This window comes from Pipistrellus kuhlii, unplaced genomic scaffold (assembly GCF_014108245.1).
Source record: "Pipistrellus kuhlii isolate mPipKuh1 unplaced genomic scaffold, mPipKuh1.p scaffold_m20_p_85, whole genome shotgun sequence".
Classification (NCBI taxonomy): domain Eukaryota; kingdom Metazoa; phylum Chordata; class Mammalia; order Chiroptera; family Vespertilionidae; genus Pipistrellus; species Pipistrellus kuhlii.
The window spans coordinates 730,701-873,738 of record NW_023425590.1 but is presented as its reverse complement, the minus strand read 5'-3'; the positions used below and the strand labels follow the sequence as shown (position 1 = coordinate 873,738).

The 143,038-nt window shown below is 46.7% G+C and overlaps 5 protein-coding genes and 1 pseudogene across 10 annotated transcripts in view; 4 read left to right on the top strand and 2 right to left on the bottom strand.

Annotated features, from left to right (window-relative positions):
• The window catches only part of LOC118712254 (alpha-1-antitrypsin), a 14,874-nt gene extending 7,457 nt beyond the window's left edge, over positions 1 to 7,417 (top strand). The window contains exons 3-5 of the mRNA XM_045577211.1: positions 4,026 to 4,657; positions 6,025 to 6,301; positions 7,066 to 7,417. Coding sequence (XP_045433167.1) covers positions 4,030 to 4,657; positions 6,025 to 6,301; positions 7,066 to 7,402 — 1,242 coding nt within the window. The 5' untranslated portion in view covers positions 4,026 to 4,029 and the 3' untranslated portion in view covers positions 7,403 to 7,417. The remainder of the gene's footprint in view (positions 1 to 4,025; positions 4,658 to 6,024; positions 6,302 to 7,065) is intronic.
• A 19,335-nt stretch (positions 7,418 to 26,752) lies between these two features.
• Positions 26,753 to 33,666, top strand: SERPINA6 (serpin family A member 6). Its single transcript, XM_045577210.1, has 4 exons — positions 26,753 to 27,380; positions 28,793 to 29,063; positions 33,023 to 33,170; positions 33,294 to 33,666. The coding sequence occupies exons 1-4, from the start codon at positions 26,771 to 26,773 to the stop codon at positions 33,549 to 33,551; spliced, it is 1,287 nt and encodes a 428-aa protein (XP_045433166.1). The 5' UTR covers positions 26,753 to 26,770; the 3' UTR covers positions 33,552 to 33,666.
• A 7,638-nt stretch (positions 33,667 to 41,304) lies between these two features.
• SERPINA10 (serpin family A member 10) lies at positions 41,305 to 46,909 on the top strand. Its single transcript, XM_036425826.2, has 4 exons — positions 41,305 to 42,058; positions 43,040 to 43,313; positions 44,710 to 44,860; positions 46,675 to 46,909. Exons 1-4 carry the CDS (start codon positions 41,386 to 41,388, stop codon positions 46,864 to 46,866), a joined length of 1,290 nt encoding a protein of 429 aa, XP_036281719.1. The 5' UTR covers positions 41,305 to 41,385; the 3' UTR covers positions 46,867 to 46,909.
• Positions 46,910 to 50,150: 3,241 nt separating this feature from the next.
• On the bottom strand, positions 50,151 to 124,937 carry PPP4R4 (protein phosphatase 4 regulatory subunit 4). 6 transcript variants are annotated; one of them, XM_036425821.2, is made up of 25 exons: positions 124,663 to 124,937; positions 123,354 to 123,427; positions 104,511 to 104,613; positions 89,358 to 89,505; positions 88,497 to 88,570; positions 83,684 to 83,790; positions 82,555 to 82,662; positions 80,338 to 80,459; positions 76,795 to 76,917; positions 75,613 to 75,782; positions 74,811 to 74,930; positions 74,353 to 74,430; positions 73,309 to 73,392; positions 71,991 to 72,173; positions 67,753 to 67,858; positions 65,922 to 66,069; positions 64,845 to 64,989; positions 60,936 to 60,977; positions 60,773 to 60,847; positions 58,084 to 58,150; positions 57,594 to 57,683; positions 57,211 to 57,304; positions 56,358 to 56,428; positions 55,088 to 55,235; positions 50,151 to 51,140 (listed from the first exon to the last, which is right to left on the bottom strand). In XM_036425821.2, the coding sequence occupies exons 1-25, from the start codon at positions 124,777 to 124,779 to the stop codon at positions 51,125 to 51,127; spliced, it is 2,613 nt and encodes an 870-aa protein (XP_036281714.1). In that variant the 5' UTR covers positions 124,780 to 124,937; the 3' UTR covers positions 50,151 to 51,124. The 6 variants fall into 6 exon arrangements, with proteins under 6 accessions (XP_036281714.1, XP_036281713.1, XP_036281715.1 ...); XM_036425820.2 differs by having other exon boundaries at positions 50,151 to 51,149; positions 124,663 to 124,936; XM_036425822.2 differs by lacking the exon at positions 60,773 to 60,847 and having other exon boundaries at positions 50,151 to 51,149.
• A 9,460-nt stretch (positions 124,938 to 134,397) lies between these two features.
• On the bottom strand, positions 134,398 to 135,198 carry LOC118712234 (annotated as a pseudogene).
• Positions 135,199 to 138,746: 3,548 nt separating this feature from the next.
• On the top strand, positions 138,747 to 141,152 carry LOC118712236 (interferon alpha-inducible protein 27-like protein 2). Its single transcript, XM_036425800.2, has 4 exons — positions 138,747 to 138,842; positions 138,950 to 138,979; positions 140,033 to 140,194; positions 140,933 to 141,152. Exons 1-4 carry the CDS (start codon positions 138,836 to 138,838, stop codon positions 141,133 to 141,135), a joined length of 402 nt encoding a protein of 133 aa, XP_036281693.1. The 5' UTR covers positions 138,747 to 138,835; the 3' UTR covers positions 141,136 to 141,152.
• Positions 141,153 to 143,038: the final 1,886 nt, after the last annotated feature.

Here is a 143,038-nt window from a genome sequence, read left to right as displayed (position 1 = left end):
CCTCCTGCATCATGCACTCACCACCCAAAATCAACTCTCTTCCTGCCCCATGGGTGCCCTTTCACCCTCTGTCACCTGCCCACCCCTCTCCCTCCAGCCATCACCACATTGTTCTCTAGGGGTCCCTTTCTTTGTTTCTTTGAAGTAGCACAAGTGCTCATCAGCAGATGAGTGGATAAACAAGCTGTGGTACATTTACCAGGGGTGGGAACCCTTTCTCTGCCAAGGGCTATTTGGATTTTGATAACATCCTTCGCAGGTCATGTAAAATTATCAACTTAAAAACCAGCTAACGTTTCTTCTGTGGACTATTCTGCAGAGTGTTCTGTAGTGCTGGTTCTTGCCAAATATGACACGTTTCTCAAGACTGTAGATTCCAAAGGTAATGATTCTGGGCTAGCTTCCCGCTTCCCTGTGCCCATTCACTAACAAAACTAAGAGGAGTGACTTGCAACAGACTGCAACAGCTGGTTACCATGGACCAGGAGCAGGAGCCAGATGAACTGGGATCTTCCACAGCCTCCCACGGGCACGCTAGCGGGTCCCTCCGCTGGGAGCCTTGGTTTCCTCATTAACAGGGGCATTAAGGTCCCTCGAGGCCTTGATATTTTCAGGGTGGCCAGGGTCACTCTTCCCCAGGGTCACTCTGAGTCTTGGCTCCTGGAGGTGCCTGCGATGGCCCTCCCACCTGGACACATGCTCCTTGGAGGCCGATTCCAGGTCCAAGGAGAGCTTTCCTGGGGCTGGCACCTTGGCAGCCTAAGCCCAGTGACTTCAGGACGCTGACATCTGTTGGAGGTCAACCATGTCTCAGGCCCAGGCCCAGGCTCTGAGTATGTCTTCATCCTTTACTCCTCTCCACAGATCTGTGAGGTGGGCATCAACGCAAGAGGGCCCTTTGGTCTTACTGGCCCCGGGCCCCATCACCCCACCCTCAGGTGGCCTGGCACATGCTGGCTCTGCTAGACTAGGCTGCTTCAGGGAGGCACAGTAAGGCGCTGATGGTATCAGGCACTCCCTGGCTGAGTGCTCAAGGCTCCCAGGCTCATTTCCTGCAGCATCGGGGGTGGGTGTTGGGGGGTGGGGGGGGGGTGCGGTTACTGGGCCATGGAACTTCGCCTCCCCACGAGATGCCCTATAAGTAGGTGGAACCGTGAGAGACGGGCAGCCTGCAAGATGAGTCCAGCCCGGCAAGGCTCTCTGGAGAGCAGGTGAGTTCCACGTGTTGAGTGTGTAACCCTCCCACAGCCTTCCCGGAGCTGGGCTGGGGTGAGCCGGCTGGGGGTGCCACCTCCACTTGACAGGAGGATGACTGAGGTGCAGCAGGCCAGGCTGCCTTTGCTGGGTCAGGCTGGGAGGCCCCTCGGCGAGCCCTCTGTCCTGCTTGGCAGTGTGGCTCGCTCCCGTCAGACGCCCGGAGCGGGCCCTCTCAGACACCAGTGCTGCAGGCACAGCTGCTCGCTGCCGCTTCTCTCTTCGACCCCTCCCTGTGGCCTCGGTGGCATCACCGGGATTCTGCCACCTGCAAAGGCAGGGAGCCGTCCCCTTGGAAGCCCCCTCCCACTCCCCAGTCTCTGCCCAGCTTCTTTTTTCATTTTTTTTAATAGCATTTCATGGTGCAGAGTCCACAGCTTGCTTATCCACTCCTGTGCTGATGGGCCCTGGGGCTGCTTCCAGATCTCAGCTATTGAAAATTGTGCTGCTGTGCACACAGGGGCGCATGCGTTCTTTCTGGTTGCAGCTGTAGGGATTTTAGAATATATTCCCAGAAGTGGGATCGCTGGGTCAAACGGAAGTTCCATACTGTTTCCCACAGTGGCTGCACCAGTCTGCACCCCCAGCGGCAGGGAACTAGGGCTCCCTTCGCCCCACATCCTCAGCAGCACTTGCTGTTTGTGCACAGCCCAGCTCCTCTGCCTGTTTCCTTTCTTACCCGCTTCCTTTAAATCTCAGTCAGAGGCAGGGGCTGTGAGTTTCCCTTCAATTCCACGCCCTGTCCATCTCAGGTGCCTGATGAGCTTTTCCCACTTTCCAGAGCGAGGCCCATGGTCTCCCCTCTGCTCCTGGCCCCGACCTCCTACCCCACCAAGCCGGCCTTGATCTCTGGAAGGCTGAGGGTATTCATTAACTCTTCCGATAACCCTCCTCTCCCACCTCTTCCCCTCTCTTATCTGGGTTCACGGCCACCTTGATATCAGCTGGCCCCTCATGGATCCTAAAGGTTTTACTTTGCAAAACCCACGACAATCTGCCCCCACAGAGCTGATGGCCTTCTCTTCTGGCTGTGAGCTTTGATGACGAGGCTGATTTTGCTCCCTTCCCCCGGCGATCTCACGTGAAAGGGGAGCTCAGAGAGAGGAGCATGTGGGCCCACAGCTGGGGAAGGACGGGGCCGTTCAGATCCAGGCCTGTCCGAGGCTAACAGAGACTCCCTCGCACCGCCTCCTGCACAGCCACCCTGTGTCACCGCAGAAGCAGCATCTGAGCTCTGTCACCTGGGCCCAGGGCTGGGCTGGGTCCTGCCCATGGGCAGGCGAGCCCACTGCAGATAATGTGGGGGTGGGACCGGGCACTGGCTGCGGGCCAGCTGGAAACAGCTTCGAGGGGCTGTGGCCATGTGACTGCTCAGTGGGAATAGCCCTGACACTCCGAGGCGGCTGCCATAGCCTTGTAGAGGTGACTGCCATTAAGTTCCTGGTGAAGAAGGGTGCCCAAGCTCCCAGGGGCAGGAGAGGAGTTCACTGCATCTCCCCAAGGCCTCGACTCGACCTGCCACCTCGGCCCCTGGCACCCTAGACAAGGTCCCACCCAAGAACACACGCCCAACTCACAGGGCTACTGAGCACGGTGGCCCCAGGGGCACACTCAGTGGGGACTCACGTGACACAAACCCAGCCTGAAGTAAGAGACATGGCTAACCAGGGGGCAGGAGGCCCACATGGGCACTTCTGACCGCGGAGGCACTGGCAAGGTCTGCAAACCCGCCGTTGTCACACGGAGGCAGGTCGACCGGGGAGGACAGCCCGGGCCGGGACCTTGCTGCCCCCGTGTTCCTGGTGCTGGGCTGAGCCACTGACTCCTTGTGTGCCCGACCCCTATGCAAAGCCAGGTTCCAGCGGGAAGAGTGAGCAGGTGGCAGCGCCCAGCACAGAGGGCTGGGCCAGAAGCCAGAAGCCTGCCTGTCCCGGCTCTGCTTGGCCAGCTGCGTGACCGCGACCAAGTCACCAGCCCTCGCCAGCCTCACTTCCTGGCCTCCTGCAAAGTGGAGACAAGGAGCGGCTCCCTCAGACAGTGGCCGTCCGGGAGGGCCTCCGGTGAAGGGCTCACGGGTGCTCCTCCTCCAAACAGCCCAGCAGCCCCGGGCCTGGCACACACAGGACCGGGTGCTAGGGCGCATCAGGCTCAGGGCCCACATGGGCAAGCTGCCCTGGTTGTGAGGAAAAGGGGAGGGATGGAGTGTGCGGCGTGAGGAAGGATCTGGGCCAGGCCGGCGATGCGGCATTCCTCCGGCTCCGTGTATTCCCGCTGTGTGTCCCTGGGCAAGATCTTTCCCTCTCTGGGCAGCAGCCTCTCCGCTGTGAAATAACTAAGTCCCATGGCAGCCGCTTGGAGCTGTTTCACATCCGGTCACCCCTGAGGCAGAGCTGGCTGCTTCCTGGGTAACTGTGCGTACCAGGCATCTGTGTCCTGTGCCTCAGTTTCTCCTTTGATGAAATAGGAGCTGAGGTCCCTGCACCTCGGGGTCACTCAGATGTCAGGGTAGCCGTGGAGAGCGTGACCCACACTCCCTAAGCCCTGCTCCTTTCTGTGCAAGCTCTGTGACCTTGGACAAGTGACTGAGCCTGCGGCACTGCGGTCTCCTCCTCTGTGGACTGAGAACTGGCAGAGACCTGCACCTATGATTGCTGCACGGGGCTGCAGGGGGAGCAGCTGCAGCGGCTGCGGCCGCTGGGCGTGGTGTGAGTCAGGGGCCGGGGGCTCACTGTGGGGCCTGACCTGGGCGGCATGCCCCTTCTCTCTCTCAGGACAATGCCGTCCTCCGTCACCTGGGGCCTCCTCCTGCTGGCAGGCCTGTGCTGCCTGGCCCCGGCCGCCCGGGCTGGAGACGCTGCCCAGGACACGGATGCAGCCGAGCACGCTCAGGAGTCCGCCAGCCACAAGATCGCGCCAAACCTGGCCGACTTCGCCTTCAGCCTGTACCGCCAGGTGGCCCATCAGTCCGAAGCCACCAACATCTTCTTCTCCCCAGTGAGCATTGCCACGGCCTTCGCCATGATCTCCCTGGGCGCCGAGGGCACCACTCGCACCCAGCTCCTGGAGGGCTTACATTTGGACTTGAAGGAGGTGCCTGAGGCTGCCATCTACACAGGCTTACTGAACCTCCTCCACAGCATCAACAAGTCAGACAGCGAGCCTTGGCTGATCACTGGCAACATCTTGTTTGCCAACCTAAGTGTGAAGTTCAAGGACGAGTTTCTGAAGTACGTCTGGGAGCTGCGACACTCAGATGTCTTCTGCCTCCGTTTCAGGGACGCCAAGGCCCGGACAAAGGTCAACAATTTCATAGAGATGAAAATCCAGGAGAAAGATCTGGATCTGTTCGAAGAGTTTGACAAAGATACAACTCTCATTCTGGTGGATTACATCGTCTTCGAAGGTAGGTGTTACCACCAGCCTGCGCTGATTCCCATGGAAACATCCAAAACCATTAGCAAACATCAGTTCCTAAGCTTTCCTGGGCGGAGCAGGGTGCCACGTGACTGTGCATCTGGGCAGGGGAACCGTTCTCCCCACACAAACACAGAAAAACGCCCCCGACCAATACAGTCAGCGATCAAAGAGTCAGAGCATCACCCTCCCTGCAGGACCTGCCAGAGCCTCTGTGCCTGTTCCACGTGCACCCTAGACCCTCACCAGGGATGGAGGCACAATATGCAATGTGCCCCCCCGATACCCCCCCAACACACACACGCAACACAGAGCCAGACACACACACATTAGCAGTGTTTAAAAACAAAGGTCTCCTGGACTGCTGAGGTGTCGTGGGAGAAGTGGCAGCTTTAGAGTCAGAAGCACAGGGTTCAAATCCTGCCTGCACCCCCCGTCAGCGTCTGGTTCTCGGCGAGTCTCTGTACCTCTCTGAGGGTCCAGCATCCTGTCTGGACATGAACATAATAGTCCTGTGTTGTCAGGATTCTGTAATGAGTACGCATGTCACAAAGAACACGGGGCTGCAGGCTCACAATGTGGGTACTCAGCTGAATTTGACTCCCAGCCCGCCTTCCTCCCTCTGAGTGAAGAAAATTCCAGAAGCCTGTGGGTCCCAGAGCACATTGTGAGGCTGGTGAAACAGTCCCTGGACATAGGCTGGGACACGGAGGTGAGAGTCAAGGTCAGGGGCTGCTTCCTTCTCTCTGTGGACTCCTTGACCCGGGGCAGAAAATGCCCTGGAGAGCGCCAAGGCCAGAGTCAGCACATCCTGGGCCCAGCTGAGCGGGGGCACTCCAGGCGGGTCTTGTCCCCTCTCCAGCCTCAGTCTCCACCTTCCATCCAATGAGAAAAGGGCTCAGGGCTCCCTGAGACTCCTGTGCACTCCCACCTGGCAGGGCGGCTGTGGTCTCTTGGAACAGCAGAGGGGGGTGCCCAGGCCTCCGCGTCTCACGTGTTGGCCCGGAAAGGCCATTAGAGGAAGAACCACGTGATTTCCCCGAATGAGGAGAGCCCGAGTCAAGGGCAGGGAGGCTCAGGCAGGACCTGCCAAGTGTGGCTGATGCCAGTCATTTTCATTCAGCCCCTTCGGGGCAACCCTCCATTACAGGTAAATGGCATGCAGTACAAGTCCACATGCTTACTCTGCCCAGCCAGGCTGGCATCCTGAGCCTCTGCAATATAGACAACGTGGACCCTCCTCCAGCGGCTTACTCCCCACTGAAGTCCCGTCATTGAGCGCAGGAGGCTTAGGGCCTGCGTTCTGCCACGGGTACCTACCCCTCCCCTCTCCTGGCTGACCGGCGCCTTCCCTCTCTCCAGGCCTGTTGGAGGTGAAATTGGAGCCTGAGACCTTTGTGGTAGAAGACTTCCACGTGGACAAGAAGACCATGAGACGGATGTTCATGTTCCGCCGCTCGGGCCAGTTTGAGCTGCTGCATGACGAGGCGCTCTCCTCCTGGGTGCTGCTGCAGCGCTACCGGGGCCCGGTGCCCGCCTTCCTCATCCTGCCCGACGAGGGGAAGATGCAGCACCTGGAGGCCGAGGTCAGCCAGGAGCACCTGACCAGGATCTTCCACAGCATGGCTCCATGGTGATTCCCAGCCCGGGCTGACCGGGAGCCGCCATGTCGGGCCTGGCCAGAGGGCCAGGGGAGGGGCCCTCCTCATGCCCGCCCCTGCTTTCAGACAGAACCAGCATCAGTGCAGGGAGCACCAGCCGGGTTCCGAAGAGGGACAGTGCCGGCAGCTGAGGAGGCAGAGCCCTGCCCTGGAGGACTTCCGCTTGGACACTGCCCTTCCCCATGTCAGTGCCTGGCGCAGGGAGCAGCACCTCACTCGCCGGGAGAGAACCCCGGAGGGAGTCGTGGGCTTTCTGGAAAAGTCTGAACGTGGAGTGAAAGGGTAGAAAATTCCTGGCTAGAATCATAGCAGACCTCAGGGCCACACCCTGTCCCCATGTGAAACGAGAGCTGAGCAATCAGCCCGTGTGTCACTCATCACTCACTGGCAAATGTCACTCAGCACCTGGAACCATGGCCCACATCCCCCTGGGATTCCAGCCCCAAAGGCCCAGTCGGGGTGACCACACCCTGCAGGGCAGTGTGCAAAGTGCTTCCCAAGGAGAGTACAGGTCTGCCTGGAGGGCTTCTCAGAGGAGGTGATTTGAGAGGCAGGATAAGAGCAGCCACATTATTCTGACATTCTCTGACAGGGTAGAGCACCTAAAAATACAACAAACCAACACTGACCTCCATCCTCCTGCGGGTAGAGACGCAGGGGCCAAGAGGGAGAAATGACCAGAAAAGAAAAGCTTTCTATGTTGTGAAATTCCTTTCTTTTCCAACCATCTTGACAGTTCTGCCAGTCTATATATGCCCAAACTGTACATTTCTGGAACCTACGATCTGAAAGCCACCCTGGGCAAAATGGGCATCACCAAGGTCTTCAATGATGAGGCTGAGCTCTCGGGGATCAGCGAGGGGCAGCCCCTGAAGCTGTCCAAGGTGAGCCTGTCCCTGGGGTCCACGGGGCACGATGTGTGCAGGCTGCAGCCTGGGGAGGGGGCCCAGGGCCCCAAACGCCCCGCAGACCCAGGTCCCTGGGGAAGGCCACTGGGCTCACCGAGACCGGGACGTGCTCAGGCGCCCGAGGGGGGGTGGCCTCTGCGTCCTGGCCTTTGGGACGTCCTCTGAGGCGGTGTCACTGACCCCGTCTCATCTCTGGTCAGGGTCTTCTCCTCTTTGGGCCTCGATGGACCCATAGTTACACAGTCAGGCTGGGGTGAGGGATTTCCAAGGAACCCCCCTCCCGCCCTTCCCGTGCCATTGGAGCTATTGGTGAGCCACAGCCACGTTAGAGAGGGACTGGGCTAAGATGCCACTTCTCAGGAGAACTGAGGGCCCGCAGCCACAGCCGCGCTCAGTACTGGCTGCACACTGAGTGCCTGGCTGTGGGCTGGACGCTATGGAGGGTCCCATCTTCTCCTGGTCCCCAAGGAGCTCACAATCGGACACTAGAAACAAGAGACATGCCCAGGGACAGAGTCCAAGACCGGCTTCTGCCTCCTGGGGTGCGGCTGTTTGCAGGGAGGAGAACGTTGGTCCGGAGGCAGGAGGGTGGGCAGGTGGAGTAGGCAAAGGCCTTGAGAAGTGGAGAGGCTGGTGTCCCCTGTGGGGGTTGGGGAAAGGAGCTGGTGTCCCCTGCAGGGGCGGGGGCTGGAGGAAGACAAGCAGGTGGTAAGGGAGGACAGAGCATGGTGCAGGGAAGGACCAGCTCCTGGGGAAGGAACAGTAAAGGAGAGGAGCCTGGGATGAGGCTGAGCAAGTAGGTTCAACCAGTGAATGGTGCCCACAGGTACCGGGTACAGAGATCTGAGTTTGCTGTGCTGGTGCGTGCACACACACATGCGCACCGCTAACACAGGTACACATTATGGAGCACCTACACTGCCTGGGGTTCTCACATGAAACACCCAACGGCCCCGCTTGTTGGGTGGTCTGCACGTAGCCATGATTTTCCTACCTAAGGAAGCGAGGACTCGAGAAGAGATTCATCTCCTTGCGTTGGCACAGTTAGTTAGTTAGTTAGTTAGTTAAGCTAATTGGTGGGGGGAAACAGAGTATAACCCCATTTCATGTTCTTCCCACCACACCATGATGAATCAAGTTTTGAGTCCAGTGGGTTTTTTTTAATAAAAATGCTCCAATGGCAGACACCCAGCTGGCAATTCTGCTTGTTTGTCATTGTTTTATTTTTCCATCAAGGAAATGCTATAAAGGTCCAGATCCCCACTGGGCCTCTGCACAGATCCTTCCTTGAGCCCCCAGCACAGCTTCCCCCATATCTGGCCTTGCTCCAAGGCTGGCGCAGTCCGCCTCTGCCCCAGCATGCCTCTGCTGTGTTCCTTCCAGGCGCTGCACGAGGCTAGGCTGATCATCGATGAGATTGTGACTGATCATTCTGATGCCAGGCCTTTAGGAAAGCACAGGTCGAATCTTCTGACCGTCAAGTTCAACAGGCCCTTCTTAGTCATCCTGATGGACAAAAGCTTCAGCATTCCTCTCTTCCTGGGAAAGATGGTTGATCCCGAGTAAAAGTAACTGCCTCTCCAGGTTCAGCCCTTCACTTGCCAAGCCAAGCCCCCTCCCTTGGTGACATTAAAGAATGGATAAGCTGGCCCGAACTTAAGTGTGACATGCAAATCCCTGAGTCTCCGAGTCTCCTTTCATATCCCCAGGATGTGTGTGGAATCCAGGTCACAGCATCTTTCTATCCATTTAATATTGATTAAGTATTTACACTGTCCAGGCATTGCGGCTGGCAAGCATAAAGTTTTGACTGAAACCATAATTTATTGTACTTATGCACATAGGCACCCAGCAGTGACAGGAGATGGGCATACTGGAGATGGGTGGGGAGATGGGTCAGGAGATGGGTGGGGAGATGGGTTGGGAGATGGGAGGGAGATGAGGAAGATAGGTGAGGGGATAGATGGGTGGGGAGATAGGTGGGGAGATGGGGGGGTAGATGAGGGGATAGATGGGTGGGGAGATGGGTTGGGAGATGGGAGGGAGATGAGAAAGATAGGTGAGGGGATAGATGGGTGGGGAGATAGGTGGGGAGATGGGGGGGTAGATGAGGGGATAGATGGGTGGGGAGATGGGTCTGGAGATGGTTGGGGAGATGGGGGGGTGTAGATGAGGGGACAGATGGGTGGGGAGATGGGGGGGTAGGTGAGGGGATAGATGGGTGGGGAGATGGATAGGGAGATGGGTGGGGAGATGAGTGGGGAGGTGGGGAGAGGATAGATGGGGAGGGTAGATGGGTGGGGAGATGGGTATACTGGAGATGGGTGCGGAGATGGGTGGAGAGGTGGGTGAGGGCACCTAATTAACTACTTAAACTTTGGTAGAAGAGTGGCAGGAAAAGAGGGCAACAGTGAGGCAAAGCTAAGCCAGGCAGAGCACACAGCAGGGAGAAAGTTCAGGGTCTGCACTTCTTAGGGGACCCAATATTTCAGAATAATAAAGGCTCACATCCACATTAAATAATGGTGTTTGGACCTCTGGGTGGAGCAAATGTTAAAATATAAAAATACAAATGCTTCAGAAGAATACATTGATATTGTAGTGCCTAAAACTTCTCTAAACTAGAGAATAAAGCAAAACCCATAAAAGGGAGGATTATCATATGTGACTTTATAAAATGGCCAAAAAAATGCAATTTGATTCACCAAGAAGGTATAACAAATATAAATATACTAGAGGCCTGGTACACGAAATCTGTGCACTCGGGTCAGAGAAGGGGTCCCTCAGCCCAGCCTGCACCTTCTCGCAGTCCAGGATCCCACGGGATGTCTGACTGATGACAAGCCCGCTCCCTACAGTCGGGCATCCTTAGTGCTGCCATGGAGGTGGGAGATGCTTCTGCCACCACTGCTGCTCTTAGCAAATGTGAGCCTGCCTTCTGGCTGAGCAGCGCTCCCCCAGTGGGAGTCACTGACCACCAGGGGCAGCTTCTGCATTGACCGTCTGCCCCTGTGGTCAGAGTGCATCATAGCAACCAGTGGTTCTTCCGTGCAACCAATTTGCATATTAGTCTTTTATTACATAAGACTAGAGACCCGTTGAACAATTTTCATGCAAGAATAGGCCTTCTTTCCCCTGGCTTCATTCCAGGCCACCTGGGAGCCAGTAAGTCCCCACTCTTGGGCCACTGGGAGCCGCCAAGTCTCCCCTCTTGGCCAGAACTCTGCGCCTATAGCTCTCTCCTCCCCACTTCCTTCCCTTCATAGCAGGCGTCCCACCCCAGCCAGTCACTCTGCACCTGCATATGCAAATTAACCTTCCATCTTTGTCAGGTTAATTTGCATACTCACTCCTGATTGGCTGTGGGTGTGGCGTATGTACAGTCAATTTACATGTTTGTCTATTATTAGATAAGATATGTACCAAATATCAGAGCTCCTACATATATGAAGCAAATATTGACAGAAGTAATGGAAGAAATAGAAACACAATAAAGTAGGAGAAACAATGCCCCTTAATACTTAATAATTAATAGAAAAACCAGGCAGAAGATCAAAAAGGAAACAGAAGAGTTGAACACCTCTACAGAGCAACTGCACTAACAGACATATCAGAATACTGCTCCCACGAGAGCAGAATAAACATTTTTCTCAAGTGCAAATGGAAAACTCTCCAGAATAGAACATATATATGTTAGGTCAAAAAGCAAATTTTAATACATTTTAAAAGACTGGAATCATACAGCCTAGCTGGCATGGCTCAGTGTTTAAGACACTGTTTGACATATAAACCAGGAGGTCATGGTTCGTTCCCAGTCAGGGCACATGCCCAGGTTGCAGCCTCAATCCCCAGTAGGGGATATGCAGGAGGCAGCTGATCAATGATGCTCTCTCATCATTGATGTTTGTATTTCTCTATCCCTATCCCTTCCTCTCTGAAATAAGTAAAAATGTATTTTTTTAAAAGACTGGAATCATACAAAGTATCTTGTACAATCACATTAAAACGAAACTAGAAATCGGTAGCAAAAGAAAACATGAAGCATCCTATTGGTCAAAGAAGAATTCATATGAAAATTTTAAAATATCTGGAGACAAGTAAAAATGAAAACACTACTTACCAAAACTTATGGGATGCAGTAAAAGCAATACTAAGAAAATGTATAGCTCTAAGCATTTACATTTTAAAAAAGAAATATTTCAAATCACCAACCTAGTTTCACACCATAAAGAACTAGGGGAAAATAGCTAAACTCAAAGTTAATAAAAGAAAGAACATAGTAAATACTAGAGCAAAGATTTTTTTTTTTTTTAAAGACCTTTTTAAAAAAAATCAACAAAATCAAGAGTTGATTCTTTGAAAAGATCATCAAAATTGGCAAACCTTTAGAGAGTCTAAGAAAAAAAAAAGAATACTCAAATAACCAAAATCAGAAATGAAGACATTACAAGTGATTTTGCACAAATAAAAAGGATTATAAGATAATACTATGAAAAAAATTGTATGCCAACAAATTGGTTAACTAGATACAACAGATAAATTTCTCGAAACAGACAATCCACCAAGAATTGCTCATGAAGAAATAGAAATCGTATAACTAGTAATGGAAATTGAATCAATAATAATAATTTTTTAAAAACTCCCAATAAAGAAAATCCTAGGACCTCATGCTTCACTGTTGAATTCTACCAAGTATTTAAAAAGTAATCCACACATATAATCATCAAACTTTTCCCCCAAAAAATAAAGAGGAAATAATCCTTCTAACTTATTTTATAAAATCAGCGTTACTCTGATACCAAAACCAAAGACACTACAAGAAAAAAAACAATAAACCAACATTTCTGATGCAAAAACCCTCAACAAAATTTGAGAAAATATAATTCAACAGCACATTATGAGGATTATACACCACCATCAATGGGATTTGTAATTGGACAAAGTAAGGGTGGTTTATTTAACATGTGAAAATCAATCACTACAATATACCACATTAACAGAATGAAGGAGAAAACACATGATTACCTCCTTTGATATAGAAGTATTTGACAAAATTCAATATCCTTTCATGATAAAAACACTGAGAAAAGCCGAAACCGGTTTGGCTCAATGGATAGAGCATTGGCTTGGGGACTGAAAGGTCCCGGGTTCGATTCTGGTCAAGGGCATGTACCTTGGTTGCGGGCATATCCCCAGTAGAGGGTATGCAAGAGGCAGCTGATCGATGACTCTCTCATCGATGTTTCTAACTCTCTATCTCTCTCCCTTCCTCTCTGTACAAAATAAAATATATTAAAAAAAAAAAACAGAAAAAACAAGGAATAAAAGACCATATATAAAAAACCACTACTAATATCATACTCATTGATGAAAGACAGTTTTTCTTTTAGTATCAAAAAAACAAGACAAGGATGCCTGCTTTGGCTTCTTCTAGTTAGCATAGTAATAGACCTTTCAGCCAGTGCAATTAGGCAAGAAAAAACAATTAAAAGCATCCAAATTATAGAGAAAGAATTAAAATAATATTTGTTCACAGACAAATTTCAGAACATTATGCATTCAAGAGCACAATCAACATATATAAAATCTAAAGATTATACACATACACTGTTAGAATTAATAAACATAGTCAGCAAAGATTCAAGAGACAAAATCAATAGGCAAAATCAGTTGCATTTCATACACTAACAATGAACAATCCATAAAGGAACTTTAAAAATAAATTCTATATACAATAGCATCAAAAAGAATAAAATATGTAGGAATAAACTTTCACCAAGGAGGTGAAAAATTTGTACACAGAAAACTACAAAACATTGCTAAAGAAATTAAATAATATATTAACAAGTGGAAAGACATTCCATGTTCAGAGACTTGAAAACAACACTGTTAGGATGTCACTAATACCTACACAATCTGTAGATTTAATGCAATCTCTATCCAAATCCCACAAGCATCTAGTATAGAAATAGGAAAAATCCTAAAATTCACATGGAATCTCATGGGACCTGAACAGTCAAAACAATCTTGAAAAGGAACAAAGTGAGAGATCACATGTTTCCTGATTTCAAAGCTACAGCGATCAAAACACTGTGGTCCTGGTTTAGCAGCAAACATACAAACCACGGGATTAGAATAGAGAGAGCAGATATAACCCTAAATATATGTGGTGAAGTGATTTTAGACAGAGGTGCTAAGACTAATGGGTATAAAACAGTCTTCTCAACAAGTAGGTACTGCAAAAACTATATCTACAAGAGAATAAAGTTTGATCCCTACCTTACATCATATACAAAAAAACAGCTCAAAAACAAACAAACAAACAAAAAACCACACCTAAATGTCAGTGCTAAAACTAGAAAGCTCTTAGAAGAAAGCATAGGGGAAAGTTTCATAACATTGATTTAGCAGTGATTTCTTGCATCTTTTGCCAGAAGCACACACACAGTTAAAACTCACAGACTATATCAAATTTCAGAACATTATGCATTCAAGAGCACAATCAACAAAGTGAAAAGGCAATGGGAGAAAATATTTGCAAATATATATCTAATAAGAAGTTAACGCCCAAAATACGTAAAAGAGTCTTATAACTCACCAATGATATATATAAAAAAATTTTTTTAATGAGCCAAAGACTTGAATTAACTTTTTTGAAAAAAATTATATATATGACCAACAAGCAAGAAAAGATGCAAAATGTCAATAGACAAAATGCAAATCAAAACCACAATGAAATATCAATTCATACCTGATTATTTTTTTAAAGAATGTACAAGTGTTGTAGAATTGTGCACCTGAAACCTATATAATGTTGTTTAATAGAGTCACCAAATAAATTCAATAAGAAGAAAAAAAAACTTAATGAGAAAGAATGAATTCTGAAGGCAGAAAAGGAAAAAAGACAATAACCTGCAAAGAAAACTCCATCAAATTATCATCAGATTTCTCAGCAGAAACCCTACAGGCTAGGAGAGCATGGAATGATATCTATATAATAAAAGGGTAATATGCTAATTAGACCAGATAGACCAGACATCTTCCAGTCATCTGGTCCTTCTGGACAAAGCCACGGTGGTGGGGGCCAAGGCAGAGGCAGTTATAGACAATCAGGCAGGCAGGGGATGGCAGTTAGGAGAGATCAGGCTGGCAGGCAGAGGGGTTAGGAGCAATCAGGCAGACAGAAAGAGGTAGTTAGGAGTGATCAGGAAGGCAGGCAGATGAGCAGTTAGGAGCCAGCAGTCCCAGACTGTGAAAGGGATGTCCCAGATTGCAGAGGGTGCAGGCTGGGCTTAGGGACACACACCCCCAGTGCACAAATTTTGTGCACCAGGTCTCTAGTATTCAAAATATTGAAAGATAGAAATTACCAGCCAACAACAATATATCCAACAGTTATCCTTCAGATATGATGACAAAATAAAGGCTTTCCCAGACAAGGAAAAGCTAGGGGAATTGACCAACACAAGACCTGCATTAGAAGAAATGTCAAAAGGAGGTCTTCTAAATAACACAAAAAGACAAAAATATATAAAAATCTGAGTGAGGTGACAGACAGACAGAAGCAGAAAATTGCAACTCTCTTTCAGAACAGGGTGTTAAACACCTAATTATAACATAAAGATAGAAAAATAAAAAGCATTAAAAACTAGAGCTATGCAAGGAAGGGTCAACATTCACAAATCAATTGACATCATATACCACACTAACAAAATGAAGAATAAAGGTAATATAATTATCATAATAGATACAGAAACGTATTCGACAAGATACAACATCCATTTATGGTTTTTTAAATTTCAATAAAGTGCCTATAAAAGTTCCCAGAAGAAAAATGGGCAAAGGACTTAAGCAGACAGACTTTAAAAAAAAAAAAAATAGGGCCAATACCAATTTGGCTCAATGAATAGAGCATAGGCTTGGGGCCTGAAGGGTCCCGGGTTCGATTCCGGTCAAGGGCATGTACCTTGGTTGCGGGCATATCCCCATTAAGGGGGTGTGCAAGAGGCAGCAGGTCAATGACTCTCTTTCATAGATGTTTCTAACTCTCTATCTATCTCCCTTCCTCTCTGTACAAAATCAATAAAATATATTTTTAAAAAATAGGAATGGCCAATGGGAATATGCCAAGAATTCTAAATCCTATTCATAATTTAAACACAAATCAAATTAACAGAATGCCATTTTTCTCCTGTTAGACTGGCATAAGTGTACAAGGTTGACAATGCTCATTGCTGATGAGCATGCGAGTGAACAGATGTTTTCATAAAAGTAAAAATCAAACTACAAAAGGGTGTACAGTATGATTTCTTCTGTGAACACACACATTTATTTAGCCAACTACTGTTTACTGAGCATCTACTAGGTGCCAGGTGCTGATTGTGCAACTGTGAACCAGAAAGACACAGCCCTGCTCATAGGAGCTCAATGGGGGATGCAAGCAATTGACCAGGTTAAGTCAATACTATGCATAGAACAGGGGAAGTTGATGAGTCCTATTGCAAAAATAAATAAATAAATAATAATAATAATAATAATAATAATAACAACAACACAGGGACGAGGTGGGAGTGCTGGAGTCTGAGACACCCTTGGAGTGTGAGGGGAGGCCTCACAGAGAAGCAGCATGGAAACGAGGCAGGTGAGAGGGTGAGCTGTGTGGGGGTCTGGGAGAGATCAGCCGGGCAGAGAAAACAGGCCATGCAAAGGCCTGGGACGGGAATGTACATGTGTCAGGGAAGCGAAGCGAGGGGCAGTGTGCCGGGCATGGAGAGCATGAGTGAGAGAGGAGCAATAGGAGGGGCCAGAAATGTGACTGCAGTGTCCGCTCTGGGCGGGGGACTGCTACAGTGCACACCTGTGTGAGTGGCTTTTATCTGAGTGACCTGGAGCCCAAAGAGGGTTTTCAGCGGAGGCACGGGGCAATTCACATTTTGACAAAATCCTATAAAGATATGGGTGGCATGACCATAGAGCATGTTGCTTTCTTTAGAGTTTTCTACTTTTAACAAGTATTGAGCATTTGTACGCCATAGGCATCTATAGACACAAACGATGGACCTTTTTAAATTAAATTCAAAGTATTCTGTGGCGGTTAACTGGTTAAGTACTACTTTAAGGTTAAAATGGAAGGATGCTGGGAGGCTGGGACCGGTGGGGACACTCAGGAAGGCAGCTCTCTCCTGGCCAGAGAAGCAGGGGCCATCCTGAGGGCGGGCGTTCCGCTGGCATTTCCCGGGTTGTCTGTTTGTGCTGTGGGGGGAAGTCTCCTTAGGGAAATGAGTTTGGAAAACTCTGGGTAAATCTTTACTGCAGGACATCTCAGCCCCTTGCAAATACTACCATCCAAGTGAAAGCAATGATGCAGAGTTTCCCAAACTTATTTGAGCAGGGAGCTATTTTCCTCATCACCTGTAGGGTCCCGTGGAACACACTTTGCAAAAGCCTGCTGTGGGGGAAAGGCTCTGTGGGGGTGGTGCCGAGGGCAGCCTGCAGGTGGCTAGCCGTCACGGCACGGCCAGGGAACGGGTCGGTGAGGCATGATGTGGACGCCCGGGAGCTTCCTCTCCCACGCGCACACATGTCGCGCCTTCTGGGCTCACATGCCCGGGTGCTCAGAGTCCGTGATTCAGACTCAGGTCACCCTGCCTTCTGCCACCCAGTGGCACCTGCTGAAAGTTTGCTCAGACAGCAGAGTGATGGACATTCCTGGTTCCAAGTGGCAGCACCACCTGCTGCTGCCCGGCCCCAGCCCACAGCCTCCGCCCTGGGCACTCCGTGGAGGCAGCTGAGGTACAAGAGGCCGAGTGGACAAACAGGCTTGCAGACAGGGGCAGGTGGCCAGGCTGAGGTTACACAAGCCTCCATCACCTTGGACCTGTTAATATTAACTCAGCCCCAGTGCAGGGAACATCACAACCTCCCACGCCATGGCCCTGATACATGCTATTTTGCTCGTACTGCTGGCTAGCTCTCCACTTGCTCGCACCTGGCCTTCCAGTGTGATCCTGCCTAGTCCCTCCTAACTACGCCACTTCCATTCCCTGTGGCTAAGTGTGGGGAATGACTCTCCCATGGGACGGGATGCCTGAGCAGGAGCCGGGGAATGATCAGCCGGGACTGCAGGAGAAATGTCACCTGGGCCATTTCAATAACTGCCATCAGGGCTGCCTCTCAGAAGGAAACATGGCTTCACAGTGGGCATTCCCTGGCTTGCTGTCTACCTTTTTGATGCCTTGTCATTGTTCACGTGAACTGAGCTTATGAAGAACTAGACTCAGTCAGCCAACCATTGTTCCATTCAACCCTCTTGTACTGAGTGACTCACTCACCCATTCATTCAATCATCTCGTGCTAAGCACCAGCCATGTCCAGTCCTGGGCCACCCACTGCACCGTGTGGGTTTCAGGGAAGCTCAGCAAATGGTTCTGAATTCTAAATGTCTTTGTAAAAGGCAGCAAAGGCTCGGGAGAAACTTCCTTTTCCTGCTGCTGCTTCAGAGCGTTGTCTTTGGGGCCCAGGGTACAGTGGCGCAGGCTGCGACTGCACATGGAGCCCTCAGAGAGCTTGTGGGTCTGAAATGCAGCCCATGCTACGCCTGCCCTTGGGTGCACCTGGTACATGCCCACATCCATCTAGTGAAAGAGGAGCTCTTTGTATTTGGAACAAAGATGCTATTCCTCCAGAGGATATGTGAGAAAACAAGCATAATGCAATACTGACACAATCTGTATGGTCATTTAAGGCATTCACTTTTTTTTTTTTAAATCCTTCTACTTTGCATTGATTTTTTTTAATATATGTTTTTATTGATTTCAGAGAAGGGAAAGGGAGAAATAGAAACATCAATGATGAGAGAGAATCATTGATCAGCTGCCTCCTGTCTGCCCACCCCCACTGGGGATTGAACCCACAACCTGGGCATGTGCCCGGCCTAGGAATTAAACCATGACCTCCAGGTTCATAGATTGATGCTCAACCACTGAGCCACACCTACCCGGGCTACTTTGCACTGTTTTAAACTGTCAGAATAAGACATGGGGGGAGGGGGCGGGGGGGGGAGGGGAGAGGGGAAGGTGCCATTCCTCATGAAGTTATGCACGGGCCAGGGAGATGCTGCTGTGGGTTGAACTGGGCCCCACCCCTGCCAGATGCATATGTTAAAATTCTAACCCTCAGCACCTTACAGTGGGACCTCACTGGGAGATGGGGTCTTTGTAGAGGTGATCAGACATGGCAAAGAGTAATTGGAGACTGAGTTCTAACCCTGGCACTAGCTACTCACAAGCTGTATGGCCGTGGGGGAGCCACGTAAACTCCGCTTTCCCATTCACCCAGCCTCAGGCACTGGGAGTAGTAAATGAGGTTCTACAAGCCATGCTCCAAGCACAGAGTAGTGCTTAAGAAGTAGGGGGAGAGGAACCAGAGACAGGATTGAGAGAAGCCTCATGAGGACTTATAAGCAGGCTCAAAGGCTTGTTTATCCAATAAACCAACAGCTGCAGGTGAAGGCCAGCAGGACTCCAAATCAATCCTCAGCTGATACCAAGAGTCTATCTCCAGCAGGCACCATGAGAACTGGCTCCAATCTCTTGTCATTCGGAGGAAATGCAAGCAGAACAGAAAGAACACTTGCTCCTGAGGCAGGAGCTTCTAATTCCCGCTTGGCCTTGGGCAGTCCCCGTGGCCTCTCGGAACCTCTGCTTCCTGACTATGAAGTGAGAGTGCGGCTGGACCACAAGCAGTAAACGTGTGGCACACGCAGCTCCTGCTCTCCCCCCAGACAGACAGCACCCAGCAGCACGGCCCTATGCTCATCGTCCCATAGGCACTGCCTCAGAGCCCGCCAGGCGGTCCTCCAGGAGCCACCCCAGATCGGGCTCCTGTGCTGTGCGGTCCACATGGCCTCTACAATGCCTTCCAGGTCCTATGTTTTCTGAGACTGGTTCCTTTCCTGGCCAGATAAGACTTCATTTGCATCCTTCAAGGCTGTCATTACTTGGGAGATGGCATTGCCTGGGGTCTTGCATCTGCAGTTGTCCTACTTCTCCACATTTTCTTTCAGACCAGATGTCCCACATCCTCACAGGGTCCCGGGTTTGGATAATTCTATTGTTTTAAGTAAGCTGGCTTCCTCTGTCCAGCCCAAGAGAATCATGATTAGAAGGTGCCCTCACACAGAGAGATGGGGTCTCAGGTGCCTTCTCAGTTTTCCAGGCAATCCTATCAATTACTTACCATTGATGGGTCAGGATAAAAAAAATGGTCATTGGCCATTTTATCCCTAAAGAAAGAACACTTGCTCCTGAGGCAAAAGATTCTAATTCTCACCTTTTAAACCTTTTGTTGTACCTTTATTTGTGGATTAACGCTGGGTGTCACAAGTCAACCATGGAAAAAGCTCTTGCCTATATCGTCAATGTTCAAAGAAACTCTAGCTGTGTGTGTGTGTGTGTGTGTGTGTGTGTGTGTGTGTGTGTGTGTTTACAGGTATTGGCTTCAAACCACTGCCATGTAAGTAGCTTTCTTTTTATTTATTTATTTTTTTAAAGAGAAAACAGCAAAATAATGTGTTTATTGTCTTTCAAAATTACTTTGGAGCTTGTTACGCCCAGACTTCGTGATCCCCAAGGACCACCAGGGAGCCGAGTCCGATGCAAAAACAAAAGAGCCTCTTCCATGCTAGCATGGGCTCCTCCCACTCACGCCGGCAGCATGGTGGAAGAGCAGTAGCTTTCTTTTTAATACTCAAGACTAAACCTTCAAATCACCCTTCCATCTCTCCTTTTACCTCTGCAGCAACCTGAGAAGGTGCCATTCTCTAGAAGGTACCTGCTATAGTAGAATGTACATATGGGTGTCACAGCTCTTCATGCCAAGCCTGCCTCAATCTCTACAAACTGTTTGTTTTTCAACAAGTTAACAAGTTACTCAATCTTTCCTGGGACCATCTGCAAAATAGGAGCAATGCCCCCTCACAGGGACATTTTAGCACATAGTACATATTCTATTACTCAGAAGATACTCAACAAATAAATGAAATTGGCTGCTGTTCTTGTATGTTTCAGGGTCATTATTAGTACTATTTCTGTGTTGATCTGTCAGCCCGTGGGCTTTCACACAGAGAAGTGAGATACTGCTCACGCCCGGGACAATGCAAAAGGGAGCAGCGCTAATGGACAAGCTGGAAGCAGCGCTAATGGTCAGCTATCTGGGCTGAGGAGTAAAGAGGATAGCCAACACCGACAGCTGATTCTGGTGGTCAGAGATGCAGAAACACGTGGGAAGATCATGGTTCCTCCTCAGGCAAATGTCTAGCCCTCAGCCCACTGTACCCACTTCTTTGGGTACATGGTGTGCAGTGCTTACTGGTGCGTGGGGATCTAGAGGAACAGGAACTGCTGAAGGGACCTGGCCATGGAGAATGACCTCATTGTGCTGTCAGAAAGGCTGAGAAGGAAGGACAGATGCCACACTCTGTAGGAAAAGTGTTTTCCCACCCATCCATCCATCCACCTACTTATCCACCCCCACTCATCCATCTACTTATTATCTATCTATCTATCCTCCCATTCACCTCTCCACCCATCCATCCACCCACTTATCCACCCCCCACTCATCCATCTATCTGTCTATCTACCAATCCTCCCATCCACCTCTCCACCCATCCATCCATCCATCCACCCACCCACCCACTTGTGTACTCCCCACTCGTCACATATTTATCCATCTACTGATTCTCCCATCCACCTCTTCATCCACCCACCCACCCACCCACTCACTTATCCACCCCCACTCATTCATCTATCTGTACATCTACCAATCCTCCCATCCACCTCTCCATCCATCCATCTTCTCATTCATCCTCCCATCTGTCTGTCCACTTGTTCATCCATCCACCATCTATCCATCTAGCCTCCCTTCCATCTATCAGTTTTTAAGTACTTGCTATATACTTAACACTGAGTGTGCATTAAGGGAGGGTTTAGAGCAGCAGTCACCAACCTTTTGGACCTCATGGACCCCAATGGTCCTCGGTCCACCGGCTGGCGACTGCTGGGTTAGAGTTACCCTGCTGCCCAACCTGCCCATGCCCACCCCCTACACTGGCCACGAGTGCTGGTTGGCAACCTTCTTGGCCAACATGGCACATGATTCCTCAGTTGAACACCTGGCCAGAGGTCAGCAAAGGCCAGCCAAGACTCCTCCCTGGGCAATTCTGATCACGGCAGGCTCTGGCTTGACGTGACCTGTCCCATGCTAGGCAAGACCCACACCCTGTCTTCCTAGGACCCTGATTTCAGAAGGTGCTGCCTTATCCACACAAGCTGAGGAGGTTGGGGACACTGAGCCCCACCGCCAGACCCAGCTTCTGTGGGTGGCAGATCTGGAATAGAGGAGCCCAGAACAAGACGTCTGTGATGGAGATTTCAGACAAAGTGGCTAGGCCTTAGAGAGCTGTGGCCAGAAGCTCCTCCCAGGATTTGGGGTGAACCCCAACAGACTTTAAGTCATTCCCAAATGAGGCCCAGATGCAGCAGTGACTGTCCCAGGGGGGACAATGAACTGGGCCTCTTACTAAGCAGGGAGCAGGTCCCATTCAGCTGAAGGCTGCTGGGTTCTGGTGGGCACAGACCAGTGGTTCAGGAAACACACAACAAAAGAATGAACACCTGACTCAAAGGGCTTGTGAACCCTGACCCATGTGGCTCAGTTGGCTGAGTATTGTTCCATGCACCGAAGGGTCATGGGTTCAAGTCCTGGTCAGGTTGTGTTTGATCCCAGGTCGGGGTGTGGTCAGGGCACATAAGGGAGGCAACAGAGCTGTTTCTCTCTTTCCCTCTCCTGTTTTCCTCTCTCTCTAAAAATCAATTTTTAAAAATTATCTTTTAAAAAGTGCTTTTGGAAAATGGTATTTTCTTTTTTTAAAAAAATTATTTTTCTATCTTAATAAACTAAGAGGTTCATGATTAAAAATATATATATTTTTTAGCCTGGCTGGTGTGGCTCAGTGATTGAGCATTGACCTATAAACTAGATGGTCATGGTTTGATTCCCAGTCAGGGCACATAACTGACTTTCAGGCTCAATCCCCAGTGGGGGGTGTGCAGGTGGCAGCTGCTCCATGATTTTCTATCATCATTGATATTTCCATCTCTTTCTCCCTTTCTCTTCCTCTCTGAAATATAAACACACACACACACACACACACACACACACACACACACACACTAGTGTCCAGGTGCATGGATTCATGCATATTGAAAGGAAATTAATTAGAAGAAATATTTTAATATCGCTATTCACCCTTTATAATAGAACTATCAACCAAATTCATGATCAACAGTGACAGACTGAAACACATGCATGCAATTGTTGCCATTGAGATCTTTATATGTATCACGCATGTGTGAATCAACTTAGCCTTTTATAGATATAGAACTAACTTGCTTAATTAGACCTGCTTTCTGATCTAGCTAAACTTTTTCCAGTGAAGCATCCCAACTACCTTTTCAGGTAATTGTCAGCAACACAGCAGTAAATATCAACATGAAGCATATTATTATTATTGTAAATCACGCAGGGAGAATAAAGGGTAAAATATTTAACTGCAGCAGTGTTTGACTATATTCTGCATAGTGAGAAAACATGAAATCATTTTCAAGATCCACCATTTGTTACTTCTTTTCAATCAGGTCAAGTGTCTAAGCTTTCCAAATCTCCGTTTTCTGGCTAATGAAAAGAAAATAGGATTCCATGGAGTTTCCTATCTACCTACTCCAGGACTTCTGTGAGGATCAAATGAGATGAGGCAAGTGAAAATGCTTCACAAATATTTGGTTCAAGTGTAAAATGTTTGCACCTGGCTATAAAGGAAGTAGTGTTCCTGGGCTGAAGAAACTCCAAGGAGGCTAGTCGCTAGGGAGAGGAAGCCAGGTATTGCTACGTGACGCCATTACCCAGTACCAACAGTGACCATTTCCAGGCAGGGCTGTGGACCACATTTTGTACCATGGGGTCTTGGCAGCATTGGCTGCAATTTGGTGGGGTGGTGGTGGGGCCTGTGTCCCACTTTGGGGAAGCTGAGTGTTGGCTTGATAGCATAAGGTCTGTGGTGCCATTTATTTTTAAACTAGAGGCATGGTGCATGAATTTGTGGGGTTCCTCAGCATGGCTGGCAATCAGGGCTGATCACGGCCATCTCGCCCAGTCTCGACTGGGGCTGATCAGGGCAGCCAAGCCACAGAGAAAGACTGTGGGAAGTTGACCAGTGGGGGGAGGGACTACAGGAGGTTGGCTGGCCATAGGAGGTTGATTGTGGGAGCACATTGACCACCAGGGAGCAGCTCCTGCACTGAGTCTCTGCCCCCTGGTGGTCAGTGCATGTCATAGCTGTTGTCCAGTTGTCTGGCTGTAATAGTTGCTTCGGCTTTTATTTACATAAACTAGAGTCCCGGTGCATGAAAATTCATGCACTTGAAGGGGGGTCCCTCAGCCTGGCATGCCCCCTCTCACAGTCCAGAGCTCTCAGGGGTGGGAGGCGACTGGCAATCAGGGGAAGGTGATGCCCCCATCACACCTCTGCTGCTGCCACTGCCAGCAGCCTCAGCCGGCCCTGGTTACCTGAGCCTCAGGCAGCCCTATGTGGCTGGGCAGCCACCATCTGAGGCTTGCCTGTGTCTTAGGCTGGCCCTGGGCAGGTTTGGGGCTGAGGTGACTCTCCCTTTCTCTCTAAAATCAATTTTTTAAAAAAATTTTTAAGTGAGAGAGAGAGACAGATCTAATGACAACTTGGGACCCCTGGGTCCAACCAGGCCTGAAGCCCTCTCCACCTTTTAGAACTCTCATTCAAAAGACTCAATAAATATTCTTTTTTCCTTTAAAGAAGTTGAGGTTGGTCTCTATCACTATAATCAAAAAAGAACTGATGGATGAAAATCTGGGGAAGAGGGAAGAAGCTGTATTTTAGAGCCTTGAATGTGAATCTCCAGGACAGCTCACATAACCTCCAGGTGCCTGTTTTTTCACCTAAAGGGGGATAATAGTTCATACTCATAGATCATGGTGGAGATTGGGAGGGTCCAGGGAAGCAACTCACTGCTTTATTCCAGCTGAGGGCGCTTTGAAGGCAGGGCTCTGCCAGACCCAGACCCAGCCTGAGCTCAGCAAATCTGTCTTTGCAGGTGTTAGTGCCATCATGCCAACTAAGGGCACCTGCGGCTCCTATGCCAGCTGCCGCTGGGCTTCCACAAACACTGACGCAACACCAGCCACATTTTGATATAAAACATCAGGGAATTGAACTTCAAGTTAATCTGGGGTGTTGCTGTGTTAGTCAAATTTCCTGGAAAGGCCTCCTATTGGTCAATGACTGGGGGGAGGGGCCACCAGTGAAGAAGGCCACTGGCCCTCTAACCATTAACCAGCCAGGAAGCTGGCAAACAGGAGTTAGCAGCAGCTGCCCCTCTGGCTTACTGTACACCCCTGAGGGCCCAGGACACAGGACCCAGGACCCAGCCAGCAGCTGCAACCTGCACTCTGCAGAGGGTGAGTACCAGCCCAGGACACTCCATCCTTTGCTCTGCCAGAGCTCAGGACACGGTAACTACAGCTTGCTTATTTGATTTACTTTATTTTATTGTTTAAAGTATCTTCCTTTTTCATGTCTCCCTTTCAGCCATATGTAGTGCACATGTCTCCCTTTTGCAGCCAACAGGGCTAGGAGGCAGCCCTGGCAAGGCTTCCGGAAGCCTGCGTGCGCCCATAGGGGGTGTGGTTCCCCCTGGCCTCCTGCTTTGTGGGGGTTCACACTGAGCCAAGACCCACTCCCATGTGTCTCACAACGGATGCCCCTAAGCCAGGCAGCATCACGTCCTGGGAGGGATGCAGGGTCAGGAGGAGAGGGTGCCAGACTGGCATAGCACAGTCACACACACCTCCTGGCGTGGTGACCTGGGGCAAGGATATTGCAGATAAAACAGAGCTCTCTGCTTTCCATCCATGTCCTGGGGCCCCAGGACTGCGCCTGGCCCCCTGGGGCGTCTGTGAAAGAAAGGATCCCTGGGTGTTTACTATGTGGGTCACTTCAGAAATGAGGAACAAGGACTTACTTGAAATGAAATTCATGAATAATAGTGACACTGCATTTTCAGAGAGCTTTTTCACTCATCCTTCTGTTATCTATAGAGAAAAGCAGAAAGGCTTATCACAGGCTCTGCAGTTAGACCACGCAGCTTAGAATTTCAGCTCTGACTCCCTGGGCCTCAGTTTTCTCATCTGTACAATGGGCACAGGATGACCCCGTAAGTGAAGTCACATAGGAAAACACTAACAGCTGTGGCTGATATTCACAACTACGTTGCAGCGTTTTAATCCCCATGGAGGAGGAATAACACAGGAGACAGCAGGAAGAGAAGGGAAGCAAGCCCGCCTAAGTCTAGGCTGCACACTGCAGAGGGCCCTTGCCCAAGAGGGGCTCAAAGGCAGGTTTGGAAGGGACCGAAGCTAAAGCAAAGATCTCACTGCAGTGTGACAGGGATAGTGACGAGAGCAGCACAGAGGAAGGGCTTCCTGGAGGAGGTGACCTGGGACCTGAGGGAGTGAGCCAGAGTAGACAGGGAGAGGCTGGGCCTACAGAGTGGAGCCAAGTGGGGCAAGAATGGGACAGCACCCTGGCCAGAGCCAGCTCCCCAGACACTGGGTGCTGCAGTGACCTTCTCTGCCCTGGCCCCGCAGAGCACTGAGTCTGTGTGTGCTGGGAGGGAACCCCGGGGTGGCCAGCCATGGGGCTGTGGCTGAGACTTCCAGGGGCCACATTGGAGGCTGGGAGCAGGGCTGGCTGTCACCAGCGACGAGGTCATGAGGACCCCCTGGGTCACCTTGGTGAAGATCCACCCTGCCTGGAGCCCTGGAGAATGCCATCAGCTTGTTAATTAAAGGACATTTCAAACTAGCAAAAAGGCCATAGCCGGTTTGGCTCCGTGGATAGAGCGTCAGCCTGCGGATTGAAGGGTCCCAGGTTCAATTCCGGTCAAGAGCATTATCTAGGTTGTGGGCACATCCCCAGTAGGAGGTGTGCAGGAGGCAGTTGATCGATGTTTCTCTCTCATCAATGTTTCTAACTCTCTATCCTTCTCTTTTCCTCTCCGTAGAAAATCAATAAAATATATATATTTTTAAAAAGAGCAAAAAGGCACCACAGAATGGGAGAAAGTATTTATAAGTCACATATCCGATAAAGGGTTAATGTCCAGAATATATAAAGAACTTCTAAAACTCAAGTACAAAAATCCAAACAAAAACAAAAAATAAATAAAAAACCTCAATTCAGAAAATAGGCAAAGAACTTGATATATCAGCTGAGACCACTGAGACCCAGAGTTCTCCTGACTGGCCCCGTCACACAGTCCAAGAGGAAGAGCAAACCGGGGCTTGAACGGGCCTCCTGCCCACTGCCATGCTAGCCCCGTGCCTGAGAGGCCCCGCATCACCTAATGAGCATGTCTCGTTCTGCAGGCCCCGCCGTCCTGAGCGATGCTGCTCGCCCTGTGCGCCTGCCTCCTCTGGCTGTCTCCCAGTGGCCTCCGGGCTGCTCAGGCTGAGGATGCTGATGCTGACATGAGCGGAAGGAGCCAGCACCGGGTCCTGGCTCCTAACAACGTTGACTTTGCTTTTGGCCTGTATAAGCACCTGGTGGCCTTAACTCCTGGCAAGAACGTCTTCATCTCCCCTGTGAGCATCTCCATGGCCTTGTCCATGCTGTCCCTGGGGGCCCAGGGCCAGGCCCGGGCCCAGCTTCTCCAGGACCTGGGCTTCAACCGCACTGACATCTCTGAGGCCGAGATCCATCAGGGTTTCCAGCACCTCTACCGCCTCCTCACGGAGTCAGACACCACCTTGGAAGTAACCATGGGCAACGCCTTGTTCCTCAGCCAGAGCCTGGAGCTCCGACAGCCCTTTTCCGAAGACACCAAGCGTTACTATGAGCTGGACACTGTGGTTACAGACTTCCAGGACTGGGCCAGAGCCCACAAGCAAATCAATGAGCACATTAAGAACAAGACACACGGGAAAGTCGTGGACTTGTTCTCCGAGCTGGACAGCCCAGCCATGCTTATCCTGGTCAACTACATCTTCTTCAAAGGTACCCTCCCCATCCATTCTGACAGCACCTCCCCTGCTATTGCCAAGAGCAGCAACAGCTACCCAAATTCAGGGGTGCTGCTGGGCAAGGCCTTCATTTTACAAAGCAATGCACGTCAGTGAGTCTCCATCCTCCCCATAACCCTGCTAGGAAGATGGAATTATATAATCTTACAAAAGGTCAAAACGACACAGGGAAGAGTTGAGTGACTTGCCCAAGCTTTCATAGGCTGGTGTGAGGCCCAAGCATGTAACTGAGCAGTCTGGCCACCTCGCAGTCTGTAGAGACTGGCTAAGTTCTGGCTGTGGATGAGGCCCTGGACCAGGGACTGGAAATAGCAGGCTAGAACCAGACAGACCCCCGGAGCCCTCAGATTGCACCTAAGCTGTGGTATAGACATTTCCCAGGTGCTCAGAGCCAGCCAGACTTCAGTTCCTCTTCCTCCTTTTGGAACAGCTTTTCCAAAATCCCTTTACTTAAAAACCACCAGGGAGACTGTTAACATGACAGATTCCAGATCCCATACCAGACCTGCGAAAGCAAGCTCTCCATAGGAAAGTCCTACAATTTGCATTTTTAACCCTCTTCTAATCATTTTAATGATCAGAAATTTTGGGGACATACGGTCCTTGAGAATAAAACCTAAGCTCCTTAGTTCCCAACCCCACCCACCCTCAGGGAAGTGGGCAATGTCTGGTGACAGTTGTGGGTGTCACCACTAGGGGCGAGGTGGGACATGCTCCTGGCATCTATTGGAAGGGCGTCTACCGGGAGAGCCCAGGGTGCTGCTCCACGCCCTCAAATGCACAAGACAGCCCAGCATGGTATCTGCCCCAATGGCTCCAGTCCCAAGGCTGAGGAGCCCTGGCCCAGCACCATCTACTTCTTTGCCTCTCCAGCCTGTCAACGTGTTCCCTACACACACACACACACACACACACACACACACACAGAGTGTCTGACCACACTAAATCCCTCTCATGTCCTGCAGTATGGCTGTCCCTATAGAAGCCTGTATGAATTTCCTATTGCTGCTGCAACAAATTACTGCAAATCTGGTGGCTTAAAACAATGCAATTCATTATATTACAATTTTGAAGGTCAGAAGTCCAAAATGTGTCACACGGGGTTACAGTCAAGGGGTTAGTAAGGCATGTTCCTCCTTGCGTGTTTAGGGCCAATCTCAGAAATGGACCTGAGCCTCAATCCATTCCAGGAACGGAAGATGGAACAGGCCTTAAGCCTCTAGGGGTTTCTCTTTCACCAGGAAATGCCAGGGGACTGACAGGGACCTTCCCGGGAGGGGGAAGCTGCTGCCTGATTTGCTCAGCTGTCACTCTGGTGCTCAGCTGCCAGCACGCTCCTGCCCTTACAGGCCTGTCTCCTGCCCTCCCTCTCCCTCTTCTTCCCAGGCACGTGGAAACACCCCTTCGACCCGGCAAGCACCAAAGAGGAGGACTTCTATGTGAACGAGACGACCCTGGTCAAGGTGCCCATGATGTTCCAGTCGAACAACATCAACTACCTCAAGGACCCGGTGCTCCCCTGCCGGCTGGTGCAGCTGGACTACGTGGGCAACGGCACGGTCTTCTTCATCCTTCCGGACAAGGGGCAGATCGACGTGGTCATCGAGGCGCTGAGCCGGGACACCATCCAGAGGTGGTCCGATTCCCTGACCAGCAGGTAAGCCTCCAGCTGGCTGTGTGAACTGCTGAAGTGGATCCGTCCCCAGAAAGTGGAGTGGCTGGGAAAGGGGTGCACCTGGACGCCCTTCTCACCCCACACACACCCTCCAGGGCTCACTGTTTTCCTGTCTGCGGGGTTCCCAAAGGCCATGGTTCTCTGACCTCGGGGCCCATTCATACATCTGTCCATGGACACGGAGGTACTTTGGGGCGTTCACAAGTGAGGTGCCTGGGCCGTTAACAGCTCCCCTCTGTGTCATCACACGCTGCATCATTTTCTTAAACTGAGTTCACCAGCCTCCCACTTAGCCATTTTATTACCTTGCTTCCTGGAAACCAAGTACTGCTAGCATTGCCTGAGAGACCACAGTTAAACATGGAAGGGAAATGGCCACAATACCTACCCTGGAAGCAACGCAAAGCCCACGAGTGATTCTTGCGTCACTCAGGGATCTAACTCTTCTTCAATCAATCAGTAAATATGTAAAACTCAGGACACACATGAGGTAATAACGGAATAAGGAAAAAGAGAGTGAGGAGTGTCCATGCTGATGGGGTGGTGGCCAGGAGAACCAGCCAATGAATCTCAGGCCCAGGAAAGGGATGGGCTCAGAGTGCATATTCAGGGAGGGCTGGCTGAGCATGGGAGCAAGCAATGAGTGAGTGAATGAATGAATGAATGAAGGCGTTCATTTTCCCCAAGGCACTTCTGAGCTACAGGACAATCATAGTTATGGTCAAGCATGTGCCCAGCCCCAATCCTCACCTTGGAGGGGAGGCAGATGTTTTTGAACATGATCTTCACTCTTGGGAGACCTGAGTTCTTCCTGTACACAAGCAAGCAGAGTAGCACCAACCAGCATGGGACCTGGTGGTGGGTGGGGTGGGGCACACTCCGAGGGCAGAGGGGATGCAGGGAAGGGAGCAGACACTTGGAACTGGAGTAGCTCAGGAAGGCTCATGGAGCAGGTGTCATTTCTTTCATTCCCTTAATCACTCATTTATTCACCTAACAGCCGTAATTGGCAGCACCTGCTGTGTACCATGTGTTAGGCCAGTGGTCAGCAAACTGCGGCTCGCCAGTTTGCTGACCACTGGGATAGGGCTTAATCACAAGGAAGAACAACAGCCTGTAATTATTGGAGTCGAGAGTCTAGGTCAGTGGTTGGCAAACTCAGTCAACAGAGCGGCAAACCGTGGCTCTCGAGCTGCATGTGGCTCCTGCTCTAGGGGCCACTGCAATAGGCTAAGCAGAAGCGGTAGAACAATGAACAAGACACAGTGTAGACCGCAAAGACATGCATCCAGAGCAGAGAACAGGTTCTGTGGAATTTACAGTGGACAGTGATGGAAGCTCGGCCCGAGGGAGAGAGGGAAGGCGATGTGTGCATTGCTGGGGGCAGGAGGGTCCCCTGACTGGGCCCAGGGCCCTGGGGAAGGCGATGCAGAGCAGATTGCTTTGGCTCTGAACTGTGTATTAACTGGGTGGAAGTTCAACCAGCAGGAAGTGGCCCCTAGAGCATGAGTGGAAGAGGGAATGACACCAAGTCAAGCAGGCTGTGCCCAGGGCCCCAGCCAAGCTGGCAGCAGCAGCAAAGAATAAGAACAATTAACTCAGATGAACTTAGCAATCCTGGACTTTGCAGGTACAGAATCTAGAAAGAAGCTCTTCTACTTCATTACCTACTAGAGGCCCAATGCACGAAATTTGTGCTAGGGGCTCGGCCCTCACTACCATGGCTTCAGAAAGTCGTCCGTAAGGACATCCAGAAAGACGTCTGGTCTGATTAGCATATTATGCTTTTATTATTATAGATTATTATTATAGATGTAGGTTTTGGGCTTTATGTTCTCGAGTTGCGTTTACTTTGGATGATCTCCCCCATTGTTCACTGCGGGAGCTCCTGGAAAAGTTGATCCCGTCCCATGAACGGGCATGGAGGTGCCTGAGAGTGTGACCTCACTCCTGAAGGGACTTGGGGTCTAGTCAGCTCTGGGATTCAGAGAGACTCCCTATGGCTACATGGGGGACACAGGAGGCATTCTTATAGAGTCCTGAAACCAAACATCTCTGCCCTGTGTGGGGGGTGGTATGTGGAGGGGGGTGTATTTATGTGAGCCTGTGTTTGGGTGATGGTAGACAGGGACCCATTTGCCAGCTCTTCACCATTTCAACTGTCCCACCCCCACCTGCATTCAGGTACAGCGCCACTAGGTGCTCATAACGCACCGGATGCTAACAAATTCTGGAGCACACTGTGCTGCAAGGGAGGTCGACAATCTTTCTCTTTACACCAAAAGTAATCTCTTCACCAACCTACTTTAGCTTACCATTAATCAATAACACATGCCACTTCCTTCTGGATGCTTTTTAAACTAAAGATCCAAAGTGAAATTTTGCACCTTTGGCCCTCATGTGTGACTGGCATGAACAATTCTCTACTCCATCCGAACGGAGCCTCTCAGTCCCAGGAGACAGACCCTCCCTCTGTTCCTCCCCGTGCTTCTGTGACCCTTTCCCCGCCTTCCCTCCCACATCACCTGATGCTTCCCAGGCTCCCCGGCGCAACGAGCCCGCGCTTCAGGTCCAGCTTGCACCCACCTCCCACGGAAGCAGCCACCCCACTCAGAGCTCGCACACACTGTCCTCCCTGCCTCCTGGCCCGCTGTCCAAGCAGATTGCTTTGAACTGTGAACTGAGTCTCACTTACCCGCCTGCTGCACTGCACATGGGCAGCTCTCCGGCGTGAGGAGATGGTGTTTCCCTGGTGTCAATGGGGGAACCCCCACCTCCCGGACTTCCAGCCTCGGTCTGGGCACTGATGGTAGGGTGAGCCATGGCGGACCGGAGATCCGGAGGTAAAGGTCTGCCAGCTTGGCATCGGTCCATCCCCTCGCTTCCCGTCGCCATTTCCCAGTCCAGAGGAGCACCTCCACATCCCGCTCTCCGTGCTGCCTCCTCATCCCCAGAGGGAGGCTCACATTCTCGAGGCCGGGACTCCGGGAGCTGGTAGCTCAGTGCACAGGGCTGCGGCCTCCCGCCCGCTGTGGAGCCCAGGTCATTTCGTTGATGCCCCTCAGACTCGGGGTTTCAGGCACCTTCTCGCTCTCTGAAGAACAGGAAAAGGAGGAAATATTTATAAGACATTAATACCTTGGTAGGTGAGAATTTTAGCACCCCATGCCCAACATGATTCCACCTAACTTTCTAGAAACCTCACTGGCTTTATCCAATGAGAACTGCTGGCCGAGTCCCAGAATTCTTACAGAATCGACCTCAGCGCAGAAGGGCCAGGGCACGGAGAGGGTGCACCGTGGCTCTGCCACACAGCCTTCGTGGCACAGCTGTGGCCAGGTGCTCCCGCCTCCACTTGTGGCAAGGAACCACAAGGACTTCCTCTGTTTTGTTGTTGTTGCTGTTGTTAGTCTTCACCAGAGAAGATATTTCCATTGATTTTAGGGAGAGCGGGAGAGAAAGGGGAAGATAGAAACATTGATGTGAGAGAAACACATCGATTGGTTGCCTCCTGCACAAGCTCTAACCAGGGCCAGGGAGGAGCCTGCAACCAAGGTACATATCCCCAACCAGAATCAAATCCGGGATGCTTCAGTCTACAGACTGACGCTCTATCCACTGAGCCAAACTGGCTAGGACCACAAAGACCTCCTTAGGGACCCTCCTCTTCGATGTTCCAAGGTCCAGCAGTATCACAGGCAGAATCAGCTCAAAGGAAGAGCCGAGAAGAAAAGACGGCAGTTCAGGAGCCCAGTGAGGAAGCTGCCTCTGTGGAGGATGGAGGGGCAGATCCAGCCCGTGCCCTGTGCCTGTCCCTGTCCCTGTCCCTGCCCCAAAGAACCTGTCCAGCTGAGAGGCAGGGCCCGGAGGGATCGCAGGAAGTCTGGCTGGCCAAGCCCAGCCCTGGGAAAACCTAACCCCGTCTGCTCTCCCCCGAGCAGCCCGGTGGACCTGTACATCCCGAAGGTCTCCCTCTCTGAAGCCTATGACCTTGGCGGCCTCCTGGAGGACATGGGCATTGCGGACTTGCTCACCAACCAGGCCAATTTCTCAGGCGTCACTCAAGGAGCCCAGCTGAAGATGTCAAAGGTAAGTGTCTCCTGAGCCTCTTTTTCCCCCAAAAAATGCACAATATACAGCCATCAGCAGCGCAGAGCCGCTCCTGATGGGCCCGGAGCCAGGCGGAGAGCCCAGGCCTTGCCCCTCCCACAGGTGATCCACAAGGCCACGCTGCAACTCGATGAGGCGGGGGCGGAGGAAGCTGCCCCCACCGGGGCCACCCAAAATGTGGCGCCTGGGCCTCTGAGCATTCACTTCAACCAGCCCTTCATCATGCTGGTCTTCGACCATTTCACGTGGAGCAGCCTCTTCCTGGTCAAGGTTGTGGATCCTACCCAGGCGTCCACCTTCCCCAGGGCCACAGCGTGGGCTGACTTCAGGCACCAGGAACTCCACGGAAAGGACATGTGAGGAGGGAGGGGGGCCAGTCCTCTCCTCTGTCATCACTGGCATCGGGGATGGACGGGGTATTAGCGGAGAAGGTGGGGCACCAGAACAATCTGAGTCATGGCCACAGAGTGTAGCCATGGGATTGTGTTTTCTGATCCTCGTACTGCGGTTAAGTAATCATATGTGGGAGCTGGAGAAGGGTACATGGAAGCCCTATTATTTTTGGAAATTTTGTAAGTTTGAAATTCTAAATAAAAACTTTAAAAAGAAATCGTGTAAGTCAAAACTCAACAGGAAGACATTTTCAAAGTGCTGGGGGCGGGGAGGGAGAAATGTCATTATTTTTCAAAAAAAGAGATGACACAAGATGGAAACCTGAACCTATTCAGAAGAATGAGGAATGCTGGAGAGGGCAAATACTTATGTAAATAAGACAAAATACTTAAAAATATCTTTAAAATATAATTACTATTTAAAGCAGAGGAAGTTATCAATGAATGCATCGCTGCTCACCTCCAAACCCTCCCTCAGTGCTGCTCTGCAAACTGAATCTGGGCCTTTTAAGTACTTCTGTGCTGCCTGCTGGGCACGATGCTAACTAACCTCGGTCAGCAGAGGCGGGTAGAGGGACATGGAGGAGGAAGAGGCCTTACCCTCCTGGTTAAGGGCAAAAGGTGTTAAATGAGATAAAAGAACTGAACTGATTGACAGACATATAAATAGGTGTAATACGTATAATAAATAGATGAAAGGTAAATAAACAACAGCTAAACAGATGGATGGATAGGGCATATATCTGAAAAAATAAGAACTGAAGGGTACTTCCTTAAATATACTACTTATCCATATATATCTGAACTTGAGTCCTACAGCCATTGTGTTACTCAGTGAGCAAACATGAAATGCATTCCCACCGAGGTCAAGAGTAAGACCAGGCCACCCGTTACATCTACTACCATTTTGCATTGTCCTGGAGGGATTAGACAGTGCAATTACGAAGAGAAAGCAAAGGTGCAGATGGCATGTAAAGTAGTTGCTTAGCACTAGAACACCAATGACTGAACTAACTCAAACAATGGAAGAATTCAGCCTAATATAAGCAAAAGGAATTCCGATGCAAGAGCAGACCTTCATACACACATGCCAGTTAAGACATGCACTGGAAGAGAAAACCCAACAGCAACCAAAGAGATACACATCCTGTATAATAAAGAGCTAATATGCTAATAGACCAAACAATAGAACGGCCATCCAGACGACCTTCGGGACGAAGCCGGGCCTCTAGTTAGAAACAGACAAGATGCTCACAATCTATGTTCAGGAAATTATAAAATACTTCTTAAAGAGGCAATCAAATGAACAAAATAAACTGACAGACAAAATAGATCCAGGGACACAGAAGCATGGAACAGACTGTCGAACCTCAGAGGGATGGTAGGAGGGGAGGGGGGAGGTGGAGGGGAAGGTGGGGGTAAAAGATCGAAGAACTTGTTATACATATATGCACAACCCATGGGCCCAGACAATAGGGTGTCGGAGGCCTGGGATGAGGGGCGGAGGTGGGCTAGAATAGGTCAATGCACCCGGAGGGTGAATTGGACATATGTAATACTTTCAACAGTAAAGATTTTTTTTTTAAAGATGCAAAATTATACTTGAACAAATGGAAAGATGTTTCTTCTTGAATAAGATGCCTCAACATCATCCAGGTGTCAGTTTTCCGCAAGTTAATTTGGTGAGGAGAGAGAATCACTGCCCACCTGACTCCTGCATGCTCCCACTAGGGATGGAGCAACAACCGGGCATGCGCCCTGACCTGGTTCACAGGTTCACACTCAGCCACTGGGCCACACTGGCTGGCCACAAACTAGGAGAAATAAATTCTTGCACTTTTGGAGGCAAAGTCAGAGATAAGGTGTCGGCAGGGCTCGCTCCTCCTAGAGGCTCTGAGTGAATCCATTCCGAGTGTCCTGGCGGGGCAGCCGCCGGCAGTCCTGGGCGCTGCCCGGCTCTCTGCCTCTGTCTTCCCAGGGCCTGGTCTTCTCTGTGTCCCCCAGCTCCCTCTGCCTTCCTTTCCTAGGGATTTCTGTCATTGGAGTTGGGGCGCACCCTAAATCCAGAGCCATCCCCTCTTCGGATCCTCACCTTACTTGCATCTGCAAACAGCCCCCGCCCCCTTTTTTTAATCTTTTAATGGTTTGAGAGAGAGGAAGGGAGAGGGAGAGAGAGAAACATAAATGAGTCATTGATCTGCTGCCTCCTGCACGCCCCCTACTGGGGCCTGGGTCCGCATCCTGGCATGACAGACATGCCAGCCTCTCTGTTCCCAGATGGACACTCAACTGCTGAGCCACACGGGCCAGGCGCCCCCTTTTCTAAATAACGTGGCATTCACAGGCACCAGGAGTTAGGGCTTGGGCCTATTGGGGGGGAGGGGGGGGGCACTCTTCAACCCAATAAATGTAACAAAGTTACAGGTGCGTTATTTTTGATCCAGAAACCCCGCTGCTAGGAATTTGGCCTAAAGACACACCTCCAAGGCCTTTTAGGAATAACCTGCTGTGTGTCCCTGAGCAGGTTAACTGCCCTCTCTGTTTCTTTACAGCCTCCAGGGAGCACCGCTCATCTCCCTCCTATGGAAGGTTCTTTTTTCTCCACCGAGGAAAACCCACCCTAGGGAGAGCTCCTGTGTGCAGCCTCCCGACCCGCCCACACAGGTCAGCCTAACTCCTGACCCCTGCCCCGCCCCCCGGCCCCCGGCGCCCGCCCCCGGGCCCCAGAGCCCACCTCCCGGGCCCCAGAGCCCGCCCCCCGGCCCCCGCGGCCCGCCCCCCGAGCCCCAGAGCCCGACCCCGGGCCCCAGAGCCCACCTCCCGGGCCCCAGAGCCAGCCCCTGGGCCCCCGGCGCCCGCCCCCCGGGCCCCAGAGCCCGCCCCCCGGCCCCCGGCGCCCGCCCCCCGGGCCCCAGAGCCCACCTCCCGGGCCCCAGAGCCAGCCCCTGGGCCCCCGGCGCCCGCCCCCCGAGCCCCAGAGCCCGCCCCCCGGGCCCCAGAGCCCGCCCCCCGGGCCCCAGAGCCCGCCCCCCGGCCCCCGGCGCCCGCCCCCCGGGCCCCAGAGCCCGCCCCCCGGCCCCCGGAGCCCGCCCCCCGGGCCCCCAGCGCCCGCCCCCCGGGCCCCAGAGCCCGCCCCCCGGCCCCCGCGGCCTGCCCCCCGAGCCCCAGAGCCCGACCCCGGGCCCCAGAGCCAGCCCCCGGGCCAACGGCGTCCGCCCCCGGGCCAACGGCGTCCGCCCCCGGGGCCCCCAGAGCCCGCCCCCCGGGCCAACGGCGCCCGCCCCCCCGGGCCCCAGAGCCCGCCCCCCGGGCCCCCGGCGTCCGCCCCCCGGACCCCGCGGCCCGCCCCCCGGGCCCCCGGCACCCGCCTCCCGGGCCCCAGAGCCCGCCTCCCGGGCCCCAGAGCCCGCCTCCCGGCCTGCACAGGGCAGCCTAACTCGGGCTCCCCTGCGCCCACCGCCTGAGGCGGCTTCTGGGGGGTGGGGGGCGGGACGGCCGGGGAGGGGGGGAGGGAGGGGACACTCGCCTGGGCCCTCAGCCGGGCGGCCTGTCGCCCTGTCAGGTGAGACTGAGCCTCGTGAGGCCAAGAGCCGGGCATTTGGCCCCACGCATGCGTGCGTGCGTCCGTGCGTGCGCAAGGGCATGCGGGATGCAGGCGAGCGAGCATGCATTCGTGCGCGGGCGGGCAAGCGTGTGTGTGCATGTGTGCATATATGTATGCCTGTGTGTGCACGGTGTGCGTGCGTGTGTGTGTGTGCGTGTATGGTTGCGTGCGTGAGTGTGCGTGCACACGCATGTGTGCGTGCGTTGCAAGGATTTGAGAAACCTCTTTTCCATCTGCCCAAGCTTCCCCCCATCGGACCCACATGGAGCCTACTGGCTGCGGGTCCCCCCCCAACACACACACACACACACACACACACACACACACACACACTTTTTCCTGAAGCTGATGTGCCAGTAACGGGCCTTGATTTGTCTAGAAGCCGCCACTCTGGCCGTGGGAGGTGGGAGGTGGGAGGTGAGAGGTGGGAGGTAGAATGTAGAGTGGGAGGAGGGAAGAGGGAGGAGGGAGGAGGGATTAAGGAGGAGGGAGGTGGGAGGTGAGAAATGGAGGTGGGCGGTGGCTCTCAGAGTTCCGGGAAGGTCAGAGCTGTCTCCGAGTTCACTCCGGTCACCAGAGGCCTTCCTGTCAGCTTCCCTGGTCTCTCTCAAAAAGGTGCGTGTGATGCTCTCCAATTGGGAGCAACTGGACATCGGGGGCCTGGTTCAGTGCGGGCTCCTGGGCAGGAAAGGCCTGGGCCCGCATTCCCCTCTCTGACAGTCCAAATCCGGCCGGGGCTTGCCCCAGGGGTTCAGTCTGGCAGTAAACTTATACAACACATGACACCCATTAGCCCTTCCGACCCAGGTGCCCGGCTGAACAGGCAGCACCGGCTTGAGCCCCGCCTGGCGGTGGGGGTTCTGGCTGAAGCGCTGGATGGATAACCACGTGCAACACAGATTGTCCCACCGCGGCGTCTGACCGCATCACACGTCTTCCAGGGGAGTTAAGCCAGGGCGTGTACAATTCAAAGAAGCATGATTTTCTTATCCTTTACTTTTATTTCCCCTCCATATTATAGAGCTGTATTTTGCTTTAAAAAATAAATAAATAAATAAATCTGTGGCCCTAACCAGTTTGGTTCAGTGGCCAGAGCATCGGCCTGCAGACTGAGGGGTCCCAGGTTCGGTTCCGGTCAAGGGCATGTACCTTGGTTGCGGGCACATCCCCAGTAGGAGGTGTGCAAGAGGCAACTGGTCGATGATTCTCTCTCTTCGATGTTTCTAACTCTCTATCCCTCTCCCTTCCTCTCTGTAAAAAAATCAATAAAATATATATTATTTTTAAAAAATCTATGGACACATTCTAGTAACTATACATTTCACTTCAGGGCAGTAAAGGGCACAGGAAGTTTAACAAAAAGGAGTGGATGGGGCTTTTTGTCTTAAAGGGCCTCCACCAGCCTTTACTGGATACATGAGGACTCCGGCCCTTGAGTCTGGCAAATTGTAAGCTGACCTTGAGTTGACCTTGCATTGCTCATAGCATGTGCCTGTCTGTCTCTCCCACTGAACCCACAGTTCCTCGGGGGTTGAAGGAGCAGGTCTTCATCATCTCTGCCCCTGGCACGGGTGGGGACTCAGGATGCCCCTTCGCAGCAGTGGGCGCGGAGGGCAGTGCCTGGGCTTGCAAAACAGAAGCTCCTTTGGAGGGATTTGCACACACAGGGTTGGAGGGGCGGCGTATGGGGGGGGTGGGGGAGCCTCTCTCAGTGTGTCTGCTTTTCCAGAAACACCAGCATCTCCCGCAAGATGTTAATCAGTAACGGTCCCTCCGGGCGCACTTTGGAACAGCAAATATTTGCCGCGGGCTCTCAGCTGCGCACCCCAACCTCTGCCTGCGCCCGAACGCAGGACCTTCCCAGGCGCCCAGGCCACAGGCTGGTGAGAGGCAGCGCTAAGGGGGCCTTCCCTGTCCAGCCAGCAGGGTGGACTCCAAGGTGAGAGGGGGGTCTGGGCAGCGCCTAGCCATCACTGGGGGGCGGAGGGGACAGCGGTGGGGGGAGAGCTGTGCTGTGGACACAGGGGCTTCCTCTGAGGGAGGAGGAAGGGGATGAGGCTTTAAGTCCAATGAGTTGTGTCCGCAGCGCTCACTGTTCACACCACACTCAGCGCCCTGATCTCCTCCCCCTTAAGCAACCCCCACCTCAGGGCCCGGTGGGGGCTGCCCAGGTGATCGGGGGCTGGGAAGCGGAGAGTGAGCTGTTGATTTCCTCCCACTCGGCTTCTCCAGGATGACGCGTCCTCGGCGTGCTTGAGGGGCGCCCGCACAGATTCCGTCCTGTTCAGTACATGAACGTGACCGTGGGGGGTGGATCCCTGGGTCCGGCCAGTGAGCAGCGTGCGGGGCCGTGGACTCCTGGGCCCGCTCCGGGCTGACGGAGGAGCCGCACAGGAAGGCCGGACCTGGAAGGGGAGGGCTGTATTTGGGGGCTGGGACTGTTCCTGGGCTGTCAGACAGAATGGCCCGGGTTGGGGAGCACGGTCCCGGGGGTGAACGGACTAACTGGGGAGTGGTGCTGACCACTGTACCCGGGCCGAGCGCAGACACGGGCATTGAGGCTCCGGCTGCAATGAAGTGAGCATCGCCATGCATTGCCTGGTTTCCCAGTGTATCCGAAGGTTGTGTGTACGCTGTGGTGTAGCTTATTCAGTGTGCAGTGCTGTCGTGTGTCAGCCAATACACATGCCTCAGTTACCAAAGACTGTATTGCTAGAAGATGCTGCCTCCCAGCTGGGCCTTCAGCGCGTCCGGCCCTTTTTGCTGTGTGGGGGCTCGCCCTGATGCTGAGCACGAGGCAGCCTGCACACTCAGGCATGGCCAGGGTCCGAGCAGCTGCTGCAGGAGGCGCTTCCCCAGCATTTGCGACTGGAAGCCACCGGACTCGGCCTTGACGTTTAGAATTGCGCCCTGGCATTTAGGGATCACTGCAGACGTACGCCACTGTGTGCGTGAGGTAGTGGCTTCGGCACGATTCTGGGGGCCGTTTAGCATAAGCAAGACCGGTGCGCTGGGTCCTGGGCTGGTGTCACTTGTATGAGGCACAGACGAGGTCACAGCGCCTGTGTGAGGGAAGGCGGCTGGGGAACGCCATCGGGTCACACGGGGGCCTGCTCAGAGGGAGGGTCTCTACTGAGGGGACCCCTGTGAGACCTGCAGCCTGCCCTGCCCGGTGCCCACTGGGCTGAGTGGCTGCCCTCCCAGCCCCAAGGGGGGCATCTCAGTGGCCTGCCCAGCCAGCTTCTGGGTCACAGACCTGCACACCAGGAGCTGAGTGTGGAGACTGTGGGCCCACAGCCCAGCCCTGGGTGTTTACTCAGACCGGAAACGGGCAGGTGCGCAGGAGCCAGGCTTTGCGCCCAGGTGCCAGGGAGCCTGGAGAGGTGGCAGGCTGAGCCGGCTAGCGGTGAGGAGCGTGGGGTGAGGAGATGCCCTGCCAGGGCCAGAGGCCTGGCTCCACGTGGGGCCGAGAGGGAGGAGGCACTCACAGCCTCTGTGAGGGGGAGAGGTCAGCCCGGCCTCCGTCAGGACAAGCGGCTCCTGTGTCTGTCAGGGCCTCCAGCTGCAGCGGAGGAAGGCAGAGCCGGCAGGAGCTGGGAACTGGGCGCCAGGGCTGTCAGAGGGATGCAGGGGGCAGAATTCTCACCCCCGAGCCAGGCAGACCCAGCACTTGCCCTTTCCGGGCCCTGATGGCTACTCCGATCCTCTGCATCCCCAGCCAAGCAGGCCCCAGACCCAGGGCCCCGAGACCCAGCTTGATGGGCTGCTGTCGAGCACAGAGATCAGACCAATGAGTGAAGCCGACCAATAAAGGCCTGTGGACCCCCTGACCCCGCCCTGCTCTGACCCTACTCAGGCCACATCCTCTCTGATCCACTCCTCACGGGGAGGTGGGGGGTGGGGAAGAGGGGAGGCCAGGCCCTGCCACGGGCTGGGGCCCAGAGGTTTCCTTCGGTACCAATCCTCTCCTCGGTGGTCCAGGTCCATCCTTCTTGCTCTGGGTCTCCCTGAGGGCGCTCGGCTGCAGGAGCCGGAGGGAGGCCCCTGCCCCCGGCCTCAGAGGGAGGAAGTGGTCCCTGGAGGACGGGCCAGAGCACAGGGACGAGGGGCTGCATCAGGCGTGACCACCCACCTCCTCTCTCCTCCCAGGAAGCCCTGCGGCTGGAGAGCGGGGCTGCCTCTGCTCCCCGCGGACCGGATGGCTGCGGCGCTGCGCCTCCTGCTCCCCTGCCTCCTGGCCCAGGTGTGGCTGGCGCCCGGCACGGCCCCGGCGAGGCCACAGACCCCCGCCCCCGCCATCCAGAATGAGACCCTCCAGGGGTTGCGGGCCCCGGAGGAGGAGGAGGAGCCCTGGCTGCCGGCCGGCGGGCAGCAGCTCTCCGAACAGACCTCCCACTTGGGGTTCAGCCTGCTGCGCAAGATCTCCATGAGGCATGACGGCAACGTGGTCTTCTCCCCGTTCAGCCTGTCCTTGGCCTTGGCGGCCCTGATGCTGGGGGCCTCGGGGCAGACCAGGGCCCAGCTGGAGGGCGTGCTCAGCCCGCACAGCGCGAGCCAGGCGGGGCCCGGGCACCTGCCCGCCTTGTTTCGGCGGCTCCGGCAGCACCTCTCCCGCAACCAGGAGCTGGGCCTCACGCAGGGGAGCTTGGCCTTCATCCAGGAGGACTTTGACGTCAAAGGGACCTTCCTCAATCTGTCCCAGAGCTACTTCGATACGGAGTGTGTGGCTGTGGATTTCCGCAACGCCTCGCAGGCCAGGACGCTCGTGAACCGTTACGTTAACCGGGAGACCCAGGGGCAAATCCCCACGCTCCTGGATGAGGTCAATCCCGACACCAGGGTCATGCTTGTGGACTACGTCCTGCTCCAAGGTATTGGAACGTTCTGTTTCTCCTCCCCGCACCCCCCCCTCCGAGCCGGGTCCCAGCGCAGTCCCACCCCCTGCTGCTCGCCTCGCATAGGGTTAATGCCAAGTGATGTTCTGGGAGGTGGGGTCTCACAGGCAAACCACAACAGGCGTGACGTGTGACGTCCCAGGCACAGGCCGGGCGGGAGTGCTCCCCATGCCCCTGCCGTGGCCCGTGTGCGTCCCTAGTTTCCGAGCACCCCCGCAGTTGTCCACGCCTCTAGGTGCTGGCGCTGAGTCTTCCAGGCACAGGATCTGTGCGATCTGGGCTTACGTCTTTGCTCCTTCGCTCTCCCCTTCTGTGAACTGGGGCAAGTGACGATGTCTCTGGTCCTCAGACTCTTCATGTAGAAAATGGGGGCCTCCCACCTGCTGTGCAGCGAGAGTGAGGCTCAGAGAGGTGAGCCTGGCCAGGTCACTGAGGCCAGACCCTGCGAGAGGGGGTGGGGGTCCTGACACTTTCACCCCGGACCCTGTCGGTCCTGCCCACTATGGGCAGGAGGGCCTCGCCGAGCCCGGGAGAAGGTGCTTCTGCTGCCGGGCACAGCCCAGGACAGTCTGTGCAGAGGGTCACGCTCACGCTGGTGGCCTCCCGGACCCGTGGCTGTGTCAGCAAGGACCGCCCTGAGCAGCCATGTGGGGAGGCCATGGCTCCTGTCCCAGGGACCCGGCCCGCACGTGGCTGCGCACACTGAGGGCCAGCAGAGGCCTGGCTCCTCCTGCGGGAGCTCAGACAGGGAGCCATGGTGCCCGCCTCACTGTGTGTGACCACAGGGGCCCCGTCCTGCCAGCGGGAGGGGCGGGGAGGGGCAGGGCCGGGCGGCCTTGGGTAGTGGGTTTGCGGCCTGAGCTGTGGGCAGAGAGGGCAGAGAGGGCTGCCCTCTGGGACTTCAGCGAGAATGCCACCCGGCAGGTGGTGTCCACACCGAGTTCTCCTCCCCTCCAGGAAAGTGGCTGACCCCCTTCGACCCCGCCTTCACCGAGGATGACACCTTCCACCTGGACAAGTACAGGACGGTGAAGGTGCCCATGATGTACAGCGAGGGCAACTTCGCCTCCACCTTCGACCAGCGCCTCCGCTGCCACGTCCTCCAGCTGCCCTACCGCGGCCGGGCCAGCATGCTGGTGGTGCTCACCGAGAGGATGAGCGACCACCTGGCGCTGGAGGACTACCTGAGCGCCAAGCTGGTGGGCACGTGGCTGGGCAGCATGAAGACCAGGTAAGGCCTCTGCGAGCAGCTCCCCAGAGGCCGACGGGCTCCCTGGAGCAGGGGCTGCGTTTGCCCTGCCCTCTGTCCCTGCATCTCAGCGCCGCTCGTTCAGCCGCTCGCCAGGCGCTGCCACGCGTGCACCGCGGAGCCCTCGTGGGGCTCACGTCCCAGTGAGCGAGCCCGGGAGCCCCAGCGCAGGGGGTGAGGGGTCCCAGGGCGCAGGGCCGCCGGGAAGGCCAGGGAAGGCGGTGGCGGAAGTGAACAGGACCCTGCGGGGACTTTGGGGGGGCAGAGAGAGAGCCTGGGGTGGGAGTGCCTGGGGGGGTGAGGAAAGCAGGCAGCAGGGAGGAGGAGGTTGACGGCCAGGGCACAGGCCCGGGGCCATGGCACAGCCAGGAGGGATTGGGCTTTTCCTGAGGCCACGGGGGTCTGGGCAGAGGAGCCCCAGGGGCCGCCTCCTGTTTGAAGAGCCACACAGCCACGTGGAGTAAGCACACTGGGGGGGGGGGCCTGACAGGAGGTCCTGTAACCCCCATCAAAGGCTGTGGGTGAGCGCAGCCTGAGCAGTACGGGGAGGGGATCCCTCGGGACCCGGAGGTGCGGGTTTGCGAGTGGGCTGGATGGGGGGGGGGGGGGCAGAGAAACCGGGGGAAGTGAGCACAAGGGGATGAGCCACAGCTCCGCCTGAATAGTGGGCGCAGTGCTGGGTGCCACATTAATTCACACAACCCCCTGAGCCCCGGAACCAGTGCTGCTGCTTGGGGCGACCCCTCACAAATTAACTGAGACTTCTTTAAGACGACTCTAGTGTCAGCTATGCATTTCCGTGCTTTTTATTTTTGAGCCACAGAACTCATCTGTTCAAACAGTAATTTCAGAGGAGAACTCCAGTGCCTATAAAACAGAACAGCAGCATGTCTCTGCCTACGAGGTGGGGGGGAGGGGGGGTGCGAGGGGCGTTCCCTTCTCTCCCTCCTGCTGTCCATCCGGGCTCCTGAGATTCCGGAGCACGAGGGGCTGCAGGATCCAGGCTGAGGCTGCAGCGCCACCTGGGGCCTCAGGGCTGCTGCAAGCAGACAGCTGCTGCCAGGCGCCCCAGGCCGGGCTGTTGTTAAAACAGGGACATGGGTGCCAAAGGCAGCCTTATGGCCAGTGAGGAGCCTTCTTGGCCAGTGAGGATGTGCGTCCGTGGCCGGGAGTTGAAGCGGGCTCGGTGGCGCTGACCTTACCTATCTGGTAGCCAGGGCGGCTTTCCCCAAGCCAGAGCGTCACCAGAGAACAGCGTGAGCTACACACGCCCAGAGAGCGGGCCCCGTTACGGGGATGACCTTGGAGAGAGTGGTCTTTGTGGCGAGCAGTCCGCGGCTCTGCCCGCATTTCCCCATCACAGCTCCTTGTCCCACAGACACATGGAAGTTTTGTTCCCCAAGTTCAAGCTGGATCAGAAGTATGAGATGCATGAGCTGCTTAAGCAGATGAGAGTCACGAGACTCTTCTCGCCCTGGGCCCACCGGGGCGAGCTCTCGGCCATCGCGAGAAACCTGAAGGTGTCCCAGGTAAGCCAGGGCCTCTCACGAGGACCCAAACCCCACCCAGGGAGTCGGGCCAAAACCAACACTTATTTTTGCAGATGGTTTTCACGTTGAGAAAATACCAAGTTGTAGTAGAAGCTCCGGTTTAAATTCCAAGGACTTGAAATAGCACTCAAGTTGGATGTTTTAAGAATTTTGAGCTCCTTTATTAAAACATTAGTTCGGCTAATTTAATTTCTCCTGTGTAGAGCTCTCCCCTCCTCCCTCAGCACTCAAGGAGAAGTGCACCCTGACAAGAAGCTCAGTCACGGGTTCATGTAAAATGTCATGAAGTCACTCCGCTCTTAAGCTGAAAGAATCCCCCAGAAGCCATCTGCCCAACTTCCCACCCTCCTGGAACCCCCTCTATAATATCCCTACAAATTACCCTCCAGTTTTCCTCCCTCCCTCCCTCCCTCCCTCCCTCCCTCCCTCCTTTCCTTCCTTCCTTCCTTCCTTCCTTCTTCCTTCCTTCCTTCCTTCCCTCCTTCCCTACCTCTTTCTTGCCTTTTTCCCCTCTTCCTCCCTCCCTCCCTCCCTTTCTTCTTTGTAATGCTTCCAGTGACAGGGAAGGCAACACTTTGAAAAGCAACTCAATCCACAAATGGCCAAAATTGTTGTTGTTGTTGTTTTTCTCATATATATGGCTTTGGGGTGTGTTTTTCCAATAACCCCACTAACTCATCCTTTTGGGCCATTCTTCTGCCTCTAACACTACCAGCCCATCCTCTCTGGCCCTTGTTCTGCCGCTAAGGAACCCCCTCAGCTCGTCCGCCTTCCCAGTGGGAACCTGCTGATTCCGCGGGGCCCATGGCGAACAGCCAGGACATTGCGGGGAGCCGCGCACTAATGCCAGGAGGAACCCCTCATTATGACGACTGAGAAAATGTCCCACCATTTCCAAGTGGCAGCTACATCTGCCCCTGCTCTTTTTTAGCTTGGGGTTTACTACAATATTTCCCCATGTTCTCGTTCCAAGCGAGCTTAAAAATGGCACCCCACCCCCTGAGCGGGACTCAGCAGGGGGAGCAGGCCTCAGCCAGGCCTTGGGCTCGGGAGGTTGAGGCATAACCAGGACAGCCTGCAGGCCGGCACCTGAAGGCTTCCTGCTGCGGACAGGGCCCGGTGACTCCATGCGCTCTTCACAGCTTAAATCCCAAACCACTGACTGTCCTCCCTGCTGCTCCCGAAGGGAACCTTCATGCCGGGACCTTAGGGGGCCCCGAGAGCTACTGCCTGGGGTTTCCTTTGTCTCCTCTTTTAACAGTTAGGTTGGTCCATCACCCACGTAACGTGAGGTTCCAGGACGAAAGGGCCTCCCAGCCAGGACAGGTGGCCTGAGTCCAGGCAACCGGAGTCCAGGAGGTCCTCAGGGAGCCCAGCCCTTGCCAGGGACTCAGAGCTCTCCCAGGCGCTGGGAAGCCGCTGCAGACTAGCCAGCCCCTCCCCAGCTGGCCTGCAGAGCGGAGGCTAGAGCATGCGGGCTCCAGGCAGCGAGCACCTTTCCGCGGAGCACAGCTGCGCCCATGGTCCAGCAGCACCGGGCCTCGCTCAGCGAGCACCGCTGTCTGAGGCATGCGAGCAGGGGTTGGCCGGTGTTTCCCATTTGGGGTCCCGGGGTCTCCTGGTATCTGAGCTTCCAAGGCAAGTCCCTGGGCAGCCTCCTCTCAGCACAGAGGAGCCCCTACCCCCGTTCCCACACTCAGGGCCCTGTAGGCGGGGCCACAGCACAAGCTGCCAGGGCTCCGTGGCCTCCTCTTGGCTGTCCCTCCCACGGCCCCCGCTCCCTCCTCTCCCAGGTCTTACAGAGAGCGGTGATCGAGGTGGACGAGGAAGGAACCGCGGCCGCCGCAGGCACCCTGTCGGAGATCATTGCTTATTCCATGCCTCCCGTCATCAAAGTGAACCGGCCATTTCACTTCCTGATCTACGAAGAGACCTCCAGGGTGCCCCTGTTTCTGGGCAGGGTGGTGAACCCCGCCCTCCTGTGACCGAGGACACTGCTGGGGGCGGCAGGAGGATGGCGCCCTCTGCTGCCGGTTCTTGGAGAAGTCCGAGTGCTCCAGTCAGACTTATTCCGGGTGACGTTGGCCAGCCCGTGCGGGGTGTGCTCCTGGGCTGAGAGCCTTAGCCCTGACGGAGCCCAGCGTGGCAGGATGCCTCTGCCCTCCGGCTGCTCACACGCCTGGACACTCTCTCCAGAGGAGCCGCTGGGAGGAAGACACGGACACATGCTCCATGAGGCACGTGCTTCGCTCTCTACTTCCCTCTGGTGCAAAACAAGCATTTTCTTGCCATCTGCTATAAAACCACTTCTTGCTGACTAACATGAGAAAACAGCCCAGCCCTGTGGCTCGATGGTTAATATCGACCTATGAACCGGGAGGTCACGGTTTGATTCCCGGTCTAGGCACAGGGCACATGCCCGGGGTGTGGGCTCAATCCCGTGAGGGGGAGTGCAGGAGGCAGCCAATCAATGATTCTCTCATCACTGATGTTTATCTCTCTCTCCCTCTCCCTTCCTCTCTGAAATCAATAAAAATGTGTTAAAGAAAAAAAAAAAAAAAAGGAAACACAGTGTAACTTGGCCTGATCCAGTGTCTGCATCCGTGCGGCCGTGTCCTCCGTGGCAGTTAGAGATGCCTGGCATCACTTGGCAGAGGCGTTACTGAGCCACAGGTCACCGGTTCAATCCCTTCATTTGACAAAGGACAGGAATGGAGAACCAGGCACAGGTCACACTATGGCTTTCAAGGCACTCTTGGGGTCTTTCCGACATGTGTATTAAACATTTGATTTTAAGACAGTCTTGGTATAAAAATGAATATATTATGCACTGTATTTGCTTTTATACCGATGCAGTTAAAGCATGTAACTTGTTTATTGCAAAAAGTAAAACATGAGCCCCCAAAAGTACCCTGGGCCTTAGGCACTCTGCCTACTGCGCCTGATGGACAAATGTCCAGGACACGGCAGAGAAAAGCTTGCCAAGGTCACCCCGTGGCCCAGGCCTGTTTCTCTCTTCTTTCCACCTAACCCACCTGGCGCGGTCCGCTGGCCAGCCGCTGGCTCACCGCTCGGAAGCCGCTGTGGTTAAAGGAGGGAAGCTGGCCTGCGCCGAGGCAACAGGAAAACACGTCCCCGCGCTCTGGGCGGGCACGTTGTCACAGACAAGGAGGTGTTTTGCGAGTAAATCCTGTGACTAGACCCAACTCACCTTGGAGTGTCAACTGTGTTAATGAAATGCCTATTTGGATTTCTATCGGTTTGCTATTGATTTTATACCTAAAATTAATTTATTGATTAGTCCTTAGCTGTGAATTTAAATCAGAGCAGTGTGTGGCGGGGATGTGAGCAGCAGTAACAGCAAGCTGTAGCTTAAAGGTTGGCTTCCCCTCATTCCACAATCCGGGCCTGGATTCTCCCCTGTGCTCCTCCGAGGGCACCTCGTGACCGCTGGTAAGGCAGGGACACAAAACAGAGGACTCACTCCGCCTGTCAGGATTCAGTTAGCAGGTTTATTTGTGGGAAAATACCTGCTTTTAGAGATGAACCTTATGGGGGGAAGCCTATGGAAAAATGGTCTCTAAAATGAACATGGCCGAGGCCAGTGACGGAAAGCTCACTGCTATGGAGGGTTCATGTAACATGCGAGCACACTCTCCCTCGCCTCCCACCAGCACTGCCAACGATGGGGCGTAAGGACCGCCCTAGGGCTGCTCTTCAAGGCGGACAGTGGGAAGTGCAGTCACTGACACAAAAATCCAGCTTTCAACTGAGGGGAGAACCTGAACATTACAACAGGCTTCGCTATGTAAAGCGTCAGGTTTTTAAAACTGTTCCTACAGGCAGACAGACACCCACACACCCACAGTCTCTCACACGGGCTATAATGATGAGAACAGAGTACTGAACGAATCTAACTCATTTCTCTTCTCTGTGACACTCCTACTCAAGCTGAACAGCCTGTTCACTTCCGTTCAAATATTTCATGTTCACCTACTAACCACAAGGCAAATGGTGCCCCAGAGGAAGGGGCAGGTCTGAGCTCAGGAAGTCAGATAATGGAAATGATTTTCAGATGTGTATGAGGCTGTGGACGGATATTTCTATATGCTCCTTATTCTACCGCTATGAAGTAAAATCCACTTACGCCCTGTCTCCACTTCTGTAGATAGAATCCTACAGGTCTGTTTTTGCTTGCAGTGCTGACCTGTGAAATTCTAGAACCTGTCCCTAAAATGCACGTTTCCATCACCAACCAGCAGCGGTGATGGCCTCCTCTCTGCAGCTCAGGTGGAGGAGATCTGCCCCACAGCTGGGTCACTCTCTGGTACGCCGCTACGCCAAAGACTTGTAAAGCCTCGTTTCGGTGTAAATCTAAGTATGTGTGGATGGTCATAACGTCATCAATTTGTTTTCTACTCTGATTTTGTATATCTGGTTTTAGAAATGTACATGATTTTTTAAAATATTTCAACAATTTTAGAAATGATTATGTTCTGCAAAGGAAAGAGGAAACTTGTGAGCAAATTTTGATTGACTGCTACTTGATTGCTTAGTGCTCTGGAATGAGACTGTCTTGGCCTCTGTAAATCCTGGGTTGTAGACGCTATAGTGACTTTTCTCTGTCGAGTCATCTCCTCTGCGCTCACATGCATGAAGGAAACGAAGGTTTCTGACTCTGCTACATCTATTAGTGAGCAGCAAACTGGAGCTCTCCCTTTTACCTAAGATGGCAGAGTCCATGCTTATGAACCACAAGCTGGGAAACTGCTGTCACGCTGAGGTCCCTCTCACGCCCCAGACTCTCCCCATCACAGTGTGGAAGGCCATGTCAGTGCTGTGTTGGGAGGTGTCATTAAAAGAGTTAAATGAAATCCATAAGGAGTGCATTAAACTAGCCATATGGTCAAGCTTCTCGAGAAGCTTTTAAGTACTGGCAAATGGGTTGAATAATTCCATTAACCTATCCTTAAATGAAAGATACTAAGAACATTAAAAATAGCCAACAGGAGCCAACAGTAAGGAAAGGTGGAGAGGAATTGAAAGTTCCACACCAAGTGGCTGTTCCTGAGTAATTTACAGTTGAGGTCAGCATCTTCTGTTTCTCATCACTTAAAAGTGAACTGTCTTACTCTCATTAGAGAACAAAAATGGCAGAAAAGTATTTAAAACTTTTTTTCACAAACACAGGTATCTCATTAACCTATGTTTTATTTTAAGTAAATTCACTATTCATTATTTCACATTATAAAAAGTAACCACACACGCATTTGCATTCACAAATTAGATCATATCTTTATCATACATCAATATATTTTAAAAAACAAAGATTTTCTAATATCAGTATAGTTATATGCTAATTGCATTTTGTAATAGAGAAGCTGACAATAGCTTCATACAGTATATCTCAAGATCTGACATTTTAAAATTAATAATCGTACATGTTCTACAGGCAAACTGTGATGGAAATATTAGCATTAGTATAAATAAAGGCTGTTGACATAGCATAAGCATGATAGCTCAGAGTAACAGCTGATTCAAACTAGATTCATCATTTTTTAATTAAGGACAAATATAATCTGAAATGTAAACAAAGTTTACATAAACAAAATTTTTATAAAATAAATTTTTCTAGGAAATAAAGGAAATCATGGATCTATTATTTTTAAGGTAATTGTGGCTAAAAGTTATCAGAAACCTTAGTGGGATTTTCATTGCCAAATTTAAGCTTCAGAATATCCGGGTACACCATGTGGTCACCCCAACCAGACGGGGAACACTGTGGGCTGCTGGCTGTACCCTTCTCATGTGACTGTTCAGTTGGGCTTGGAGATGGGTGAGAAATAGTGTTTTTCTTACTCACTCCCAGCCCCCTCCGTGTGATTCTCCGGCGAGGGCAACTGCAATCGGTGTGGGCTCTCGTGCAGTGTCAGTGCTAAAGCTCTAGAACAAGTAAACGGGTGGTTTTCTACACAAATAATTCTGCCGCAGTCGTTAAAGCACATACTAAAGTCGTTTTTCATTACACTTCACTGTAACATTGGAATTCTGCAACCACATTATTATTTAATACATAATCTGATTTCAAATATGGGGCTTTTAGCAACATCAGCTGCCCTAATGTATCTCATTTCCATTAATTAAAAGAAAAGAAAAGGAGCCCGCCATTGCTTTAGCTTTTGTCCATCAATCACATTATCTCCAGGTGTCTTTGTTTTGCGCCTCCTTCATCAAGCAGATGATTTAAGGGTTGGATTTTCTGGATTTTCTTTGTCAAAAAGGATGTAAAACAGAGAGGGGGGAGGAAAAGGAAGAGAAAGGGAAGAAAGGATGGATGGAGGGAGAGAAGGGGGAGGAAGAGAGGAATGGGAAAGATAAGAGAGAGGAGAAAGGAGAAAATAAAACATGAACAATTTTATCCATATAATGCTTAAAAAGTAAATAAATATAGATAGAATCTATTCTGAGAATTCTGAGCTAGTGAAAAATAAATTACATATTAAATATTACTTGGAATTACCTTTAATTACCAAATCCTGTGTGCTCCTAAAATAGCATTCAGTTCAATTCATACAACTTTCCTTACATTGTTTTTTCATATAACCATAACAGAAATTAATGCAGTTTAAATGTATCAGTCATCTGGCTTTAAAGGTTTAAAATACAATGCATTCCTATACATCCTTGAAGAAACCTATATTCCCAACTACCAGATGTGTGTGCCATCTCTGATACTGAAAAGTTGGAGAAGGTACTGTGAGGATTTTGTTGGGCAGCAAAAACAGATATTATTTTCTGAAATTATTCCCGAGGCTTATTTTAAATATAAAGGGTATATTTCCATTTGGAAATAGCGTGGTGCTGAACTGTAGGTGATACTTCACAGAAACATGAAGAAGCATAACCACATTGACCCCTGCTCCGGTCATGGGCAGTGTGCATTCATGGGAACTTGAATGAGAAGCACGTTAGATGGAAGTACAGTTATGGACTAGTCGGTCAGTCACATGTTAAAAAAGCAGCTGTGATACCAATATCCATCCTCCTTCAGAACGTTCAGAGCAGGAGAAACAATGTGATTGTTAGCAGAATGTCTGTTTCTAAATTCATTTATTAAAAATTATATATATATATATATATATAATTGGTTATATAATTAATATAAATATACATTATTTATTGAGGAGAAATTTCAGTCTATGAATAGGAAAAACATGCTCAACAATGAAAGAACAAATTTAAAAAGTAATCCTGTCTAATAAAAGAGTAATATGCAGCTGAAACCGGTTTGGCTCAGTGGATAGAGCGTCAGCCTGTGGACTGAAGGGTCCCAGGTTCAATTCCGGTCAAGGGCATGTACCTTGGTTGCAGGCACATCCCCGGTAGGGGGTGTGCAAGAGGCAGCTGGTCGACGTTTCTCTCTCACTGATGTTTCTAGCTCTCTATCCTTCTCCCTTCCTCTTTGTAAAAAAAAAAAAAAAAAAAAAAAAAAAAAAAAAATCAATAAAATATATTTTTTTAAAAAAAGAGTAATATGCAATTGACCATACCTCCGCTACACCCACAAGCCACACCCACAAGCCATGCCCACCAGCCAATCAGAGCAAGTAAGCAAATAAACCCAACCAAGATGGCTACAGCCACAGAGAGCAGGAGGGAGGTTTGGGTTCCCCCGGCAAAAGAGGAAGCCAAGCTTTCCACCTGTCCTTGCAGGCCCAGACCTCCACTCAATGCTACAAGGTTTCAATTATAGAAGGTAAACAAATTCCAACAGAAATGGCTGCAGCCATGGAGCAAGCAGGAGGCTAGGCTCTGCTACAAGCTACAAAGTTTCAATTGTAGAAGGTAAATAAATTCCAGATACCAGGGCCTCTGCTTGGGTCACCAGGGGGCGTGGCCTGCCTGCAAACCACCACAGGCCCCTCACCCAGGCTACTCCACACCCCAAGAGAACCCCTACTGATCTGGGACAACCTTCAGGGCAAACCAGCAGACCCCCACCCATGCACTAGGCCTCTACCTATCTAATAAAAGAATAATATGCAGATTGGCCATCACTCCAATACACAAGATGGCTGCCCTCATGTGGTCAAAGATCCTGCCCCCATGTGGACACAAGATGGCCACCACAAGATGTCCAGCAGGGGAGGGCACTTGAGAGGGACCAGGCCTGCAAGGGAGGGCAGTTGTGGGCAATCAGGTAAGCAGGGGAGGGCAGTGGGGAGGAACCAGGCCTGCAAGGGAGGGCAGTTGGGGGCAATCAGGTAAGCAGGGGAGGGCAGTGGGGAGGAACCAGGCCTGCAAGGGAGGGCAGTTGGGGGCAATCAAACCTGCAGGGGAAGGCTGTTAGGGGTGACTAGGCTGGCAGAGGAGGGAAGTTGGGAGTCACCGGGCCTGCAGGGAATGGCAGTTGGGCAGGACCCAGGCCTGCAGGGAAGAGCACTTGTGGAGGACCAGGCCTGCAGGGGAGGGCAGTTAGGGGTGACCAGGCCTTGAAGGGGAGGGCAGTTAGGGGCAAACAGGCTGGGAGGAGAGCAGTTAGGCATCAATCAGGCTGGCAGCAGAGTGGTTAGGGGGTGATCAGGCTGGTAGGCAGAAGCAGTTAGGGGCAATCAGGAAGGCAGGCAGGCGAGCAGTTGGGAGCCAGCAGTCCTGGATTGTGAGAGGGATGTCTGACTGCCCATTTAGGCCTAAACGGGCAGTCAGACATCCCTCAAGGGGTCCCAGATTGGATTGGAGAGGGAACAGGCTGAGCTGAGGGACAACCCCCCTCCATGCATGAATTTCGTGCACCGGGCCTCTAGTGTGAAATAAAGGAGAGTTGATAGGAAGTTTCAATGGTCTTTATTTTTAAAAATGCCTATGGCATTTAGAAAAGTAAGTTAAGAGGAAAATGAATTATATGCTGATGTAATTGTGTTCTTCAATAGGAGAATTTCAGGGCAGTCTTTGAGAGGAGGAAGGTCAAGAGTGATGGAGAGGCCGGATCACAGGAGGCCAGAACAGGAAGGCACCATGGCGGGTACACCAGGAAACCCTGTCATTTTACCGATGAGACCTGAGGCCCAGAGTGCTGAGCAGAGCACCCCCAGTGGCTCAGCTCCCTGGAGAGGGCCCCGGCTCCAGCTCCCTGCTCTTGCAGACAGGACCCTCTTCTGGCTCAGTCCTCGGGACTTTTAAAGGGACCGACCATGTATAACCACTAGAGCAACTATTCCAAAGAGCACTCTCTGTAAATAAAACTGGCCTCTATATTAACACTACTAATTTGTAATATCAATATTGTTTTTTTCTGTGATACATAATCCTACTTTTTCCTTGAGCTCCTTTCCATAAATTTGTTTCTAAATTTGAATGAATCTTAAATACATCTATATTTATATATACTGGTGAGCAATTAAAAATTTAGAGAAAGTTACAATATAGTTCAGTTCCTAAAAAGGACACCAGCATGGAGTTCTCACTAAAAGATGGATGTCGGAATCCTTGTTAGCATATTCATGAATTAAGGGACATATTAGACAAAGGTTTAAATGCTGATTTAATCTGAAGGTTCGGGCGCCTGTGAGTAGAGTTGGGGCAGGCTGATCAGTCACATCCACGTGACATGGTCCATCCGCCCTCAGGATGGTTTTCAGGGGGCTGCCCTCCTCCCCGTTTACACTAACCGGAGCATGGGCTTCAGTGACTCTCGCAGACACTAACAGCACATAAAGAGGACCCGGGGAAGGAGGGGACAGGCCTGCATGGCCTCCCTGTCCAGGACAAGGACAGAGTGAGGGCTCTCCCAGGCTGCCCACTCGGGATCATGCTGCAGGAAGACTCCGTAAGGAGCAGCAGGGCCCATCTTCCGAGCTCCGGGCGGTGACACAGTGTCCGTGACACTAGCTGTTCAGAGGGAGGCACTGACACCAGTGTCTTCTTCAGTAACCTGCCTGGGTGCAAACCTGTCACAGAAAATTTGTAAAATCTCGGACATCAGTGGGAGCCACTTAAAGTCTCTTGATTCCCTTAGTTGCCGTGTCTCTGCCACATGCAGATCATGTCATACAAAGTGTCACCATGACAGAGCGCGTGTGCTGAGAACCCCTTTTAATGTAGGACATTTCCTCGTTACAGACAGTCCGCTCTTGGGAACTGAGCGGGAGGGACAGGCCCTGAGAGGAAGGAGGGTGACACACTTAGCGGTGCGTCCTGGTTACTTACAGTGTGGCCTTACGTGGTGGCGGCTCTTTACCTCCACTGCTCTTTGGATCAACGGGGTGAGCGGTCCCACGGGATGTGCTGGGGAGGGGAGTGCTGGGAGAAAAGGACGGCGGGAGGCTGCTGGCGTTGCGGGTCCGGAACGAGTCATCTGGAAGGAACACACGCGGCGTCAGACTCACTCCGTTTACGGAGCCAGGCGGGACCCGGGCGGGAGCAGCTTGACGGGAGCGGCTGCTTTTTATTTTAAAATCAATTTATTAGGGGATAGTTTATAATAAACTGCATCCCTACCAAGTGTTTCTCTCCCTGCCTCCCGTCCGTGGGGACTTGTTTGCATTTTCTGAATTTTCTATAAATGGAATCGGATAACATGCCCCCTGTTTGTGTCTGGCTCCTCTCACTCAGCACAGTTATGAGGAGGCTCGTCCATTCCTTGTTGGAGCGGACTGTGTCCCACTGCAGGGATGTGTCAGTATCGGCTTCTCCATCTCCTGCTGCCGGACATTTGGCTTCCCCCAGTTTTTGACCATGATGAACGGAGCTGCTCTAAACAATCATGTACGAGTCTGTGCGGAGATGTAGCTTTTCCTCTCTCTTCGGTCACAGCCTGGGAGTGGGACCCTGGGTCACACAGGAGGTGCTGTCAAAGGAGCTGCTCCCGCACTGCGCACCGGCGTCTCTGAGCGGGCAGCGCTGCCCCCGTCCCGCGCTCCACGCCGGAGCCTTCGCTGGGAGGCGCCTTTGCTGTCAGCCTCTCAGCGGGCACTGCCACCCGCCTACGTGCCACCTGCGGCTACTTCTACCCCCCAGGGCACAGCGAGCCATCCTGACAGAAACCAATTTGCCAGCGAAACCTAACCACTGCTCTCCAGCCTCCCGGCAGAAAAGGTGTCTGGCCCTGGTCTAAAGTGTCAAAGGTGGACTATTGAAATGTTAGCTGTGTGTTACCTCCAGGAGAGCCCTCGTGTTTTAATTGAGTTTGTTCCTGCAAAACACTTGACTCTGCCTCAGCGGGTCCTCAGACCGTGGCAAAGCCCATCCTATCATTTTGTCCCTTTTTCTCTTTTAAAAGAACTCCTACGTCTTGATACAGTGAAAACAAAATAGGACAGTCAAGTATTTTCTCAATTGCTAGAAAAAGGTTTCATAGGTATTTGGTAAAGATACAAGTTTAGGAAAAACACTGTATCTAGAAATACAGAAATTACTTAAGGAAAGCCGTATTTCATTGAATTTAGCAATGCTTTGAGGAGCTCAGGTTTCTACTCACCAGTCAGTGAAATCGTAGAAGTCTTTGCTAACCCTGAGGCAGAAGGTATATATGCTACTGTAGAAGTTTTACTGGAAAAGAACATAATTTAATTTAAATGCAAAAACATGTTTATTTCAATCCCACTCATCAGCATTTGGTCTTTTTAAATCTTTTTTTTTTTTTTTTTTTTTTTTTTTAATGTTTTCCCCTAGCCCTGACTAGTTCGGCTCAGTGGATAGAGCGTCAGTCTGCGGACTCAAAGGTCCCAGGTTCAATTCCAGTCAAGGGCAAGTACCTTGGTTGCAGCCACATGCCCAGTAGGAGGTATGCATAAGACAGCTGATTGATGTTTCTCTCTCATTAATGTTTCTAACTCTCTCTCCCTCTCCCTTCCTCTCTGTAAAAAAAATAAATAAATAAATAAAAATTAAAATTAAAAAAATCAATAAAATATAAGTAAATATATAAATAAATAATAAAATGTTTTCTCCTATTTCTTATGAAACATGCTTGCTACTTCTATTTTTCATTTATTCTTTCTATTCCATGCCTCAAAATAATTATGTGCCCTTGTCCGGGAGTTGAGCCCTTAACCCTTCAGCATTCAGTTAGACTGATGCTCAAAGCACTTAACTAACTGGCCAGAACAAGGCATAATATATTATCGTGGCTGTAGTCTTCCTAGAATACCAGTACCTATTTTTATACAAATTGGTCAACTACTATTTCTTAAGTCTTTACAGGAAAAAAAATTATCTACCCATAGAAAACTCAAAATTAATCCTAATTTTTATAGTAATGTAACTATTTCACATATAATGAGATGTGACTATAAAATAAAAATTAAAACGTGAAGAATGACAGATCATACCTAGAACACTTGTCTAAGTTGCCATATTTTGTATGGAAAGCGTGATTATTAATAGACTGGCTTCGAATCAATTTGGATTTCTTGATTTCCTTGCCTAGAGTAACAAGAGAAGGAAAATGTAATTGTTCACTTCACCTTGAGAGGCCCCATGCCCAGCCCCTCTCCCGCTCCCACCGTTTCAGTTCACACAGACGGGCCTAGCTTCCTTTCCTCAGTCTGAGCTATTGGGGCATCTTTCTCCCAACTGTCCAGTAAGAACTCCCGAAGCAAACAGTAAGAGGAAAGGGTGCCTTAGAGTAACATCTCTGCTCTAAGGAGGTGATGTCCCTGTAACTGCTTTCTATTGTACAAAAGGAAACGGAGACAGAGAGGCCGTCTCTTACTTGCGGACGTGGACGTGGTGCTGGCCGAGGGCCCGGCCACAGCAGTGGGGACACTCTTGGGCGGCGCTGTTGGTGTCTTGATGTCTCTGCCTAAAACAAACTCTGCTGTGAGAGCTGTCATGGCCTGGGGTGCTTCCTCACCTCACAAACACACAGGCCACACAGAAACAAGGAAACACGTCCCTTGCTAAGCAGCATTCTTTCCACGTGTGCTTACCCTGCATGTGTACGCATTTCCATCTCAGTCATCCAGTGACCCACTTCACATTCTCGTGGCTGCTGTCACTTTCCTTTGCAGGATCTGAAGCTCCACACTGATCCCCACCCCTTATTCACGTACTCTTAGCATCCAGACATTAGGCAGCCAGTTTTTTAAAACTACTTTAGAAGTAAAAGCAATTTTCCATAGAAAACTAGCATGGTCTCTCAGAGGCCAGGATTAAACACTATTTGTGTGATTTGGCGGTGAAGACACAAGAACACTACTTACGTTTCTTTTCGAAGGTTTTCTCATTCACGGGCCTCCCATCTTGTTGCTTCTCTTTCTCTAATTGTTCCTATTATTAAAATAGTATCTGAGCATTAAAGGTAAGCATAAATAGATTTAGAAAAAATGTTCTAAGGAGAAATTACTCTAAGTTCTAGAGAAACAAATATTGTTTATAAAAATCCTTTTAAAAGTTTCCCCCCGCCCCCAAATTAGTGTCTCCAGTTTCTTTCAGATTTGTGTTTTGTGGGGGTTTTTTTGTGTGTGTGTGTTTTTTGTTTTTTGTTTTACATCTCAGGAATTGTGCTTTTGAGGACTTGTTAGGCTAAAACAAGATGTTTAGTAACATTGTGGGAATGACTCTTTACTTTCTAAGATGTAGTTACTGATTCTCAGCAAAATATTTGTTACTATTGGTCATTTCCATTTCTGATTGATAAATAGCAAAATAATGTGTTTTGTTTTCTTTCAAATATGTTTTTATTTATTTTAGAGAGAGGAGAAGGGAGAGCGATAGAGAGATAGAAACATCAATTGGCTGGCTGCCTCCTGCACACCCCAAGCCCACAACCCAGGCATGTGCGCTGACCAGGAATCGAACCAGTGACTTCTTGGTTCGTGGGTTGATGCTCAACCACTGAGCCACCCTGGCAGAGCAAAATGTTTTTCTTTTAAAAGACTGAGAGGAAAGGAAATAGTCTTTGGGACATATTAAAAGTGTCTTATTGAAGTATAATATAAAGTACATAAATTGTAAGAGCACAGCTCAATAAATTTTCCCAAAATGAATACACCTATATAGCCACATCAGCTGACAGATCAGGATATAAAACATTACCAAAACTATACTCAGCAACTGGAAAACATACATTCTTTTCAAGTGCACCTGTGAAATAATGAAAAAGATAAAGAAAGGAGACAAGATAAAAATGTCCATACAGCCCTGGCCGGTGTGACTTAGCGTTTGGAAAGTCCACCACATACCAAAGGGTCATGGATTCAATTCCTGGTCAAGGGCACATACCTGGGTTGTAGGTCCTACTACCAGCCTCATTCAGGGCATGTGAGGGAGGCAACCAAGCAATGTGTCTTTCTCACATTGATATCTGTCTGTCTGTCTGTCTGTCTCTCTCCTCCATCCCTTTCTCTCCTCTCTCTCCTCTTTCCTTCCCTTCCACTGTTTAAAAATTAATAAACAAAATATGTGTGGTTGAGGATTAACAAAAAAACAAAAAACAAAAAAAATCTCCATAAAAAGAACCAAATGAAAATTCTAAAACCAAAAATAAAAAATAGAAAACTGAAAAATAAAATATCATTAAGAGTTATCTGCTAACAGCAATGTTATTTATTTCTCTATCTTTTCCTCTATTATCTTGATCATAGTAATCCTAGTTATCCTGAAGTCCTTGTCTGCTAACTCCAGTATCAGGATCATCTATGGGTCTTTTTCTATTGCCTGATTTTTCTTTTAGGCATAAATCATTCAGTCCTAAAAAAATTTTAGAGCTCTCTTAGTCTTAATCCTGAACTAGAAAGTGAAATTAAAAATTTTAGCTTATATCAATATTTTCTCAAATGATACCAAAAACATAATATACTTAGAAATAAATCTAACAAAGACTTCCTTGAATGCTACACTATGAGAAAAAGTAAAGGAGGCTAGAGATTAGGGGTGACGGGGGAGGTCAATGGAGGAAAAGGTGACATATTTAATACCATATGTAATACTTTAAACAATGAAATAAAACTTTAAAAAAGTAAAGGAGGCTACATAAATGGAGGGGTAGACATAGTTCATGAATTAGGAAGGCTCATGTTAAATGGCAATTCTCCAAATTGATCTGTAGATCAATCCTAATTAACACAATCCTCACAAAAATGCTAGCAAGCTTTTTATAGAAATGAACAAACTGATTCTAAACTTAATATCAAAATAAATTATGATGGAAAAAAGCATGACAAAAAAGATCACATAACATTATTAAATTTATATAAATTCTCGTTGCAAACTAATTTGTAGTGACAGAAACTAGAGTAATGCTTTCTGGGGACTGCAGTAAAAGATGGGAATCATAAAGGGACATGGGAAGCCTTTAAAGGAATGAAAATGTTTGGCACTTCGATTGTGTTGATGGTTTTATAGAGACACGTATATGTTAAAATTCCTCAAATTGTACACCTAACATATACAGTTAACTGTATGTCAATAATACTTAAATAACATAGTTTTTAAAGCCTTTCAAATATCACTTTCCTTAGTTCCTAAAATCACAGATATCAAAAGATCAGAACTCTTGCCCTGGCTGATTTGTTCAGTGGTTAGAGCGTCAGCATACAGACCAAAGGATTGTGGGTTCAACTTCCAGTCAAGGGCACATACTTTGGTTGTGGTTGCATGTTCTACGGTCCTGGTAGGGGCAATTGCCAGAGGCAACCAATCCATGTGTCTCTCTCGTGTTGATGTTTCTCTCTTTCTCCCCTCCTCCCTTACTCTCTCTCTAGAAATCAATGGAAAAAATATCCTCCAGTGAGGATAAAAAAAAAAAAAAAATGATCAGGACTCTTTCGTGATTTAGAAAGAAAAAAAGTAGTATAAAATTGAAAGAAATTATTTAGTAGGTTTATTAACAAAGCATATGTAATATTGGTCAGAAAAAAATATGTGTATGTGCATGTGGAAATAACATACCATTTCCAAAAGAAGTAGTTCTTCTCTTTCTTTCTCTTGATCCAACAAATCTTTCTCATAAAACTTGTTCTGAAACTAAGTTTACGTTTAAAATGAAATTGTGAAACATTAATGATGAGTGGATGTTAACTTTTAAGAATAAAAGCAAAGAGCGTATACTTACAGCATCCATAGACATTTCCATTCTGTCCAACTCTAACACAGTCTGTAAAGAAAGTTTTTAAATATTCAATGGTAATTAAATCAACCAGCATTTCACAAAAAGACTGTTTCCAGAGGCAGTTTCAAATAAGAGACTTCTACACTATGTATAAGGTTAGTTAGAAATCTTTTAAAGTTCTTCCAAATTCTACATTATATATTTTTATTTTTCTTCAATCTCTATAGTTCTAATGCCAGGATCTATTTAAACTTTTAAAGTTTTTTACTTTAAGGAGAGCAAGTCTACGCCTGGCCAGTATGGTTCAGTGGTTGAGTGCCGACCCATAAGCCAGGAAGTCACAGTTCAATTCCCAGTCAGGGCATGTGCTAGGGTTATGGGGTTGATCCCCAGTGTGGGGTGTGTAGGAGGCAGCCCATCAATGATTCTCTCTCATCACGGATATTTCTATCTCTTTGTCTCCCTCCACCTTCCTCTCTGAAATCAATAAACATTTTTTGAAAAAATAAGAGCAAGTCTAGAGAAATAGTTTACATACTAAACATATGCAATTTAACTAATTTCTAATAATTCCCAATGCCACTCTTTGGAGTTTTCAGAAATACAGTATAATTTTTTAACTTTAAAAATGCATCTTAGCTAAATATACAATATATCAAGTAATCTGTCATTTGGCTTAAAATTCTTATTCCTTTCCTTCCTACAGAAACTTTTGATTAATATGACACTCTAATCAATAGAAGAGACTTTATTCTGAATTCATTCTCTCAATGTAATATTTGTCTTTCAGAATATTGGTCTGACACCAATTATTTCAATCTAACAATGATCTATCTACCCCAGGGCTCTATCTCTGACAGAGCAGAGTACTTCTCTAATAAAGTAACTCTAATGGACAAAATAAAGTACATCTACACATTCATAAGCCAAAGCTATCTGTTGCAAACATAATCCTATATAATAAAACCCTAATATGTAAATCGAATGGTGGAACAACCAGTCACTATGATGCATGCTGACCACCAGGGGGCAGACACTCAATGCAGGAGCTGCCCCCTGGTGGTCAGTGTGTTCCCACAGGGGGAGCACCGCTCAGCCAGAAGCTGGGCTCATGGCTAGTGAGTGCAGCGGTGGTGGCAGGACCCTCTCCCGCCTCTGCTGCAGGTGGGCTGTAAGGAGCGAGGGGTCCCAATTGCAAGAGGAATGTCTGACTGCTGGCTTAGGCCCAATTCCTAGAGAGAACAGGCCTAAGCTGGCAGGTGGACATCCCTCCAGGGGTCCCGGACTGAGAGAAGGTGCAGGCCAGGCTGAGGGAACACCCCCACTACATGATTTATATATATATATAAATATATGTGTATATAAATACTTGTACATATAAGTATACTTATATATAAATTTTTATTTTTATGCTGAAATTGACAGAAATTTGAAAATTTATGCCATGAAATATGTTAAATAAAGTTACTTCCCATCTTAAAAAACTGATAAGAGTCAGTTACTCCATTTTCATCCGGAAGCTTTGTGTAGCTTCTCTCAAAGGTCCCCATACCAACTCTTCAGTATAAGGTTGTATGATAACATTGTATTACAGAATTTTGATGGGACAGATTGACTTCATACTCAAAATAAGAGGAGTATTCCAGAATAATCCATTGTAATCCATTAATTTAACTATATCATTTCTGTACCTACCTATGGGTTAGTTTATATTATCTCACGCTAACAGATTCTTCCAAAAAAGTAACTAACCCTCTCATGTGGCATATTAACTTCCTTTCCTAAACTTCTGTAATTAATAGCAAGGTCAGAATTATCTGATAGAAACAAGTGTGCGTGTGTGTGTGTGTGTGTGTGTGTGTGTGTGTATTTAAATTTAGATGCATGTCCGGGTGCTGGCTATTTCTGGTTATTTCAGTTGATGAAGAGAAATTCACATCTCAGTAAAATAAAGTTATACTAATTAATATTAACTTATCAAGTCACTTTATTAAAAAGTTCCTCATGTGACACTGGAAATTATTCCTAAGGGGAAAAAAGAAAGAAAAAACACACACAAGGAATTCTTTTTCTCAAATCAGTGTGATTATTTAAGACATTAATAAATTAATTTCTCTCAATACAAATAAATTCTCAAAAACTATGTGTCCTAAAGTTCACATTCATATTCATAAAAGCAACCACTTTTTTGTGGTTGTTAATCCTCAACCAAGGATATTTTTTCATTGACTTTTAGAGCAAGAGGAAGGGAAGGAGGAGACAGAGAGAGAGAAACGATGTGAGAGACACACATCGATTGACCAAGGCATATGCCCTTGACTAGAATTGAACCCATGAGTCCTGGCCAACTCTCTATCCAGAACCAAACTAGCTAGGGCAAAAAGCAATCACTTTAATTTGGCTTAATCTTATAAAAACACTAGACCTGGTACACAGATTCGTGTACTCATGGGGTCCCTCAGCCTGGCCTGTGGGGATTAGGCCGAAACCAGCTCTCTGACATACCCCGAGAGGTCCCGATTGTGAGAGGGCCCAGGCCGGGCCAAGGAACCCCACTGGTGCACAATTGGGACTGGGGAGGGATCGCGATAGGGCTCCAGGGCGTGTCTGGCCCTTTTGCCCAGTCCCAATCAGCCAAACCCCAGGAGCAAGCTAACCTACTGGTCGGAGCGCCTAGAATGACCCCTGGTGGTCAGTGTGCATCATAGCGACTAGCCAAACGATTGAGCGAATGGTCAGACACTTAACATGTTAGGCTTTTATTATATAGGATTAGCATTAGTTATATATCAAGCATAAAACAGTTTTTGAAGATTAAAGTATTTTAAGGTTTGACTTCACAAATCAAAATTCTGACTGTTTTAGTGTTCCATTCCCAAACAATCCCTATAATAAGATCACATACTAAAACAAAAAAAAAACATAAGACACAATGTTACTTTATTGAAAAAAGGATGCACTTGGGAGTAAGAGATCTATACTCTATTCCTATTTCTGTCACTCACTAAGATGATCTGAAGCAGACACTTAATATTTCTAGGTCTATACCTTCTGTGAAGTCAAACGCACTGAATTACCGCAGAGGGCCCCTCGTGGCTAAATGTCCATAAATGTGCCTTTTCCATTTTACCAAAAGAGCTTTCCCTCCAGATTGTAACTGCTTGTAAGTAAAGTCTGGTGAATGAAGTATTCATTACTAGTTGAACAGTATTTATTGAGCACCAAAAATGTGCCAAGCTCTCTCTTGTGGAGCTTATATTACTACTAATAATACCTAATGAGTGCCAACTTTCATACCCAATTGTAGCACACATCAACCAAATCAGTTACTAATTCTTAGTACTCTAGCAAGAATATAAAGATCTTAACATAGTGCCATCCCATCAAGCTAAAACAGTGAAGATATAAAGATTATCCTTTTTTAAATATATTTTATTGATTTTTTACAGAGAGGAAGAGAGAGGAATAGAGAGTTAGAAACATCGATGAGAAAGAATCACCGATCAGCTGCCTCCTGCACTACCCCTACTGGGGATGTGCCTGTAACCAAGGTACATGCCCTTGACCGGAATCGAACCTAGGACCTTTCAGTCTGCAGGCCGATGCTCTCTCCACTGAGCCACACCGGTCTCAGCAGATTATCCTTTTTTAAATAGTTTATTGATTTTAAAAGTGAGAGGATGTAAGAGGGAGAGAGAGAAACAGTGATGTGAGATCAAAACATCAATCAGTGCCTCCTATACAGCCCCTACAGGATCCGAGCATACCCTGGGCATGTGCCCAGACCGGGAATCAAACTGGCAACTTCTCGGTACATGGGACAATGCCCAACTCACTGAGCAACACCAGCGGGACTGATAAAGACTGTCATAATGCAAGAAATCCAAATGTCGTGGCGAGCAGGAGACTTACTCTTTTTACAATAGCCAGGACATCCTTGTCTTTTTCTTGACACAGAAGTTTCCTCACGCACATTTCTAACTGCTGAAGAAGGTGTTTATCTTCAGGGATCTTCAGAGTAGATTTCACTTTGGGCAACAAGTAGCAAAGTTTCATTCTATAACAAAGTAAATGCTATTTACTTGTGAGTAAATGTATAACTTAAATTTAATTACCGTATAATAAGAGTGACATCAAACTGAAAGAAAAAGCCCCATTGTGGGTGGCCTGAGAGTGCGTTTCTTGTGCAACAAGTGCTTAGGAGCGCCTGGAGTGAGCGGAGTGTCCGGCGCTGGGATGCAAAGGTGAGTGACAGCAGCAGAAGCCTCTGGTGCCGTGGAGCTCACGCTAGCACGAGGGGAGGGAGGGAGGATAAACAAAGGAAAATGTCAGAGTGGTGGTGCTGTAGAGAAAAACTACATGGGAAAAGACAGGGGAGAACCGGAGGAGGGGAGTTACCATTTTAAAACAGGTGGTCAGAGAGGGTTTCAGTGAAGGTTTCACTGAAAAGATGACATTTAAGCGAAGACCTAAAAAAATAATAATAATAAATAAATGAGGGAATGAGTCACAGGAATACCTGAACATTGCAGGCAGTGGCTGCAGTGAGAGAAGATGTCCTGTAGGGACAGCTTGCCTAGGTGCTGCCCAAATGAGCAAACTGGCCAACTGGATGAGAGGGTAGAATGGGCAGTGAGGTGAGCAGACCTCCGAGCAGCAGCAGGAGGCCAGCTCATCCGGGCCCTGCAGGCCACTCTCCTGAGACCCGCTTTGTGTTAAAAGTGCAATGAGAAGCCAGGGAGGTTTGAGCAAAGGAGTGAAGTTATCTGACTTAAAGGTTTTGTTTGTTTTTTATATTTTTATTGATTTCAGAAGGGGGCGGGGGGAGAGATAAAAACATCAATGATGAGAGAGAATCATTGACTGGCTGCCTCCTGCAGGTCCCATTGGGGACTGACTAAGAAAAACATTTTGCATACCGGTATATTTATTATAGTAGATACATGAAAATACATTTTTTCAAATATTTTCTTGGATTGATAACCATACCTCACATTTGCTACTGGATCATGTGTCAGTTCAATAACAGGCAGAAAGAAATATTTACAGAAAAACGATTTGGAAAAGAGCTCTATAATAAATTCACAGGTATCCAAAAATCGAAGTCTATTCCAATAACTTTTTCCTTGGCCCAGTTCTAAAAACAAAACCAAAAAAATTAACGTAAGTTTAATTTTTCCTACATGAAAATACATATGGCAGAATCAGACATAAAACCTATGCCATATTTCTTTATACCCACAATTTATTTAGCAAATACAAGAGAAAAAAATTATATTATATACCCCAGGTTTGTAAATCTCCCTAAGTTAATAATACCTCAAAAAACAGGGGGAAAAAATCTATTAAACATTGCATTCAATCCCATGAGAATTTAGTAAATATTGAATGATACATCTACTATTTTTGATCATCCACTATGTGCTAAGTACTTTAAACATATTATCTCATTCATTCCTGGAAAACAATCCAATGGGATAAGCCCTACTTATCCCTCCTAAAAGGTAAGGGTACTGAGGCTCAAAGACATTCCAGTGGCAGAGCGGGCGAGTGCAGAGCTAGCATTCAAACAGATATGTGTAACTTCAAAACCTTTCGGCAACCAAATCAACTGTTTTCTTCCTCCTTTACCTAAAATGCTTTGAAGTAAAGAGTCATGTGTAAATACAGTACTATTAAAATAATTCAGATCAAATTAAAAGAATAATTTTCTCCCTTACTATATAAATGTTCAAAGGCAACATTTTTAATATTTAAAACCAAATTCTTTTAAAATGAAAAAGTTTAGCCCTGGCCAGGTAGCTCAGTTGGTGAGAGCATTGTGACCAAACACCAAGGCTGTGGGTTTGATCCCCAGTCAGGGTACATATAAGAATCAACCAATGAATATGTAAATAAGTGGGATAACAAATTTATGTTTCTCTCTCTTTTCTCCCCTCTCTAAAGTCAATCAATAAAAATAAATCAATAAAACATTTTAAATGTAAGGTCCTACCCAATTAAAAATAAGAATTTAATTAAAATAGACTAAAAAATGAAACATTAAAATATACTAAGCATAACTTTTCATATATGAAATTTTATGTACTCTAATGTTTTGAAAAGCAGCAACCTATACTTAAAATGGTAAACTCCAGAAATAATTAGAAAATCTCTTTACCTGCCTATGCTGGACAACAGTTTAATAAAAGCTTAAAGACATGATTTTCAAAGCAAGTATATAATAATTAACAAATTCACTAAGTAGATATAGATGTAGGCCACTATTTTTAGAATTAACACTTCCACTAAAGGTTTTTGTCTTGATTTTGGTCCTTAGCAAATTAAAATAAATTTGCATTTGTTAATTTACTTAATTTTTAACACATTATAAGCCACCTAGACTCACAGATTCACATTTATTCAACTCTATTCAAGAAAAAAAAAACAAACAAAAACAACTCATGGTTAATATTTAAAATAGAAAGATAAATGCTTAGATTTATGGATATTCTTTTTATATTTTAGTTTCAAATTATTTTTCATTAGGGGAGAAACTAGGCTTTCAGCAAAAGTATACATATTTTAAGTTCTCAATTGCAGAAATTCACACACAAAAAAGGCCCAGAATAATTATTACTTTCATTCATCACACTCTGATCCTGTCATATAGATTTCCAAAACAAACCAAAAAATTCCCTGTGACACTCAAAACACAAGCACTCTAGGTAATACCAACATCAGCCCAACTACTCATGGCAAAATGATACGCAAGTCAGAGATAATTAAGACCAACTACTTTGTTTACCTTTTTTCAAAATATCAGACAATGATTACTCACGTTCAATTAATTTTTGAATGACCTCAAGTCTCTGTTCTTGTTTACGATTGTAACGTAAAAAAATGCATAAAGTTCGTGACGCTGCCTTCTGGACAGGCAAGACTTTCTTAAAGAAAGAAGAAAGACAATTAAGCTAGTCTATGAGTATACATTCTGAATAACTTGGCCCACAGTCAATTTTAAGTTACTGAGTAAAAGAGCAGTGCAATCTGCTTCTCCAAACACTGTACTCATAGCCCTCTGATGTCTTCATAATTTAACGTTAATATCATTCAGACAAACCAACTTGTCTCTGTAATACATCACATGACAAAGTTAATTTAATTTGGCACAGTCATTTCCATATCATCCAGGTTTGATTCATATTTAACTGTTTGATTCATATTTTCTTGCTACTTCATCATAAGTGACAATCTCCCCAAATACATTCTCTTAGTCATTCCCTGGACCAGACACTCGTTTATTTAACAAACTTTAGCTAGAACATTCCCTGCCTCGGGTACACCACTGAAAATGTGCCACTTCTACAATATACATTTAGAGATTCCCATGATGAGGTATGTTCTTCATTCCTCTGGCTCACTTCTGGCTTTTCAGCTTCCCTGCCATTGACTGTGATCCCTGGCCCATCACTCGATAATAAAGTTTAGAACCCAAAGGACACCATGTCACTCTTACAGGGTACTAAACTCTGTTGTCCTTTGAATTTCTGTCCCACCACTGGGAAACTCAATTCTAAATGAATTCAACCATCCACCTATATCAGGTTTTGGCTCCAGATACTTGTTAGAGAAAAATTTCTTAACCAGATATACAGGGTGGGGCAAAAGTAGTTTTATAGTTGTTCATATGGACAATAATATAATAATAAATAAATTATCATACAAGAATAAACTGTTTTGCATACTTATAACTGTAAGCCTACTTTTGCCCCTCCCTGTATTGTGTCCTGTATTAGTTCATGTTCACCAACTTGGCTGACATATCCTATGTAATATTATAGAAGGCTAATAAGCAAATTGTCCCCTCGACCTCTTCGATCAGGGGATGAGGCCAGCTGACCAACCACCCGTGGTCTCCCCTATGCAGGGGGTGGGGCCAGCTGACCAACCACCCGTGGTCTCCCCTATGTTCACACTGATCAGCCCCCATAGGGGCAAGCTGGCCGGACCGTACGCACAGGGCCTCATGCACCGGGCCTCTAGTAAGCATTATAATATTCAATTCTTTTTTTTTTTTTTTTTTTTTTTTTAATATATTTTATTGATTTTGTACAGAGAGGAAGGGAGAGAGATAGAGAGCCAGAAACATCGATGAGAGAGAGTCATCGATCATCTGCCTCCTGCACACCCCCCACCGGGGATATGCCCGCAACCAAGGTACATGCCCTTGACCGGAATCGAACCCGGGACCCTTCAGTCCCCAAGCCGACGCTCTATCCATTGAGCCAAACCGGTCCCGGCAAATATTCAATTCTTGAAGATTCAGATTACTATCTCATTATATATATATATATCTCATTTTATATATATATATATATATATATATATATATATATATATATATATAAAATGCTTTTAATATATATATAAATATATATATAAAAGGCTTTTAATATATATAAATATATATATATATAAAAGGCTTTTATATATTCAATATATAAAAGCCTAAGCAACTGGCTGGCCGCTATGACATGCAATGACCATCAGGGAGCAGACAGTTGATGCACAGGCATGGAAACATGGAACAGACTGATGACTCTTGGAGGGAAGGGAGAAAGGGGGGAGGGTGGAAAGAGATTAACCAAATATCTTATATGCATACTAGAGGCCCGGTGAACTGGTGGGGTCCCTCAGCCTGGCCTGTGGGGACCAAGCCAAAACCAGCTCTCCGACATCCCCCAAGGGATCTTAGATTGCAAGAGGGTGCATGCCAGGCTGAGGGACCCTACCAGGGCACTAATCTGTGCACCGGGCCTCTAGTATTCTATAAAACTGTTTGCATTGTATGAGGTGCTATTCTGTGTAGTGTTTTTAATGTATTAAATGTAAAAAAGAAATGTTCACTACGAATTAGAACAGGAAATTTAAGAAGTACACATAAACAGAAATACCACAGAATTTAAAAAACAAACAAACAAACAAAAACCTAGATACATGAACAAAGTATTCTTTTCTTTCGTTTTGTGTATATAATAGAATTTCAAATGAATATATGTTACTTACATGAAAAATACAGATATTTTGTACTCTACAGTATCCTATATAATAAAGAGGGAATATGCTAATTGCTCCTCATACCATAGCACAAGATGGTTGCCCCCATGTAGTCAAAGATGGCCACCACAAGATGGCCAGCAAGGAAGGGTAGTTGTGGGCAACCAGGCCTGCAGGAAAGGGCAGTTGTGGGGACCAGGTCTACAAAGGGAAAGTAGAAGTGATAAGGCTGACACGGGAGCAGTTAGGCATCAATCCGGCTGGCATGGGAGTGGTTAGGGCGTGACCAGGCTGGCAGGCAGAAGCAGTTAGAGGCAATCAGGAAGGCAGGCGAGCAGTTGGGAGCCAGCAGTCCTGGATTCTGAGAGGGATGTCCAACTGCTCGTTTGGGCCAGGCAGTCGGACATCCCTTAAGGGGCCCCAGATTGGAGAAGGTGCCAGCTGGGCTGAGGAACACACACACCCATGCACAAATTTCATGCACCGGGCCTCTAGTTAGATATAAAACTAAACGTAAATTTTTCTTTTCTCCAGAGAATACTGAAACAGGAGTGTCTTCTTTGGTCATAAAAAGTGTGCGGTAATAATCATGTATCTCTTTTTATGTGTGGAATTACCTCCTTGTAAAAGAGAACAATAAAACAAATCTCTGAGGCTTAAAAGTATTTTGTTCACACTCTATGGTTATAAATCATTTATCTTTCCTAGTAAGAGAAGCTAAAAATAAGGAGTAATTATGTAGTCTTAGTTTTCTAAATACAAACATACCTACTAAGTAATTAAATTGAGAAAATAAGGCCAAACTTCATAGCACTTTTTAGTACATGTAAGTAATGGTATATTTACTTATCTTATCACCTATCCCTCTCCTCACCACCACCACCTCTTCAGAACACAAGCTCCACTAGAGCAGGACTCTGTCTGTCTTGGTCACTCCTGTATCCCACCTCTTAGTGCCCGACAGAGAGCAAGCACTCAGAAAAGTAATATCTGCATAAAATAGCCAGTAAGTCTGCTCAGTTCTATGTGAAGTTCCAATACGGTGCACTCCTGCACTGACTTCTGCCAAGGACGTGTTTGTTACCAAAGTCACTGGCAGCCTTTCTCTCTGTCATGTACCCTCATCCTCCATGCTTTGCTTTGAAACATGAAATCAGCTTGTAGAAGTGTTAGTTCATGAGACATATGCCTATAACTTTTAAACTTAACTAGTAAATGACACCAATGCCATTTTTTTCTCTTTTTAGTCTTTGAAGCCAAAACTAATTTGGGTTTTTGAGATGGCTGCTAGATTTCATTCTCTCCCTTTTACTGAGAACAATGAGAATTTAAAGTACATTTTTAACAGTGTCTAAAATGTATTTATAGGGACATTCTTATACTTCAAACAGTGGTTGTAGGATGTCATATAAAACGTTCAGTGAGCTGTGGGTTACATAATCCCCTTTGGGAATTCTGGTGAAAAGGGGCAGACAATGTAGGCAATGGGGAAGTGTACGTACACCTCCCCCGCTTCTCTCACTGCCCTCCCCACCGGCCCGCTTCTGATTCAAAAGGTGAAGTTATCCCTGGAAGGGATCCATGTTTTTGGTATAAGCTTTGTCTGTTACACAGCCACTCTAGGTGCTATTTTTAAGAAGTAGCCAAACTAATATTAAGGGGACTGAGGGAACCTTGCCAAAATGGCAGGGTGGAAGTAGGCAGAGGCCAGGACACATAAAAGGTGTTCCTCAGAGCAGAAGGGTACTGGCAGTCGAGGTCACATGCTCCTGTCAGCCTTCCTCTGGGGACAGACAGACCACATCAGGCTGAGGTGCACATATTGGCCTCTCCGTGGCGCTATGAGACAGGTGAGTGAAGGTGTCACCAGTCCCTCCTCTCCCGCGGGCAGAAGATGCCCGAGGGAGAAGCGAACCAGGAAAAGGCCTCCTTCCGGCAATGGAGGAGCGGGTGCTCACCGTAAAGAATGTGAAAACCGTGCTAGGAACCCCAAAGAAGAAGGTAAAGGGTGGGGCTCACATTGGTCATCATGATTGTGAACATTCTTTGTAAGAAACGGTAATAAATCTGGTCACTTGATATGACGTGTGGCAGACAGGCATATTTCTGTAGCAACTTCTCGTGGATTCTCCATTTTAAAGAGGCTGCAGCCCGCTGTTCAGCAGCTGTGAGTGCCGGAATCAAGTCAGGCAGGGACGGCAACTGAAACGGAAACACACCAAAAAGCAGCGACAATAACTCCTGTGCAGGATTCCTCAGATGAGTCAGCTAACAGCACTGAGGGAGGCAATGCTCTTGTTCGTTTCCGAACATAGGAGGCATCTCAGTTGTCACAGGGAGATAATAATCTGATTAAATCAAATGCTTAAAAAAATATCAAAAGCCCTGGCCGGTTTGAGTCAATGGATAGAGCGTAGGCCTGTGGACTGAAAGGTTCCAGGTTTGATTCCCAGGCAAGGGCATGTTCCTTGGTTGCCAGCACATCCCCAATAGGGGGCGTGCAGGAGGCAACTAATCGATGTTTCTCTCTCATTGATGATATATCTCTATCCCCCTCCCCTCTCTCTTCCTCTCTGTGAAAATTCAATAAAATATATATATTTTTAAAAATATAACCAAAAATAAAATTTACTAGTTGTTGGAAACAAAATTTTGAAATAGAGACTGGGACTCTCACAACCCTTCTAATTAAAGTAAAGTTGCCCTGGCTGGTTTGCTCAGTGGGTGGAGCATTGGCCTGCAGACAGGGTCCTGGGTTCAATTCTGGGCAGGGCACATGCACAGGCTGCAGGCTCAAGCCCCATTGGGGTCATGTAGGAGGCAGTGGATCGATGATTCTCTCTCATCATCGATATTTCTATTTCTTTCTCTCTCTCTCTCTCTCTCTCTCTCTCTCTCTCTCTCTCTCTCTTCCTTCCTCTCTGAAATCAATAAAAATATATTTTTAAAAGCCCACAAACAACAAACGAAAACCTATTCAAAATCCAATACCAAATTTAAATAAATAAAGTTAAATTTATTCTATTTCACTGTCAGCCAACTTTGACTTTCTAAATTCCTACTCCTTTGTCCTTACAAGTTGTTATTCTTAGAATAATAATTAATGTGAATAAAAACTGAAACATAAAAAATTCCAAGGACTGCAAATCAAGCTGTGGTAGTATAAGAATTGTAGAGGAAATTCAAGCTGCGCAAACTCCAACAGGCATTTACTGAGCAACTACTATGTGCCAAGCACTATTTTAAGTGTCTCCCACACAGCCTTTCACTGACTCCTCTCAACTCTGCAGAGAAAGATAGCACTTTACAGCGTTCACTTTCTGACATATGGGATTACCTTACTTTCTTGAATACTGCTTTCTCCGCCAGTAGACATAAGTTCCAAGATTTCTGGAAGATGATCTATAAGAGCATCTAGGACCTTTTAATAGAGATATTGATTATTCTTGTGGCAATTACAATGTTTTTCTGATCTTAGATTAGTTAACTTCACATGTCAACTCCTACACAGAAACAGTGCCATTTACCCAACAACATTCTGGGGTTCCACTTTCTTACTTGCCTGCCATCTTCCTGGAGGGTCTTGGAGACATGATCACCTGCCTTGATCAAACTACCTGTCACCATCACACTATACTAACCTATACTAAACTGTATTGCCTCTTACTTTGTTTAAACAGTCTAGATCTGAGACAGCTACCCACCGATCTGCTCAAACACGTTTGAAAAGCGCCCTTGGTGATGCGGAACTGCACTATAGCAAGCTAGTATCATTTAGGTGACTAGAATATACTATCACATCAAAATTAAGTATTTCAAGTATACTCCCCATGTAATGCTGAGAGAAAAAAAAGATATAAAATGTGATATAACATAGGGTTACAGTTGTGTAAAATAAAAACCTTTATATAGAAAAAATAAAAAAATTAACAAAATACTAATAGTGATTGGAACTAAAGGTACTCACTCTTTTAAAAGTTTGTCTACTTTTTGGCATTTCCAAAATTTTCCTGAACAAACAAATATGTATGTACATATAGGGTGTCCCCCAAAAATGTAAACACACTTTGAATAATTATTAATTCCAATGGATTAAATCTGAAAAGAAACAAACATGAATTGAGCTATCAGCTTTTAGTAGCATATAGATTTTGGGGGGAACATCCTATATACATATATATTTTTTTAACTGAATGTATTTTAAAACCTAATTTTTATAAGAGACCTTCCCAGCGTTCAGTCTCTTACACAGTGGTAATGGACTCCCAGGTTCTGGGGCTGGCCACTGAAAGGCTACCAATTCCCAGGAAGCAGAGGAAGGCACTGATGTGCTCAGACTTAACATAACACAAGTAAAACTCAAAGAGAAAGAAGATATTACCTCCAGTGATTCGTCTTGTAATAACGTTATTAGTTCTTTATGTATTAAATATACTCCAGAATTCAGAAGTTTAGACACCTAAAATTTAACAACAAAGTCTCTCAGATTTGACTCTACTAGACATATAAAGGCTGTAATAATAATTCTTAAAATTACATCCCTGTTAGATAAGTCTTCCAAAATGAGACGAGGTTAAAACATAAATATAACATTAGATTTCGAGAAAGATTACATAACTAGCTTTATAGTCTGCTATAACATGCTAAAGTGTGCGGGCATATGAGGGTGAGAAACAAACATAGGGCATGGAAGTGCAGGAAACCGAGTTTATCAGATTTAGGACTAAACTGTGAAAAATATTTTCTAATACATCTATAAATAGAAGTGTACAAAATACCAAATAATCATTTAGTTAATAGGTAGAATTAACAACAAATATATCACTTCTTCACACTTACTTCATAAAAGCAAATGGCAATGGTGTATCTGACAGGTACTTCAGGATCATGACAAAGGCAGAAGAATGTAGAATAGAGTTCCAATTGGAAATTTTTAGGGTCAACAAAAACAATCATGGCCTGGTGGAGGTGGAAGGAGAGAAAAGCATGCATCTATATATAATATTATAATCATTTCACTTAAATTGAAATCATGTACTCTGAATCATAATTTACTTAGAAATTATATTTGGGAGATCCAAATGTATGCATATAATTCTAATCTTATATAATAAAAGCTCAATATGCAAATTGTCCCCTCAACTGGGAGTTTGACCTCTTGCTATGACATGCGCTGACCACCAGGAAGCAATGTGGAACATGGCAGGCGCCTGCGATGCAGTGCTGGCAGTTGGTGGAACTGACGATGGGCGGCACTGGAGGCATTGCCAGATGGACCCGACAAGAGCAGGACCGCAGTGGGATGGTGGAGCAGGTGAGGGAGTGGCACCAGGCCAAGGTGGGGTGCCAGGTGGAGCTGAGGGGCTGCGAAGCTAGGGGCGTGCGCTGGGCCCAGCTTGTGCCCCCAGCCTTGCAGCCCAACCTAAGGGACCCCATCTGTGCATGAATTCGTGCATTAGGCCTCTAGTTTATACATAGAAGTCCAAGTCAATTACACAATATTTACTAGGTACCTAAATATATACCAGACACAAGGCTAAGCAACAGGTGTCAATATGTCAATATTTTTAATGCTATCTATTTGCATAATTTTAAGTAATAATAAAAAATGTTGAATCAAAACAAATATATAATTTATTACCGGAAGGTTATAAGCACAGTTCTTCCGCACTGAAATGTATTTCTTCTCCTGCTCTAGGAGTTGGGGTGGAACCTGGTTTTCATTGTGTCCATTTTCTTGCTGCAAACCTAATGTACAAAGTTTCTTATAAAACTCCAAAAATCTCAAGTGTTGATCTGGAGTAAAAATTCCTAGAGAAATGTAAAACATTTGTTCAACATTTTAATTGAAAATAAAAATGAAAAAGATAAAAGCAAAGTATAATACAAATTAGAACAGATTATTTAAACAAATGGTTAGAGATCATAAAAGCAACAAGGAAAAAAGGGTAACTGTTATTAAGAAATCTAAAGGGTCTACTGTTTCACCTTATGTTGATTTTAATAATATTTTAATTTTAGTAGCATAAACTATGCAATGCAAGAATTATGCCTGCATTAATTTCTGCAGCATAAGTCACACTGCAGATCTAACAAGTCACTATAATACTAATAGTGTGGCTGTTATTGCTACTTACTCATGGTAAATATATTAAATTGACTGCTAAAAAGACATGTATATATGTCTACAGAGGAGCTTGAAAATTGAATCTGAAAGATGGCAAAGTAAACTCAAAATATTTTTTATCAATAAACTGGTTCCATTAACTATGTTAGGGAGCTTGGAACTCAGTATGAATTTCAATATATTTTTCAATCACCCATTAGAAGTCTACAATCCACATAAAAAGTTTTACTATGCTAGATGGTTATAACTTAATTGATGATTACATTATTATGGTAAGCTAAGATCTGACTAATATGTTCAAAGTGCCAAGTGTTATGTTATTCTACATTCTAAGCTGAAACTATCATATGATACATTAATTATTCAACAGATGATTAATAAGGGTATACTTACTATGTACCAATAGTTAACATACCTGAGCTTCTTTTATCAGATACAAACTAACACATAAAATATTCAGGAATGTAAAGGCCTCTACCTACTTCACTCTGTCATTCTTCAATCAAACAGGTTCTATTAGTAAAAAAGGTCATTTCTAAATGTGTTCTAAATTATGCTACCAAAACTCTAAGATCTCTTAAGAGTTTACACACTTAAAGGTAAATTTTACATCTCAATGGCTGAGGTTTAGTGAGAAAGGTAGAAGAAAAAGGAAAAATTATCTATAACCTTGAAATTCTTAGGGATACATCATACCGTATAGTCCATGGCATAGTTTTCCTAAGTGGAAAGATAAGGAAATAAGAATTGATTCATCTGCTTTGAAAGATTTTTCACAAAATGATTTCACTAAGGGGAGTATAGTTTGACTTCGATCATCTGAAAAACAAACCAAAATAAAACATATTTTAAATTCACTGCTTGTACTGCACATCTGGAAACTAATACATACACATAAATTCCAGAAAGAAATATTACTATGCTAGCCACACAGTAGTAAGAAATTTCTGAAAATAATAAAGCTGGCAGTGTATAGTGAAGAAAGGGTCAGAGGAGAGTTGAAATTATTGAAAACTTTAATGCCAGGCTGAGGGGTTTACACTTTACTCATATATCGGGGGCATAGGGACTCCTATACAATAAAAGGATAATATGCAAATCGGCCAAATGGCAGAATGATTAGTCTCTATGATGCACACTGACCGCCAGGGGACAGACGCTCAATACAAGAGCTGCCCCCTGATGGTCAGTGCATTCCTACAGGGGGAGCACCGCTCAGCCAGGAGCTGAGCTAACAGCTGGCAAGCACAGAGGCGGTGATGGGAGCCTCTCCCACCTCCGAGGCAGTGCTAAGGATATCTGACTGACGGCTTAGGCCCACTCCCCATGGCTTAGGCCCACTCCCCATGGCTTAGGGTCCAGGCATCTTCAAACTACGGCCCGCGGGCCACATGCGGCCCGCAGAGGAGTCTGATCCGGCCCGCCAGGTATTTTGGGCAGTGAGCGCAGCCGAGGTGTTACAGTAGGAATTAGTAGTTCATATAGTCCGGCCCTCCAGCTCTCTGAGGGACCGTGATCTGGCCCCCACTTTAAAAAGTTTGAGGACCCCTGGCTTAGGCTCACTTAGGAGTGGGCCTAAGTCATCAGTCAGACATCCCCCAAGGGCTCCTGGACTGCAAGAGGGTGCAGGCCAGGCTGAGAGACACACCCCCACAAGATTCGTGCACCAAGCCTCTAGTTATATTTAGTGATTACAAATTTAAAAGCTAAGATGATTAAGGTTTTGAGCCTAAATAATTAAAAAATTTTAATATTGCTAATATCAATACATGGGAGGCAGGCACAGAAAACCTTTCTGACTCTCTCTTGTATCCATCTCATGACTTTCTGCAACTTTTTTATTGAAATTAAGTTAGCTTATAATATGTTCTATACAGTGAATTTCTTTACTATTACTTCTTAGATAAATCTTTTTTAAATGTTGATTGATTTATTGAATATGCCTGCTTAAGTCAAAAGTTTCTGATATATTAGTAATACTTAAATATTGATTCTAAATACTCTGAATTTCCCAGTTATCTTAAATTTTCAGAAATTAATCACTATTTTATTAAGGGTCAGTCTGACAATACTAAGTAAAGTGCTGTAACAGGCTTATTTGTATTATTGTTATTGTTACGAGAGGCCCAGTGCATGAATTTGGGCACCAGTGGGGTCCCTCAGCCTGGCCTGTGGAATCAGGCCGAAACCAGCTCTCCAACATCACCTGAGGAGTCCCAGATTATGAGAGGGCACAGCCAAGGCCAAGGTACCCCACTAGTGCACAACTGGGGCCAGGGAAAGACGCAGGAGATTGGCCAGCCAGGAAAGGACCACAGGAGGGCACCAGGGAATGTCTGGCCCATCTCTCTCAGTCCTGATCAGCCAGACCCCAGCAGCAAGCTAATCTATCAGTCAGAGCATCTGCTCCCTGGTGGTCAGTGCACGTCATAGCAAGTGGCGGGTTGACTGCCCCTTGGTGGTCAGTATACATCATAGTAAGGGACTGAATGGCTTTAGCATATATCATTAGCATATTATGCTTTGATTGGTTGAACGGCCAACTGGACAACCGGACACAGCATATTATGCTTTTATCATATAAGATTATAATCACATTTCAGTATCACCTGTACTGTTTTAACTAAATGACGTTCTTTAGACAAGCATTTATCTAATTTCTTACAGAACAAACATATTAAGTAACAAGATGAAAGTTAAATGACCTCTGCATTGAGAAAATGAGAGCAGCAAAGAAGCCAAAAGTATCATAAGACAGTGTGATCACAGTTTGCACAGCTGGCATAATGCAGGGGTCTGTTTACCTTTTTTGTGAACTTTCTAGGCTTTGCAGTTTATCTACTAAAACTACTCAACTCCGTCACTGTGGCACAAAGTCAGCTACAGAGAATACCTAAGCAGGAGGGCCCGGCTATGCTCCAATAAACCTCACTTATAAAGCCAGGGACGGGGGAGTTGGCCTATAGGCCATAATTGGCCAACCCCGTGGTAGAAGGAATTTGGAAAGATGTTAGAGGGGAAAACATATTAGAACTGGGCCCTGGAGCAGAAGAAATAAGCTAGGGGAAAAAATAGAAGGGAGAAAAAACAGGAACAGAAAGAGCATGTGGAAAGGCTAACGGTCTGAAAGAATTTGGTGTGCCACGGGAGGAAATAAAGCCATGAATACAGGTTAGGCCCAAACTGCCAATCACCAAGTGTGGGCCAGGGAAGGGGAAGAGATGAAAGCTGATACCAATTTTCTAGTTTGGATGCTTGGGGATAGCCCATTATTAGGGCAAGGAGATTCATTTTTTCAGTCATTCAGTGTGCAATGCAGTTTGTATGCCTCTGGCTCATCATACAGCCTAAATATTAATTAAAATATTCATACAAATTTTTGTCCACACTGCAATCATCTTTAAGAGGCTCTACAAATTCAGGTAAGCCCGGCCAGCGTGGCTCAGGAACCAGGAGGACAGGCTCAGGCTGTGGGCTGTCTCCAGAGTGTGCAGGAGGCAGCCGGTCAGTGATCCTCTCTCTTCATTGATGTTTTGATCTCTCTCTCCTCTCCCCTCCTCTCTCTGAAATCAATTTTTTTTTAATTTGGTAAAATTTTGTTAATCCAAGTCAATATAATCCTACAATTCTGCAATAGCGTTTTATAGCTGAGTACTTGATATTTACCCCTGCAAATTTCATCTTACCAGAATGGTTAACGTTTACCGATAAACTATAGAAAGTCCAGAATTAGTCAAGAGTCTAATCACACACTCAGGAGAAAAGCTCATTGTCTTTGTGATTTAATTTGCACAACACTAAGAAACACCTCCTACCCATCCCCATGTTAGTGCCCATTCCAGATTTCTTCTCCTGTGGGCCATGAGATTTCTAGTATTAAAATATTGAGGAGAGGAAACTCTTTTAAATATTGCTTTAATCAAGGTCTTTCTTGATTGAAGGGTCAATTAGCTGAGCAAGTTAAAGGCTAATGACCAAGCCAAACTGCTAGTCCTGCACACAGTCGGTTAAATGTTGGCCAGAGAAAGGGAGGTGTGGAGTGTGCAGCCACAGTGGCACCAGGAGAGCAGGAACAGCAGCACAGAAACCACCACAGGGAGACAGAAAGGGAGTTTAACATTCATCATGAAACTTAATGTAAGAAATTCTGTCCTGCGCCCCCCTTTACTCCTATCAGTGCTACACAATTAGGGGAAACACTGCTTTTGGAAGCAAAGGTGTGTCCACATGACGATTTACCTGTGTCAAACACGTCAAGCAGATTGACCACGGTTTCAAACGCCGCCAGCCGCACACTGCAGCCTTCGTCCCTGGAGAGCTCCATTAGCTCGGGGAGCACCACGCTTTTCGTAAGGTCTGTCCTGCACAGTAAGCAACGGAAGAAAATGCATCAAGTCAACACGTTTATAGCAAGAACTTATTAAAAACAGGTCACTGGGCTAGATGCTATAGGAAATTAGAAAAAATCATAAGATATGGCTCCTGCTCTCTAGAAACTTGCAGGCTAGTTGGGAAAGCTTGATATAAACATAAATATTAATATTAACTGCAAAATTATTTAAATCGGGGTGTAGGCAGGATGCAACCAATTGATGATGTGTCTCTCTCATATTGATGTTTCTCTCTCTGTCTCTCCCTTTCCCTTTCACTCTCTCTAAAAATCAATGAAAAAATATCCACGAGTGAGGATTAACAAAAAAACAAAAGAAAGAAAGACACGCCAGTACTATTCTGCTGTGTTGGCCAACCATAAAACACAGGATCTTCTTCATCAGTATCTAACCTGGAGCAGACAGCTCCCATCAGATGGCACAGGTCATAGCCAGCGCTGGGGTGGGTTGTTCACACAGCCTGGCCATTAGACAAGCTCAGCTATTTATTTCATTCACCTCCTTATCCCTGACCCTGTATCTCACTCCTTTGTGACCTCTTGGAGGGTTAGATTATAACAACTAGCACCTAAGCTAATAAAACTGGACTTCCACAAAAATAACAGGATCAGGCTGTCCTCGGACTTCTGTTCCATGTACTGAAATAACAGAAGAGTTTTTAGTAAAAAGGATTATGATCTAGAATTCTGCACCAGCCAGGATGGAGTTTACACGTGAAGGCAAGAGAAAAATGCTCTCATTAAATCAACTACCTTGTGCAACATACAGCCCATACCTACTTCCTGAAAAAATGACTCCAGTGTGCTAAGAGGAAGTAAAGAAGGAGGGAAATAGTTGCATCCTATATGTGTAGGTCTGCCATGATGCCTGTTTCCCTCGACTTTTAGAATGTGACAGATGGGCAAAGAAAACGATCATATACTTCAAAATACAAGTAGCTCCTAGCCAAATATTCAACCTCACTGTTTAACATCATCAGTTGTCAGAGAATGAATGAATACACATGAGCAACTGCCTTACGTAAGCACTGTACTACATATGGGTGAGGTAACAATCAAAAAAGATATAATCCTGTCTTCCAGGTGCTTCCAGTTTAGAAGGAAATATAGTCACATGGACGGCAGTTATTGAATAATATCTTTGCAAAATGATGGTGAAATACTACTTCTGCCAATGAAATTGGAGAAGTTCATGATAAACCTGAATTATTTGTAAAGTTGCAGGAAACATCTTCATGCACTACTGGAAGAAACAAACTCAGTCTTTTTGAGTTCTACAATATACATTAAAATTTTGCTTATTTTTTACCTGTTTTATTCCATTTTTAGAGAATCTAAGAAATTAGCTGTTTATATTAAAATGTATGAGATAACAATAGAAGTAAACACTTAGCTAATATTTACAAGGTGTCAGGCACTACTCTAAGCACTTTACATAAGCTAGGTAGATTCTTTCTAATTATATGTCTATAAATTAATCTTCAAGCAATAATCCAAAATTAATTTTCAGAACACAAATTTGAGCACACAATGACCTGCCCAATTTTAACAGTGGCAAAATACCAGGTGACCAAAAAAAAAAAAAAAGACAACAGCGTGTTCTCTTAACAGGTTTAAACACTGGTTAAAGAGCTCAGATCCAGGCAAGACAATTAATTATGGCCCAATGATCCAGAGCCAACCTAGACTTAGAAGACCTATCACCAAAAGCTGCTTCTGAGATCAAAATTAGGGAAATGATTTTTCATAAATACAACTGAACACACAGTTTATATTGGAGCATTTTCCCTTCCTAGATTAAGGAGTTTGGAGTGAAAACTGAGTAACTTAAGATGAGAAGGAAAGAAATTAACATTAATTGAATGCCTACCACATTGCTAAGCTTTTTCACTTTTATTTCTTTTAATTCAGACACATCAGGAGGTACTCGTTGTTATAATCATTCTAAAAGATCATATAAAGTTAAGCCTTTCATTAGCATGCTTCCATGGAAAACAGAAACAGAATACGCATGTTTGACTATCCAGAAATAAGAGTATGACATGAGAAATTGAAAGCTTACTTACCCAATGCCCTGAGCTATATTTTCTAATTGTCGACACATACAAGATCGAACTTCATATTCTACATCTTGACAAAGTGATTTTACCAAGGGAAGTATTTCTCTTTTAATGCTTATAGAGGAAAGAAACATGTAAATGGGTGAGTGTTTTAGAATAATTAATATTTTCAAACAATTATCATCAAAATCTTAGCTTAATAATAACTAGTATACTTTAATATAAAGCTTTATAGTTTTCTATGTATTTTTACATAAGTGATTACATTTGGATGTTTTCAGTAACTGTAAATTATGTATATGATTGTTTTTAAAATAATGGTTAATTTTGGATTGGCAGTTAAACATTTAGCTAAGATTAAAAAAAAAAAAAAAAAAAAAAAGCTGCAGGCAAGTATTCAATAGAATATCTGATTCTACCAAACCATCAACCAAAATGTTCTTCAATTTTATATTTTAACTTTTGTCATAATTACATTCCATTCCATCTTTCCATTTGGGATTTATCATTTGGACAGAAAGTAGCATACAAATTATAAACATTCTCTATAAAACCTCAAATAAGATGCATTGTTCAAGACAATGAATTTGTAATTTATAATAATGGAAAAAAGCAGAAAGTCTGTCCTTATGTTATGTGAATCAATTTTTGAAGTCCATACAATAATGCCATTTTATCCTCAAAACTATACTAGGTGTGTGACAGAGTAGATTAAGATGGAAACTAGAAATATATTTTTATTGATGCCAGAGAGGAAGGGAGAGAGAGATATATAGAAATATTAATTATGAGAATCCTTGATCAGCTGCCTCCTGCACGTCCCCTGCTGGGGATTGAGCTCAAAACCCAGGCATGTGCCCTGACCAGGAATTGAATCACGACCTCCCATACGTCCATGCTCAACCACTAAGCCACACTGGCCAGGCAAAAGTTAACCTTAAAGGTTTTGAAAAGGGAAGAGATCAAGAAGAAATGCATTTGAACAAGTAGACTTCTGAGAATTCTGTAAAGTTAAAACAGCTAAATTTGTATGCAATGTGGAGTAATACAAATCTATTGTTAGTCACATGGTTATTATTCATTTTTTATCAATCTAATTTTATAAAGTAGACAAAAAGTTAATACAAATACTCACGTGTGGGCATCAAATTTGTTGGTCAATTTTCCTAAAATTTTACAACTAACTAAACGAGATTGGACGGTTTGGGAAAGCTGTGCCTTGGAAACAAGTGGATTCAAAATCTGAAGAGAAAGATTTAGAGAATAAATTCACCAAGTTTTATATATTCTTGGCACTAATGTCAGCTATTTGCTCAAAGAGTAGTTTAAAGTCTTCAATGTTTTTAAAGAATCTGAAGTACAAAAAATGCAGAAATTATGGATATTCATAACCTGGATCACCTTGTTTGTCTTCTGGGATATATATATATATATATATATATATATATATATATATGATAAAGATAACAAATTATGTAACTAAAAACAATTATCACAAAGAAGATTGCATTAAAGCTGATGGTGAAATCTGCAATGATCTGTAAGCACGTAAAGTATAATTGTGAAATATATTCAAAAGAAAAAAGCAAATTAATAGCCAGCTACCCTTAAATAGATTTTCATATTTATTCAGAAGGAATGCAAAACATAAATTATAGGTTCAAATAGATTCTATTAAGTAATTCTGTCATTTGAATACAACAACCCAAGTCTGATACTGTATTATATATATGTGGGGCACTTAAAAACTGAAAAGCAAGGTAGATTATGAAGAGCTATGACAATCAGATCTGGTCCCAGCTCTTTAACTTATCCAAGTCAGCTTGCTATTTCTCATCTACTTAAAATGGAAATCAGAATATGTCATATGAAGATTCCTGCAAATTCTAAAATTCTATGACTCTAATAAAAAGGGCAACTGGTTTTATTCTTCTCAACAAAGTAGCCAGAATTACTGAGCACATAATGATAAATATAACTTAAAAGTAAAATATTTCAAATAAAGTAAAACACATATTTAAAATCACATTAAGTAACAGATGGCATTCTAGAGTAAAAACTACATTCTACCACCTACCACTCTTCAAAAAATGTATAAATAATACACAAATAAACATTACACTGAACATTTAAATAGGTGTAATCATCTTCAGGGGTGTCGAACTCAATCAGAGAAGGGGCCAAAATCTAAAATCCAGCCTAAATCGCGGGCCGAATGGTTTACTGAACAGTCATAAACTGACAATGTTAACCAGAAATGTGAATTTAAAATGAGTGGAACAATCTTTTCCTTAACAGTGCTGTTAACCAACTCACATGCTATCAAGCAAAACAGTAATATTGGTATCAAGCAAAACAGTAATATTGGAATGTACCTAAAATGCTCATTGTTTTGTTTTCTGGCTAGATGTCTGACACCGTTTTCCCCGGATCAATGAGTCAATGTTCGGTTTTATTTCTTGGGCTGTAGCAACCCGCAAAACAGCATGGAGGTTGTCATCGGTAATGCGTGATCTGCGCTTGTTTTTGTTCAGATTCATTATTGAAAACATCTGTTCACAAAGATAGGTGCTCCCGAACATGGATAGAATACGGGCAGCATGAAGTCGGAGCTCTGGCATTGAGTCAGGGGGCAGTAGAGGGTAGAAGTCCTCAATTTCAACATCCTGAAACCTTGATTTCAGGCCACTGTCAGACTGAAGCTCGATTATCTCCATCTGAAGGTGATGGGGCACATTGTTGAGATCAACTGTAAAAGGATTGGCAAAGATGTCAAAGCCTGAGTGCTGTGTTCTAAAGTCAGAGAAGCGCCGCTCAGATTCACTTAGTTAACGGCTAACTTTGGTAGCCAGCCGACTGCAAGGAAAAGTACCAGAAATAGTGGTTGAGATACTCAAACAAATGGGAAAGTGGGCAAGATTGTCCTGTTCCAGTTGGGACTTCCATAGTTGAAGTTTACCCTGGAATGCTGTGATCATGTCAGACATCTTCGTGATGACTTGTTTGCGTCCCTGCAGCTTCTGATTCAGTTGGGCGAGATGCTCGCATATGTCACACATCATAGCAAAATCACATAGCCAGGCGGGATCCGACAGTTCAGGCAAGGGCTTTCCTTCACTTTCCATGAAAAGAGCAATTTGTTCTCTGAGCTCAAAAAATCTTTTGAGGACTGCGCTCTTGCTCAGCCATCTTACTTCTGTGTGGTATGGCACGTCTCCATGCTCTGCACCCACCTCCTGTAAAAACTGCTGGAACTGGCGATGATTCAGGCCACGTGCCCATATAAAGTTAATAGTTTTAATGACTGTGGTCATTATGTCATTCATGTCCAGAACTTTTCCACACATAGCCTCTTGGTGGATAATGCAATGATAAGTAATCAAGGGTGTGTGGCAGTGACTTTTTTGCATTCTTTCCTTCATTAGTCCAACCAAGCCTTTCTTTTCTCTGCACATTGAAGGTGCGCCATCGGTAGTTAGCCCCACCAACTTTTCCCAGGGTAATTTAAAATTATTTATAGATTTCTCCACAGCCTCAAATATATCTCTACCAGTCGTCGTCCCATGCATGGCAGCTACATCCAAAAGTTCCTCAGTGACAGAGAGGTCGGTCTTCGTAGCACGTATAAAGATGGACAGCTGCGCTGTATCAGTGTTGTCTGTGCTTTCATCGATAGCAAGTGAAAAAGCGAGATAACTGCATGCCTGTTCGGCCAGCTGTGATGATAGATTTCCTGAGAGTTCTTGAACTCTATCTGCAATGGTGTTTCTTGACAAACTGACATTTTGAAAACTCTGTATCTGGTCTGGGCATACTTGCTCACACACTTTTAGCATGCATTGCTTCAAAAAGGCGCCCTCTGAAAAACACCTTGAAGTACGGGCAATTTCTTCAGCCACTATAAAGCTTGCTTTCACTGCAACATCATTTTTCGCTGTAGCCTTTGTAAACATTTGCTGCTGTGATTGTAGTTTGCCTTTTAGTTCTTTAACAATTTTATGCTTTTCCTCCAAAGTATATTTGCCATACTTAACATTATGTTTGGTGTCAAAATGACGACGTATATTGTACTCTTTCATCACCGACACTGTCTCATAACACAATATGCACACGTTTTGCCCTCTCTAAGCACAAACATGTATTCATTTTCCCATTTGTCATTAAATTGTCTGCCTTCACCGTCAACTTTTCTTTTCCTGGACATTTTGGGATCAATATTGGCAGTAAAAGATGTGGTTTATTAGAAATCTGCGTTAGAAGGAAAAAGTTGAAAACTGCACAGGGATAGCTTGATTTGGCAGATGGAGTCGAGAAAAAAAAAGTCAGTCAATAAATGCCTGGCTGGGTACAGATAGCAGATTCTGTTGCGATTTTTATGCCTGCACTTTATGCCAGGAACTGACAGCTTCTGCTGTGTATTTTTTATGCCCGCACACTCACTCTCTCCTCTGCTCTGCCAACCGCATAACCACATCGGATGCCAGACTATAGGTCACTCCTCCTGAATCTCGGGTGACTTGTTATCTATGCGCATGCGTAATAGATAGCAAGTACGGTGGCCGGCGAGGCGCCCGGCGAGATCACAAGCCTCCTATGTCACCGCGTGTCATTGTGATGGAACGCAGCGGAGTGCAGTGATGACAGCACGGTGCGGGCCACATTGCAAGGCCTGGCGGGCCGGATTTGGCCCGCGGGCCTTGTGTTTGACATGTGTGATCTAGATTTTTGGCATCAAGTACACAAGCATCCTTATAAATGGCAAGTCTTCCCATTTTCAAGCAAGTGCTTTGTCCTTGAGAAAGGATCATAAACTGTATGAGGGCAAAGGATGAAGACACTTCATAAAATCCAGAGAGGACATTTTACTGATAGGTTACTGGGTTTTTTCAACAATGACATAGTTAAAAAGAAATACATATAGGGATAATGTTCTCAGGATGAAAAACCTTTTCATTACAGAAAAAATTCCTTTCTAATTATCTTACTCTCTCATCTTAATTTATTAAAGCTTTTAGAGAAGGATGAATTGAACAATATCGAAAATTAAAAAGCAAATAACCAATTGTTATGTGTATTAAGAGTAGATTAAGATGGAAAATAGAAGAAACATTAACCTTATTTTTCAAATTTATTTTTATTGATGTCAGAGAGAAAGGGAGAGGGAGAGATAGAAACATTAATGATGTGAATCCTTGATCAGTTGCCTCCTTTGATAATAAACATAACAAAGGACTGGCAACCTTGATAGATAAATAGCACATACAAATAATAATCAATGATACTCTTAGACAATTACAAAAGAATAACTAAAAGTGACATAATATATGAGAAATATATGCTATAGATTAATTTTTAAAATTCTGATTAAAATGTCATGCCATTTTTGGACCATCAAATTAAGTTGGAACACTATTGCTGATAAAAGTCCAGGGAAACAGGCATTTTTAACGTGCTGCTAGTTAAGACTCTGAAGAATATTAATGCTCTCTGACACAGTAATTTCACTTATTTGGAAGCTATAGTTAAATGATCTGAAAAACAGGAAAAGCTCTATAGAGATGTTCATTACTGCCTTATTTTGATCATCAAATACTAAAACCAGGCTTAAATGTCTAACAAGTAAAATATTTTGTAGGTATTGTCAAATGAGTTTAAAATAACATAGGAAAATAATGCTAAATGATCACTAATGTGGCCAACAACCATACTAGTACATGGGGGGAAGCTACAATGAAAATATATCAGAATGGTAAAAGTGGCTAAGTACAGAATCATGATTTTTCTCCTTACTAATTTCTGTATTACTCAAATTTTCTATAATTACCATGGTTTGCTTTCAGAGTGGGAAATAACTTTATTCTTTTTTAAAAATACCATTTTTATAAAAAGAAAAATTGTACAGTGACTTAGCATTTGCTCCCCCACACACGCCAAAAAGAAAGAATTACCTCATGCCTTAGGGTGTCTTTGGGCAACACTTCTATCACAGACAGAAGAGTTTCCAGCCATGCGTTGCTGACACCTGATTGACACAGATAACACATGGAAATTTAATCTCACAAGTCTAGTTTCAACTCAGCCATTATTCACTACAACATTACTTAATGATAACATGAAATAATAATTACTATCATTGTAAGAAGTTTCTCTATTTTTATTTTAGCCAATATCTAGAAAAAATGTATATCTTTAAAAATAATATTGGGGAGCCCTAGCTGGTTTGACTCAGTGGATAGAGTGTCAGCCTGGGGACCGAAGGGTACCAGTTTCAATTCCAGTCAAGGGCACATCCTGGGTTGTGGGCTCAATCCCCAGTGGGGGACAAGCAGGAGGCAGCCAATGAATGCTTCTTTCTCCTCATTGATATTTCTCTCTCTCTCCCCCTCTCCCTTCCTCTCTGAAATCAATAAAAATAGATTTAAAAAATAATAATATTGGAGAGCTATCTTTACCCCAAATTGTGCATTTTTGCTGTATGTTATAAACACAAATGCTGTAAAACTTTAAAACTCTAAGAAGAAGGTGTAGATCATAAGATGAACTAATGGGTCTTCAGCTTTCAAGGATACTGAATTTCGTGGGTTTTGAAAGGAAACAGCCGGGGCTATTTTTAGTCAGACTAGTGATCAACTTTTGGACAGCATGACCCCATTCAGTTGTCCTCACCAGGCTAATAAGATTCCAAGAACATCATGACCACAGGAGTTTGAAATGACATAGGAAAATGACGCTAAGTGAAAGCCAAATGGATGCTAAATGACATTCAGAGCAATAAAGAACGACAGGAAGGCGCGTGCCAGGCTCCTGACCTGCATCCCTGTGCTCCAGGTGCAGCAGAATGGTTTGGAGGAAGGAGTGGGCATACGTGTGAACTGACACTGATTCTTCCTGCAGAATGGTCAGAAATGACACGGCAGCCGTTAACTGCATTTCCACACCTGCAACGTGCAGGACTTCCTGCACAATCAGAAAGAGTTCGTCATTATATAGGTGAGAGATCATAAATTATAAGTTTTAAAAATCCAACGTCATAGAAACAAACATAGTCACATTCCACAAATAACTGTATGACTTCCAAGAAAATGTATGGCCTGGCCAGCATGGCTCAGTGGCTGATGAACCTATGAACCAGGAGGTCACAGTTGGATTCCCCTTTGAGCACGTGGCCAGGCGGCAGCTGGATCCCCAGGATGGGGCATGCAGGTTGCAGCTGATCAATGATTCTCTCTCATCGTTGATGTTTCTACCTTTCTCTCCCTCTCCCTTCCTCTCTGAAATCAATACAAATGTTTTTTTTAAAATATATGTATGCTTGCTTTATTTAAGAAAACTATACTAATCTGCTCCTGATCACTTAAGCCATTAGACCACATAAAGTTTAAATGCCTTAGGAACTAATAAAATCAAATAATATTCCATTGCTTTATAAATGAAAATTATAAAAGTACATAAACCTTTAAACAGTGGAATAGGCATTTTTTATAAATTTCAACTTCTATTTTGCTATTTGTATTGTACAGTTTGCCATCATCTCTAGAACAACAATATCAAAGCTCAGACAATCCCGTGTGTTTTCATTACTTGTATTTCTGGTTCAAAAAATAAACATACATTTTACTTTTAAAAAAGAAATGCATTTAAGATTTGAAAATGCATTTTCCCGTTTAAAGAACTGACAGGAACATGAATTACCATAAAGTAAACTGTTACTAAAAGAAGAAATTTTTATATATAAGAATGTTTTTTAAAAATTATATTCATTGTGATCTCCAATCACCATTTTTTAAAAATCCTAAATATATATGCAAAGTTAAAGCCTACATGAGAATATTAGTTTTCAACACATGGAAAAGTAAAAAAAAGCTTTCACATAAACCTTTCAAAGATATTCTCTATACTTCATTAGATAAGAGAGAGTGTGTATGTGATATACTTTGTTTAACCAATATGACAATTATAAAATTGAATATAACTATTTTGTAACTAGCACAGTAAAGTTAGTAGTACAATGTGGAACTTGCAGCCACAAAACAAGGTTCAGATCTGTGTGTGAGCCTAAGAAACTTCATGTTTCTGCACCATTTCCTAATACATAAAACTCGAGGCCCAACGCACGAAAGTCGTGCAAGAATAGGCCTTCCTTCTCCCAGCTGCCGGCACCCGGGACCCGGGCTTCCCTCTGGCTGCTAGCAGGCACCCAGGACCCGGGCTTCCCTCTGGCTGCCAGCAGGCACCCAGGACCCGGGCTTCCCTCGCAGTCCCAGCTTCGTCCAGAAGGTAGTCAGGAACAATGCCCGGTCTAATTAGCATATTATGCTTTTATTATTATATCAATAGTTGTGAATTATAGTACTGTCCTCTTAGATATTTAAACAGAACTTATGACTTAGCAACTTGTGTAAACTGAGCATTAAATAAGGCCACTGTACATCCAAATATCTCCTCTCTACATCTAGGCTATCTAGTAGGAATCTCGCCTTGGCCACACCTGAACTGATCTCTTCCAGAACCTTCTTCTCCAACTTCCATCTCGGTAAACAGTAAATGACAACTTAGCCCTTCCAGCTGTCAGCCCAAAAATGCTGAGGTCATCCTTAACACATATTTAGCCCCCCCCCCCTGCCCCCAATCACATGACCAATCCATCCTGATCCAGAATCTGACCATTTTTCATCTCCATCATTTCCACCTGATCCAGGCTACCATCATTTCCAGCCTGAATTACTCCAATGATATGTTGACTAGTCCCTGATTCCATCACTGCCCCTAAAGAAAGATTAAGTCAGATCATGTCACTTTCCTGTTAAAACTCTCCAATGGCGTCATACCCGCTCCAAGGAAAAGGCAGTCCTCTCAATGACTTATAAGGTCCGTTCCCAGTTCCCCCTTTTGTCCAGACTTACTCATGGTTGGCTCCTGATCTCTTCCAGCCTCTGTTTAAATATCACCTTTTCAATGAGCCCTGCTTTAACCGGAAAGCCACTGCCTTGCCCCAGTTCCCACCACCCCCTTTACAGGTGTATTATCTCCATCATCCAGCATAATCATTTGTGTCCGGCCTATCTCCCACATCTAGAACGTCAGCTTCCTGACGGCCAGGATTTCTGTTTTGTTCACGCCCCGTAGCCCCTGGTCCTAGCGCACATCAGACATTTGCTGTAATGGCTGGAAGAATGGCTGGAATCTTAACCTTCCACCTAAACTTTCTGCTGTTGATGCTCTCCCCTTCACACATTATCCACACCTCCTAAAGAGTAATTGCAAGAGACTTTGGGTTGAGTCCTAAAGATTGGGGATTGGCAGAATGACACAAGGCAAAACAAAATGGGTCTCACAGAAAGGTACTCTCAGGCCTTTTACTATCATGTCATAGGTGTTCCTGCCATTGTCTACCCCAGCGGCTCTGTGGCCATGATTTAGACCGGGTACCCAGACTCCTTGGTTCAGTGGTGGGACCGCTGCCCATCATTTGCTAGACCTACAGCATGTCATTCTCCAGCAGAGGAACAATCTCAGAATCCTCAAGCATCTTGCTGAAGGCCAGCGAGCTAGGAACTGGCAACTCTAACCCTCGTGTGCATGATGCCAAATCTAAGCGCGGAATGCTTCTCACAGGCTCTGACTTTCGCTCACCGCTGCTTAAGGCATGGCTTAGTGGATCCTAAGCCTTCCTGAGGCGGCGTGGGAGATCTGGCAGTGTCACTGTGGCCTATTTTTATGAGGTATGGTAATTCCCAGAGATCTATCAAACATTAGGGTGGTCCATTAGTTAGTTAGTTAGTTAATCCTCTACAGGGGATATTTTTTTTCCATTGATTTTTAGGGAGAGTGGGAGAGTGAAAATCAGAGGAAACATCAATGTGAGAGAAACACATTGATTGGTTGCCTCCTGCATGAGCCCTGACCAGAGCTCAGGCTGAGGAGGAGACTGCAACCGAGGTCCATGTCCTTGACTGGAATTGAACCCGGAACCCTTTGGTCGCAGGCCAGTGCTCTATCCACTGAGCCAAATCAGCTAGGGCTCAGGTGGCTGACCTTTGTTTTGTTTCATTTTAAACTTTTATATAGCACGCACTAACATCCAAGTCCTTTCGACAAACAGTCAATTATGGATTTAACAGTTATTGGCTGAAAGAAAAAGAGAAGAAATTATAAGGCAGAAGCAGAAGCAGCAATGAGTCTCTGAAATGGGCCTCCCGTATCTCCTTGTGTTACTGTTTCCAAAACAAACATAGCTCCACACTGACAACCTGGATTTGGAAAACTTTTCAAAAGATTCTATGTGGCCAGGATGCGTAACGCACAGGTTTCAGAAGGAAGGCACGGCTTTATTTAGAAACATGAAGTACTTTGCGGAGAAAGACTAAGAGAAATGGTGAGGGCCACAGTGTACGTTATTCCGGTTCACATGTGTCTGCTGCTTTAAGTTCCAAGAGATGTGAGTGCACCCTTTAAGAAGTCAGTAAGTCCTGGGAGTGGGCGGACGCAAATGCTATGCACAAGAGGATGCGGCAAACTCTCCAACTTCTTATCTTCGCGCTGCGGCACTTAGTCTTCACTCCCGCAGCAACATTTGCCCCAACTATTTTGCATTTAATTTTCGAAAAATCCTCAAGTCTTATCAGGATTTGAGCTTTTCTCTTGTGCTGACTTCAACATCTGGGACTGTCCACTGTTAAGAAACCAGCACAGACTAAGAGACTTTATCACTGCTAACAGCCAATTGACTTCTAAACATGTCTTTCCGAAACATAGTACAATAAGGGTTTGATACTTACCGGTAAGTATTCTCCTCCACAGTCACCCCTCTGGACAAACATAGTGAGATCCAGACTCTCTGGGTAAATAAGTGTGCATCCTCATGGGCCTTGGAAGACACTGAAAAGTAAATGCCTCTATTGCTTAAGTGCAGGCCTTAGTGCCAGTTACCCTTCCTCTTCCGACTATGTACAGCTGGCATTCCAATGTGAATCCTCAGAAATGAAATGAGACCGTGTACAGTGAGTTAATGATGCATTTCCAAATTTCCAAAGCTATCCTGGTTCCAGGAAGGGAACTACACTAGCCTCTCTGGGTTAAACTGATTCTTTACAGTATGGATGGTGGAAGAAAGCATTTTGTAAGATAATGTAATGCAGTCCTTGCAGAGAGGAAAACTGCTCTGTCTCCAATGAACCCACATTTTATGCATCAAAAAGAGACTTCTCTTTATAATACACAACATACAGAAGCAATAAATAAGTCATTGGCTTATTTCAAAAAGAGCAAATATTTCAGATGCACACATTGGGAAGCTAAATTACCTGGTAAATACATGGTGCTGGTTAAAGGGAAAGGCGCCCTAAAATTATAAAGTATCCTGGTATATTTTTAGAAATAACATCACTAATTATTTTGAAATTAAATAACAGGGATTTAAACATTAAAATATTGAAGATCAAGGACATAGAAAATATTTGAGGATCATAAATGTGGGAATTTTTAGTAGCAATAACAGTGAACAGCACTTTCACTATAAAATGATAATATTTATAAAAGACTTTAAAACTAAATTAAATATGAATAATTGGAGAATGCCAACTCTAAGACACCTTTAACAATTAACTATGATAGCTCATTCTTTTCCTTGTCACTAACTGCCAGTTTCCCCACTGAAAAAACGTGGGGGAACTAGTCACCAGCAATGAAAATCAAACTCAGTGAGAAAATAAGGTGGAGACAGTAGACGGAATAAAGGGGAGATGTTTTACTCTTCTATCAATCTGTATTTCAGTGACTCGCAAGGTTCATGAGGAGGTACAAATGGAAATGTTCCAAAGATCTCTTTCCACTAAGGAAATACCAATACCAGTAACAACTATCACATGACTATGTAAATGTGTAATGAAGTATCCGCCGTGTAAAATCATGACAACACCAAACAAACACATTTCAACACAACTGAACTTCTAGCTAGACTACTCTGTTATTTTTACACACAATAAAATAGAATCATGTAATTTCATAATTTCAGCTTAAAATGTAAGCAGATAGTAATTTAAAATGCTGCAAATAAAAGATGTACGTATCAAAGAAATGTCAATTTACTGGATATAATAGCCCTAAGTACCCATTTCAAATGATCCATTGTAGCTATATTTAATTAGTTAAAATATTTTAGAGAAAAATTATAAACTGTTTTCTGAAGTGGGGAGAATTATAAAGTATGGCAAATTTCTATAAGCAAGTGAAAATAGGACTTTCTTTGCAGTTATTCTGAAGCATAGTAACCTCCATCTTATATAAAAACTGCTGTTTGAAATTTTAACCCTGCTATTTTGGCTTCTGCAAACCCTTGCTTTCTTAAATAATAGGGGGAAAAGAGTACTCCCATTCCAGAGAGGCCATAAACTGCCCCAGGCAGAGTGGCCAGTGCTGGCACCAGGCCAGGACTTGAGATATGGTCTCACGGCCCCTTCGCAGCACACAGGCCTTCTTTCTCAGAAGGCCCTGAAGTCTCATTCCAAATTTGGGAAATAAAGGACTAGGAAAGATATAAATTAGGAAAGCTTTCTCCATGTTTTTGCTCAAAATTTGAAAGACATTTTTCTATAAGCCCATGGTGTAATAATAATAATAAAGTGTAACTCCATTTCTCTAAGCGTTGCTTGGTTTTTCTCCGGTGTTCTGTAACAATTCAATGGTAATTTTCCCTCCTATCCTAATCTTTCTCTAATGAAAATCTAATTTTGATAATATGATTTTAACTTCATTTATAGCTATGTTAAGTACCAGCACTATACTAAGGGCTCTGGGAAATTGCTTCCCTACTTTTGAGGGATTCCTGTTGCTTATACATATTTAAGTATTCAACAAATATTTATTTAGTTGCCGAGACTGGTTTGGCTCAGTGGTAGAGCATCGGTCTACAGACTGAAAGGTCCCAGGTTCGATTCCGGTCAGGGGCATGTACATTGGTTGCAGGCACATCCCCAGTGGGGGGTGTGCAGGAGGCAGCTGGTCAATGTTTCTCTCTCATTGACGTTTCTGGCTCTCTATCTCTCCCCCTTCCTCTTCTCTGTAAAATATCAATAAAATATATTTTAAAAAAATATTTATTTAGTTAATTCAAGGCACTGTTCTAGATGCTGGAGACTTAGCTACAAGCAGGACTAGCAATGTATCTGTTAACACTGTAATTACAACAGTGACAAGAGCTAAGGATGAGAAGTACAACATGGCATTAGCATACCTAATGAGTGGCCTGATCTCTTCTGAGGACCATAGAGAAGTAATAAACAGAGAAAAGAGAAAGAAATGAGACAAAAGGTGGAATGGAGAGGCAGGAAGGCAGGAAGAGTAAGAGAGAAAGGACGCACAGCACTGAGAAGGAGCAGGGCAGCACATCCAGGGACCGAAAGGGGGTCAGTGTGCCAGGAGCACAGTGAGGAGGGGCTGAGGCTAGTGGAACAGACGGAGCCCAAACTGCAGGGCCTCAGATGGGGTAAGCCAACTAACCTTCAAACTGTATCTTAAATGCTTTGAAATATCATGCCTATTATAAAAATAAAAATGAGTCAGAAAGTAGTGAGGGAGGGTGGGAAGGGATGGAGGAACCGGCAAGGATCACTTGAGGAGCTATTGCATTTACGTGAGCAAACCTTCAATGTAGCTTGGACTAGAGTGGAGGCGGTGTTGGGGAGGGGTGGACAAGTTAGGGAAATATTTAAGATATAAAATAAACAAGATTGGCCAAAACTGGTTTGGCTCAGTGGATAGAGTGTCAGCCTGTGGACTGAAAGGTCCCAGGTTCGATTCCGGTCAAGGGCATGTTTCTTGGTTGCGGGCACATCCCCAATAGGGGGTGTGCAGGAGGCAGCTGATCGATGTTTCTCTCTCATCGATGTTTCCAGCTTCTATCCCTCTCTCTTCCTCTCTGTAAAAAACTCAATAAAATATATTAAAATAAATAAGATTGTATATGTGAGTAGAGAAGGAAGAGGTGGTATCTAGGATGACTCCCAAAATCCCGGCTTGAAAACCGGAGGAGTAACAGTGCTGCCATGTGGGGAGTGGAGAAAGCAGGTTAGACAAGGGGCACTGGAGGAAGCCCAGGGTCAAAGGGAAATACCAGGAGCTCCATTGGGACTTGTTAGCTGTGAGATGCCTTTGAGGCATTCAAACAGAGATTAAACGCAGGGACTTGTATTTACAGATCTGACCCGCTGTAAAGGTCTGATATAAATAAGAGAATATTTATTGGCTAGAACGAGATTGCCTATAGAGAAAAGATGGGTTGAAAGTGGAGATCTTACTGTAAACACACTTTCACCTCAGCAAAATAAGAGTGCTGAAGAATTCAAATTTTAAATAAAGAGATGCATTATAAGTGCTTGGCAGAGTATTTAAGTTTAAGTTTTGGACTATTCCTAACACGTCATTAGAAAACAATCTGCAGGTTAAGGATGATGACAGGATATGGAGGGGGTGGTTCAGGTGTACATGCAGAAACATTTTGGGTTAATGTTGTTTTGATATTAAATCAAGAAGAAAAAAGAAAAAGAAAAAGGAACTTCCTCTTTCAGTAATGGCAGAGCAGCTAATTCTGATCAGCTCTCCTGATGAGGATAATTTAAAAAACTTGAAAAAATATACAAATCAGCTGCAGAAAGGCATCTGGAAATGAGTAAGATTACTCATCCAAAAACTAAAAAAATATCCAACTTAGATTACCCATCACTAGCAAGATGGCCCATTACTAGCAAGATCACCAATTACTAGCAAGATTGCCCATCTCTAACCAATAACAGAATTCCAGAAAGGTTAGCATGTAATTTGGGGCCTGTCTTTTTCCTCTGGGACCATCTGCTGATTCTAGAAAAGGCTCCTTAGTGGCCAACAGCTTAACTGCCTTTTTTAGCAGCCTCTAGGAAGCGCTGGTAAGACCCTCGAATAGGATAAGGCCAATCCATCAGCAAACTGACCTTTGCAGCTTCAAAACATCCAACACTAAGATGGGTTATGTGCAGCTGTATATAATGTCTCAAAACATCTTTTCTTATGCTTATTGGCCAGTCTCTTATGCTTTATTGCTAGTGCAGTAAAGAGGCTGCCAGAAGACAAAATATTCCTTTCTAGAGGAATATATCACCCTGGGCCTCAAGCTATTTCCACAAATAATTTATTGAATTCAGGATCAAGCACACAGTCAGTAATATCCAGGCACATGAAGATATAACATGAATCAGAACCAGTAGAAGCAACAGAACACAGAAGTGCACCCACAGGAGCTCCAGGCACTGGTGTGTCTGATGAACACCTGGTTCAAAATGGTAAAAGATGCAATGGAAAAATTCAACAGAAAATTCTAAGACATAAAAGAAAGGATGTGGCAGATTTTTTAAGGAGCTAAACAAAAATTCTAGACCAGAAAAATATAGTAATCAAAATCAATCATCAGAATGAATCACAGAGACAATGATTTAAAAAAATAAATAAATAGAAGGTAGAAGACATAGAGATGCTATGGAAAGGTCTAATATGTAAGAAATTGGAGACCTAGCAAGAGAGCAGAGAAGTGATTGGGTAGAAGCAAAATTAACAAACATCTGCAAAGACTTTTTTTAAACAGATATTCTTGTGTAGAGATTTATTTGCATTTATCTAATAACTAAGCATGCTGAACATCTTTTCTTATGCTTATTGGCAATCCACAAATCATCTTTGGTGAAGTATCTGTTCAAATTTTTATTTTTAAAATTGGGTTGTTTACTTATTATTGAGTTTGTGAACTCTTTATGTTCTTATCAGATACATGATATATAAATATTTCCTCCCATTCTGTCACTTGTCTTTTCATTCTCTCAACAGTGTCTTCTGAAGAGTAGAAGCTTTAAGCTCCATGAGCCCCCTTTTATCAAAATTTCCTTCTATGGATCATGCTTTTCACATCAAATGTATAAATAAATAAATAAATAAATAAATAAATAAATAAATAACTTGCCTAATCCAAGGTCACAAAGATTTTCCTCTTGTTTTTATCTACAAGTTTTTTTGTTTTGTTTTGTTTTATCATTTTGGTTTTTAATTCTTAGGTTTATAATCTATTTTGAGTTCATTTTTGTATATGGTACAAGGTATAGACTTTTCCCCAATTGACCCAGCACCATTGTTGAAAAGACTGTCGTCGCTACACTGACAGGCCTTTTTGTCTGTGTTAAAATCAGTTGGCAATGCACATTACCCATTGACTTGTCTTTATACCAATATCACATAGTCTCAATTGCTGTAGCTGTATGTAATGTCTCAAAATCAGGTAGTAAAAGTCCTCCAACTTTGTTTCTCTTTTTCAAAATTATTTTGGCTATTCTTGGTCCTTTGTATTTTCATATGAATTTTAGAATTAGCTTGTAATTTCCTACCAAAAAAAAGAAAGAAAAAAAAGAAACTAACCTACTGGAATTTTTATTATTTTGCATTAAATATATAGATTGAAATGAGAAGAACTGGTATCTTAACAATATTGAGTCTTCTGATCCATGAACATGGTGTCTCTTTCCATTTACTTAATCTCATATTATTTCCCTAAGCAATGTTCTATAGTTTTCAGTATACAGATCTTGCATGTCATTTTTCAGATTAATCTCTAAGTATCACATACTTCAGCACTATTGGGATAGGTTAAGAGAAAGTTCAATTTCCAATTGCTTGTTTTCCTGATTTGTATATTGATCTTGTAGCCTGAAACATTTCTATATTTGGCAAATGCTAGTATTTTTCTTTTGCATTTTCTACCGTGTTTCCCCGAAAATAAGACATCCTCCAAAAATAAGACCTAGTGCAACTTTGGGAGAAAAAAATTAATATAAGACACTGTCTTATTTTCGGGGAAACAGGGTATCATAAATGATAATGTCATGTGACAAAAAAAAAGACTTTTTCTTTCTCTGCAATGTGAATACCTTTCATTTCTTTTTGTTGCCTTATTGCACTTTTTAGAATGTCTGTAGTGTTGAACAAACATGGTAAGAGCCAACACACTTGACTTGCTCCTGATCCAGGCCACCATCAATAAGGAAGTCTGGTGCTGTAGTTTCCTCACCCTCCCCTTCCTATCTACTTACACACAGTTAAAATGATCACTGTAAAGGGTGAATGGGCAAGTCACTGACCTACTTAAAGCCTTCAGTGATTTCACACCGTCCTGAGCAAGAACAACTCTTGCATGCTCTGTCACTGACCATCACTCCAACGTCTTTTTTAAGTCACAACCCACCCAGACCACTGGGTTCCAGACAAACATACCTCTTTCAATTCCCCAAAGCTCCTTCATCTTAGGAGCTTTGTGCTGCTCTTTCCGCCTGGACCACTCATTCCTGACTCTTCAAAAGTCTGCTTCCTCCCAGTCTTCAGATTTAAGAGCTCCTCAGCAAGGCTTTCTTTGGCCTCCCAACACACAGTAAGCTCCTCTGTCACTTCCTCCTGGTACTTACACTCACGTGCTATGTCATGTCTCTTTCCCACTCTGAACTGTAACCTGCTTGAGAGCAAGTTCCCTCTTTTGATCACCTCTAATTTCTCAGTGCTCAGTGCCAGCACACGAAAGGCACTCAGTAAACATTTATGTATGAATCAAAGTGCCATTATCATCACTCACTCACTTATAGTACTAGATTGCTTTCTGTAAGATTAACTAAGAAATTATGTCCATGGCAAAAGTGAGAAAAGTGGCTCTGCAGGATTTTTTTTTTTTTGTCGTTTTACCACTTGAAAGTAACGACTCCTAGAAGCAAGGCAGAACTGAAGAAAGTGCTAATGATAAGTATAAATATTTCTTAACAATAGCTTAATATAATGATTTTAAAATGAGTTGCACATATGTTTTATAATTTGACATGAGGTGTTTAAAAGTTTAACTGCCTACATTATATAGCAAACCCTCTTTAACACTCATTATTATTGCCCCCATTAAGTCTTATCCAGTTACTTAATTCTTCAGCATTTTTAGATATAGACAGAATCACACAATTAAATACTCTCCTATGCTTATTCTTCAGTTGTTTTCCATATAGTTTTTATGCCTGCTTGATATACAATCTAATCAGAGACTGAATTCATCTTTTTTGTATTTTTTAGTACAGGGCAAGATAAATGAGAATCCTAAATAAAGGATTGCATGTTGATTAACTCAAGAAATGAATGAAATTATTTCATTAAATAAAGGCTTTCTTAGTATATATATTCATTAATATACATTTTCTTTATAGTATTCATTTATTCAGTTTACTATGCTATGAATTAATTTTTATTACTTTAAAAGGTTATTAGTAAAGTCATCTTTATAACTCAGTTATATAGTTTCAGCAGACACATTTGATTTTCATATAAATACTAGAGGCCCAATGCATGAAATTTGTGCACTGGGGGAGGGAGGTGTCCCTCAGCCCAACCTGCACCCTCTCCAATCTGGAACCCCTCAGGGGATGTCCGATTGCCTGTTTAGGCCCGATCTCTGTGGGATCAAACATCCCTTTCACAATCCCGGACTGCTGGCTCCCAACTGCTCACGTTCCTGCCTGATTGCCCCTAACTGCTTTTGCCTGCCAGCCTGATCACCCCCTAACCACTCTCCTGCCAGCCTGATCTATGACTAACTGCTCCCCTGCTGGCCTGATTGTCCCTAACCGCCCTCCCCTGACAGCCCAGTCATCCCCAAATGCCCTCCCCTTCATATTCCCTCTTTATTAGGTAGGGTTTTTCCTTTAACATATTGGACATCCCTAACTGGTTTGGCTCAGTGGATGGAGCGTCAGCTGCAGACTCAAGAGTCCCAGGTTCGATTCTGGTCAAAGGCATGTACCTTGGTTGCAGGCACATCCCCAGTGGGGAGGAAGGGGGGGTACAAAAGGCAGCTGATCAATGTTTCTCTCTCATAGATGTTTCTAGCTCTCTATCCCTTTCCTTCCTCTCTGTAAAAAATCAGATTCCTTTTTATCTTCCTGGCTGGTGTGACTCAGTGGTTGAAACCCCAGGCTGGCGCTGGAAGGGGGTTGCTCCGTGGGGGCGCGCACTCCTCCCAGGCTGAGACCCCAGGCTGGTGCTGGGAGGGGGTCGCTCTGTGGGGGTATGGGCCCAAGGCTGCAGGTGTGTGTGTGGGATCACTCTGTAGGGAGAGAATTTGTTTTTGTTTTTTATAAAGGGTCAGGAGGGCCTCTGGGCAGTATTCTGCCAGGCCACTTATGCTGCCATGTCTCAGCAGCAGCCCTCTCTGGGACTGGGCGCTGCCATCTCATGGCTATGGGTGCCGCCATTTTGTCACAGAGTTACGGTTAATTTGCATATTACTCTTTTATTACATAGGATACTCTATAGAAGAGTATATAATATTCTTTACACATTTCCATGAAATTAATATTGGGGGAAGTTATTTAACTTTATTGTAACCTCATTAGCAAAATGATTTTTTCAAAATAATTTAGAAACCTAAAGGTCACTACTCTCTATTCTTCATTTTTTATTTTTACTTCATGAAATTCTGGACATTCAATACTTCTGTGGGCCTGATTTAGCTTGCTCAACACAGTGTTTGTATAGCATGCTCAATATTTTTAGCCTTAAATCTAATTCACTTAATATGAAATAACTTCATTTTTAAGAAAGAAACATAAATGTGAGAAACACCCATCAGTTTCCTCCCATATGCACATTAAACCTGCAACCTAAGTATGTGCCCTGACCAGGAATCAAACCATCAACCTTTTGGTGTTTGGGACAACACTCCAACCTACCAAGCTACCCAGCCAGAATAACTAGAATAATTCTTAGTCAAGAGGACCTAACTCTCTGCTCCTTCTAATGTTGTTTAATTGGCACTTCCAAGTGTTAAGCTAACAAGCATAGGTCAGCTAATATCACTAGAGTAGAATGTAAAATTAAACTTAAACTATGTGGACTTAATTCCATTTAAATTATAGCATGATTCTGGGAAAATAGGTATGAAAAGGCTTGATTCACTTTTGAATCACATGCAATGCTAAAATAAACATAATAAACATTTCAATTAATCCTGGTAACAAGTAAAAAAAAAACCTCATGCTGCCAGGATATAAGGGTGGGTATCTTGTAAAAATAACATGGTACATCCCTACATCTAATTTAACTCATAGTAACTGGAACCAGCTATATATGCCTATCTATGCCTAAAAATAAAATGCAGGGTACACTAATAATCACAGTACTTTAAACACATGTAAATTAATTTAAAAGTTAGGGAAAAGTTACAACCAAACAGAAAGCCAAAGTAAAGTACGAAAAACTATTAGCAAACATAATCCCCATTAGTAGGTAACCTCTCTGACCCCATTAGTAGGTAAGCTTACTGAGGACACATAGATTGTTGTCTGTTTTGTTCATTCAAGTTCTTAAGAACCTCATTTGGCACATAGGCACAAATAAATAATAAATCTTACATATTAAACATTTAACATTATATATTAACTAGAGGCCCAGTGCATGAATTCATGCACAGTGTGATCCCTTGGCCTGGCCTGCAGGATCGGGACAAAACCAGCTCTCCAACATCCTCCAAGGGGTCCTGGATTGCAAGAGGGTGCATGCCAGGCCGAGGAACCCCACCAATTCACAATTGGGACTGGGAAGAGAGGAGGGAGGTTGGCCAGCTGGGGAGGGACCACAGGAGGGCTCCAGGGCATGTCCGGCCCTATCTTGCTCAGTCCCAATCGGCCAGAACCCAGCAGCAAGCTAACCTACCAATCAGAGCATCTGCCCCCTGGTGGTCAGTGCACGTCATAGCAACTGGTCGGCTGGTCAATTGTCTGCCCCCGGTGGTTAGCGCATGTCACAGTGAGTGTTTGATAGGCCTTAGCATATCATTAATATACTAGTAGCCCTGCACACGAATCTATGTGCCAGTAGCTCTCTGCAGGGCCAGGCCACTCTGCACCTGCTGCCCAGAGGCTCTCCGCGGCCCAGAGGCCTATCCGCAACTGGGTGCGGAATGCTTGCCTCGACACTGGGGTGATGAAGCAAGCATTCCTGCAAACCACTCACTTTGCCCACACTCAGCGGCCACCTCCCCAGGAGTGGGGGACTCCAACAGGGCTTGGAAGACTGGGTGCTGCCATCTTGTGGCTATGGGCACCGCCATCTTTTGTGATGGAGTGACAGTTAATTTGCGTATTACCCTTTTATTAGATGAGATTACATTTTGACTGCTTGAACAGCCAACCCGTTGACTGGACACTTAGCATATTGGACTTTTATTATATAGGATAATTCATAAATACTAAATAGAGAAAAGAATATTCTATTAGATCAAATATTTTTTGTTTATAGTAGAAAAACTAGTTCTGAAGAATTTAGGAAGCAATAAAATGAATATAAAACTAAAATTGTGATGGCCTAATTCAATCTTTATTTGATGATTCTTTAGAAGTCACACCATAGGGTCATTATGAAGAAAATCAGTGAAATTATATATTATCAATATTGTTGAATACTATTAATATAAATTTAACTCAACAGAATACCAAATAATATAGATTAACCAAGTAACATATATGCTTATACAAATAGCCCACAGACACAAACAATAATGTGGAAAGAAGGAGGTAGAAGGGGGCAAAGGGAAAAAAAAATGGAAGACATCTGTAATACTGTCAAAAATAAATAAATAAATTTTAAAAGACAGCTATGATTTTGTAAAACTAAAATTTTTCTGAGCTACTGAAAAGATAACCTCATTAAAATGTCTCTACTCAGAAAATGACTACAGAAATCTTGTTTCAACTAAGATCATTTCCATCAACTAATTCCCCTGAATATTTTCATCACAATACAAAATATGTATCATAATACTTTCTCCACTCGTTAAGGTACAAAAGATCAGCCATAAAAAGCTCTGAAGTTTTCACCTGACAATGAAAAAAAATGGTAAATTCAAATCTCATTTTGCACCAACTTACTCTAACTTTTGGCAAGACTCTCCGGAGTGTCTCAGCAGGGTTCTGTCGCATCAAAAACGGGAGATTTGCAATCACACTTGTTCCCTGGATATCTTGACCAGCACTTACAGAGAAAAGACAAATTTAAATTTGTAATTGTAAGCTGAATACCTAGTTTATGACTATAAAAAGTAGATTAATTTGAAAAATCGCTGCTTTAATAACAAACACTAAAACTTTGACAAAGTGTTACATTTCAAACACCATCACTTAAATACAAAAATAAAACCAAAACTGAGATTTCATTAAGTAAATCTTATAAAATTGCATGAAAATATTAAGCCCAGGATAAAACCAAGATTAACTTTTAAGTCTAAAAGTGTTTAATATTATTATTAAACACTTTAAAATTCTTCCTCATTTTTTTTCGTGTGGCTTACCAATTTGCTATACTATCTAAAAAATATAAATGGAAAATTTTCAACATGGTAAAATATTAATAATCATTACAACAGGAATAGCAACAAAATCAACTACACAGAGTCATACAACTTCCTTCTGTTATAATAAAGTTACTATCTGTGGCCCTAGACTGACTCTGTGAGTTGCCAGAACTTCTTACAGAAATACTCAACATTCTTACAGGTCAGTAGGGTATATGTATACTAGAACAGTATCTTTTTGACATATTATTCATTAGATCACTAAAGCTTTACCAAAACAATCTCAGTGATGCTATAGTGGTCTAAATGCTTTAGAAAAGATGTTCGGGTTCTTCTGAAAAACCAGTTCCATGCAAATAATTCTTTGATTTTTAAAAAACATAAAATGACATAAGATTTCCAAGTACCTGAAGTATGTATGTGTGTGTGTGTGTGTGTGTGTGTGTGAGTGTGTGTATGATGCTAGTAAATGTGGCACTGCTATTCTGATACCAATTTAAATGCTAATTGCTGATGCCATATTTATATATTTTAATTAAAATTATTTTCATTTAGCTCTTCAAATGGAACTATTTGTTATTATATGTATGTTAAGACCTTACTATGGTTTTTAAAGTTTTATATTTATTTGCTTCGGTTTTATACATTCTGTTAATAAGAAGCAGATTCTGATTCGAAACAAAGCTACAGAGCCATGAAGGAAGGCGTTTGCCCTGTTGTGGTAAGGCAGGCTATGAACCAAGGGCAGCACAATAGTCCACTACTGTCACAACTCTCTAAGTGAATATTTTAAAAGACAAAAGTCAAAAAGGAATGGGACTGAAATAAGGAACGCATGCCAAGATGGGAAGATGGTTGAAAAAAGGAAATTAAAGTTGCATATAAAATTACTAGTTGTAGGGGGTTGAATGGTGCCTCCCACCCCATAAAGTATGTCTCTGCCCTAAGCTAGGTTTCATGATGTCATCTCCATTTGAAAGAGGACTTTGAGATGCAGAGACCATTCTGCGTTATCCAGGTAGACCTCAGACCCAGTAACGGGTGTCAAAGGAGACGCTCAGAGGAAAAGACACAGGCAGAAGGCAGTGTGACCACAGAATAGAGAGTGGAGTGGTGCAGCCACAAGTCAGGGAATGCTGACCACCTACAGAAGCTGAAGAGGCAAACAACAGCCTCTCCCCGAGAGCCCTGCTGACAACGCTGTTTCATATGACAATGTATGGCCTAGAGTAGAGGATCAGTAAATGTCTCCTAAAAGGATGGATAAGCTCTGGCCCAAGTGACTCCGTTGGAGCAATGTCCTGTACCCCAAAATGTGGCAGGTTCAATTCTCGGCCAGGGCACATACCCAGGTTGTGGGTTTGATCCTCAGTCAAGGTTCAAACTTCTCTCTCTCTCTCTCTCTCTCTCTCTCTCTCTCTCTCTCCTCTCTCTCCTCTCTCTCTCTCTCCCTCCCTCCCTCCCTCTCTCCCTCTCTAAAAATCAATTCAATAATTTTTTTTAAAGGATGAATGAATGGATGACTCACTGGGTGAAGTTCCCACCGCTGCACACCATTTTTGAAATGACAAAATTATACAAATGGAGCAGAGAGTGGTTTCCGGGGGTTAGAGATGGATGTGGGAAAAGATGTGACTATAATAGTGTAACCTGGGTAATGAAAATCTTAACTGTCTTGACCATATCAATGTCAATATACTGGTTGTAATACTGTACTATAGTTTTTCAAAAATTTACTTAGGGGGATGTTGGTTAAAGAGATCACTGGCATTTGTATTTTTTTTTTTTTACAACTGTATGTGCATCTACAATTATCTCAAAATAAAATTTAATTTTTAAAAAATCAGTCAATGTGATAGATTTTTAAAAAAATACCTATGAACATCTCAACAAACACAGAAATCTGACAAATCCAACATTCATTCATGATTTAAAACTCTCAGCAAACTAGAAGTAGAAAGGAACTTCTTCAGCCAGATCAAGGGCATCTGTGAAAAACTTAGAGCTAACACATACTTCCCAGTGAAAGAAGGAAAGCTTCCTCCCTAATCATGAACAGGACAAGGATGTTCACATTTCCACTCTTATTCAACATTGTGTTGGAGGTTTGAGCGAGTGCGATAGGTAATAAGAAGAAATAAGAAGCTTATGGATTGAAAAGGAAGAAATAAAGCTGTAATGTACAAAACAGCCAGTACAACTAATACCAGGAAGTGAGTCTAGCAGTGTGACAGGATACAAGATCAAAAAGAGTTTGAGAAGGTGATATATATAATAAGACAGGTAAAGAAGGCCCAATATACTTTTAATGTAAGTCCCTAAAAAAGAAAACCTAAGCAAAGGAAGCTTTTTAAAAATGTTATTAAAAACTCTTTCTTGAAATTAAAAAAAAAAAAAGATTCAAAAGAGCACACCATATACCTGAGAAAATCAATCCAACAGAACTGAGATACATTATTGGACTTCAAAGGAAAAGAAAAATCCTTTGGGCATCCAAGCAAAATGAGCAAGTTACTTGTAATAGAAACAAAATCAGATTGGCTTTAAACTTTAACAGTAATAAAATATTAGAAGAGCAAATAACAACTGATAAGTGATGATGCTTACTGTAAACAGAACTTGAAAAAATAAAAGCAATGAATCTAAACTGCAATCACCATAATCTCTATCAACAAACAATCTAGAAGGATCCAAGATGGCAGCAGAGTAGGTGGAAATAACACTCTCTGCCTCTCAGGACAACGCTGTAATTAAATTACAGAACATTCAACCTGAACAACCAACTGAAGACTAGCTGAAGACTAGCAGAAGTCTCATAGCCAAGGATTTACAGAAGTCTTATAACCAAGGATTTACAGAAGGCACAACAAGACTGGTAGCAAAGATAGAGATATAAAAAGCTTTTCTTTAAAATTGCAGAAGGTCCAACCTACATCGACTGCATGCATTCACTACTTCGGTTTTTCCTGGCAACAGGTCTCCCCTTCATAATGATGTTAAAGGTGATATGGCAGATACAGTTAGCAGAGGTGGAACAACACAGCCGACATAAATGCATCTGGAGGAGGCGCTGGGACAGGTTGTTTATCAGACAAAAGAGCACACGTGGCTGTACGTTAAAGTAGGGCACTAAGTGTGCATACCGGGGATTTCTTGGGTGCTGTGTGCCTGCTGCTATCTCCTGCTGACTTTGGTCCCAATCAGTATAAATAAGCCAAATATGTGCGAACCTATGCCACCAACCACTGAATGGAAGAAATCCCAAAACAATCAGCTTTGGTTTAAGTCAACAGTATAAAATTCATGTCGTTGCTATTGGATATGGTACATGTAATTTTAAAATAAATGTCTAATCAATATTTTATTTATATAGTATGTTATTTTATGTTTTACTAGAGGCCTGGAGCACAAAATTAATGCAAGAGTAGGCCTTCACGGCAGCCGCTGCCTGGATCCCTTCCTCACAGCCGCATTAGCTTCCTCTCTCCTGTGGCTGCAGCCCTGGCTTCATCTGGAAGGCCATCCGGTCTAATAAGCACACTGTGCTTTTGTTATTGTAGATTTTTATAGAATAAGCTTCTTAGACTTCAAATCTACAGCTTTCAACTGAAAGGCTCCAGGAACAAGCATCCTGGCTACCCTCTGAGCTGCTCCTTGTTGCCCGATTCTGCTTTCTCTGGGACATGCTTCTTTCCTAAGACACTGACTCAGAAACAAACAGACACAAGCCCACTCCCAAACCATTCCTCTAAAACCAGAAAGAACTGGGTGAATCATCTACTCTGTGCACTAGTGACTAAAAAGGAAAGAGGAAGGGGGAAAAAAGACTAGTTAGATAAATGAATTTAGGACAGCTGTCTTTTAAATTCTAAATTAATGTTACTAATTATTTTATTCCCATTGGGAGATGCGCCTATTTTAAAGAGCCATTTATAGTAATATCTTAAACCAAAAAAAAAAAGTCAACCCACTCAAGCATTTTTTATGATAATAAAGAAATTTGTAGTCTTCATTGTCATCCCAGCTCCTGCCACTGTCATAACTAAGAGCTACTTTTGATTCCCTCTAATCCAACAATGTTTCATTCAAATTTTACATTCTCCAATGCTTAGCACAGGGACTAGCACACAGAAAATGTTCCATAAATTTTTTATTTAACTTCAATTTGTCTCCACATCAACAACCATTTTCAAAAGTTGGATCAATCATTACCTGGAAATGTTCCATTTCTAGAATCTCAAACTCTGATCCCATTTGCTGCCGATAAACCCTTACCTGTCTATTTTTGCATTGATAAATATATTTGTTATTCTTATCACATTCCTAATCCTTCAACTGTTTCTGATTCTCTAGTTTCTAATATTCCTCTTAGCTTTACTTTCTTACTTACCAGCCTGAACATCCTGACTATTACTTCAATTACAGTCCCTACTAATGACCTTGCTTCTTCAATTCTCCTCCTAACAATAAAAATAGTATCAAATATACTATTGCTAGGTATAATAATAATAAGCACCTTACTTGCAGTCATCTTTTTAAATTCTCACAACAATTTTATGAGATAGATTAAATATTATTATTAGCTCCATTTTATAGATGAGCAAAATAGGGCTTGGAGAGATGAAGGTACTTGCCCGAAGTTACCCACACAGCCTGTACAACTCCAAAACCCATGCACAAACTACTTCACAACACTGCCTCTCTTCCAACCTATGCATCCAGCAATACCAAACCCACCCACCCACCTGCTTTTTCCATCCACTCCTGATCCTAAGCTATGTAGCACTACGAGAGGAAAATGTGTACAATATGCTACTTAATGCTTTTAAAAGCATAATTTTTTTAAGAAAGCTGGTTCTCAATGATGCTGGAAGTAAACAAAATGATAACGAATTTGTGAGAAATCAAGAAAAGCCCAGAAATTCTTGGTATATCATATTGACTAAAGAACTTTCAGAAACATTACTTTGGGTCTCTAAAAATGCGGCAATCTGTGCTAGTTATGAAACCCGGGCCCTTCCCCACAAAAAGAATGAGCTGCATGTGAGAACAGATCTAGACACGGACAACATTGTCTTTCTCTGTTCTGATATATGAACCCTGCTTCAACCTTCTCGGAGCTCAAAACCTAAGGAAAAAAACAGATTAGCACGTGAGAATCCTGGCTGCAGAGCAAAAAGTCCTCCTTTCCTAGCCAGACAACCTTCATGCTTTACTTAATCCTAAACCAGTCAGGAAAGGAGAGAGGGAGGAGCGTATGCTACCAGAAATGAACACAGCATAGTCACCACTAGAGAAATTAACCTGAGAATCCCAGCTCTGCTACTGATCGACTCTGTGCAGGATCGGAAAGGGCTTGTATATGCAGAGTCTGCAGTCCCAATCCTAGCAGCTCTCATCAAAATCAAAATACAGCACATAAGCTGACACTGCTTGGATTTCAACGATGAAGCAGATGCCACAAAGACCTTGCTTTGAGTTTGCAATGAAAACTAAACTTTAAATAGTTGATATTTAATTATTTCAAAGTAAATTATTAAGTAGTTTGATTTCATGATAGGACAAAATTAAGTGATTAGCTTAGAGCAGTGGTCGGCAAACTCATTAGTCAACAGAGCCAAATATCAACAATACAACGATTGAAATTTCTTTAGAGAGCCAAATTTTTTAAATTTAAACTCATCCTAACGCCACTTCTTCAACATAGACTCGTCCAGGCCGTGGTATTTTGTGGAAGAGCCACACTCCAAACAGCCGCATGTGACTCTCGAGCCGCAGTTTGCCGACCACGGGCTTAGAGAATTAAACTTCCAAGAAAGACAAAACTTTCTTTTAAGACAAAATGACTCAAGAATATAAAGCAGAGAATACTGATACCAATCAATAATGTAATTTTTCAAATGTTGCACATTTTCATTACTACAAAGTTAAATCCTTAATTCTATTAAATCTTCAAAATATCACCTCAAAGGTTTACATAGTTAGAGAACCATTCAACTCTGCTTGTAGACATCATACTTAGAATCAGAGAGTATATTGTTGAATAGCACCAAAGAAAGAATAAAAGAAAAATTAAGATTTAAGTGTCACTACGTGCCAACCAAGGCACTTTATACACATTTTCAAATTCATCTTGATAATGTATATATACAATATATTTCTGTCCTTACTTGACAGTTGAAGAAACAATCCCAGAAGAAAAAAAAAAAGTGATTTACCCGAAGTCATCCAACTACTAAAGATGAGGGGCAGGGTTCCAATCTATGATTTCTAAGTTCATGACCGAGCACCAGTGTACCACCTAGGATCGTAGTCCTATCCTAAGAAGCAGCTGAGCTGTCAGCCTAAAAATGTCTCTATGGTAATAATTTTTCTAAGAGAAAAGTTTGCACATAAATTACTTAGTAATATTCATGTTAAAATAAATTCATTTACCAATAATTTCTACTACATATCTTTTACTATCCAATGCCATGTCAACAGAGTGGGCTGAAGTTTCATGTCCATTGGGAAGAGACAAACACCGCTGTTCACTAAAGCAGTCACAGCTCTACCCAGGGCGTATCCCTTTGAATGGCTCTTCAACTTCCTAGATCCAGAACTGAGCTCACTGCCCGCCCCCCTTTTTACCAGCAGAGATAGAAACAGCCCTCCATTCTCCAGGCACCCAGCTGAGAAGTGTATCACCCTCTCCTTCCTCCCTCACACTTCTCTGCAGGCCTCACAGCAGTGTATGGGTGAGCACTGTCCTGGCCGGTTCTGGAGTGAATGAACTTGTTAAGGGGCAGACACACCTGTTGAATTAATAAATCTTTCCTTATTTTTTTTTAATTTGAAATTTTTTCATATTCTATTTCAATATTAAGATTACATTTGTTGTTAACTTCCATATGTTCTTAATCTATTATACATAGGTGGATAATTATTAACACTCAGTATCAATTATACATATATATTAGTATATATACATAAACACATGTGTTTATATTGAGGTCACAATTTAAAATGTATTCCTTACTGTGAGTAATGGAAACAATTTTTTTGAAAATCATTGTCCCACAGTATTTTGCAGAGTAAAAGGAAATATTACTAAGGCCTGCCCTAAATATATGACCTACAGGAGGAATATTGAAAGGTATGTAAATTATGAGTTCAGGGATAACTATAAAAAGTTAGAAGGTTTCTGGAAACATTGTTACCTCTCCCTTTATTTTTCTAATCGGCCTTTCAACTTCCCCATTAACAAGTGGCAGAGAGAATAATTTTAAAAATACTTTTAAAAGTATATAAATATAGAGCACAACAAGGGAAAGGGCTTGCTAAGAAGACTGGGTTGCATAGCAGCTAACCCAGCAGGTGAGGAGCCAGGAGAGGGAAGAGGACAGGAACTGGCAGCTGCATAAAAGATGAAATGAGGCCAAGACCCCGGAAGCCGCAGGAAGGAAGGATGATGAATAGCTGTGAGAGGAAGAGGACAGACCCAGGTATTAAGCTATAGAAGTCAGGCGGCCTGAGTGTCCCATAATTCAGGTGCTATATATCCAGGACCTGCTGTTTGTTAGGCACCGGCTCTGGACTCTCCAATACAATCTAATAATGCTTTATATCTCGCCATAGAGTTTGTCAGGCAACAAATTACATATCTGGCACTGACCTATGCCCTGAGCAGGGATATGGTGGTACAGATAGACATGGCCTTACCATAGGCTTCACCGTCAGAAGAGACACATATTAAACAGCAAAAATCAATTAAGGCCTGGCCAAGTAGCTTAGAGCAGTGGTCGGCAAACTCATTAGTCAAAAGAGCCAGATATCAATAGTACAAGAATTGGCCAGGACCGGTTTGGCTCAGTGGATGGAGCGTCGGCCTGCAGACTGAAAGGTCCCGGGTTCGATTCCGGTCAAGCGCATGTACCTTGGTTGCGGGCGCATCCCCAGTGGGGGATGTGCAAGAGGCAGCTGATCGATGATTCTCTCTCATCGATGTTTCTGACTCTCTATCCCTCTCCTTCCTCTCTGTGAAAATCAATAAAATATTTTTTTTTAAATAGTACAACAATTGAAATTTCTTTTGAGAGCCAAGTGTTTTAAACTTAAACTATATAGGTAGGTACACTGTACTCCTAAGGTGGCCTCTGCTAAAAATGTCCTCAATCTGACTGAGGTGCACTCAAGGGGCTAAAGAGCCGCATGTGGCTCACAAGCACAGTTTGCCGACCACTGGTTTAGATTATCTTCCCAATGCGCCAAGGTTGTTGGTTTGATCCCTGGTCACAGCACATACAAAAATCAACCAATGAATGCATAAATAAGTGGAACAACAAATCAATGTCTCTCTGTCTCTCTGTCTGTCTCTCTCTCTCTCAGAATGTCCTCAAGTGAGGATTAAAAAATAAATTAATTTTAAAAAATTAATTAAATTAAAGGATATTCAGGCTTCAACAACAAGAGGAGACATATTTAGGTTTAAAATTATGAATTCCATCTCAGGCACACTAAGTCTGACAAGCCGGTGAGATATTCTGCCAGAGGCATCTCGCTGACACCGCCCAGCAAGCAGTCCTGTCCAGAGTGGGGAGAAAGCCCAGAGCTCCAGCTGCACATTTGGAAACTAAGCCATGGACACAGCTGACATCTGGGAGTGGGAATCCGACTCAGAAAGGGAGTCCCTACCAGTATACTGTGGCTCCTCACTGTTCGTTTGACTGATATTGAAACTGAGTCACTGAATCAGAGAAAAAATAATACAATCAAATCAATTATAAAATGTAAATGTTCATCAGTCAAGCAAAAATCAATCTTGTAAAAGCTGTGTGAAATGCTGATCCCTTCTCTCTAACGCTAAGGATAGGGCATAATGGAATGTTGGCGTTAAAGAGGGCCTTGGAAATGTAATTCACCTCCTCACGTGCTGGCAAATGAAGAAACCAATACCTAGAGATATGGAAGTTGCTCAGGTCAGCCAGCTAGTTCTTGTCAGAGTTAGGACACTATCTTCACAAAGCAAAAATCTAATTAAAAAAAAAAAAAAAAAAAAACACACAAGCAAGAAAAAAAGAATCTACTGATCCTATAAAATGGCTCATGGGTTCCTAAATAGCAATTAATTTAAAATAAATTCAAACGTGTATTTTATTCCTTAAGAAAAACAAATGAAGTCAAGTTTCCCCATGCTGTTCCTTATAATACAAGAACTATTTTAGACATCTATATCATTCCTTTTGTAATATATGAATTACTAGTCCTCTAGTTGACTTGAAAAAAGAAAATACATTGTCTAAGGAAAAATAATGTTTAATTTTACCATAAGTAATTCAATGAGTAAATATTGATATACTAGAGGCCTGGTGCACAAATTTGTGCACAGGTTGGGTCTGGCCAGCCTGCCCTGATCAGGGTTTATTGGGCTGGGTCTGCCAGGAGCAGGGGCCATGGGTAGTTGGTGGGCTGGCCCCATACCCTTGTCAAACTCCAGGGGACAATTCACATAGTAGCCTTTTATTACATAGGGTAAGTAACTAATGTATAAATTAACTCATACGAGTATAAAATTATATAAAAACTAGAGGCCCGATGCATGAAATTTGTGCAAGACTGGGCCATTCTTCCCCCCGGCTGTTGGCACTGGCTTTCCTCTGGCACCTGGGACCCAGGCTTCCCTTGCAGCCCCAGCTTCCTCCGAAAGGTGGTCTGGAAGGATGTCTGGTCTAATTAGCTTATTATGCTTTTATTATTATAGATTTAGGTAAGATATATATGTATTTTTTAAAGTAACTTTATTTTATTGATTTCAGAGAGGAAGAGAGAGGGAGAGAAAGACAGAAACATCAATGATGAGAAAGAACCATTGACTGGCTGTCTCCTGCACGCCCCCTACTGAGGATGAAGCCCACAACCAATGTGGGCTTGTGTTCTTGACCGGAATTGAACCTGGGACCCTTCTGTCTGCAGGCCGATGCTCTATCCACTGAGCCAAACCAGCGAGGGCTTATAAAAATATTTTAGCATGTTGTCACAAGACTAGGTCCATGTGCTACTTATTTACATGGGAATCATGAAGAATAACAAAACATTCTATTCTTGTTTATACACTACCTACACAAACCAAAAAGAAATGTTTATCATGCAAAATATTGAACATTAATTTTTTTTAGAAAATACTAGTCAAAAGAATCAGAGCTGACTGGTATACCTTGAGTGTTTTTGTGTGATTTTTTAACTAGCAATAAATAAATCTTTTTGAATGCATTAACCACCTGAGGCAAGTTGATAACTAAGGTGAGCAGTGAGTTAAGTTTAGAGTCACGGGTGCAAGAAAGAATCCTAACAGCATGACTGGCAAATCCCCCTCACTTTATTGACAATGCAGAGAAGCTGAATGATGCTACCAAGGTCACACGGCTTTTAGTGGCTGTGCTCCGTGTTTCTTAGCAACAAATTTTGTTAAGAAACATGTTCTATAGCTCTCATTGACTAATAAAAAGAAATATGGAATGAGTCTACAGAATGATTATAATATATGTTCCTTAGTAATAGACTAGAGCTGAGAAAATAAAATATGTGCTATTTGAGAAAAGTACAAAATATTTTCCTGAAGAAAAATGAGGAGGCCATATCTATTTGCCCACTAGTGTACCAAAAGAAACTAGTGTTTTCCAAAGTGAAAACACCGGAATTTTGACCCGTTAGCAGGTTTTTACTAATCAAAAATTTGAAAACCATCTTGACTAAAGAAATGTAGGGTTTTAAATGTTTATATCAGAAAACTTACAGAAACCCTGTGAATGATTCTATTTTGTAAAAGAAAGATTTAACCTGTTTAAATATCAGAGATATGAGGAACAGGAAAAATTGAGGATACTCTCAGGGTTTTAAGCTATGATATTAAGTAGATGGTGGGGCCATTTATGAGAGATTAAGGAAGCAGGATCTGAAAGTGAATAAACATTTATTTTGAGTAAAGATCTGAAAGTAAATAATAGAGCTAGCAATGTGAGTATCTGAGGAAACATTAAAAGCAGAAGGAACAATAAACTCATAAGCCCTGAGATAGATGTGTACTTGGTATGCTTAATAAATGGCAAGGATGGCTGGAGCATACACCAAGGGAAGAAGTTAATAGTAGGAAATGAAATCAAAGCTGCAATAAGGAAGAAGGAGGAAGTCACAGAAATCAGGCAAAGCACATTCTCAAACCATAATGGAAATAAGGATCAATCACACAAAAAATCTGGAAAATTCCCAAATATTAGGAAATTAAACAATACACTTCTAAATGACTCATAAGTCAAAGAAGTCTCTAGATAAATGTTAAAATGTTTTTCAATTAAATGATAATGAAGGTTTGACAGATCAAAATTTGTGAGTTGCAGCTAAAGCAGTGACTAGAGGAAAATTTACAGCATTATAATGTATATATTAGAACAGAAGAAAGATCTAAAATCAATAACCTAAGCTTCCACCTTAAAAAAATTAGAGAAAAGAAAATTAAATGCAAGGTAAGTAGAAGAAAGAAAATAATACATGTTAGAACAAAAATCATTAGAGAAACATATGAAACCAAAAGTTGGTTCTTTGAATAGATTAATAAATCTGAAATTCTTCACTATCCAAGGAGTTTCTGCCATTCAGGGCTGTCTACTAGCACCTCCGTAGAGGATGAAATTAGAAATTGGGGTTCAAGATCTTTTCTTTTCTTAGAATTGAGAATAGCCTGCTAAAGCAACATGGAAACTTAATTTCTATTGGGCCCAACCCATCACACTAGAGGCCCGGCACACAAAGTTCGTGCCTGGGTGTGGTCCCCAGGCCTGGCCTGTGCTCAGGGCCATCTTCCCCAGCTGCCGCAGCCAACCCTGCCCCCCATCACCACCCACCCTCGGTTCCCCATTCGCCATCGGGTGATCAGAGCCTGCTGGCTAGGCGGAAGGACCGAGAGGTTGGCCATTCCCACCCACCAACCAGCCCCCTCCCACCCCCAACCCCCATCACAGGTCACCTTCTCTGTGTGGGGTGACTGGAGGGGCAGGGGCCTTGGCTTGGCACCACCCTCATCCCCTACCCCCCACCCCCGGTTTTCCACTTGCCATCGGGCGATCAGAGCCTGCCGGCCGGGAAAAGGGACCAAGAGGTGGTCAGTGAGCCTCATAGTGACTGGTAGAGCGGTCGTTCTGGTCATTCTGCCTTTAGGGTCATTTTGCATATCACCCTTTTATTATATAGGATGGAGGGAAGAGAAGGAACCGGTGCCTGAAATACTTAAGTGACTTGAATGTGATTACAGGGACAGATGCCAGGTCCCCTGGTCTTTACAACAGCAAAGTGGCCCTTTCTGTTGCACAATATCGTCATATGGCGGGGGGGGGGGGGCAACCCTTACCTTACACTGTACACAAAATCTAACTGGAAATGAATCACAGCCCTAAAATTAAGAGCTAAGACTTAAAACTTCTAAAAGAAAACAAGGACAAAAATCTTAATGACCTAGGGTTTGGCAAAAAATTTCTTAAATATAACATAGAAAGTACTAACTATAAAGAAAAAAACAACAAACCAAAACACAATAAATCAGACCTCACCAAAATTTGACCACAGCAAAGCAAAGAGAGCCTTTGCTCTTTAAAACATGCTCTTGTAAAAATTAAAAGGCAAGCCATGGACTAGGAAATATTCACAAAGCCAATATCCAACAAATGGGTGAACTATTCAGCAAACAAGCTCTATGGCTGGCTCATAAACACACGTAAAGATGCTCAACATCCATTGGTCATCTGGAAAGTTTGGTTACAAATACAATGAAACACCACTAGAATGGCTTAAATAAAAAGACTGATCATACCAAGTATCAGCCAGTATATGGAGCAACTCAGTCTCTCACACAGTGATGGTGAAATGTAAAACTGCACAATCAATTAGGAAACAGTTTAGCAGTTCCTATAAAATATAAGCTATACCTACTATATGACTCAGCCATTCCACTCCTTGATGTTTACAGAGAGGAACAGAAAGCACATGTCCACACAAAGATTTGTACATGAAAGTTCATAGTCTGTAATAGCCAAAAACTGGAAACTATCCAGATGTCTATTAAATGATCAATGAATATGCAAAACATATTATAATGAAATGAAAGAACTATCATAATAAAAGCAATAAATTATTGATACATGGAGCATCATGAATGGACTTCAAAATAATTACATTGAGCAACAAAGCCAGACAGGCCTGGCTGGTTTGGCTCAGTGGATAAAGCATCGGCACAGACTAAAGGGTCCCAGGTTCAATTCAGGTCAAGGCTAGGGTTGCAGGCTCAATCCCCAGTAGAGGGCGTGCAGGAGGCACCGACTAACAATTCTCTATTATCATTGATGTTTCCATCTCTCCATCCCTCTCCCTTCCTTTCTGAAATAACAATAGAAATAAAAAATTATTATTTTTTGGGGGGGGAGAATCCAGACAAAAGAGTAACTATTGTATGATTCACTTCTATAATATTCTAGAAAATGTAAACTAATCTATAGTGACAGAAAGCGAGTCTGTGATTGCCTGAAGTGAGGGAAGTGATCAAAAAAGGGGAGAGAATATTCTAGAGGGATATCTAGTTACTTTTGGGAGTGATGTGTATGTTCATTATCTTAATAGTTATGTTTTTATGTGTATATACATATGTCAAAATTCATCAAATTATATAGTTTAAACATATGTATTTTATTGCGTGTCAATTATACCTAAATAAAACTGTAAAAAATAATAGATACATATATATATACACACACACATTTACACTCACCATATGGCCTAGCATTCTATTCTTAGGCATTTATCCAAGAGACATGAACACATATATCCGCACTCTAGAACTGGAAAAACCCAATCCAAAATGACAAAAGGCAAATCATATTGATTGCCTTGGATCAAGGTGAAGGATTAACCGCAAAGGAACACCATCTGGAGAGAACACTTTATAGCTACATGAAGTTTCTTGATGGGAATTTTTCTGTACATCCCAAGTGAAATGTGTTCTGAATTGCAAGTGGAAGATTTAGAAGGCCGGTAACAATTACCCTTTACTGAAACAACTCTGCTCCAAGCATGGTGCCCTCTCCACGCAGTTTCTCTAATCTTCCTAACAATCCTATAACATAAGTATTATTATTCCCAGTTTAGATTAGGAGGCTTGAACTCAGAGGAAATAAGAAACCTACCCAAGTTCTCTCCATAAGTAAATGAGCAAGCCTCTTTCAAAGTTTTGACATTTACCTCAAGCACCTAAGTAAACAAGAAAAGGTGACAGAGGGAATGAACGTTAATTAGGTACCTATTCTGTGGCAGGGGCTCTAAACATAGAGCAACAACCTGAGGGAACAGAACTATTTCCACTTACAGATGAGAAAGCAAAAGCTTACCAAGCATGAATAACTTGCCCCTAGTCACACAGATGGTACATGGCACAACCGGATAGAACTTAAATCTGCCCGATTCTATCGGATATGATACCAAAAAATCAGAAGTGGCTTAACCCACCTTACATTTTGGTCATCTTCAAATAAACAAATATACTTTATTCTATAAGAGATATGTATTTACATTGCAGCAAAGTACAATAAAGAACCAAAATAGCAACAACACAAAATACAGCTCGTCCTCCAAGAGCTTGCAATCTGATAAGGAAAATGTACACACACACACACACACACACACACACACACACACACGCACACGTTAAGGAATACAGAGTAGTCATTAATTTCGGGATGCAGACACTAAATGATATGGGAGCTCGGAGAAGCATGGGGTACAGGTGGTTCAGCAGTCAGGAAAGGCCTTTCCTAAAATGGGTCCTGGGGATGGAAAATGCCGGGGAGACAGAATGAAGGGGTACCCCGGGATGGGTAAAAGCAGAGGGAAGGATGAACACAATATAGCTCAGTAACAGTGAAGAAGCCAGCTTGACTGCTTCAGAGGACTGACAGGAAACAACCCAAGTATCCACTAACTGATGAATGAATAAACAAAATGGAATATATCCACACAACAGAATACTATCATCAATAAAAAAAATGAAGCACCAATACATGCTACAACATGGGTGAAACTTGAAAACATGCTAGTAAAAGAAGTCTGTCACAAAAGGCCACATACTGTATAATTGAACTTCCATGAGAGGTTCGGAATAAGTAGTGGTGCCCAAAGGCTGGGCAGGCGGGGAAGCAGTGAGAGAACTGCTAATTGGTACAGGGTTTTTTTTATTGGGTTAGGAAAATGTTCTAAAATTTATTGTGGTGATGGTTACACTATCTGAATATACTAAAAACCACTGAACCCTATACTTCAAATGGGTCAACTGTATTGTACATGAATTACATCTCAATTATGCCATTAAAACAAAATGAGGGTTCAGTAGGATACCACATTACACAGCTGAGATGGAGTCACTTATGCTAAGTTTAAGAGTATGTGATTTGCCGAAACCGGTTTGGCTCAGTGGATAGAGCATCGCTCTGCGGACTGAAGGGTCCCGGGTTCGATTCCAATCAAGGGCATGTACCTTGGTTGAGGGCATATCCCCAGTGGGGGGTGTGCAGGAGACAGCTGATTGATGGTTCTCTCTCATCGATGTTTCTAACTCTCCATTTCTCTCTCTTCCTCTCTGTAAAAAATCAATAAAATGTATTTATTTAAAAAAAGAATATGTGATTTATCTGGTATGCAATTAGAGATATGAGTAAAGAATTACCTAATGAAAGCACAGCATACACACTTAAAGACTCTTCTCTAGCAAAATAATTCACATGTTTTAAGTACATTCCTAAAATATATGCCAAACTCTCAAAGAGGAGAGAGAACAGAAAAAGATGTTGCAGTAAGATTTTGACTAATCCACAAGCTGTGACTATTAGGAAAGTTGTTTTGCTTCAGTGCTAAATGCCACAGATGGGTATATCAGCATCATATTTATGCAAAACCACAAATATGTCTTGTCAAATCTTTAAGTACCACAATGTTCTAAACTTAATTGTGAAAATAGCATTAATAATTGGTCTGCCACGCTATGGAGTAAGGTAATAAACCGTGTGATTTGTTTTTCATTGGATGACAGTACTAAGTATATAATGCTTTTTTTAAATATTAGATTCAATTTAAGTTATGAGAATCTCTACTAATGTAAAGCATTTCCTACTCATTTGACTCTAAATTCTAATTTAAAATAGTACTCCAAAATAGTTTTAATATGCAACATAATAGAGCTAAAAAAACAAATCTGACATTCAAAAGTGGAGAGCAAAGAAGAATGTCTGGATACTAACGATCCAATACAAAGGAAAAGGTAAAGCATTAAAAAATAAACCTGAAAATCAGAGAGAGAGAAAACCAGAATTCAATATTGGGTTCTACAGCACTGGGGAGGCCAAACATTTCTTTAAAGGAGTAAAATACATCTCAAATAGAAGGCTCGGTACATGAGATCAGACGGCTTTAGCGGAGGCAGCCTTTGGAGCAGTTCTACAAACAATCCCATACTTCCCCCCATCCCAGGCCTGAAAGAACCTTTCAGGCCGCCTGGGCCTAGAGGTGAAACCCCACTTCCCGCCAGGAGGTGGTGAGATGCTGGGAATACAAAAGAAGAATTCAGCTCAGACCCAGACACAACCCAACTAGTGTTCTCAGTCACCTTGCAAACCTCCTTCCAGGCAGATGAGCCGTAAGAAACTAGGAGAGCTATCGGATCTCTTTTTAACTTCTCTTGCTGAAGAATGAGAGGACCCAGCAGTCTCTATCGAGGCTTTGTAAGTCCGAGGACCAGATGAAGCTTATGTTCGCTGCCTTGAGAAATACAGACACCTCAGAAGACCTGGTTCGGTAACAAACAAAAGTAAAATAGCAAACAAGTAAGCCATCCTAAAAAAGAAGCCTTGTCACTGAGATCTAGAATAAGGTATCTGCTGTCACAGGTAAGCAGAGCAAGACTCCATTTCCTCATTGTAAGCCAGCACTGAGACAAAGAAAAGAATTCAGGCGGAGGAAGTAAGACCTTATTTCAAATTATTTACTGCAGCATGTTAAAAATAAACTTATCCAAACTTTTACCAACTGTCTACCTACTCCAATTAAAAAAATAAAAATAAAAAAAACTGTTTGTAACTACTGTTCACCATGTTGGACATGTTCATGTACTAATATGTTCATGTTCATGGAATAATGTACTTCAAATATAGCAATAAAATATCCAAATGGGTTAAATGTTGGGTTATTCTCTATGTAAACACCAAAACAGATACTGTTAATGAATACATAAATAAAAGGTTTCTTTCAAATAAATAGGTAGACTTGATGAGAGCATGCTACCAAAGACCACCAGTAACATCAACAGAAGGTCCAAGATCCAGAAACATTTTAAAGTGATGGAATTATTGGAGAAGATATTTCAAATTGTAAGCATGCTAAAATCCCGAACTGAAACCCGAGGTGCCACTCACAGACTAAAGAATATTTTTTATAATGGGTGCCATGGAAAGGGAATTTTTTAATAGAAACCTTCGATGAGTGACATGGACCTAGAAACATAATCTATACACAAGGAAGAACAGGTAACCTGCCAGACCTGAAACTGGAAAAATAGACTGAAGCTAAGGAAACAGGATGACAAAATATCCCCGTGGTACATAACACCAGTTTTCAAAATCAGATGGTGAAAAACTAATTTGCTGAAAGAGAAGGAAAAAAAAAAAAAAACTGCACTAATTAAAGAGAGTTTTTAAAACAAAAGTACACAAAGTAACTTAGGAAAATTTCTGTTTCCGAAGTATAGATATGTTCATTAATGTTGGCCACATTTGCTTTTAAGAAGCTAAAAACATCATTTTTAAAATAGTTGGGGGGAATCTTGTAAATATTTACAATAAACATTTGCCTTAAGCAATTCTGTAGCGCTTGTGAGATGAATGTAATTAAATTTTAAAATCTCTCAAGTATTTTTATGGAGCTCACATAGCGGAAGTAACATGAACAACTACCGTATTTGTGGATTTTTTTTTTTTTATAGTAAGTAGCATATAAGGTTCACTCTCTACAAGTAACTTAAATTAATCCCTGGATAATCCTGAGTCTCACCTAAACTTATTGGATGTTATGTGAGAACCACTAAAGCTGGAAAATAAAAAAAGAATGAGATTCAACTCAAACCACTAGTTCTGTTCCTCCTCCTCCACGTGGTATTAAGTCAGGTATCTTACTCTATTTCAGTTCTCAAATGTGTAAGTCCATAGCTAAATCTTGATTTATAAATCTTAATTTAGGTGGGAGTAAGAGCTAAATCATAATTAAGTGCTATGCATGCAAAAGTGACTGAACGTTACGTAGCACATTTCAGAGCCTGGGTCCACGGGGGAGAGCAGGAATTTCACAGGACTTGCGGAAATACCTGAGCAGATAAACAGCCCTCTCAATATCCCCGAGGTCTTCGTCAACTGTCAGTCTTTCTATTTCTTCTGGTGTCTGTCAAGTGCAAAACACAAATTATGTCCACCACTGCATCAGCCTGCCCCCAGTGCCCTGCAGGGGCCTAGGTAACTGCTGTGGCGAAGGGGAAAGTTTCAGGACTGACTGAGCATTGTCCCTGAAATCCAAGGATCAGAGGGATCTAATTGTCGGGTTTGGGTTGAGGAGGTTTGGGTCTGGTTTTTGTGTAGTTTTTGGTTTTTTTTTTTCCTTTTGTTTTTTTTTTACTCTTGTAGCTTTTAGATTGAAGCTTGAAAATCACATTGTGGCTTCAGAACAGTGCTGAAATCAATTTTATATGCATATTTAAAAATGTGTACACACTTTTTATCTCTACTATCCCAAGGCGCTGTCCACCCCATGGGTGAAGACTGCAGCGGAGTGGGAATGAAACAGACGAAATCTGGAAGCTGGGGGATGGAGGGGGGGCGGTGTCTGCAAAAGGGGAGCTGGGAGGAAATCAAGGCGGGAGACCTCAGGACTCGGAGCAGGAGCTGAAGGGGAGCTGGGGCCGGACGGGTTGGCAGCAGCAGGGCTGGAGCCTGGAGGCTGGGAGGATGACTCTGCGGGTGGGGAGCCGGGGTGCGGGGCGCCGGTGGAGGTGCCTCCCTCCAGACGGTGGGCGCGGGTCCTGAAAGGGCCGTGGCGGGCTTGGGGCTGAGGGGGGTGAGAGGGCTGGGGGGAAGGAGGGGAGGGCTTAGGGTGACTCAGGATGGAGGCGAAGGGTCGACGGGGCCGTAAAGACAAGGGGGGCTGGCTGGAGGTGACGGGAGGCCGTGACGAGAAGGGGTGCGATCTGGGGAGTCTGGGGTCGGTGGGGTGAGGGTCGCGGCGGCGGTGGCTGAGGAGGGCTGGGGCCGGGACTGAGCCGGGCCGAGGGGGCACAGGGAGGGGGCCGGGGAGCGGAGGGGGCGGCGGGGCAGGCGGGGGCTCGGGTCCGCCCGGCCGTTCGCGGGCGGGATGGGGAGGGCACCAGGGGGCCGGGGCGTCCGGGAGCCGCGGGGCTGGCGCGGCCAGGGTCCGAGGAGAGAGCCCAGGGCTCGTCCCTCGAAGCTGGGGGCCAGGCTGGGAGAACCAGCGGCTGCGTCGAAGAAGGGGCCCCGGGAGGGCCGGTTTGGGGGGACACGGCGAGCGGAGGCGGCTGAGGGGCCGCCCCGGGGCCGGGCCGGCGGGGTCGGGACCGGGCCGGCCGCCGGCGCCGGCGGGCAGCTCCTCCTCCCCGGGGCGCGCACCTTGAGGCTCCGGCGGACCGGCCTCTCGATGATGGTGAGCTCCTGCAGGTCCTCCGTGTAGCCGAACAGGCTGTTCTGACTGAAATCCATCGCGGCGGCGGACGGCGGCGGATGCATGGACCGCCGGGCCCCCTCGCCGCCCGGGCCGGAGCGGCCCCCGGATGCGGGACTCGCGCAGCCCGCGGGCGCCCGCCAGCAGGACTTTCTCCCGCTCTCGGCCGCGGGGAGCCGGCGGGCGGCGAGCGGCGAGCGGCTGCGAGAGGGAGCGCGGCCGCCGAGGGGGCGGGGCTGGGCGGGCGCGAGGGCGGGGCTAAGCGCGGGGGGGCCGGGCTAGGCGCGGGGCGGGGCCAGGAGCGGGGCGGGGCCAGGAGCGAGGGAGGGGCCAGGCGCACGGGCGTGAGAGGGGGAGGGGCAGACAGGTGAGGGGCGGGGCCAGGGGCGGGGCCAGGGCGGGGGACGTGCCACAACGCCCGCCTCAGTCCCGCCCCTTCCCCCGGGGGTTGCGCGCTGGGGAGCCGGACGCGAAGGCCTTGCAAAGTGGCCGCGGCCTTCGCGACCCCTTTGCGCCCGCCCCTCTTGGTTTCCAGCTCCCAACCGAGCGCGTCCCACCCCGCGGCGCGTGCGCAGAGCCTTCCACTTGCCGCAACCGGAAGTTGGGGGCGGGAGATGGCAGAGAGGCTGAGCCAATGAGAGGGAAGCAAAGGAGAGGGGGTGGGAAGTGGGCGGGGTCTTGTTAACTCCGGACCAGCCCATCCCCGCAGCCTGCAGGCTGGCTGTGGACCCTGAGACCAGCCCAGCTCAGCGCTAGCCCTGGGGGGCAGGTGTGTCCCCCAAAATAAGTGCACCGAGACTTGTGTGGGGATGAGGGGAAGGGGGCTTATGGAAGTGAGATCTTGGAAGGGCGAGTATTCGGGAAAGGGCAGCGGTCAGGAAAGTGCTCTTGGAGGGGAGGCACTTACACTGAATCTTAAACGATCAATAAGACTTTTCCAAAAGAAATCAATAATAGGAGTAAAAACCATTGCGGATCGAAGCCTGGGCGTGTTTTGGCTGTGGGACTTGCTCGGAATAGAACTTGGGTGCCGGGAAGCCAGAGCTTGGCATGTGGGTGGGGAGAGGCAGGTCCTTTGTGCGGGGAGGCCCAGCTCTGAGCAGCCAGGATGCGTCCCTGCATTTGAGTCCATGAAGAATAGAAAACGGTGAAAGGGCGGCTGGGGCGACTTTCTGGACGTCAGGGACGAGTTATGTTGATGATGCTCTTCAGCTCCTAAGGATCAGCAAGGCCTCTCTCTCTCTCTCTTTCTCTCTCTCTCTCTCCCTCTCTCTCTCTTTTTCCACTCATCCCCTCTTTCACAGGCCCGCCCATTTCTCTACCTCCCATTTGCACCCTCTTTCATATGTTTATGTACCAGTACAAGTGTACGTCCTGAAAAGGTTTTTTAGTTTGTGCATTTATTTTTAATATACATGAATGGTCTAGTGCTGCGAACTCACTCAATGTTTCTTGTTTTCCCCTCAGCATAATGCTTTAGAGACCCATGCCTGAGGCTGTATATACCAGAGCTCACGAATTCCTACCACCAAGGACATTGGATTTGGGCCTCAACCACGTTTTACTTATCAGTTCCTCAAACAATGGACAGTTTTGTTGCCAACAGTTCCTTGTTACCACAAACAGTGCTGGATGGGATGCGTCTCTTATGGACTACAAGAAAAACGGAATTGCTGGGTCATAGTTTCACTTTGCCACCACTCTCTCCGGAATGACTGTCGCTTTGCACGCCCGTCAATGGCACATCAGTCAGAAAGGTTCCTATTTTAAGAATCCAACAAAACAGTGAGGAGACAGCTATAGAAAAATGGGTAGAGCATGTAAACAACCGGATTACCGAAGAGGAGTCACCGATAAACCTCTGCAAAGAAGCTCAACTTTGTTAATAACCAAGGAAAAGCAAATGTACACAGCCACCCTAATGGCAAAAGAGTGACAACAGAGAGACCAGGTGGGACATGACAGTCACTTGGACTGGAGTCATTATGATAGAGATGGAGCCATGTTGAACAGATTTGAGAAATTTGGGGGGAACTGGGGATGTGTTGGGGAGAGGATAAAGGTCAGAGAGGCAGAGGCATTAAGGATGATGTCCAAGTTTTGGGCATCACACACCCAGCTCTCTTTCTGCACTCTCTTTCATGTCTACGGGGATGGCCAATGGGGACAGTCGCCACAGAGCTCCATCTGCAGCCCCAAGTGGACTTCCCAACGTCAGCCCCATGTCAGTGGCTGCTCCTTGGAGCTCCCTTCTCTTTGGCATGAGTCTGGACAACTAGATGAGGCTCCTAGTGGACCACGTCCGTTGGAAACTGCTCAACCCCTGACCCAGGGTTAGCACATAGTAGGGCTCTGTTGATATTGACTGAGAAAATGGGAAGAGAAACAAAGAGGGTAGAGACAGGAAGGACAGAACAGAAAGCATTCAATTGCATAATAGAAGATCTCCTATCCCCAGGGTCCAAGCCACGATGACCTCTCACCTGGACTCACAGATCCTGGGCTTCAGACTGAGCCTGTTCACCCAAAAGTCAGACCCTGGGGCTCTAACCCAGGGCTTCTCACCTTGTTTCTTGGTTGGGGAGGAGGAGAGACCTGCATTGTAAGATGTTGAGCAGCAGCCTGGCCTCTACCCACCTCTCATCTCACACAGAGCACGTCTTCCCACGTCCCCCTGACTTCCTCGCTCCCATTTTCTCCCTCACCCACTCTGCTGTCCTCATGTGCACTGGCCTCCTGGCTCTTCCGCACACACTGGCTGTCTGATCCCAGGCAAAGCCTTGAGCACCCCCTGTTCCCTCTGCTCGGAATGCTCTTCCATGGGGCTTCCAGGTGACCACTCCATGTGTCCTTCAGGCTGTGAGTCAAGCGGCACCTTCTCAGTGAGGCCGGCCCAGGACACCTTGCACGAAATTAAAATCCTACTGAATTAATGTGCTAAACCCTCCTTAACAAAGGAGGCTCAAACAACAGAAATTTGTGCTTTCACGGGTTTGGAAGCTGGAAGTCGGAGATCAAGATGCCAGCGGGGTTGGTTTCTCCTGAGGTTTGCGAGGCCGCCTCCTTCCCACTCCGTCCTCCCGCGGTCTCTTCTACGTGTGGAGGCGTCCCCGGTGTCTCCGTGTGTGTCTGGTTTCCTCCTCCTATGAGGACACCAGTCATATTGGGTTAGGGCCCCCCGAATCACCTCACTTTAACTCACTTCTTCGATGGCTCTGTCTCTGAATACAGTCACATCCTGAGGTTCTGGGGTGAGGGCTTTAATAGGTGAATTTCGGGGGACACAGTTCACTCATACCGCCCACCATCACCACCACCAGCACGTATCAGCCTAACATTCTAAATATTTCTTAAAATATATTTTTATTGATTTAGAGAGGAAGGGAGAAGGAAAGGGAGGGAGACAGAGAAAGAGAGAGGGAAACATCAATGATGAGAGAGAGCCATTGATCGGTTGCTTCCTGCATGCTCCCATGCTGGGGTCTGAGCCCGAAACCCAGGCCTGTGCCCTGACCGGGGATCGAACCGTGATGTCCTGGTTCATGAGTGGATGCTCCACCGCTGAGCCACACGGGCGGGGCTGAATATTTTACTTATTCACCTCATCTACAGTCTTTTTCTCCTCTAATTCCCCACTCAAATGTTGTGTTTTGTGAAGGCAAGAGTTTTGTCCATTTTACTCACCACTGCATTCCCAATGACTAAAATAATGCCTGTACATCCATAGTAGGTGCTCATTAATTAGTCATTAAATTCATGAATAGGCATAGCTTCTCCGCTAAGTAGCCATAAACTTGGGGAGCCACACAGTCTCTTTGGGCCTCAGCTGCTCTGTCAGAGGAGGGAGCCGGGCGAGGTAAAGGGGACGCGGAATCTGTTCCATTGGACTCCAGGTGCTGGCTCGGCCCAGAGGCTCTGGAAAACCATCAGGCAAAGCTTCGGTGCTAACCCTTCCTGCCAGGTCACCAGGGCAGCCAGAGAGCAGGCAGGCGGGCAGGACGGGGAGCGAATCCACAGGCACCTGCACCGGCTGCCACGCCATCCCCTCCCCCCCATTGCCGCAGAGGCACAGCCAGGGGCCCGCTGCATGGCACCCTGCAGACAGCAGACAGGCTGTGCGGGAGCAGGGGGACTCCCCGCTGCATGGCACCCTGCAGACAGCAGACAGGCTGTGCGGGAGCAGGGGGACTCCCCGCTGCATGGCACCCTGCAGACAGCAGACAGGCTGTGCGGGAGCAGGGGGACTCCCCGCTGCATGGCACCCTGCAGACAGCAGACAGGCTGTGCGGGAGCAGGGGGACTCCCCGTGGGAAGGAGGCCGGGAAGGCTCCTCTGGCTGTGGTCAAAGTTGGCCCCTTGGGGAGTCAACCCGCCTGCACCTGGTCTCTGGAGAAGCCAGACCAGCCCCTTGGGAGGAAGGCTGCAGGGGCAGAGAGAGAGTTAGCAACACCCCAGGGCTGGGCAAGTCGGTGGCTCAGAGGCTGGGAGACAGGGGGGACCCAGAGCATCGGACGGACAGCCTAGGATGTGTCCAAGGAGGGGCGCTGGGGCGAGGGCAGCCATAGGTGAGCAGGAGGCGGCCACAGGGTCTGGGACCGGTCAGGAGAGCAGGGGGAAGCGATGGGCTGCAGCAACTGAGGAAGGAGCGGGCTGGCACCCGGGCCTGCCCTGCGGTGGCATTGGTTTCCTGAAGCCTGCAGCCTGGCCTGGTGCACCTGTTCTGGGGTGCCGGGAGGAGGGCACCCAGCCCTCTGACCTGCATGGTCAGACCGGGGCCTGTGCTGAGGGGGCGCTGCCTTCAGGGGGCCTTGGGCTGGCAGCCAGGGCACTGCCTCTCCTCCAGCCTCCTCCCTCTGAGGCTTCAGCCCCTCTTCTGAGGTCACTGGGCAAACTTGCTCCACTCCAGCTGCCCCCTCCAGGGGGACAAAGGATGTCCCACCCCCAAGGGTGCTGGCACGCAGCCGGCAGATTGCACATGTGTCCTGGGAGCAGCGGCCGAGGGCAGCAAACATGTGAGCACATGGGGGGGGGGGGGTGTCTGCAGAACCGGGTGGGCTGCCTGTCTCCTGCCGTGTGCAGAGGCAGCAGCAGCGGGAGGCTGATTACAGGGCTGGTCCCCGAGGAGTGTGGGTGCCAGGAGCTGGGCACACCCTTGCCTGTCGAGGTGGGGGTGATGGTTACCCTGGTGACTGGGCTGGGAAGTGGGTTGGCCTTGCAGGCAAAAATGCCGGAAAGAAATAGCATATGCCCCGGTTAAAGCTCCTCGCTGCCTCTCCCCCTTTTCTTCCTGGAGCACAGGTTCCGAGGAGCTGCCATCACACGGTGGCTGCCCTTGTACCCTGGCTGGTGCCCTGTGCACGCCCTCTCCACAGGGCCGGTTCCTCCCAGCCCCGGGCCTGGGCACGCCCTTCCCTCTCTGGCCTCACTCCGACCAAGCGCTCCCAGGTGCCTTCGTGTTCTGATTCCTCAGCGCCACCCCCAGGTCTCACTCAGCAGGTCTGGAGCGGCACTGGGAACCTGCATCCTAGGTGCCCCCCCCCCCGCCCCCCCCCCCCCCCCCCCCCCCCCCTCCGCGCCCCCAGGTCCCTGGCCACTGCGGCTCAGAACCCCTGCCGCTGGGCATCCAGAGCTCAGGCATGGCATCAGGCACACCTGGGTCCTCGCCTCAACTCTGCTGTCTCCTTGGGCAGGTCAGCCCACCGAGCCTCAGTTTCCTCCCTCCGTTACCGGGGATGAGGACTGCCGGCCACATGGCGTTGCCGTGAGAATCAGCTGAGACAGCGGCAATGCCGGGATGCGACGAGGGTCCAGTAAGTGTTACGCTTTTAGTTCATTTTCTACCTGAATCTGTAGGTCTCTCTGTCTGTCCCCTTCCCCCTTCCCGGCAGCTCCCTTTCTTCCTGGGACCCTGTCTCTGCCATGAGCAGGGGGTCATCAGGTGAGACGCTGGGCAGAGGAGGGACAGCGTGTGCACAGCCGGGCCCTCACACCGGCCCCAACTTCCCTGTCTCTGTGGCCACGAGGACTCCGCTTACCAACCTCTATGGGGTGGACTGAGTTCCTCCAGCATGGGGGGACGGGGCCCTCTGGATCCCAGCGGCCATTTCCCAAAGCACCAAGAGATGGGAGGGCTCCATGCCCACCCAGCCCAACCACCACGTTCCACTTCAGGAAAGTGGAGGCTTCTCTAGCGCATGGGCTGAGCTGAATTCCGCTTCGAAGCCCAGCGCCTGCACATCCTCTTTTCCTGCCTAGATCGGCAGCTCTGAGTGTTTTGGTTCTTGGCCGAAGGAAAGCAAGCTTTGCCCTCGGAGAAAAGCAGGTCCCTGCTGACAGCAACCCCAGCAGCTAAACGCCTGGCCTCCACCGCCCCGCCTGCTGGAGTTCTCCGGGCGCCCCTGGCACAGCCCACAGCCCCGGCCTCTCTGCCACTGCAGACCTCCTGGCAGCGGGCGGCAGCCTCTGCTGTTTCAATGTATTATTTACTCGGCCCATTTCCACCGCCAAGGCCAGCCCACAGGGCGCGCTCGATCCTGCGCCAGGAAGCCACGCGCCTTCCCCCCACCCCAGCCCCTGTGTGCGTGCTCTGACTCCGGCCACACCCACCTCGCCCAGCCTTCGCTTTACTGGGGCACCTCACTAGGCCAGGAACAATGGGACCTGGGATAATAGGACAGTGCCCGCAGTGCCAGGGCGCTCTCCAGGCAGGGCGTGGGGGACACAAACACACAGGATGGTTCGCAGCAGCTGCCGAGGTGTACCTGGCAGGCTGGAGCCCCGGGGCTTCACGCAGTGACGTCTTAGAGCGAGGAACGTGTCAGGCCATCTCTCTGGACTGCAGCCTCCTCACCTGTGAAATACAAATGTACTAGCTCTGCCCTGCCAGCCGGAGGGGCTGTGGCAAGGATCAAGAGGCGCAGTGCAGCCTGGCTGCCGTGGCCCCCTGCCCTCCCCACATGGGCACCGTGACCTTCTGTTGGGGGGGGGGGGGTGAGGGGAGGTGCAGGAGGCCGCCAGCGATTCTCTCTCGTCGTAGATGTTTCTCTCTCTTCCTCCCCCTCTCTTCCTCTCTGAAATCAATTTTTTTTAATATATATATATTTTTTTAATAAAAAAGAGGACTAGCTAGCCCTAGCCAGTTTGGCTCAGTGGATAGAGCGTCGGCCTGAAGACTGAAAGGTCCTGGGTTTGATTCCAGCCAAGGGCATGCACCGGGCCCTGGGTAGGGGCACGCAGGAGGCAACCAATCAATGCGTCTTTGTCACATCAGTGTTTCCATCTGTCTCTCCCTCTCCCTTCCCTCGCTCTTAAAATCAATGGAGAGCCCTAAACCGGTTTGGCTCAGTGGATAGAGCATCGGTCTGAGGACTGAAGCGTTACAGGTTTGAATCCGGTCAAGGGCATGGACCTTGGTTGCGGGCACATCCCCAGTAGGGGGTGTGCAGGAGGCAGCTGATCGATATTTCTCTCTCATCGATGTTTCTCTCTATCCTTCTCCTTTCCTTTCTGTAAAAAAATCAATAAGATATATTATTTTACAAATAAAAAATAAAAACCAGGTGCAGGTTAGAAAGTGAAAAAGGAACGGTGCCGCGGCAGCTCCCTGCAGGCCGCGCCGCTCCGGAGCTCGGAGTGCGGCCCGCGGGCCGCGGCGCCAGCATCCCCTGGGAGCTTGCTCGACACGCAGGGCCCAGGGCCTCCCGACCCGCTCCTCGGGACGCTCTGTTTCTCTGCGTGGGTGTCTTGCTGAGACCCCAGGCCGTGTGCAGGAAGCACTGTGACATGCAAACACGCGTGTGCTTTGGCGGGAGGAAGGTGCAGCACGGCGCGTGGCGCTTCTAGCTCAAATCCAGCTCTGCCCCCGACCGCCTGCGCGGCCTTGGGGCTCCTCTGCTGGAAAACGCACCGTCACATGCTGTCACATGATGGCCCAGGCCGGTTGCTCAGTGGTTAGAGCGTGGCCACCACAGATGGAAAGAAAAGGCCGGGACCCCAAGCATCCCCATGTCCCTGGGCTGGAGGGTCTGCAGACTGCCCCCTAGCCACTGAGCACCCCATGTAGGCACCTGGAGGCCCAGGACTGAGGCCAGCAAGTGAGCGGTGGAGGAGGGAGGAGTCGGCTGGTTTTTTACTAAGCAAACTTTTTAAAATACATTTTTATTAGTTTCAGAGAGGAAGGGAGAGGCAGAGAGAGATAGAAGCATCCTTGATGGTGGAGAATCGTTGATCAGCTGCCTCCCACAGGCCCCACACTGAGGACCAAGCCCCAAACCTCGGCTTGGGCCCTGACCTGGAATGGAACCATGACCTCCGGGTTCATAGGGGGACGCTCAGCCCCTGAGCCACACCGGCCGGGCCATGAAGCAAACTGGATGCAACCTGAGGCCGCGCACGCTTGGCTGTGTTCCCAAAGTTCCCGGCGATGCCGGAAACGGACGGCGTCAGGCCCGGCGGGCTCCCGTCCAAGTCAACACCGGCTTAAAAACACCAGCTTTCCGGGCTGCGGGGAGCGGGCAGCCAGGGGCATCGCCCTGGGAATGGCTGCTCGGGAGAAGTCACGGCTGCACTGGACGCCTCCCTGTGCCCGGGCCTGTGCGTGGCCGCCACCCTGGCAGCTGCGTGTTCCTGGCTCTGCTCATCCGTGTTTCCAGTCCACGCCTCGGACCCCGATCCACAGTGTTCGGCTCCTGGCGGCCGGAGCTTCTGTGGTGGTGGCGACTTGTTTTCAGAAAAAGCTCGTCTGTTTTTCTCAAGCAGCGTGGCCCTCTGAGCTTTCTGCCCTCCCAACAGAGCCTCTGAGGAAATCTAGTTAAGGAAATTCTCACAGGCAGTAGTTTTATACATATTAATATATATTTTTTATTGATTTCAGAGAGGAGGGGAGAGGGAGAGAGAGCTAGAAATACCAATGATGCAAGAGAATCATTGATTGGCGAGAGAATCATTGTCTGCCATCCTGCACACCCCACACTGGGGAGCCCGCAACTCGCAACTCAGGGAATATCCCCACCCCCAGGACTCGAACTGTGACCTCTGGCTCCTAGGTCGACGCTCCACCGCTGAGCCATGCAGCCGGCTCACTGCCCCTGAGGGCACCCTCCAAACCTAGGCAATGGGCAGGTCAGCAGGTGGGTCAACTGGCCAAGTACCTGTGAGCACCGCCGAGGGTGGGGGATTGAAGGACCACCCCAGTTTCTTACCCCCTCTGTACTCACACCCTGCCACGGCCTCCTTGTGGGCAGAGAAGTCCCCACTCCTTCACTTGGAGCTTGACCCTGCCTGCGGCTTGCTTTGGCCCCTGAAATGGAATGCCAGGGCCCAAGCCTAGGCCTTCCGCACTTCCCGGGGCAGCTGCTGCGCCACCGTTCTGCCATGAGAGGGCGCGCATGAGCAGGAATGGAGCTCTGGAAATTGGCCTTCAGTCCCTCAAGGCCTAATGGGGTAGCAGCAGGGGTTCTAACAGGTGGGACCCAGGGTCTCCCGCTCTCCGCCTGCTGCCCAGAGCTGAATCAATTTATTTGCTACTTTAATTTAGTTTATTTTTTCAGGTTTCCTATTTCTTCTTGGGTCAGTCTGTGAATATCTCAACGCATGTCCATTTTCTTTATACTGTCATATAGAGGCATAGAATTGTCTGTAATTTTTCCTTAGTCTCTTTTAAGTGTGATCAGGTACTCTTATTCTTTTTTTTTTTTTTTTAACTTGAACAAAATTTATTAGTTTTCCTTAATTGCCTCTGGTGCAGCTTGGGAAGAGCTTATTGGGTTCGTCTGGCGTTGTTTCTGTGCAGCTGCTGCTGCTTTTAAGGCCCTTTTTTGCTTCTTTAGCTTTTGAGCCTCCTGGTAAGCCCGAATGCACAGAGCCTTCTTGGCCACCCAGCGCGGTGGGCTCTTTGGGAGTACATAGGGGGGAAGATGTACCCAATCCCCAGGTCCTTGCATGTCTTCTCAAAGACTTTGTAGTTGGTCTTACGGGGATTTTTGAGCATCTTTTGCCTCTGGTCAATGCTCATCATCAGATAGCGCTTGTGAGCTTTGTCCTTTTGATGTTTCTGCATGTGCTCCTCATAATTTTGGATCTTGACAGTCAAGGCAACAATTCGAGCCTCCAGGGAGCTGGTGTCCTCGGGGTTTGCCACAACCTTGTTCATCAATTGTTCTTTCTTGACTTTTAGCTTCTCCTTCTGATTCCCCATTTCCAAGGACAAGAGTCTTTTCACGACATCATCAACCTTGTCAGTTCCAGGGACGTCCTGGTGATCTTTGAGGAGCGTGGAAGGGGGCGGGTCATCTTCTTGGCTGGGCCGGACTGGCTTCTGGATGGCATACCCGCGGGTGGCCGGGAGGAGACCGCGGGGAGGAGAGGGGAGGAGAGGGGAGGACCTGGGGGTGGGGAGGAAGCCGGGTGCACCCTCCCCCTGGCAGCCCGAGGCCTGGGGCCTGGGTCCGGAAGGCACTCAGTACCCTCTATGCCGCCCTCAGCATGGTGGCGTTTGACCTCAGCAGGTACTTTTATTCTTGATGATGGTAGTTTCTTAATGTTAATGTATTCAAATCCATAACCTTTTCCTGTCTGGTTCAGTGCTTTTCTTGTGCTTGGTTTAAGTGTATGGTCTTCATTTACAGATTCCAGGAGACCAGAGCCGAATCCAGTTGGCACTGCTCAGGGGAGAGACTAAGAAGGTGGATGGGCTCCACCAGTGTAGCTCAGCGGGTGAGCGTCGACCTATGAACCAAGAGGTCACGGTTCGATTCCCCATCAGGACACATGCCCAGGCTGCAGGCTAAGTACCCTATAGACGACATGGAGGAGGCAGCTGATCATTGATTCTCTCTCATCATTGATGTTTCTATCTCTCCCTTCCTCTCTGAAATTAGTAAAATTAGTTTTTTAAAGAAGAAAGTGGGTGGTATATATTGGATTATAGGCTAGCCTCGAAAGTAGCTTTTATAAACAGTAAGTCTATTTGTGGCTTGGGTTCTTTTTAAAATTAACATTGAATTTATTGAAATAGAAATTAAAAAGCTAATATCCTTAAGTTTTTATTAAGTTCTGGTTAAAACCTTAATCTTCTACCCTGTTTCCCTGAAAATAAGACAGTGTCTTATATTAATTTTTGCTCCAAAAGATGCGCTAGGTCTTATTTTCAGGGGATGTCTTATCTTTCCATGCGCTAGGTCTTATTTTTGGAGGATGTCTCATTTTCGGGGAAACACGGTATCTATAAATCTAAGAGGATCTTTACAATTAAAGATTGTAAATCCCCTAAGTAGTTTAGGTTGAATATATATTAACAAAACCAATCTCCTCTTTAAGCATATACCTATAATTCCATTTTTAAACACTGCATTTGTTTCTAATAAGCAAAGCCTTCCTATGAACATGGTGAATACTATAAATCTAATAGAATAAACATATACAATTTTGAATACTCGTCTTTATAACCACCATTAAATCTCTCCCAGAAGTGCTGTACACCATTAAAGTTGGAATCGTAATTAATCTGTTACATATACCAAATTTGTGTGCACTGATATTCAATATACACAAATTATTCTTAAAATATTCCAAAAAATAATATCATTGGCTTTTTTTTTTTCTTTAAATACTGTAATTACAAACATGCCTCGGTTTTTAGTTACCTTCTAAGATGGTCGTCTTTAACTGGGGTGGTACTGCCCTCTAGGGGACATTTGTGGAATTTGATGGCCTGTTTTTAGGAGCCACAGTGATGGAGGGGTGCTCTGGTATTAGGCACAGAGGGGTCAGGATGCCTGAGGTCCTGACCTACCCAGGACAGAACTCACAGCTAGAAGCTGTCCTGGACGGATGTCAGAGGCCCCTTCACATGAACAAAAAATTCATAGTTCCCCGCGCCTAGAACTTCTCCACATTTTGCCCATAGGTATTTCTGCATGGTTTAAATTAGGGGTGTCAAACTCAATCAGAGAAGGGGCCAAAATCTAAAATCCAGCCTAAATCGCGGGCCGAATGGTTTACTGAACAGTCATAAACTGTCATTGTGATGGAAACGCAGCGGAGTGCAGTGATGACAGCGCGGTGCGGGCCACATTGCAAGACCTGGCGGGACGGATTTGGCCCGCGGGCCTTGTGTTTGACACATGTGGTTTAAATAGAGATTGAGTTTTCCAGGAATTGTGATTATCTTGCAAACCAGGGAGACACTGTATTTTGAGGTGTCCTGGACATTACCAAGATCTGTTGACAACTTCAGAAAACGATGCTCTGAGTAGCGATGTCCCTCATGGACCTGAGTCAGTCTGTGTGCAGCAGCACACTCAGGGTGCATACACATAGTTCAGGGGCAGGGATTATAGATACATTCCTTAACCCCTGTTTCAACGTCAAATATAAAAAATTCATGACTGTCAGTTATATATTGTATTACTACCTACACTCAAATGAAGCAACTGATATATTATACCTCCTGTTTTATTATTCCTAGTGCTTGAGCACATAAGTATTGAGATAAATAACTTTTATTTCTCTTTTATATTACAGTTTTGGCAGTATATGGTGTGTACCTAGATGACATTATGTATGAATTCCCTTTCAGGATAGAAGAGATATTACAAAGTGCTTTTGAATTTCAAACAATCTATAGGCAGCCCTGGATTGATAGGTAACATACTGCTGCCCTGGGCTGGGTCTGAGCATCAGGCGGGTGGGTGACAGGTGGAGGCTGAGAGGCAGCACCAGCCGGGTCACAGGAACACCCAGCTGCAGATGTTTAGGTCAAACACCTGCTCATCCAGGGAGCCGGGCTTCAGTTCTGGGAAGGGCAGAGGCAAAACAAGCCTGCAGCAGCACAGAGTGCTGGCCTGTCAGGAAGCTTCACACACACACACACACACATACACACACTCTCACATTCATTCACACAACTACACACCTACACACACACTCACACTCATTCACACACCTACACACAGACACCTACACACACTTACACTCAGTCATACACCTACACACACATTCTCTCATTCTCTCACATACACACACGTACATTCTCTTTCTCACATACACACACCTACACACATGCATATACATACACTCGCATATACATATACATATACTCACACACATACACTCACTCATACATCTACATGCACACACACTCACACAAACACACATGCACACACCTACACACACACTCACACTCCATGATGGGGTGGGTGTCCAAGAGACACAGGAACCCACTAAAAGGCCGGCAGTAGCCAAAGCTGGAGACACTGAGCAACAAAAGGAGAGGCCACAGGAGTGAGACCACAGGGGGCGGTAATGTCAGTGCGTCCACCCTGGTGCGAGCGGACTCCATCGGCAGAGGAGAGGAGAGGGGGGCTCCCGCTGCACCCTAAGTGTGGGGTCCGGGGACCCTCCCAAAGGGGGCGCGGGAGTGTCTGCACTCAGACAGGGACTGGGACGGGTGCCCTGGCGAGGCGCCTGGAAGGAAAGGCGCCTCAATGAAATGACGCGAGGTGAAATTCTGCGGCCGCTTGGTTTTCTTGGTTGGGGGGAAGGGGGGCGGGCGGATACAACTTGGAACCCCGCCCCTGGCTTCAGCTCCCGGCGTTTTAGGCTTTTCTCCCGGCAGAGCCAGCGACGGGGAGACCCAAACGCACGGGACCGCGGCGGGGAGCGGGCGGGGTGCTGGGGGCGGGGAGCGGGCGGAGATGGGGGGGGCGGGGGGGCGGGGTGCCGGGGGCGGGGGGCGGGCGGAGATGGGGGGGGCGGGGGGGCGGGGTGCTGGGGGCGGGGAGCGGGCGGGGTGCTGGGGGCGGGGAGCGGGCGGGGTGCTGGGGGCGGGGAGCGGGCGGGGTGCCCTGGGGGCGGGGAGCGGGCGGGGTGCTGGGGGCCGGGAGCGGGCGGGGTGCCCTGGGGGCGGGGAGCGGGCGGGGAGCGGGCGGGGTGCTGGGGGCCGGGAGCGGGCGGGGTGCTGGGGGCCGGGAGCGGGCGGGGTGCCCTGGGGGCGGGGAGCGGGCGGGGAGCGGGCGGGGTGTGTGCGGGGAGGGCGGGGTGCGGTGCGGCCTTGGGCCACGGGGGGCGCCCTCGGTCGCCGGGAAGCCGCACAGGGACCCCGTCCTGCGCTGAGCTGGCACCATGATCAGTGAGTCTGCCTTCCCGCGGGGCGGCGGCCTGGGGCGGGGGGGGGCGCCTCCCCGATCCCACCGCTCCCCCCAACAGCTAACTGACCCCCCTCCCCTGTGTCCCCAGAAAAAGCGGCTGCCGCTGTGGTCGGAGGAGGTGAGTTACTGGGTCCCCCATCGCCAGCCCTGCGGGCCCTCATCTTGGGGCGGGGCGGGGGTGGGGGTAGAGGGGGATGGGGGTAGAGGGGGTGGGGGTGCAGGGGATGGGGGTAGAGGGGGTGGGGGCAGAGGGGGTGGGGGTAGAGGGGGATGGGGGTAGAAGGGGTGGGGGTAGAGGGGGTGGGGGGGGTGAGGGGGTGGGTAGAGGGGGGTGGGGTGGTGGGGTTGGGGTGTAGAGGGGATGGGGGTGGCGAAGGGGTTGGGGGTGTAGGGGGGGTGGGGGCAGGGGATGGGGTAGAGGGGGGGGGTGGGGTGGTAGAGGGGGTGGGGGTGAGGGGGTGGGGTTGGTAGAGGGGTGGTGGGGGTGTGTAGAGGGGGGTGGGGGTGTGTTAGAGGGGGATGGGGTAGAGGGTGGTGTGGTGTGCAGGGGATGGGGGTGCAGGGGATGGGGTATGGTGTGGGGTGGGGGGGGATGGGGGAGGGGTGGGGTGGGGGTGGGTATAGAGGGGGTGGGGTTACGGGGGGTACGGGGTGGGGGTACAGGGGACAGGGGATGGGGGTACAGGGGGTGGGGGTACAGGGGGTGGGGGTACAGGGGATGGGGGGGTACCAGGGGGTGGGGTGGGGTTACAGGGATGGGGGTAGAGGGGGGTGGGTATAGAGGGGGATGGGGGTGGAGTGGAGGGGGTACAGGGGTGAGGGGTTACAGGGGAGGGGGTTACAGGGGATGGGGGTACAGGGGGGTGGGGGTACAGGGGATGGGGGTGGGGGCTCTTACCCACCCGCCTGCGGAGCCTTAGCGGGGAGAGCCCCCCGCGGGCGTTACCTGGTCCCACTAGCTGCTCCTCTGGCGCTTCCTGGGGGTGAGCATGCGGAAGGGGTGCAATGGCTTCTTTCACACACACCCCCCCCCCCCCCCGGAGCCCAGCGAGGGCCGCTGACGTCCCGGGGTCACACAGCGCCCGCACCCTCCCGGCCCTTGGCCCGGCGCGGGCACAGGGCGCCGAGGGGTGCGCCCCGCTCCCCGCGCCCACCGCCCGCCTCCCCGCAGCCCTGGCCGTGGGCGCCGCGCCGCTGCTGCTGGGCGCCGCGGGCTTCACGGGCGCCGGCATCGCCGCCTCCTCCCTGGCCGCCAAGATGATGTCGGCGGCCGCCATCGCCCACGGGGGCGGCGTCCCCGCCGGCAGCCTGGTGGCCGTCCTGCAGTCCGCGGGTAGGAGCCTGGGTGCGGGCGGGGGAGGGCCTGGGGGGGGGGCCTGGGTGCGGGCGGGGGGGCCTGGGTGCGGGCGGGGGGGGCCTGGGTGCGGGCGGGGGGGGGGGCTGGATGCGGGCGGGGGGGGGGCCTGGGTGCGGGCGGGGGGAGGGCCTGGGTGCGGGGGGGGGGGCCTGGGTGCGGGCGGGGGAGGCCTGGGTGCGGGCGGGGGGGCCTGGGTGCGGGCGGGGGGGGCCTGGGGGCGGGCGGGGGGGGGCCTGGGTGCGGGTGGGGGGGGCCTGGGTGCGGGGGGGGGCCTGGGTGCGGGCGGGGGGGGGCTGGATGCGGGCGGGGTGGGGCCTGGGGGGCGGGCGGGGGTGGGCCTGGGCTTCCTGCCTGTCCTCTCTGGCTCCGGAGTGAGGTTGGGGCGGGGCGGGGGAAGAGGGGGTTCGGGGACAGAGGGGACAGGAAGGAGCCCAGGGTGAGTGATGTCTGGCTGTGGGTCCCGCTGGGTCCGCTCACTCTTGGGGCCTCAGGGGCCGCCTGGGTAAAGTGAGGGGGGACCAGAAAGGGGGTGAGGGGGAGCCTGTGGTCCCTCTGCCCCCTCTTCCCATGAGCTCGCCATCTCCTCTCTGCTGCCCCAGCATCCGCTACCCAGAGCAGAACCCTGCGGGCGTCAGGACCTGCAGGGGGACCCGGCGGGGTCTCTGGGCCCGGACCTCCGGGGGGTCCCCACGCGCACCCTCTCTTCTCCCCCAGGGGCAGCGGGACTCTCCACGTCGTACAACATCCTCCTGGCCTCCGTGGGGTCCGCTCTGGGCGCCTTGCTGGGAGGTTCCAAAAAGGCGGCCCTTCCCTCTCCCCCGGCAGGGCCCGGGGCTGGAGGGGACCAGCCAGGAAAACACGCCCCCCAGGCGAACCCCCCGGAACCCCCCCTCAGCTCCGGGAAGCCTGGGAAATAAAGGTCACGTGCACACGCCTCCCTGTCCTCATTCCTGCAGCCTGGTTGGGACGGCGGGAATTAGAGGCTCCTGGTCCCCCACTCTCCGACCTGCCTTGTCATGCAGGGAGGGGGGCCTGGGCTGACAAGGATGGGCTGGTGACCCAGGGCCACTCAGGGGCCTTCGGTGGCCTCTGCCCCTCACTCATTGGGGGCTGATACAGGTTCCGGCTGGGAGGCCGGTGAAGGGGAGCCAGGGTGCACTGGCTCCATGGACCCCAGAGCCCTTTGCCCTCCTCCTGGGGGCACTGGACAGCCACTGACTGCCACCAGCCCGCCCCGCTGCCTCGGGATTCCCGGGGAGGCTGGCACGCAAACCGCCAGGCCGTGCCCGATGCCAGGTGCTCCTCGGCTGGGGCACTGCAGGGGGAGGAGACGGAACCCAGTGCCACTGGGAAAGCCAACGGAACTGACAGTCACCAGCTCCTGCCTGGGGACAAGGGTTTGGGTTGTCCCTGAGTCTCCACTCACCCCCAGACCGAGGCCTTTTCCTGCCAGTGAGGTGTCCTTCTCTGGAGTTGTGTGTTTGTTTTTTAAAAGGATGAGTTGTAAACTAAATTAAAAATAGGGGTTCTGCCCTGGCTGGTTTGGCTCAGTGGATAGAGTGTCGGCCTGCAGACTGCAGGCTCCTGGGCTCTATTCCGGTCCAGAGCACAGGCCCGGGTTGCCGGCTGGATCCCCAGGGTGGGGCGTGCAGGAGGCAGCCAATCGATGATTCTCTCGCATAACTGATGTTTCTATCTCTCCCTTCCTCTCTGAAATCAATAAAAAATATTTTTAAGGATTCACTTACATAAATAATAAATGAAACAGGAGCGCTAAGACTTCTGCTGGCCCCCGTGGACGGCCACGAGGAAGCCCAGCCGCACCACCAGGAAGCGCTCAGAGCGGGCGAGAGGCGGCGGGCACCCGCGCCCAGAGAAAGCCCGGCCCTCACAGCCTAGCTTTCCTGGCCTGAGGGCAGTGCAGGCGCCCACAGGACGAACCCACTGGTTCTGGGCCCTTGCTTGGCTGCCTGTCCTGCCCAGTTCAGCCTCCCTCCCTCGTCCGTGCTCCCTGGCGCCACCTGCATAAACCATTTGCACTCAAATCCCTGTTTTGAGGTCTCAGCCCCACTCAGAGCCCACAGGGCTGAGCCCAGACAGCCACAGCGCCCCACAGATGGTTCCTGGAATCTCTTCAGGCTGATCCAGTCTCCTTCCCTCAGGATGAGGCGCAGACAGGGGGCTCCACAGCCAGCTCATTAGGACCCACCTGGTGGGCACCCCAGACAGGCCCAGGTCTGGCAGAATCCCGGCAGAGAACACAGCTCTGCCCCCCTGCCCCCCAGGCTACCCCGGACCATGCCATGTGCCAAAGGCCTGGGAGGAAATCACTCCAAACAGTAGGCCACCCCTAAGGCCAGGGAAAGCGTTGCACAATTTCAATTGGAAAAATGTTCCTTCTCATTTACCTTTCCTCCTGCTGCAAATGATGCTCAGGAGAGTAGGGCAGGCTCTAGCCGGTCTGGCTCAGTGGATAGAGCATCGGCCTGCGGACTGAAAGGTCCTGGGTTCGATTCCGGTCAAGAGCATGTACCTTGGTTGCGGGCACATCCCCAATGGAGGGTATGCAGGGGGCAGCTGATCAATGTTTCTCTCTCATTGGTGTTTCTAACTCTCCCTTCCTCTCTGTGAAAAATCAATAAAATATATTTTAACAACAACAACAAAAAAGTCGGATGGGGGCTGGCACGAAGATGGTTGACACCGATGAGGCCCTCCATGCGCCTCCCCTGAGTCCTCACTCCTTTTTTATCTTTTTAAAATTTATTTTATTGTTTAAAATATTACATATAGTAGTACATATATCTCCTTCCCCTCTCC

Bases quoted from the DNA above. Each gene is read 5' to 3' on its own strand.
- SERPINA6 (XM_045577210.1), top strand. From the start codon at position 26,771: ATGCTGCTCGCCCTGTGCGCCTGCCTCCTCTGGCTGTCTCCCAGTGGC. The intron at 27,381-28,792 runs GTACCCTCCCCA...TCTTCTTCCCAG, and splicing joins CAACTACATCTTCTTCAAAG to GCACGTGGAAACACCCCTTC. The intron at 33,171-33,293 runs GTAAGTGTCTCC...CCCCTCCCACAG, and splicing joins CCCAGCTGAAGATGTCAAAG to GTGATCCACAAGGCCACGCT.
- SERPINA10 (XM_036425826.2), top strand. From the start codon at position 41,386: ATGGCTGCGGCGCTGCGCCTCCTGCTCCCCTGCCTCCTGGCCCAGGTG. The intron at 42,059-43,039 runs GTATTGGAACGT...CCTCCCCTCCAG, and splicing joins GGACTACGTCCTGCTCCAAG to GAAAGTGGCTGACCCCCTTC. The intron at 43,314-44,709 runs GTAAGGCCTCTG...CTTGTCCCACAG, and splicing joins CTGGGCAGCATGAAGACCAG to ACACATGGAAGTTTTGTTCC.
- PPP4R4 (XM_036425820.2), bottom strand. From the start codon at position 124,779: ATGCATCCGCCGCCGTCCGCCGCCGCGATGGATTTCAGTCAGAACAGC. The intron at 57,684-58,083 runs GTAAGTAGTGTT...AGTTTGTTTTAG, and splicing joins GAAAACCTTCGAAAAGAAAC to GCAGAGACATCAAGACACCA. The intron at 57,305-57,593 runs GTAAGAGACGGC...TTGTTACTCTAG, and splicing joins CACCACGTCCACGTCCGCAA to GCAAGGAAATCAAGAAATCC.
- LOC118712236 (XM_036425800.2), top strand. The intron at 138,980-140,032 runs GTGAGTTACTGG...GCCTCCCCGCAG, and splicing joins TGCCGCTGTGGTCGGAGGAG to CCCTGGCCGTGGGCGCCGCG. The intron at 140,195-140,932 runs GTAGGAGCCTGG...CTTCTCCCCCAG, and splicing joins GGCCGTCCTGCAGTCCGCGG to GGGCAGCGGGACTCTCCACG.